Consider the following 144,179-nt stretch of genomic DNA (forward strand, 5'->3'; position numbering starts at 1 on the left):
TGAGAGACTGTGGCTTTGCACTCCCCAGGATGGTACAGTGGGCAAACCACCCACTGCAGAGACTTGAGAGACTGTGGCTTTGCACTCCCCAGAATGGTACAGTGGGGAAACCACCCACTGTAGAGACTTGAGTGATTGTGGCTTTGCACTCCCCAGGATACATCAATGGGCATGGAGCCCCCTCGTGGATCTAGTGTTGTGCACTCATGCGGCTGAGGTGCCCCCCCTTCCCTTCCCCCTGAGGTGCCTGTTGTATTTCTATCTGATGCCCCTGCAGTGTTCTCTCCGTTTTGATCGGGTATCTTGTGTGGGCCTCGCCCATGCATTTTGGGCCCAGTGGTCCACGGACTATGAATGGTGCAATACCTGCACTACTAATTGTGGTGTATATTTAGTTTATTGTGTATATATATATATATATATGTATATATTTCCTTACTGTCTTTTGATATATTACAATGGTTCAACTCATTTCCTTTTGTCTTTGCATTCTTCCGGGGGGGTTGGGGGGGTGTTACTCTAATGTATAGATATGCATTGGTGTGTGTGTTGTAGTGGGTGAGGGTCGTGGTGGGGGTTGGGATGTTGGTTGTGTGAGTCCCTGTGTTTTTGCCTCCCCCCTCCCCTATGTCGTAGGTGCAGTACTCACCGTGGTCTTCGCCGCCGGCGTTGATGATCCTCGTATAGGAGCAGGAAGACTATCGCAGGAAGAATATGAAGTTCCAGCTCCATGGTGCCCTCCTTCCTCGTGGAGTGTGTAGAGGTGAGCGTTTTTCCTTCGAAATTCCTGTTTCCACCGTGTTTTTATCTGCGGTGAATCCGCCCCGGAAAAGGTGGCGGATTGGTAGGTTGTGATACTGTGGGCGGTACATTGTCCTCCGCCTGTCTGTTGGTGGTGACCGCCGCGCTGTTTGTCTGTACCGCTGTGGCGGTCTGAGTGTTAAAGTGGCTGTCTTTGTTGGCGGTTTCCGCCACGGTCATAATTCAAATTTTTTTACAGCCGGCCTGTTGGAGGTCTTACCGCCGCTTTAACACCGTCCGCCAGGGTTGTAATTACCACCATTGTGTTTATGGCCGCCCCCAGCCCCGCGCCACTGCGCGCAGCCTCACCACAGTCCACCCAGAGAGGCACAGCATCACCACAGTCCACCCAGAGAGGCGCAACATCACAAGTCCACCCAGAGAGGCGCAGCATTACCACAGTCCACTCAGAGAGGTGCAGCTTCACCACAGTCCACCCAGAGAGGCTCAGCATCACCACAGTCCACCCAGAGAAGCGCAGCATTACCAGTCCACCCAGAGAGGTGCAGCATCACCACAGTCCACCCAGACAGGCGCAGCATCATCACAGTCCACCCAGAGAGGCGCAGAATCACCACAGTCCACCCAGAGAGGGGCAGCATCACCACAGTCCACCCAGACAGGTGCAGCATCATCACAGTCCACCCAGAGAGGCGCAGCATCACCAGTCCACCCAGAGAGAGGCACCTTCACCACAGTCCACCCAGAGATGCGCAGCATCACCACAGTCCACCCAGAGAGGCTCAGCATCACCAGTCCACCCAGAGAGGCGAGGTACCACCACAGTCCACCCAGAGAGGCACAGCATCACCACAGTCCACCCAGAGAGGCGCAGCCTCACCAGTACACCCAGAGAGAGGCAGCATCACCACAGTCCACCCAGAGAGGCTCAGCATCACCAGTCCACCCAGAGAAGCGCACCATCACCACAGTCCACCAAGGGAGGCACCTTCACCACAGTCCACCCAGGGAGGCGCAGCATCACCACAGTCCACTCAGAGAGGTGCACCATCACCACAGTCCAACCAGAGTGGCGCAGTATCACCACAGTCCACCCAGGGAGGCGCAGCATCACTTCAGTCCACTCAGAGAGGCGCAGCATCACCACAGTCCACCCAGAGAGAAGTGCAGCACCACCATTCCACCCAGAGAGGCGCAGCACCACCAGTCCACCCAGAGAAAGGCACCTTCACCACAGTCCACCCAGAGAAGCGCAGCATCACCACAGTCCACCCAAAGCGAGGCAGCATCACCACAGCCTACCCAGAGAGGCGCAGCATCACCACAGTCCACCCAGAGAGGCACAGCATCACCACAGTCCACCCAGAGAGGTGCAGCATCACCACAGGCCACCCAGAGAGGTGCAGCATCATCACAGGCCACCCAGAGAGGCGAAGCTTCACCACTGTCCACCCAGAGAGGTGCAGCTGCACTACAGTCCACCAGAGAGGCACAACATCACCACAGTCTACCCAGAGAGACGCAGCATCACCACAGTCCACCAAGAGAGGTGCAGCTTCACTCCACTACACCCAAAGAGATGCAGCATCACCACAGTCTACCCAGAGAGATGCAGCATCACCACAGTCCACCCAGAGAGGCGCAACTTCACTTCAGTCCAGCCAGAGAGGCGCGGGATCACCACCATCTACCCAAAGAGACGCAGCATTACCACAGTCTACCCAGAGAGGCGCAGCATCACCACAGTCCACCCAGAGAGGCGCAGCATCACCACAGTGACGCAACATCACCACAGTCCACCCAGGGAGGCGCAGCATTACCACAGTCCACCCAGAGAGGTGCAGCATCACCACAGTCCACCCACGCTTTATCTTCGACCGCTGGTGATAGGGCGCACCCTGTGGTTGTAGAGTTCATCCAGACAGACGCAGCTTTACCCTATATAAAGCGCCAAGTGATATGTGGGAAGCTCGCAGCACACTGTATATAGCAATGGACACCCTATGAGGCCGTTTCACCCTGTGTTAGGATCCGGGTACCCTATAACACGCTCCTTATGTAGCCCACCCTGTAGTCGCGACCTTCACCCAGGCGGAACAAGCTTCACTCCATAGGAAACACTCAGTAACCTATGGAAAGCGTGCAGCATCTATAAGGAGAACGGAAAACTTTATAGGTGCGCCGTCCACTGAGCGGTAGCACCCTTCACCCTATAGGATGCATGCAGTAACCTATGCAGGCCATGCAGCGTCCCTTATGGGGCAATAACCCTCCTATGAATGCACCATTCGTCCAGGGACAGCCAGCTCCATCCTATAGGATGCACTCAGTAACCTATAGAAAGCACGGGGGGTCTGTAAGGAGCAGTGAGGCCCTTGTGCCCTCCTGGAAGCTGCAGCAGCACCCCCATGGGCTCCCCGTGCTTGGGGGGTTCACTCCCCTCCCCAGGGTGTTTGATTGACAGCCGGGCTCCAGTTGGGGTCACACAGCTCTCCTCTCCCCCTGCAGCTCTCACTTCGTTGTTAGTTACCAATGGAGGAAACGTCGGGTGATGCACGTGCCCTCTCCTGGACACTGGCAGCAGCTTCCTTCCGGGGTGCACAGCGTTGGTGTCCTGACAACGGACGCCGTGGCTGAGGGCAGGTATTTATACTCAGCCCTGCTCTCACCTCTTTCCAGACCGGAGTCTGGCTGCAGAAAGAGGCAGAGAGGACGGAGTGGCCGGAGTGTCAGAGGATAGAGGGGCCGGAGTGCCAGGGACTGGAGGGTCCGGAGTGTCAGGGGATGGAGGGGCCGGGGAGTCAGAGGAAGAAGGGCCCTGAGTGTCAGAGGATGGAGGGGCCGGAGTGCCAGGGACTGGAGGGTCCGGAGTGTCAGGGGATGGAGGGGCCGGGGAGTCAGAGGAAGAAGGGCCCTGAGTGTCAGAGGATGGAGGGGCCGGAGTGTCAGAGGATGGAGGGGCCGGAGTGCCAGGGACTGGAGGGTCCGGAGTGTCAGGGGATGGAGGGGCCGGAGTGTCACAGGATGGAGGGGCCGGGGTGTCAGAGGAAGAAGGGCCCTGAGTGTCAGAGGATGGAGGGGACGGAGTGTCAGAGGATAGAGGGGCCGGAGTGTCAGAGGAAGATGAGAGATCTGTTGTTTCCAGTGGGTGATGTGGACCTGGAGACGGGGCTGCGCCTCCCCCCATCCCCCAGTAGCGGAGGGCTCTGTGGGAGCCGCTCTCCCAGCACAGACTCGGGGTACTCTGATGCTGGCAGTAGACCCCCCTCTACAGATTATTTATCCTCTGACACCCCCCTGTCCCTCCCAGAGACCCGGGGTCAGCACAGCCCAGGACCGAGGCCAGGAGCTGTGGATGGGGCTGGGTCAGAGTGGCAGAGAGGGGAGGAGGTCCTGCTGGGACCTGGGGGGAGAGTGACCCATGGGGCGGGGTTTGAGGACCCTGGGTGGGGGCTTCATGCAGACTCTGGCAGTGAAAGAACAGACCTAGAGCTGGGCCAGGGAGGGACCAGTGTTCAGCTGCGGAACCAGGAACGGGTCGGACCAGAGGCCAGGGAAGAAAAACAAAAGGGGGCGTCGGCCCCTGACTCAGAGCAGCAGAGCCCCCTACTGACCCCAGGACCAGAAGCATCCCGGGGGGCTTCTCCAGGGTCCAAGAGATGCATGAGGACCCTGCTGCCACCTACAGGTAAGAAGGAGTAATTACACCAAGTGTTCTTAACCCACCCTCAGAGCCAAGGAAGTCCAACTCCTGCCCACTAGAGCTCAGGAACTGGAACGCCACCAGATGTACATTGTAAGGAAATGCCTCATCATCACTTAAGCTTGGGACTCATGCTGCTGGGGTTTCAACTCTGCGGGTGGGCTGTCCTGCCAACCAGGCCTCGGTGCCAGTGCTCTGACCTTTAAAACATGTATGCCTGATTGGCTAATTCAGAAATGGCATAAGTTAACTTACTTATAAATCCTTAGCATATGGTACCAGGGGTACCTAAGACCTGTAAGTTGAGGTGCCCCTCGTGGACTGCAGCACTTACTGTGCCACACGACTCCCAGCCGCCACTGCAGGCTGGCAGAGCAGACTACGAATTGCTAACGCGACTTTGCTTTTTCAAGTAATGGCAAAGCCCCAGCCTCCCTTTTTAATTTATCTAAGTCACCTCCATGCAGGGTGCTGTGTATTTAAAAGCATAAAATGCGACTTACAAGTCCTGGCAGTACTGCGAGCAAGGCTAGTAGCAGATGAAACACAAACTGGAGAAGGAGAGGTACAAACCCCACCGTACATCCTCCTTGGGTGATTTACAAAACACTAAAGGGTACGGTCGCATCCAAGCTGCAAACAACATCCCCTACTTAGAGGTGTGTGTGACACTACTGTGTATTAGCCATGGTAGTCCCACCAGGTCACATGAGAAAGGCAATCCATGAAGAAGCCTCACCCACTCGTCATGTCATGCGTCATCCTCAGCAACCTCTCCCCCCCAGCAGGACAATGCCACCGGCGCGGACTCCACCTCCTGTAGGATGGAAAGGAAGGAGGGAGTTCTTATATAAAGTTGCACTGGACAAATGGTGTGATCCAGAAGAAACAAATAAGTACCTTGTGGTACCCAGGCTTCTCACCTTTCATTTTTTAGGACCACAGTTATATCTAAAAAACCATGTTGGGAGGGCCAATTAGAGTAATGACTCAAACCAACACCTAACGCCAACATGTTTCTACCCCTATGGTAGCCTAACTGGTCTTGGGCATTCGTCAGGGCCAAGGATCCCAATGGATTGGCCAAATTACCAAAAACAATTAGAACTAAGACACCCAGGTGAGTCCTACCTAGAATTATTAAGCACAATGAAAATAGATCTGCATTAATGTAAATGTTAAACAAAAAAATGACAGCAAGAGGTGCTCACAGTGCTCCTAACAAACATGTTGTGGTACAAAAAACATGTGACAATGCAAATCTAGCCACTCTACACACGTGAAAGAAGTGGGCACCAATATATGCACAAATGTAACACATATGCAGAGAATCATATACATCTAGGAGTCTAGTCCTTTCCCTATTAATAAAGGCAATTGGCTCCCTGGTCTCGGAGGGGACGATGTCCTCTGTAGTCACACAAGTTATAGTAAGAGTGATTAAAATAGTATGCAACAGGGTATTTATGGAGGAAAAAATGAGGACACATAACAACTCTTTCACTTTGCTTCCGTTGGCGAGGTGAATAGAGAGATAGTTCTATTAAATTAAGGATGTATAAGGAGAAAAAAACGATTTAAACTCCCTTAAGGACGTAGATATCTAGGTGAAAACATCAATTGTCACTGTGAATGGAATCAACGTAAATAGATAAGGTTATAATAATCCATACTCATACGTGAGTGCAACCTCCCATTGATGAAACAGTAATGATAGCATGTCCATGATGCTGAGACCCAGAGGGTAGGGAGGTCAGAAGGGACTGCCCTTGTATTTCAAATCATTGGTGGCTGTGGAGACCCAATTTATCACAATGGCACAACTCCACATATAAACGTATAGAGCCACAGTGGTGGCACATCATTGCAAAGGCTGCCCGCACTGCCAAAAGATTGTAAGTAGCAGCTGAGACCAACAAATCAAGGCCAGCAGCTCCATTGGCGAGTGCAGGGTTACACGCTGACAACTCAGCAAAGCTAACTCCTGAATGTTGCTCTGTTTCCCACGTTTCAAGTGGCCATTTACAGCTGCTGGCAGGACAGTTAGATGAGTGTGAGCCCAAAAAGCAAGTTTCAAAGGAGAAGCTGCCTGTGACCACACTGTGTACACACATGAGGGGCTGTTCCTTTGTTCTGGTGGACAGGACGTTGAAGGACATCGACCCATGTGGCAGAAGTCTCCCCACAAAGACTTAAGGCCTCATTACGAGTTTGGCCATACTTAGACCGCCAGACCCACAGTGGCGTTCGGACTGCCGCACACCAGACGGTCTGACCGGCACATTACGGCCCACGAGGCTTGACTGCCAGGGGACCGCTGCCACTGCCAGGAGCATGGTTCCCAATGGGGTGGTGGCAGTCAGAGTCTTGCTCAGCCATGGTGGGGCTGAGTTCAGGGCCGCCATGCTGATCATGACTCCTCTTTCTGCCAGTTTTTTATGGTTGGGTCCCCCCATGAAGAAGCTGGCAGAAAGTCACTGCTGGGGGCCACAGAGTGGCCTCTGCACAGCTGATGCCCATGGCATGGGCAGTGCAGGGGCCTCCCTGCCAGCACCTGCAGGAAGTTGGCCTGGTGTGTGGTGAGAACCTATGGTGTTATCACCTTATACCAGGTCGAAGCAGAGGAGTGCTGCTGGAATCCTGCATGTCGAATATAAAGACCCACCATGGAAGGAGACCCTACTAGCCCAGGAAGGGGGTTTGGTCACCTAGCAGGGTGACCACCTATTAGGAGGGGGCTGTGACGTCACCTGCCTGACCTGGTCATACAGATGCTCCCAGGGACCTCTGCCCACCTTAGATTCAAGATGGTCGAATCAAGTGACCACCTGGCAGAGCTCTGGGTACCACCCCTGGTGTGGTGATGGACAGTGGAGTGGTTACTCCCCTTTCCATTGTCCAGTTTCGCGCTATAGCAGGGACCGGTGCAAACTGGTTTATGCAAGGAGGGTAACACATGTGCCCTTCAAAGCATAGCGGTAGCTTGGGGAGGCTACCCCTCCAGAGCCACCTATTTCCAAAGGGCGAGGGTGTTGCCTCCCTCTCCCAAAGGAAATCCTTTGTTCTGCATTCCCCCTCTTGAGCAGACTAAGCAGCTAGGCTAGGAGGTCATGCCATAGGGGTGACTCACAGTGACCTGGTGCAGTGACCTATGGTGAAAGAGTGAATGCACCTTTTTATGCAGGCTGCAAAGGCAGGCCTGCTGACACATTTTCCATGGGCTCCCATGGGTGGCATAATACATGCTGCAACCCATGGGGAACCCCTAGTGCCCCAATGCCCTGGGTAGATAGGTACCAGATACAAGGGATTTACATGGGGGCACCAGTATGCCAATTGTGGGATGTACTAAGTTCTAGGCAACCAAATTTAGAGGGAGAGAGCACAGTCACTGGGGTCCTGGATAGCAGGATCCCAGTGAACACAGTCAAAACACACTGACAGCAGGCAAAAAGTGGGGGTAACCATGCCAAAATGAGGGTACTTTCCTACAGCACCTTCGGAATGCACCCTGTTTGCAGTGCAGCCAGTGTGCATTCCGAGGGTGCTGTTGGATTTTGTTCATTTTGGAGTCTAAAAATTCATGAAAATAAGAGCTATCTTTTTACCGATTTTTTTTGTGTTGTGTGACTTTCTCATTCAGTTGTTTTGGTACTTCTAAACGCTTTGCACTTCCTCCCCCATTTAAGCCTGACTGACTTTTATCAAGGGTATACTTAGGTTTTACAAACAAGCCTGACTGACCCCAAGACAGTATTGTCAGTATAATACATGGTGAGGTCACACAACCACACCACATAATACACCATGTCCCTCACATACCTATCTTGCCCCCAGATACAAGGAAGTATAACTACAACAGATGCTCATCTCCTGACCCCAGAGGTAAGAAAGTGTAAGTACAACGGCTTCTCATGATCCCAGAGACAAGGAAGTGTAACAACACCAGGAGTTGATCTGCTGCCCCCAGAGGCAAGGAAGTGTAACTTCATCAGGAGTTGATCTAATGCCCCCAGAGGCAAGGAAGTGTAACAACACCAGGAGTTGATCTGCTGCCCCCAGAGGCTAGGAAGAGTAACAACACCAGGAGTTGATCTGCTGCCCCCAGAGGCAAGGAAGTGTAACTTCATCAGGAGTTGATCTATTGCCCCCAGAGGCAAGGAAGTGTCACAACACAAGGAGTTGATCTGCTGCCCCCAGAGGCTAGAAAGAGTAACAACACCAGGAGTTGTTCTTCTGCCCCCAGAGGCAAGGATGTGTAACTTCACCAGGAGTTGATCTACTTCCCCCAGAAGTACCGACATGTAACTAAACCAGGTGCTCATTTACTGCTCCCTAGAGGTAAGGCAGCATAACTACGCCAGGAGCTGATCTACGTCCTCCCGCGGTAGGGAAGTGTAACTACACCAAGTGTTCATCTACTGCCCCCTAGAGGTGAAGCAGCATAACTACATCAGGTGTTCATCTACTGCCCCAGAGGTAAGGCAACATACATGCACCAAGTGTTCAACTTCTTTCCCTAGAGTATGTGTATCTGCACCATGTGTTCATCATCTGATCTCAGACAAGAGGAACTGTAACAGCACCAAGATTTAATCTACTGGAAGCAGGCCAGGGTGAGAATCAGAAGGAATGAGAGACGGCAGAGAGCTCGAGTAGAGTCCAGGAGAGAGTCTGACTAGTGGGGTGCCGGGGACTCATACTGGGGGTGCACCAAGATATAAATATTGGGGGTGCACCACAATATAAATAGGGAGGAGCAGCCCTTTGAGGGACCAATAGGTAGAGTGACCTATGAGGGAGTGGGTTGATGGACCAGAGCTCCACTAACATTTATAGAGGGGGCTGGAGGTCCTGCAGGGACAGTGACCCATGGGAGGAACTCTTAGGTTCATCAACTTGTACAGAGGGGGAGCAGCTCCTGCAGGAAACTGCGGGGAGAGTGACCTATGAGAAGAGGTGTGAGGACAAGATGTAGAGAGTGGCTCCAGCAGGGACCAGGACGAAGCGGATCTACAGAAGGTGGTGAGATATAACTCAGGACTGGGGCTTCAAGAGGATAAACAAAATATAGTTTTGTTAGAATTAGACGGCAGTACCAGCCTATGCTACACAGATTCAATATATTCTGCTAAACCTGGCACCAGGTCATGCTTCTTATCTGCAGGTATTTGTGACATCTTCCAGTAATGACCAGAGACTCTGTGCCAGGACATTAGAGGACCGAGGGGGAGGAGGCAGGAGGGGATTCTACTGTGTCAGAGAAGGCAGGAGGGAGAGCAGAGACTCAGGGCTGGAGTTTCACCAAGATAAAGTGAGAAAGGGAAAAGATCTGGTGGCATAATTATCAAAGGTTCACACATAACAGGGCAGCAAGCAAAGTTGCTGTGCTCCGGTACATGAATAGGAAACAGCTGAAATGTGCCATATCTACTAGGAAATGGTGCTGTTCATCTCTCTCCCTGCGCTGGTGCACTTGTGGCTTCTTAGCACCAATGAAGGCACCCTTGCACTACAGTGCAATGATGCCTGTGTTACTTTTTATTGATTATGCATAATACATCACATATAAAAAAGGAAGGAAGAAGAAGAAATAAAGATATTTCTCTTTGGTGCACCAGACCGGGGAAGGCATAGCATTGTGATGCATTCTCATGTTTACTAGCTTTAGTAAATCCAGTAATGCGCCAAAATCCATGGATGGATGCATGGGAACGCCCATGCTCCTGCCACAGAATGCCTCCCAGACGCAGTGTAATGCACTGCAGCATCAGGGGCTGGGTTGAATTATATATTTTTTAAGAAGCCTTGCTCGGCAACACAAGTTGGTCCTTGTGTGGCTTAGTACATACCAACTAACGTTTTGCATCCTGGCTTCGCAAAAAAAGAGATACAAATGCTACGCAAAATGTTAGTTAATCTGGGCCCTGGAGTCAGGAGGGGATCTTCCTGCTGAACAGGTTCTGTGGAAGAAAAGCCTGGAAAAGAGAGAAGAAGAACTGTGGGAGAGGTCTGTGACAGAGCAGCAGAGCCTGATATCATGGACCCAAGGCATCCCTGGAGGCTTCACCCAGAGGGGAGGAGATATGAATGGGCAGCTGTCTGCCCCATGGAGGATGACATCTGGGAGAGTGCAGCAGTGATAGACAGAGTGGCAGAGAGAAGCTTTCAATGCTGAGGACTCTGTGAAAAGTCTTTGAGGTGTGAGGCTGCCCGACCAGTATTTTACCCATCGGGCTGGGACATGCAACGTGCAACTTGTGCAACACAAGTAAAAAAAAATCAACTCTGGTATTTTTCCACTTTGAAATATAAACTTCAAGCAACAAGTACAGCATGAAACACGTCAAAAGAATATGAATGCCGTCTAGGTTGTCCTAAGTGTTTTTACAGTCAATAGATACAGTATTGGAAAATACATTTGGCCTAGTTGCTAAAGTTGATGGCTATAAAACATGGGGACTCAGGTTCAAATCCTGGCCTCTGTGCTTGCTTTAGTATAGTGTGACCCTGGGCAAATCATGTAGTCATGTAATCATTCAAAAATGTAATGTGTAAAAACCTCACTATAGGTGTCTGACCTTATATGATCAACTACACATTATTTCCTAACTAGGTCCATGCTCTCCAAAAACCAACACCCACTCTTAAACAAAGTAGACAACTTTATATCAATTTTTACATCATTCAAAGTCACACCGACAGAAAGAATCAAGGCACCAAAAATATCACCCACCAATTGTGATGCACTGCAAACAAATCTCCCATGAGGATTTATAATCTTGTCTTCTAGTTCTCCTACATGATATAATTTCGGAAACACTGACCCCAAATAACATTTACCCATCCAATTAGAAGGGAACTGAAAATATGCATTGGTCCCACATATATAATACATTCTAGCGACCGCAGGCTCTCTTTCAGCCAGAATATATGCATTTTTATCCTCTACTCCTTGTACACACTTACTCCATCCTAGCTCTACGGCATACCTTAACCCTTCATTTTGGTCTAATAAAACATAACCTCTCTTCCTTTTCCATATCCAGCCTCAATTTAGGATGTTTTCCTGCATCCTTTAATTCCATTTCTACCTTTTCCCAACTGGTAGGTTTCCAATTCACTAACTTCCTTGCAATCTTTCCCCTTCTTGCCTCCAATTCTTCCATAAAATCCTTTTAAACTCTGTTCATCTTACAAGCAATATTACCTTTGTTGTAAGACAGCGGCGTATCACCAACCAAAAAGCATCCCATTTCATTTATAGCTCTAACTGCAGGATGCAGATTCAGCCATCTAAACATAGGTACCTCGTATATGGATGTGTCAAAATGTGAAAACAGATAACCTTAATTACGCTGTTCATTAGTGGAAAGTGGTGGGAGTTCATACCACTGGCAACAGACAATGGCAAATAAATACACACATAACACTGTTTACCATCTATTGGTTGTGAATTACCATGCAACAGCTTGAAGGAAAGGTATTTGAAAAAGTCTGTGTTAGTAAGATTAGCCTTAGATTTAGCTTGAATAGGAAATGAGAACTCTGACAGGGGGTCGTCATCCCCCAACCTTTTGCCTGCCTCCCTCCCTCCATTTTTCTGACACTGTTTTTGCTGCTTTTAGGACTCTGCACACTCTACCACTGCTAACCAGTGCTAAAGTGCACATGCTCCCTCCCTAAAACATGGTAACATCGGTTCATCCCCATTTGGCAATTTTAATTTACTTGTAAGTCCCTAGTAAAGTGCACTACTTGTGCCCATGGCCCGTAAAGTAAATGCTACTAGTGGGCCTGCAGCACTGATTGTGCCACCCACCTAAGTAGCCCCTTAACCATGTCTCAGGCCTGCCATTGCAAGGCCTTTGTGTGTAGTTTCAGTGCCACTTCGACCTGGCATTTAAAAGTACTTCCTAAGCCCTAAACTCCCCTTTTTATACATATAAGTCACCATTAAGGTAGGCCATAGGTAACCCATTGGGCAGGGTGCTATGTAGGTAAAAGGCAGGAAATGCCATTAAGGGCCTCATTATGACCCTGGCGGGCGGCGGAGGCCGCCCGCCAGGATACCGCCCTCCAAAATACCGCGCCACGGTCAAAAGACCGCGGCGGGTATTACAAGTTTTCCCCTGGGCTGGCGGGCGGTTGCTGAAAAACCGCCCGCCAGCCCAGGGGAAAACGACCTTCCCACGAGGATGCCGGCTCGTAATCGAGCCGGCGGAGTGGGAAGGTGCGACGGGTGCAGTGGCACCCGTCGCGTATTTCAGTGTCTGCAAGGCAGACACTGAAATACTTTGTGGGGCCCTCTTACGGGGGCCCCTGCCGTGCCCATGCCATTGGCATGGGCACGGCAGGGGCCCCCAGGGGCCCCGCGACCCCCCTTACCGCCATCCTGTTCATGGCGGCTTTCCCGCCATGAACAGGATGGCGGTAGGGGGGGTCGGATTCACACGAGCAGCGGAAAGTCAGCGGGAGACCGCTGACTTTCCGCTTCTGACCGCGGCTGAACCGCCGCGGTCAAAATGCTCGTTGGAGCACCGCCAGCCTGTTGGCGGTGCTCCCGTGGTCGGTGGCCCTGGCGGCCACCGGCCGCCAGGGTCAAAATGACCCTCTAAGTGTTTTACATGTCCTGGTAGGGAAAAACTCATACATTTGTTTTCCACTACTGAGAGGTCTGCTCCCCTCATAGACTAGCATTAGAACTGCCCTCATATACTCTTAAGTGGTAGATTCTGATCTGGAAGGAGTAGCCTTGTCTTGTTTGGTATTGCCAGGATAATAATAGAAAACCCTGCTTACTGGTGAAGTTGGATTTGATATTGCTAGTTTAGAAATGACACTTTTAGAAAGTGTGCATTTCTTTGTACTTACTGCCATCTGTGCCTTACAGCCTGTGTCCAATCCACACCTGGTCTGTGCTGGTTGACACCTCCCCTTGAGCATTCCACCCAGACAACCATATACACAAGTTACTCAGTCACATCTGCATTCATCTGCATACTGAATGGGTCTTCCTGGGCAGTGGAGAGGCTCACACTTACATTTCGAAGGCCAGTGGCCTGCTCTCACACAAAGGACTAATAACACCCCACAGGAATCCTGGTAGACAGGACTCGGCTGAAAGGGGAACTTGTGCACTTCAAAACCACTCTTTGAACTCTCCCCCACTTCAAAGGCATTTCTGGATATATAAACTGGGTCTCTGACCCCACCAACACAGACACTTCTGGACCTACACCTGCACCCTGTCAGAGGAGCTGCCTGGCTGCCCAAAAGACTCATCTGGACTGCTTTGCTGGAAAGGACTGCTGCCCTGCTTGTTGTCCTGCTGCCCTGCTGGCCTCTGACTCTGCTCGAAGGACTCTGCCCTCCTCCTGAAGTGCTCTCCGAGGGTTTGGATTGAGCTTGGCTCCTGTTTCTGAAGTCTTCATCTCTTCAAGAAATTCCTTGTGCGTCGAAAATCAACACAATGCCTGAAGAAATCGACGCAAAGCCTGCATCACGGCTGTGAAATCGCAGCACAGCTGACCGGAATGACACAGCATTGACTTCCCGACTGGAAATTCGATGCAGCGCCTGCCTTGCAACAGAAAATTAGACACATCACCTACTGCATTGACGCAGTGCCTGCTCCTTCCTTCAGCGCATCAAGGATTTTCAACGCATTGTCCCTGGGCGCAAAATATTCCCGCATCACAGTGAAGAACTAAGACTGCACCCCAAAATATGACGCAAACCCCCTGCAGAGCGTGGAAAGAAACAACACATTGTCTGTGCCATGCTGGAAAATCCAATGCAACACCTTATTTTTCCACGCATCTCCTCCTCTGCAGCCTCCGTGCGTTGTTATTTTTGATGCATCCCAGAGATGTGTGTCACAAAAAAACAACTATTGATTTCTAAGGATTGAGACTCTTTTAAATCTTTTAAAAGTGATATTTAAACTTGTGCTTATTGGATCTTTGTCGTTTTTACCTTATTTTATTCAGAAAATATTATTGTCAGAAATGGGGTCTTTGGTTGGCAGTCAGGTTACCCCCTGTCCAAACAAGGACCTGCTCTCTCTAGTCAGGGTAAGTCACACACAATCCAAATTATCCTGTGCCCACCCTCTGGTAGCTTGGCACTGAGCAGTCAGGCTTAACTTAGAAGGCAATGTGTAAAGTATTTGTGCAATAAATCATGCAATAACACAGTTTAAACACCACAAAAATACACCACACAGGTTTAGAAAAATATAGAATATTTATCTGATTAAATGCAGGACAAAACAATCAAGATTTGATAAGTACACATTGGAATATCACTTAAGAAAATGATAAAAAGAGTCTTTAGTTCTTAAAAAACAACAAGTGTCTCTTGCAAGCACAATGTACCTGGTTTGTGTCTAAATTATCCGCAAGGGGCCGCAGTGGAGGAGATGCATGGAAAACAGGGAGGTGTGGGTCGGTTTCTCCGGGCGCACACAGACGATGCATCAGAGTTTTTCCATGTGTCAAGGGCTTGCATCGATTTCCGGCGTGCAGGCTTGAATGCTCTTCGGGTTCCGGGGTATTTGGACACCCCCGGGGCGATGCAGAGAAATCCTGGGGGCGTGCAGGAGGTAGTCACCGGAGCTGTGTCAGTCCGGTGGGCGATACAGGGACATTTCTGTCGCACCGCACGTGCTGCGTCGATTCTTCCTCGCAGGAAGTCAGGCTGCATAGTTCCGGCTTGGCACTGTGTCAATCCAGTGGGTCGTGCATCGAAGCTGCGTTGATCTACACTCGGGGAGCCGGGCTGCATTGTTCCTTTTCTACATGCAGTGATTTTCTCACCGCGGTGCAGGCTGTGTGTCGATTCCGGTAGGTTGTGCATAGATTTTTGCCACACAGTGAGTTCTTTGCAGAGATGAAGTCTTTTAGGCCCTGAGACTTCAGAGAACAAGAGGCAAGCTCAATCCAAGCCCTTGGAGAGCACTTCTCAGCAGAGCCAGAGGGCAGCAAGTCAGCAGGGCAACAGCAAGGCAGCAGTACTTCTCAGAAAAGCAGTCCAAGTGAGTCCTTTGGGCAGCCAGGCAGCTTCTCTTGGCAGGTTGCAGGTTCTGGTGCAGAGTTTCTTTCCCAGGAAGTGTCTTGTCAAGAAGTGTCTGACAAGCAGAAGTGTCTAAGTTGGTAGGGTCATAGTCCCTAATTAAATACCCAAATGTGCCTTTGAAGTGGGGGAAACTTCAAAGAGTGGCTTAGAAGTGCACAAGGTCCCCTTTCAGTTCCATCCTGTCTGTCAGGGTCCCAGTAGGGGGTTTGGCAGTCCCTTGTGTGAGGGCAGGCCACTGTCCTTTGACATGTAAGTGTCAAGCCCTCCACCCTCCCAGCCCAGGAAGACCCATGCAGTATGCAGATGTGTGCAGGTGTGACTGAGCATCCTGTGTTTGGAGTTGTCTGAGAGGAATCCACAAAAGCACCATCAAAGTCTCGAGCAGCACCCACGACACCCTCAACCTTGCTGAGTACCTCCACTTCAACATCCACATCAACGCCAACACCACCCTCAAAGGAACCCTGATCTACAGACCCCCGGGCCCCCAATCCCTATTCTGCCACGCCATCGCCGACATCGTCAGCGCCAACGCCCTTGCCTCAACAGACTACATCCTCCTCGGCGACCTGAACTTCCACCTAGAAAACAACAATGACATCAACACCAACCATCCTGTTGGACAACCTCGCCAACCTTGGCCTCAAACAACTCGTCACATCACCCACCCATACCGCAGGCCACACACTCGACCCCATCTTCTCAGCCAGCAGTCACGTCTCCTTCAGCCACACCACCGAACTCAGCTGGACAGACCACCGCTGCATCCACTTCTCCTACCAGAAACCAGTCACTCACCACCACCGCACCCAACCCCCCCAACGCAACTGGAGCAAAATCTCAACGGAACAACTGATCTCCACCCTCGCCCCCCCCCCCTGGAACTCCTGACCCCAACACAGCCGCCACCAACCTGCATCGCTGGATAGAAGATTGCACCAACACCCTTGTGTCGCTCAAAAAAAACCAAACACCCTGCACAGAACCAAGGCCAGCTGGTTCACCCCAGATCTACAGGAATCCAAACAGTCATGTCGCAAAATGGAGAAAACCTGGCGCTTTAAACCTACCAACTCCAACCACATCGCAGTCAAGGACGCCATACGCAAGCATCACCAGCTGATCCGCACCACCAAAAGGACCCACTACAAAAACTGTATAAACACCAGTGCTCAAAACAGTAAAGAGCTCTTTGGCATTATCAAAGAGCTCTCCAACCCTAGGACCTGCTCCCACCATCACAGGAGTTCTGCAACTCCCTCGCAACCCATTCCTGTCGAAATATAGAAAAAATCCACAACAGCTTCAACTCCCAGACCCACCAACTGACCACAGACACCCACGAACCCAACGCCCCAAACAACACCTACCTCCTCCACACCTGGACCCTCGTCAACAAAGAAGAAATCGCTAACACCATGGCCTCCATCTACTCCAGCTCACTATCAGACCCCTGCCCACACCACATATTCAATAAAGCAAGCAACATCATCGCTCCCCATCTCTGCGACACCATCAACAGCTCCTTCAAGTCAGCCACCTTCCCAGAAAGCTGGAAACACGCAGAAGTCAACGCCCTGCTGAAGAAGCCCAAGGTGGACCCAGATGACCCCAAGAACTACCAACCAATCTCCCTCCTTCCCGTCCCAGCCAAGGTAATCGAAAAAAAAGCGTGAACAGCCATTTATCCCGGTTCCTGGAAGACAGCAAGGCGCTCGACACCTCCCAATCCGGATTCCGCAAAAACCACTGCACCGAGACCGCACTCTTTGCTGTCACAGACGACATCAGGACCATGCTCGACGAAGGAGAAACAGCGGCACTCATCCTCCTGGACCTCTCCGAAGCCTTCGACACGGTATGTCATCACACTCTACGCACACGCCTTCACAACGCCGGAATCCGTGACAAGGCTCTCGAATGGATCTCGTCATTTCTCGCCGGCAGAACCCAGACAGTGCCCATCCACCATTCCAGACAGAAGCCTCCAAGATCGTTTGTGGCATCCCCCAGTGATCATCTCTCAGCTCAACGCTTTTCAACGTTTACATGGCCCCACTCGCCAACATCGCACGAACCCACCACATCATCATAATATCCTACTCAGACAACACCCAGCTGATCCTCTCCCTCACGAAAGACCCTACAACTGCAAAGAATAACCTCCACAACTGCCATCACGCCATCGCCAACTGGATGGAATCAAGCCACCTCAAGTTAAACACGGACAAGACAGAGATCCTCATCTTTGGTGCCAACCCCTCAGCATGGAACGACTCCTGGTGACCCACCTCCCTAGAACCGCACCCTCACCCACCACCCACGCACGCAACCTGGGATTCATCCTGGACTCCACACTCAGCATGACTCAGCAGGTCAACACAATCTCCTCTTCCTGCTACAACACTCTCCGTATGCTCCGCAAGATCTTCAAGTGGATTCCCGTCAAAACCAGTAAAACTGTTACCCATGCCCTGGTCAGCAGCCGATTGGACAACGTAAATGCTCTATATGCAGGAACAACGGCCAAACTCCAAACGAAGCTGCCACGAGTCCAGAACGCTTCCGCCCGCCTCATTCTTGATGTCCCACTCCGCAACCACCTCTCCCCCCACCTCAGAGACCTACACTGGGTACCTGTATCGAAGAGGATCACCTTCACACAAAGCCCTCCACAGCACAGGTCCAGCCTACCTCAACAACAGACTCACCTTCCACACCCCGACCCACAATCTTCGCTCCGCCAGCTTCGCCCTCGCCTCCGTCCCCCGCATCCACCGCACCACCACCGGAGGAAGATCATTTTCCCACCTAGTCGCCAAGACCTGGAACTTCCTACCGCTCCACCTTCGCCAGACCCAGGACCTCCTGACATTCAGGAAACGCCTCAAGACATGGCTCTTCGACCAGTAGCGTCCCCCTCCCCCAGCGCCTTGAGACCCTAACGGGTGAGCAGTGCGCTTTATAAAGCCCCAGCCAGACGTGTATTGGAGACAGGCTGTAAGGCACAGAAGGATTTGAGTGTAGAGAAATGCTCACTTTCTAAAAGTGGCATTTCTAGAATAGCAATATTAAATCCAACTTCACCAATAAGCAGGGTTTTCTATTACCATTCTGACCATACTAAATATGACCTATTTACCCCTTTCAGATCAGAATCTACCACTCAAACAGTACATGAGGGTAGCCCTAGTGCTTTCCTATGAAAGGAGCAGGCCTCACAGCATGGTAAAACAAATTTAGGAGTTTTACACTACCAGGACATATAAACTACACAGGTACATGTCCTGCCTTTTACCTACATAGCACCCTGCCCTATGGGTTGCCTAGGGCCTACCTTAGGGGTGAGTTGTATGTAGAAAACGGGAAGTTTAAGGCTTGGTAATTACTTTGAAATGCCAAGTCGAAGTGGCCGTGAAACTGCACACACAGGCCCTGCAATGGCCTGAGACATGGTTGGGTGGCACAACCAGTGCTGCATCTCACTAGTAACATTTAATTTACAGGCCCTGGGCACATGTAGTGCACTTGAATAGGGACTTACATGTAAATTAAATAAGCCAATTGGGTATAAGCCAATGTCACCATGTTTTAAGGAGAAACATATGCACTTTAGCACTGATTAGCAGCAAAAATGAGGTTAGAAAAAGAGGAGGAGGGAGGCAAAAAGTTTGAGGGTGACCCTGCAGAAAGCCCATTTCCAACAATTATCTATTTTTCTAAACCTGTGTTGTGTATTTTTGTGGTGTTTTCACTGTGTTACTGTACGATTTATTGTGCAAATACTTTACACATTGCTTTCTATATTTACCCTGACTGCTCAGTGCCTAGCAATCAGAGGGTGGGCACAGAATAATTTGGATTCTGTTGTGACTTACCCTGACCAGAGTTGCGGTCCCTACTTGGACAAGGGTGTATACCTCTGCCAACTAGAGACCTAATTTCTAACACATATCACCAGGTTAATAGAAACTGTTGATAGTATGACCACTATTGCTCCACACTGGTTTAGTGATATGATCAAAATGGTTTCTCATTAATCAAATAGGTAAAAAATCAAGATACAAAAATAACATAATCAAGCAGTCTACACGTGCCTTCATATCTGTGCAAAATTCTGCAAAACTGTTGAGTTGTCATTGATGAATGTCAAATTCAGGTGCTTCAGAGCCAATCCCTATACATATGTCAATCAGCTTCTGAAAATGACACTTCTATTTTTCTATTGGATCCTGACCCTTAAAGGTGAGCACAAAGAGTATTGTAAAGTTCACTCCTCCAGAAATGTTGGTTGACTTTAGTTAGTCAAAATCAAAAGCTAAAAGGTAGCAGCTTTGACTATGGAGGATTCTTGATAACAGTCTGTCAGTCATCAGTCTCATGCACTCTCAAGTCACCTTCACTTTCAGCAAAAAACGTCCATTCAGGAGCTGAGCACCTTCGACTACGCAACCTTGTTCTCTTTCATCTGCTGAATATTGGCTGTCCACTGTCACTTTGCTCACATGTCTCTGTTCATTCATTGATGGTTTCTGGAATGCGTTCTTTGGACACAGTAGCTCTCAGTCTTTTTCCTTTCTCTTTTCTGGACCCTCCCTCTGAATGAACTGCCTGTCACTTCTTCAGGCTCAGTGTCTACACTTACAGTTCTTTCAACTTACTTCACTGCAGCTACTCTTAGCTCATTTACCACAGGCTCTGCACTTCTTATGGTTTGGTTTTGAGGCACTCACACACACCCTTCTTCAAGCTCTGAGCCCTCAGGTTGCACTGGAGTTTAACTCTTCAAATCAGGGGTTGTTGTCACCAACTCTTTACCAGCTTGTATCTGGTGTGAGAGGCATGAATCCATCTCTGAAGGTCTCTACATTTAACAGCAGAGATAGTGACCAAAATCACCTAGTAGGGACCAAACCATCTGGAATCCATAAATTCATCATATGCTTTTTCACAAGAACACAGCCACCAGAAAATAAGTTGTGGCACTATTTTTGCTTTGAAAGGGGGTCACCAACTCAACCCACTGAAAGACAGAACGCACCACATCAGCCAGGCCTTCGCAGTAGTCAAGTTCAGTCGCAGGCACAGTAGAAAGTCTCACAGCTCTACCCATGAGAATTTCAGGGGCAACAGTCCTGTCCTCTCATCTGGAATGCTTCTCAGACTCATCAACATCAATGGAAAGGGATCAGGCCACTTTAGAGATGTGGATGCACAGACTTCAGTAAGATGGGATTTCAGCATTTTACTTATCTGCTCCACAATACTCGAAGCCTCAGGTCTGAAACTGCAATGGTACTTCTGATCATCTGCAAGGCTGCACACATCAATTTCCTTACTTCATTCTTAAAATGACTTCCATGATTGATTCCAGAGAAACTGTGGTCCCAAAGTGAGTGATCAATTCCCTTAGAAACAATTTGGCTGCAGTAGGACCGCCATTCTTGTTAGTGGGGTATACCTCCACCAATGAGCAAAGGAGGCAAACTAACACCAATATGTGACAGAGCCTATCAAAAAAAGAATATCCACCAAGATGAGCTGCATACAATTAAAGGGACCATCTCATCTCCGTGTGTGACTTACGAGCATTGGAGTTCTCCTGACTTCCTGCATTTAGCTGTTGGCCCAGGGGGGCGGCACCTGTGACATAACTCAGCTGCATCTACATGGAACATGGGGAAGAACCAATATGTGCAAAAGAGACAAACCATAGTGTCTCAGTATATGTGGGTAGCATCAGGGGTAGCACAATGGAAAGAATGTACCATGGGGGGTAATACAGGACGACAATCTACAGAGACCCAGACCTCAATCTTAAAACATCCCACTTTAGTCCATCTCTCCTGTTCTCACTCTGTTGCTTCTTCCTGCAATATCCTCACCTCTTCCCCCCGTACCAGCAAATCAGCATGAGATTCATAGATGTGTCATTCTCAGATTCATTTGAAAATTCTCCATTGAGCGCGCAGGACGCAAGAGTGCAATACCTGACTGACAAGGTCATGAAACCCCTCTGGGACCAGAACTGCCCAAAATTATGGACCACACCAAACCCAGACTGGAAAACAGTGTATATGATGACTCTTAAATTGACAAAGACACAACAGGCTCTAGTAAGAGTAATCAGTTTGCCCACCTGAGCAGAGGTTACATTACTCAAACAAGAGGCTCCACTACACCCTCAAATGTGTGAACAGGATATAAGCTGCTTTCAAAATTCCTTGTTCAGCTCTTAAACAAGAACCGTCCACAAAGAACATATAATCAGATTCTTCCAGGGAGACATGTCAAATATCAGGTCTTAACTTGGTACACAATTTGGTCACATCAAGAGACTTACGGTCTACCCCATCACCATTTTCATCATCAACAGTCAATGCCAATAATATGGCAGAATTGAAGCAGGAATACTTTTGCAAAGTAACGTTTCCAGCGGTAAGCATAACAGCGAAAATGTATTAAGTCAACTGTTAGTCATGTGTTGAGTTCTAGCATGAGTCAGTAAGATCTCGACAGAATGGGGACCATAACTGTGAGTGGGTAGCCCATAACATTCCCCTCACATTATTGAATGCTCAGACCAACTGCGGCCACCGCCTTAAGGCAACCAAGTAACGCAGCAGCTACTGGGTTAAGAGTTTCTGAAAATTAAGCAATGGGGTGTTTGGAATTTCCATGGGTTTGGGTTAAACTGAACGGAGCACCTTTGCCTCTCATATCAAGTCAGGTGCTCCTTCTCCTCCACCAAGTGGGACACCATTCCCACCCTCATCATCTGACCACCACCTTGACATCCATCTCCCTGCATTCCATTACCACGGTTAGAACTATAGCCAGAATTTGCTGCGTACAGACCACTCTGCAACCCCTTTGGTCTAACTTCATTTGAGCCAGCAAGTAGTTCTCCAAATGTATCTTTGTCTGGCCACCAAATCATCACTCCATTGCTTTGCATGTTGCAGGATTTCATGTAAAGGCTTGGGCTGCCAACAAATCATGTTCTACTGGATTTGTGAAATAATTCCTGGATGCAACAAACTGACACACAATTGCTGGGATGAAAAACCTGAATAAGCTGCTCACAACAGGCATGTACTCACTCACTCTGTCTCATAGTAGGCTTGCACTGACGCTTTGGACAGTTGAGTAGTCCTTGAAATTGTTAAGCAATCAACCTCCTTCTGGGGAAACTTAGGGCCGGATTTAGGTCTTGGAGAAGGGAATACTCCATCACAAACGTGACAGATATCCCATCCGCCTTATTATCAGCCACTGCACAGGCACCTTATTCTCAGCCCACAAACCACTGGGGATGACAGGGTTAAAGAAAGTATTCAAATATTCCTGAAGCGCATTTGAAATTTTCACAGATCTGTCAACCTGCAAATACCTCATATCAGAGTTTTCGCTTAACGTGGGAAATTGCTTTGTAACTGTGAAAAGATCATGACTCAATGACACATGCATATAAGCACTCCTATGTACTTTTCTGAAAGGGTAGGCTCTGAGTCTCTTTTGCTAGCCTAACCCTCTGGCCCGCTAGCATCACTATCATTCCTCGTCTTATTTACCTCGTTAGTCCACCGCTCTTTGATCTTTTGGGTGTCACTCCATTTCTAAATGCTTCCTACCAATTCCCTCAAATGCAACTTAAACCCAGCCATTCTCATATGTGCAAGTGTCCTCAGTTAAAAACATCCTCAACTGGAGCTCAAACCCAGCCGTTTTCATATGTGCAAGGCCGTTATGCCATTCTCCTCAGGTGTAAACACCCTAAAGATATTCTGCAAGGTTAGACGTTTGGTTAAATCAACCCCGGATTCAGCTGCTAATATTTCCAAGGCTTTATGACTCTAACATGCACATCTAGCAGCCTCTCTACACGTTCTTCTTTGTTACATCCATTTATAAATTCTGCCTTCAATATCCCCTTTCATATTGACTCAAACTAAATTTTTGGGTTCACATCATCCAAAGCCTTTACTGGGGTATCCTCCGCCTTTGGGGCATCTGACTCAGAGTCTACATCTACCTCAACAACAGAGACACTCGCTACGGATGTCCTGGATGTTTGGGGTTTTGAACATGGATCTACAGTGGAGCTTGTGCTAGGGACAATGGGAACAGGTAAAACTGGAGGAAGATTTGGGGCTGTGGTGACAGCAGCTGTACTCAGAGGCATTATCGGAAGAGCTGGTACTACCACCGGTCTAGCAGTAGCAAATGAGCAGCCCTTGCACAGGGAGGTCTTGTTCCATGGGTGCATTCACACCTGAATCCACAAGTCCTCCTACAGTCTGATTCCCTACAACAGGCTGATTTCATCACCCTGCTGGCCAATTTTATATGGATGTCGTTGAGAAGCCAACAGATTATCCAAAAATCCATCTCTAGAGTCACTGTTGCTCCCTCCATCATTCTTCATGTTAGTCTTATTCCCTCTCATGCTTTCTTTCTTTCTGTTCTTCCACTGGTGATATCGTGCAGCTCTATATCTCTGTCCGGGGGTTGTCATCACACAGGTTGCGCCACTCGTCGTATGGACCTTTTGATATTGGCTGTCAGTGTAATCTGGGAGCTAACATCAGTACAATAAGTTAAAAGACAGTGAAACCCATTTGGTTCCATAACAACGGATGGTATCGAAATCATGAAAGTTCATTAGCAGATTAGTCAAGTTACAATTTTTATTAATTTAGTAAATCAATTTCCAGGTCAGCGTAGAGCAATGTAGGTAATCAGTCCAACAGCTCAATATCAGATGGAAACATAAATGCATGAATGATATTATCGGCTGCCTCAAATCCAACTGGTTGAAGTTTAATAGAGATAAGACAGAGTTCCTCTGCTGCTCAGTGACCAGGTCCCTGGCTCTACTCCCTTCTAACTTCTGGCCAGTTCCCTCTGACGGGGTTCCCATACCACCAGAGGCTGTCAGAAACTTAGGAGTTATTTTTAATAACAAACTGAGCCTGGAATCTTATGTAAACAAGACTGCAGGATCCTTCTTCTCTTTAATTAGACTACTATACAAGATTCTCCCCTTACTGCCTCCTTCATCTGGAGCTCTGGTAGTTTGTAGTGTGATCTTAAGCAGGCTGGATTACTGTAATGCTGTGTTGGTAGGAGCTCTGGAATACCTTCTCAGTCGGCTTCACAGAGTTCAAACAGTGGCTGCTAAACTGGCCCTGAATTAATCCAGAAGGTCCTCTCTATCATTGTCTCCGAAGGATTTACATTGGCTGCCACTAAGACAAAGAAATACCTTTGAATCCCTTTGTATTGTTAATAAATTTCTTCACAGACTTGGTCTGATCCCCCTGTAAAATATAATAAAATGGTACTCCCCTGGGTGGAGCCTACACTCCTCTTCAGCTAACTTGGCCTATGTGGCCAAATTTAATGAAACCGTGCCTGAAGCAGCTGGAATATGGAATCACCTTCCAGATGCCTTGAGATTCTCTTCTGACTTAATGCTCTTCAGAAATGCTTTAAAAATCTGGGTCTTCTCTAAATTTGGGTAATAATGTAGATTACTGTTTAGTCTTGTTCACACTGCACAAAACCTTTCTTTTTCCTCCCTCATTAATGCAATAGCGTCAGGATCCATGGTACGCACAGTTGCCCTTTAAAAATGATATAAATAAATAAATAAATCATTAAAAAGGTACAAAATGCAAAGCAGAGCAGTACCAGTTCCATAAAGGAACACCCCTAATCTAATAAGGCAAGAGAAAATCCTAGGCAGACGGTGTCACTTTGAACTGAACCAAATAAAGATTTAGAATGAAACTATGCATAGTAGGCATTCAAGAATCTAACCCAAGAACTGAGAGTAAAAGACTCAAATTGGAAAATCAGCAGAGGCCTTAGTGAAGTCAGGACAGGATCTCCCAAGCTATTCTAAGACATAGAGTTAATATAATAGACTTTATCAAATTAAATTCCTTCACCATAGCATATAAGCATGACACAGAAACACCAAGGATCAAAATAAGCTTTAATATAGAGCCTAAATATCCACTACTAATGCTACGTGGTAAGCTACCTATAGCAGAAAATCCTAGGCACCTACTGCTTCAGATCCTTTATTTGAGTCGACACTCTAATAATATTCTTCACATACTTTCTAATCTCTTCGCTGTTATCTGGAATGTAAGTACAGCACTGCTGTACCATCAGCATGTTACAGACTATGCTCTCTTTTGTGAGTAAAGTATCCAGAGCAAGCTGAGTTTGAAGACCCATGGCCATAATGGCTATGAGTTCAGTATAAATAGCTACCAAAGCTCCAGCATCACTGGTTGCAAGTTTATCAACTGAAGCAGGAAGCTATCCAATCTTTAAATCATTTGGATTTCCTGAGGAAGGAATTATAGATTACAGAAAGAAGGAATTATAGAGTCAAAGATGTCTCTCACTATCTGGCAAGCACTACTATGCTTAACTCTAACAGAAAATCTAACCTCTTGGCCAGTTATACTATGCACATGATATACTTTAGGAAATACTAGCAGTAAATGGCAAGTTACCACCCAGTTGTCAGGTAACTTAAAATAAGTATTCTTTCCACATATGTGGTGATAGTACATACCTTACACTGCAGATGCAGGTAAGTGGGGGCAAATATAGCCAACCTTAGCCCGCATTATACGAGAGTACTAATGTAACAGGTTGAGAAAAAAGATTTGAAGAGAAACTTACATCCAAGGCATTCCTATGTGAAATCCTTGAACCAAAGAGATGTTCTACGGTATGTGAAGCCATTGGAGTGGGATTGGCTTTAGACTCAACATGACTAGGGTCTGCATGGGAGTTTAATCCTATGAGCAAACTCATCATGCAAATGATAATGATAATCAACACCATCACCTCTATTACTCTAGGTTGGTTTTTCAAAATGATCACCATTATTCCTCTACAGTCAGACCTTAGGAAATACAGTTGAAAACTTGTTATTTGAACGTGTGCAAAAATGCAAAACTGTGTTGTTTCAGATGAATATTTTTATGTACAGTAATCTTTGTACATCTTCCCTAACCCTACTTTATCTTCTTCTAAAGTGTCAACCCTACCTTTCCACATGAGCCTGGGGCCTAGGGAATCTTCAACAGTTCACTTATAGTGACAAATCAGAGGAATCAATCTTCACTGTGACAGCCTTGTTCATCATGGTTCTGCAGCCATTGTCTACTGATCACTAGGTTGATAAAGGATTGGATCAACTTAACTTTCAGCAAAGTACGTCCACTCAGGAGCCGAGCATCTTTGGCTAGAAACCTTTGTTCTTCTCCATCTTCTGACTACTGGCTGTTCTTCTTCACTGTAACTTGGCTCACTTGCCTCAGTCTTCTCAGTCTGTAGGACATTTTCCACAGATATATTTGCTCTCAGTCTCTCATGAGCTCTTGGCCTTTCTTCTTTTCTGTGGTCTCAACTGGTCACATTGCTCAGTCCTTCTTCTGTATCTGAACTGTCATTCACTGCTTCACTGGGTTGGTTCACTGTGGTTACTCTTGGCTCTTTCACCAAAGGCTGAGCACTTGCCTCAGCTTGACTCTTGGATTAGACATGCGTGTGTGTTTTGAGACACCTGGGTGCACTCTTCTCTCCCCCTGCTCCTTTTGTGCAATCAGGAGCTCAACTCCACAAATCAGTGGTTTTAGTCATTACTTCTTTGCCACTGTGTCACACTCCTTGAGTGTGGTATGCATGCACCTATTTAGACAGTCAGGCACATTAGACTGCAGTGTTTGAGACCAGCATTTGCAGACACAGCAGGCAGCTTCATGGCTCGCCCCAGGAGACTCTCATGATTGACAATTCTGCCCTCCCATCAGGGGTACTTCGGATTATCATCAACACCAGAGGTGAAGCATTTGGCCACTTAAGAGATGTAGGTGAACACACTTTGGCAAGGCGAGAGTTCAGCAAGCCATTGAACTGCTTAACAACTCCAGATGTTTCATGTTGATAACTAAATTGCAGTCTCTCTCCCACTTACAAGGCTATACATAGCATTTTCAGTGCCTCTTTATTGAGTGAGTATCATGGACTGGCTCAAGAGAAATCACAAACCAAACCTGAGTATCAACTCTCACAGCATTAACTTGGCAACAGTGAGACTGTCATTTCTCCCAGTCGGGAATGCCTCCATCCAGCGAGAGATGATGCACACCACAACTAAAATGTATCACACCCATTGCACACAGGCATTTCAATCAACTCTAGCTGTATGTAATTGAATGGACCTCCTGATCTCCCTATCTGACTCAACGACTCTGATGTCCTTCTCCCTACATTTAGCAGTTGCCATTTCACTCATCGATGACAAAAATTCTCAGCCATCACTCGTGGATTAAACCAGTTCTTTTTTAACAACCTCACCATGGCATCTCACCCTGTGTCTGTGGGACTATGAACATGTCTTACCAGGGGTGACAACAAGTTATCTGGCAGGACAAATCTTCCATCTACAGGTCCCATATCTCATCCTCATGCTTCAAACCCATTCCTGCTGCTCACTTTCCTGTGCTTCTTCTTGCAGTCACTTAACCTCCTCTCAGAGGTTAACAACATGTTCATGGCAGTATCACTTTCAGGTTCGTTGAATATTCTTCATTGAAAGCACAGGGCTCATGAGTGCAATATTGGGACATTTTGGCAGCAAATTGATTTGTGTGTGGCTGAAGAATAGGTCACAGTTCTCTTTGAATCATCATGGGTTTGTGTGGGCACTGAGAGAGTACACCCTCCTCGGTCATAGCAGTTCATGGTAAACTTTACTGTAATCTGGCATTCCTAGACCTGGGACGTGACAGAAACCTTCTCATAGCTCAAAGAAGGCATTCAGGATTTAATTATCCCAAGAGAGAAATTTAGACACATCCTTGTGTGTAAACGTATGTAAAGTACTGGGCACCTGGGAAAGGTTGGAGGTCCACTTGTGATAGTAGCCTACCATTCCAAGAAACATCCTGACGTTTCTTTATGGAGATGGATGGCTCTTTTTCTGAACAGCAGATATTCTTTCCTGCAGCACCTTCTGTGTCCCTTCTAAATATGATGTCCTAGGTACAGAGCTTCTTTCTGGCAGTGGGGCAAATTGCTCTGGGGCACTTTATGTTGGTGGTTCTCAGCTGAATGGTTCAACAGAGAAATACTGCAATGTCTGCATGCTTCTTGTGGCAATATCTCACTGAAAACTGAAGTGCTCCCTGTAAACCCTGGTGGAACTCAGCACCATTCCAGAATTCAAGTTTGCAACCAGAAATCAAACAGAAGCTGATTCTCTTCTTGCATAGGGATGGAAGAAAAAAAACTCCACACAAATCAACCACTGTGAACCACTCGGCTTCACAGGGTATCTGGAAGAGTATTTCAGCAGGATTCAGTACCATGGGACAACATGGGACAACAATATTATTTATATTTCTTAAGACCTGAACTATTCAGTACTTGCCTTTCAGTTTCTGCAGACCCATTTTTGGAGTATTACATAAACTCCCCAAATATCCTCTACCCCATCATGGACTCAATCATAGGTTCCGTTCCAGCCACTGTCTCTGTAGAGAGAATGTACTCTGTCTTCAGTTTGACTGTTATCCACATTGGTTTGACACCTGTTATTACTCAAGGGCACATGCACATATCTTCTTCCATACACCTTTCTGGGGTGCTAGTTTCAGTGTCGCTCTGGGCAACACCTTTCGGTGTCCCTCCCTAATCCTCTTTTTTTGTTGTTTTTCTTTTCCTTCTGGGTCCACCTTTCCTTACTTTTCTCAATATTACTCCACCTCTGTGTGATAGTCACCATCTACCTCACATGCATCTTCAACCAGAGCCTCCTCATGTTGTCTAGTATGTCCTCTGAGACATGCATCTTGAAGCTTTTTTGTAAAGTTTGACTTTTTAGATAAATCAACATGTCTGCTACCTCTTCTAACTTAGCATAGGTATTGGCAGCAAGTCTATATTGACTTCTTTGCATAGGAACTGGTGCTCTCATTCGTTACCCCCTATAAACATGATGCATTAAGGTTTCCCTTGATAAGTTCATCCACAACTCCACTCTTAGTATAACAACATCCAGGAAGCTTAGAAGATTGAGCTGCAGGGCTCTAATCGCCCTCTTCTGTAACCAACCCGCAGCTGGCGTTTTGTCTTTCCAGGGTCAGGCTTCCAACTCAGGAAATCTAGTACCACCTGATTTACTTGGAGTTGTGAGCCCTACAGAGGGATTGGGTGCACTGGCACCTCCCTGTGTGCTTGAAACCCACACAATTACTTGTGAACCTTGGGCTGGAGTGACAATGGTAGTAACTGGGGTTGTTACTGTTTTGACTCAGACAACAGAAGGTGTTCCTCTCATCAGTACTAGAGCCTGTGTAGTAGGTGCAGTCGCATTATTGTCAGAAGCTGGTTCATTCCGTCCAGCTGGCCGGACTATATTGTATGAAGGTGGTCGGGAAGACAACAATTACTCCCAAAAGTCATCATTAGAATCACTATCAAAGCTTGCTTCTAACTGTGGCTCTATTGCTCTCTTCTTGCGCTTTCTTCTTCCCTGGCTTGCTATTCATTAATGCAGGATACAGCCTAACTCCTTGAACACTAGCTCTCCTCTACACCTGTTGTTCAGCATCCAACTTTGCTTCCATTCAACTACAAACTATCTTTTTACCATGATTCTGATATTTCTCTTTGTTGTTTGCATGTGTTGATCCCGTGCATTCAGAGTCTTATACTGTGCTGTCTAGGTGGGGGCTTCATGCTCAAATTGTTCATGATATTGAAATTAAAAATACCATATCCAGGGATTTGCAAGGAGCCTTCTTTCTCAGCTATCTTGTTCTATTGGTTAAGCCAAATACACGTGTGGAGTCCAACATTGATCTCCATGTAATGACCGGGAGAGGCCTCCGGTGAGGCTTCCTCACCTTCACGGAAAGGTACTTTCAAATCACTCCTAAGGAGATCTCTCAATGGTCTAACTGTCAACATCAGGGCAGTGCGCGCTCTACGGGCGACTAGAATGCAAAAATCCAGCACTTCCAAGATAACGTAATTCATGCATTATGCTGATGTACTGTTGTTTAACATTTTGCATTGCAGAGTTTAATCCTGAAGACTTATATTAAAGGTGCTTATAAATACTGTTCATTTGCAAGGTATTGCTGCAGGCTTTCAGAGTGTGTCAGGGTGTGGTCCCTTTCCAGGGCCTTCCAGAAGCTTCCTCTGCAGCATGACTGGGTGTGGTGTGGGCTGGGCCAAGACTCCATATAAGGGAGCCAGCCCAGCTCCACGTGCTCACTATTCAGAGGTCCCAGTGCAGGGCAGCAGCAACTTCCTGAGCTCCTGTTCTGGAGGCCTACTTTGATCTTCCAGGCCTTGCCCTTCACTTTTTTGGTGATTCTTGATCAGGGCGGTAAGACGGAGGTCGGGCTGGGCCCCCGATCCCATTCCTGAAGGCTTTAGAGTTCTTGGGCCTAATTTTCATGATAAATGATTTTACATTGTGCGTGTGAATGTGCGCTTGGCTTTTGCTGGCATTTGCATGCTAGCATTCGAATCAGAAAGACACGCAATTAATTCCTTGTGCTAAATCGATGTTATTCATTGTGCGCTACCATTTCATGGCATTTACAAGGTAGCATTAGAATCGGCAAGACGCACGATTAATTTCTTGTGCTTAACTCGTGATATTCATTGTGCGCTACCATTTCTTGGCATTCACATGGTGGCATTCGAGTAGGCAAGACGCATGATTCATTTCTTGTGCTTAACTTGTGATATTCATTGTGCGCTAACATTTCTTGGCATTCACATGGTGGCATTTGAATCAGCAAGACGCGCAATTCATTTCCTGTGTTGAACTCATGATATTCAGTCTGTACCATCATTCCATGGCATTTACATGGTGGTTTTCAAATCGTCAAGACGTGCACTTCATTTCTTATGCTTAACTCATGATACTCATTGTGCGCTACCATTTCATGGCATTTACAAGGTAGCATTCGAATCGGCAAGACGCACGGTTCATTTCTTGTGCTTAACTCATTATATTTATTGTGGCAAACCATTTCATGGCATTTACAAGGTAGCATTCGAATCGGCAAGACGCGCGATTCATTTCTTGTGCTTAATTCATGTTATTCATTGTGCGCTACCATTTCATGGCGTTTACATATTCTTGTGGAAATCAGCAATGTGCGCAATTCATGTTTCTGCATTTAAAAAACAAGTGTTAGAATTCTAGATGTTACATTATATGGGCATAATAAGCCCCTTAATACAACTCCTATGGTGTTCCAGAAAACGTTCAGATTATTTCCTTGTCCTCATGCTAAAAACACTGTGTTTGATTCTGAAGACATAATTCTAGAGGGTGCTTATGTTTCTAGTCAATGTGTAGCAATTCATTAAGAGGTTTTATTGAGAAGTTGTACTAACCATTCTTAATTTCTTCCCAGGTAACCAGACGTCTTGAGGCCTAGTTAATTAGTCCATGCTTAAGTTATCCATGGTTACAATATGACAATGCTTAGAATCATAGTCTAGTAAAGATTAACATGATATAATTTTGATATTGTGTGTTTTAACTTTTTGCTTCCTACAGGCCTCCTTCCCAGCTGTTCCCTACCTAATCCCCTTTTCCCCACTTGGACTCTCTTAGACTCTTTGACATTCTATTCACAGTATTGGAGCTGTCTTGTGGTGAACATGTTGGGAATGTGCGCAGACCCCGAGGATCTGGTGACTCTGACACTAACACATTTCATTTTTAATTTGAGTTTGGTCTATTAAAATCAACAATTTCAGTTTGATCAAGCTGCAGTTCTCAGCATATCGCAATGTAATGGACAGTAATTTCGGTGTCCAGTCTCAGTACAGCACACTCTCTGCTGGCCTTTCACAGCGCGGTACCTGCTGACGCAATGACAAATCCCAGCGTAACACACACACCAACCCATCAATACCAGTGCAGCACCTTAGGGTGTAACTTGCAGCACCTTGCAGTGGGTCTCCCTTCTTTAAAATTAGCTTTGCACAAGCAATATTTTAAAAGTGTGTAAACTAAAAACAAATAACTCTTGCCTGTTCCACTAAAGACATTTAAATTTACCACTCACTCAAGAGGATAACTGGGGAATAACACTTTCCATACGTTATCACACACAAGTGAAATCTCAATCAGTGTGAAATCATCCTGACTAGTGTAATTTTCCTCTGCGCAAAAGGTTCACCACAACTACTAATAGTACACTCTCACAAAAGTAGTTTAATTGTTCCCTATCTCAATTGAGTAGCTTCGTTAACGTCTTAACTGCTAGGACTTTGTTCCTCCTGTTGCATGTTAGGGGGTAGCCCGTGTTTAAAGCTTTATACGCTTTTTTCAACAGATGTATCCACACCAAATTTGTCTTATTTTTCCAATACCCTGGTGATTCTAAAGGGTCACAGATTTGAATCCTGGTTGGTGCATTTGGTCTTCCCTGACGTGTTACTGAGGGGGTGAAGTCTACACTGGACTACGCTAGTGATGCTGAGGCGCAGGTGGGCGGGTCTGGCAGCAGCAGCAGCACAGCATGGCTCCGACTACCGGGAACGATGTGAGTAGGACACGGGACGCAGACACAGAGAGTGGACGGTGAAGGGACATGGGGGTCCGTGGAGCTCTTCTTCGCCCATCTCGCTGCCCCCCTGTTTCGCTGCCGCCCCACCCTTTCATCTTCAACCCGACGGACGAACAGATGGACGGAGGCATGGCTCTCCTTTGTTCCATTTTGCTCCTTTTTCTGCCTCTTGCTGCCTCCCAGTTGCCTTGCCTTCCGGTTGCCTTCCGCCCGGAATTGGGAGCGAGGAACCAGATGTCATGGTCCGGAGGTGGTGGCTCAAGGTTGACCAGCACCTGGGTGGAGTGGCGGAGTGGCGGCATTGATACCCCTCAGCGAGCTGGTGAGTCCCAGTGTACTGGAATCCTGGAGACGGGTGGGGTTGAGTGGGTACTGTTGCTGATACTGGCTCTGGTACTGGTACTGGTGCACTGCACCGCTCGCCCTTCAGAATCTTGTACTGTTCTTTGAACTCTGGGGATTGATCCCTCGTGCCCACGCACCACTCATCACTCCACCCCCCAAAAAACTTCACCTGACCCTCACAGTTGCTCACACATCGCACTCATCGCCTCACAGATTAATAATATTCAACGGGCAGTGCAATATTGCTTGGTTTTACAGTAGAGTATTTCTGAGCGTGCTCCTGCCTATGGTGTCTAAAAATCAGAATACAGCAGTGGAGAGCCAGGGGATGAGATGGCGCTTAATATTGTGCCGAGGCAGTGGTCCCTGCCTGGCAGTTGTACTCTTTACAGGCCTTCCTGTTTCTAAGCCTGAGTTGATTTACCCGTCTGATTTACCCGTTCTACTATACTTTGGTCATTGGAGGATCTCCGTAGGAGGAAACTATGACCTTAAAGAAACTCTGCTTTGGACGTTTGTTGCCTGGAAGTGCCTGTGTAAAAACTAGATCTAACCCTCTTCTAAATAAAGGCATTTCGGCTAGCCAGCTAAAAGATCAGAGTCAACTATTCTCCTTCTGGGAGAAAGGTAAATCTTCCCAGGCTGAGTTGAAGTGCAACATCTCTGTTGACCCGACTACGGGAATGGAGTTAAATGAATCCTCATCAAAAAAGGCCTTAAAAGATGTTGGCCAAGTGGAGAACAGTTCAAGGGAGGACTTGGAGGTCTTGGAGGAGCTAGTTACCCGGTTCTCTCCTTCAGTAACTACGGAGCATACTCAGGAATCTGAGAAGGGCTTAAGCGTGCTTGGAACGCAGCCTACTGACCTTCATGACTTTACCCTGCCCGAGTTGGACTTAAATTTCGGCAGTAGATATGGACCTATGGTAAAGGACCACTCTTCGCCTTCTGGGGCCTTCTGGGGGGCCTTCTGGAGGACCTCTGCCCCTTTCCATAGGACTACAGCTGTTCAATCGACCTACCTCTCTACAAGACTCTGTCTATTCTCATCTTTCCACTAGCTTAGTCCATGATCCAAGTAGTGTATTGCCGAGTCAACCCCAGACTGGGAGGTTGGACTCTCTACCTCCTTGGCTAAGTTGGAAAATCTGCTCTCTTCTATCCTAAAATTGCTGGAGCAATTTGTAGGTGGATCAGACTGTAACCTTGAATCAGTGACGGCTATCCTGAAGGAACCAACTAAAGATAACAAAAACCACCATCTGCCCATAGACCCTTGTGATGCACGGTCTGTGGCATCATTGACATCATTGTCCACAAAGGAACAGACCCCGCCTACTAGGGGCTCCAGAGCTGAGGAAAGTACACAAACCTCTAATCCTTATAGAAATAAACCACGTGATAAAAGGTCTTTGCAGGATAGCCCAGGGGACTTTATCAGATTTATTTTTGATTCACCCTAAGTTATCACTAAGCAAGAGAAAAATCTTAACCCTGCTGCCCAAGAGATATTCCCAATCTTCAAAATTCCATCTAACCGTAAGAAGGGCTCCACAGATTCGCAGCCTCCTTCAAATAGAGTGGAAGGAAACTATAAGAAATGTAAGAGGACAAATCTTAAAAGTGAGATAATCTCAAAAAACCGACCCGAAGGTTTAATTAAAAAAAGTCAGAAGAAAAGTACATTTTCCTGAGATAGGTGATTCATCACAAGTCTGTCTGGAGTCTTTAAATTCGATCGTTCAACCTTCTATGGTGCTTTGCCCCTCTCCATGATTAACTTTACCAACGTTGCCAACTCCAAGGGAGCCTGGATGGGATCCCAGGAGGGCGCTCCCCCCCCTGCACCTTCCTCTTGGGTGGTCTCCTTTTATAAACCCAACAGTTCCAGCATTCATACCTCTGAGGCCTTCAGGAGACTTCAAGGATGCCCCTTGGACGGAGGTTCTCACTGCAGAGGGTCACTATGAGGCTTCCCTCACTTTAGATTTTTTCCCCCTCTTCGATGTTGACCTAATTTTGAACAGATCTACTACGTTAAACTTCTTTTCAGACTCTTAACTCACTGAAGTCAATTCAAAGTGATGACGTTGCTCTGGTTTCATTATTAGACTCTCATGAAGGCTGTACATCAAGGATTACATTTCACTGTAAGCGTGTGATGAAGTTGGTTCTCCAAAATGCTGACTTTCTGCAATGCCGGGTTGTTGATGTGGTTCCTTTTCAAGGCTTTAGCTTTACTGGGGTGGGGAAAAAATCTTAGATAGGCCAAAACACTGCTATCCAGTTTCTGAGTTCTACAATCAGCCTGGTCATCATGAGTGTAGGCCTAGGATGGACATGAAGGCCCTTAAAGTCTCATTAGCTGAAAACGATAGACAGGTGTTTGTGCGGGAGATACGGGCTATCCCTGACCAAAGTGTCTCGGATTTGGATGGTTCGGGGGTCCAGACCACTATCCAGCTAAAATAACTAGCGCAGGCCTAAAGTTTACCTCCTGGAATAGCGGGGATAAAATATGCGCAGGAAAAGTTATTGTCCGTTAGCTCCCTAAAACCCAATTTGAGTTGCCTTCAGGAGACTTGGTCCGATGGAGATCTATTGTGGGATGATTATTATGTTATCGATTGCAAGGCTACCCCATCTAGGAGGGGGCATGCCAAGGGAGGTGTGGCCTGTCTACTGTCAACTAGACTTAAGTGGAATTTTGAATGTTTTAATGACCCCAGTAACCTTTTTTATGGCTTTATCTCTCCAGTTGCAAAATAATACAGGTTTTACCTCTTTGTTATTATTAAACGCTTACATCCCGCCTGATTTGTACCATGATGTTTTGATACAAAAGGTTTTTGCCCACATAAAAAATGCTATGGCTAGTGAGTCTCCTCCATTTATAGTCTTGGTAGGTGACCTAAACTGAAAGATATCTAACTATGCTATATCGCATGTCCGTGAGATTGAGAGAGAGACATCCCTGTGAATTCCAGCTTGCCTCTTCCCTTCCTTGATTAGAACAAATAAAAGAGGGAAACTCTTGGTTAATCTCCTTATGGAAAGTGACTGCATTACCGCAAATGGCAGATCTCCATCTGACTCTCCTGTCTCTTTTAGCCACCATGCACCAGTGGGAAAGGCAATCTTAGATTATGTGATATTGGGGTATTGCACTTTCTCTTTGCTAGTTGATTTAAAAGTTATGAACACTTTGGTTAGTGATCATAACCCTATCTTATTTTCACTAGATTTGAGTCTGTTAATGACCGGGGCTCAGGAGTTGAATGGGGTAATCCCAGTCTTTGATAAAAAGACAGGAAGGACCCACTGGGATTCTAGAAGGTTGTTAGGTATTAGGGAGTCGTTGGATTATGTGGTTGTAGTCTTGGATACCTGGGAGGGGAATGAACTGAATACTTTTTTGAGATTTATATCTCAGTTGCTAATTAACTCTCCCCAGAGCATTCCCAAAAGTAGCCAGAGGATTATCTTGCGTCCTCTTCACAGAGAACTAATCAGAGAAATAAACCGCTTGGTTCAGGCTCAGTATCTAGACTACTCATCCATAAGAAATGCCAGGGTGACTCTACTAAAAAGAAGAAGGAAGCGTATGAAGCTGCGCATCACAATAACTGCCTGTAATAAGCTTTGGATTCTTCTCAGGGAAGCAGCAGTAAAGGGTCAAGCTAGACGTTTTTGGGCCCTGGTTGGGGAGGGGTGTGGAACTAGAATTCGATCTTCTCCTGTCGCCATATCTACTGCCCGGTGGTCTGAATTCATCGCCTTCCTTTATGCCTCAAATGGGGTGGTATTTTCTCTGCCCCTTGAAAGTAAGGAGCTATATCCCACCCCCTTCCCGTCAGTGAAAGAGATAGAACAAGCTATTCGCTCTATGCGTTTCTCTGCTGCAATGGGCCCTGATAATGTGCCCATTTGCGGAGTAAAACAAGATATCGGTCCCTGGAGTAAGATCTTATTTGTGGTTTTTCTTAGGTGCTTTATCTCTCGATGTATCCCTCCCTCTTGGAACGGTAATATTATTATACCTTTATTTAAGAAGGGCGACCGCAATTGCCCTGCTAATTATCGGCAGATCTCCCTTCTAGATGCAGTAGGAAAAATCTTATTGCAATGTTACAAGTCATAACAGAAAAGTATGTGAAATTAAAAGGAGGAGCGGTTTACGCCGCTTTTATCGATTTCTCAACGGTGTTCGATAAAGTAGATAGAGCTCTTTTATGGGGAAAACTGTCCACTCTGGGTATTCCTCCCGCCCTTCTTGAGCTATTGATTACTCTCCACTCTTCCATCTGGTGCAGAATCCTCTTGGGGGAGGGATAGTGGCTTAACGCCCGAAATGCCTACTCTGAATGGATGAAAGCAGGGATTTCTTCTGGCTCCCTTGCTCTTTTTCTTATACATCTAGGATTTGCCCTCCATTTTACCTCAGAGCCAGGACGCCCGATCTGTTGTTTGCTTTATGCGGATGATATTAAAAAAATGTATCTAACCCCTAAAGGCATACAGAACCATCTTCAATCCTTGTCACAGTTCTCTGAGTCCCACTTTTTAAAGATTAATGTTTCAAAGAGCAAGATCTTGTGCTTCCATGGTAACAAGAAAGTGGCATTTTCTAATTTCCATTGGGCATTAGGTAATCAAAAACTGGTAATTGTGAACTCATATACCTTTTTAGGGAAAATTGTGTGCAGAAATCTTAGTGACATAGCCCACAATACCTCTAATAAATCTAAAGCTGATGCTCGAGCAAGAGGTTTGGGGGCGTTATATATGGCCATGGAAGAAGGCATTTTGCCCATCTCCTAGCGGTTTACCGAGCTAAGATCCAAGCTTCTCTTCTCTGTGGTTTGGAATTCATAGATTCCTCCAAATGGAGGTTTCTGGATCTTCAGGATGGTAAGATCCTCAGAAAGTTTTTATCTGTGTATACAGCTGTGTCGGTGGCTGCCCTAAGGCTGGAATTGGGCTTAAGAAGTGTGTTTGCCCAGGGACTAGCCGGGGTGGTCCATTGGGCTGTTTCCCTCATGGTGGAAGCTGAGGATAATACTCTCAGGGCCTTACTGCAAAAATAAATCTTTGTGGAAAATAATGCCTTCAGGCATACCTTCTCTAAGAACCTTACGTATGCCCTAGAAATGCTTGAGGTAGATTTCAATCAGGTCTTGGCTATTCCATCCCCACAACTGAAAAGCGATTTAAAACAGGCAACATGGTATTTAAGTTATCAATTGGACTTAGAGAGTTGTGCAAAAAGAAGAACGTTCTCGATTTGATCAAAATCCTTAGTAGCAAAAGAAGCTCAACCTTATGTAAACTGGAACTTACTGCATGGGGTGAGGCGTATTTGGTTGCTTCTGCGATGCGGATTGGTACCTTTAAATGTATTGTTGGCAAAATGGTATGGTGTAACTAAAGAGTGCAACTTCTGCTCCGCCGAAGCTCAAGGATTAAATCATGTCCTATTTGTTTGTCCTACTCTCACTTCCTATCGCCGTACGTGGCTAAGACCCATCTGTCTTCAGCTCTCTTTGATGTCGGTACCAGAGTTTTTCCAAGCCTTGTACATCCCTCCAAATGAATTGTTTTGTCATAGAGTTTTTAATTTTTTTAAATGTTTTTTACACTTGTTTTAAGATGCATAATGGTTATTTTCGGGTGGTATATATTGCTCCTATAGATATAGGAGCAAGGTGATGTGATCAGAGGTTCAAGGTAGCCTCAATTGTGTGAGTTTAATTGATCAAACTGTTATTATTATTATTTTTATTATTATATTATCATTATATGTACACTTTGGGCAGTTGTCCATTGATACATGTACATTTTGATATTTTATGCCTTTGTTCATGTATGTATGTTTTATCTTGTTTATTATGTGGACCTTGTTTAGAGTTACAAAACATAAATAAAATAAACCTAAATCTTGTGAGCAGCTCCTCATGAACTAACACCACAAACCTTAGCAGACAAGGTAAACCACAATATACGTCCTACACAATGTCTATCCTGGGCTCTTTAGACTGCAAATAACAAATGCCAACTTCTTAGCAACAAGTACATATGCATTTATAAGACAAAGCAACATAGCACATTATTTTTTCCTTCCAGCTTTGCAGCTTTCTCAGACTTAAAGTGGACACTACACTGCGAGACACACAACATCAGCACCAATGCCGTAAAGCTTGACAACACACAATTAGCAACAGCTAGGCGTACTCACTCCTCGGACACCACAACTGCTTTTAGAAATGGCAGAACACCTCCAATCCTCCAAACTGGACCTTAGACTTTAAAGGTATAGGCTGGGCTGGGGCATATTCTATGTCTTTGTGAGGCATTTGCTAGCTTCCTACACTTCAGTGATGGACCATTCTTGCTGCTACTAACTGGTGTGAAAAGTGCAGCTTTTCCACACATGTGCAGCCACAAGTTAACATATGGATTAACATAATATTTATTCAGACTACAGTATGTAATACTGTGCTCCTTCATCAGTTAAATATCGTACATTCTAACTCTTTTATTCATAGCTTTCTTCCATGTTTGCTTTTCTACATCACACCTTGCTTCCATCCAACTCTTAACTCTCTTTTTGGCCTTATTCTTGTATTTTCCCTTCTCTTACACCTCTGCTGCCCACTCCCATTCATTCAAGTCTTTATACTGGGCTGATCTAGGTGGGGGCTTCATTTCATATAGCGCCAGTCTCAAACTTGCAAATGTTCTCAGGTTGGATGCATTATAGAGATGCAACTGCAGGGATTCTCCGTTTGCATTGATCCTATTCTATTCTTTAAGCCAAGTACACACATATAAACTAACACTGGTTGTCATGTAATGAGCAGGTGTACCCGTGAGAGGAGAGTCCTCACCTTCACAGACAGGTACTCTCTTTCTCATTTCTCGAAAAATGTCATCTGTACTCTGGAAGTCGCAGAGCACAACAAACCACAGAGCAAAACGCAACAACACTAGGGGGCTTATTTACAAGCCGCCTAAGCTGCCGGTGCGTCACCTTTTGTGAAGTACCAATGGGCTTCTGGTCCATATTTATAAGGCCACGCAAAGCCACTTTGTGTAGCCTTGCATGGCCTCGTAGATATGGAGTAAGGCAATGTAGTGCAAGTCGCTGCGATCCCTTACCTTGCATCAGAGAAGCGTTTCCATGGTTGCTGCGTGTGTGTTCCCACGCAACATCCATGGATTTTAATGCATTCCCAGAATTAGAATGTTTTGTAAACCTGGGAGTGCGTCAAAAGTCTATGCCACACCAGGGGTGGCGTTACAGTGATGCAACCGGGATAAATATATTCATTTCTCTCTGTTTTTAACTCTTTTTATGCATGCAGCATTTTGCAGAACACATAGAAAGACAAAAACGCCTCTTGTGATTGTTTTTGTGCAGGAAGGTGTCCCTTCCTGCACAAAAACAATCATCCCCACAATGAAGGCATCTTTGCACCATAGTGCAAGGGTGCCTGCATTGGCGTACGTAGCAATTTGTGCGTCAGCGCAGGGGAAAATGACAGGAATGTGCCGTATCTTGTAGCTACCATGCATTCCTGCCCTTTTGTTTTGATGCAGGGCAGTGCAGCAAGGAGGCTCGTGGAACTGCCCTCTGTCAAAATGTAAATGAAACCCTTACTCTCAATCTCAGTCGTCACCACTAAACTCTCCACATTCAGCATGGAACTCTCGGACATAACGACCGATTTCCACATGACATATACACCGACCAATCAATGCTGGTGCGGCAGCTTATGATGCAACTCGCAGCACATAAACTTTCACCACTTCATGATTAACTTCACATGAACACTTTTAAAACAAACAAAAATCTTGTCTATTCCACTAAAAGAAAATGTAAAGTCACAATCATTCTAGGGTAATCAGGGAATAACACCCTCCTGGTGCTGTCAAACTCACAAAGTGAAAACTCGACGAGTGGGAAATCACCTAACTACTGCGGTTGATTCCTCTGTGCAGAAGGACCAACCAAATACCAATCTCAATTAATACACCTTGTCCATACAAGTTAATAAATCCCTATCTCATGTGCTGCCCCATGCGCACCCGTGTATGCTTCACGGTCCCACACTACAAACCTCAACAGACAAGTTACAACCGAATATACTCAATATTTATCCTGGGATCTTAGACGTCAACAAGACTGATAACAACTTCATCGCTTGCAACAAACACATTTCTTTCCATAAGCACCAGCAAGATACATAAGGCAGCACCACACATCCCGCGATAAACTGGGGCAAACTCCACTCTGCGGTGTGTCCACTGGTCCTTTCTCCCAAACTAATGCTAGAATCTTAAGCTCAGCAATATTCACATGAAAGTGAAGAAGAGTGAGCCCCACACTGATGAAGAAGGAGAGTGACTTTGCAAACCATGAAGTTTTATTTACACATTGGTAAAGCTATAATTTCACATGAAGTGAGTTAGGCATAAATCAGTGGTCACCGGACGACAGCACGTATGAATATAATCCAGGGTATTTAATTCTGCAAATGCAAGTACCACCTTATCAAAGACAGCATGTTCAAAAGGAGATACAATTCTGTTCCCATGAGGGATAACTCCCTAATGCTCAGCTAAGGTCATGGACAGAACATTTGGAAGCATCTGGTGTCAGCAAATATAGAACTGAAAGTAGAACCAGGTGAAGGTTCCAAGCATAGATTTGACAAGTTTAAAACCAAACAAAAACCAGTGCTCCTGCTGTGTTTGGTTTCGGTTTCCTTCTCACAGGTCATACAAAGCCAGATTCTTCTTTCTTTGCAGACATCATGATATATCATAAAGGAGTCTCTGCCTCCTCTGCCTTCCATCCCCTGAAGGTCCTGAGAATCTTCCTCCAACCAACAAGCATGACCTTCACACAGCAGACATGACCTTCACACAACAAACATGACCTCACACAGCAGACATGACCTCACACAACAACATGACCTTCACACAGCAAACATGACCTTCACACGGCAAACATGACCTCACACAACAAACATGACCTTCACACAGCAAACGTGACCTTCACACAGCAAGCATGACCTTCAGACTACAAGCATGACCTTCACACAGCAGACATGACCTTCACACAACAAGCATGACCTTCACACAGCAAGCATGACCTTCACACAGCAAACATGACCTTCACACAACAAACATGACCTTCGCACAGCAAACATGACCTCCACACAGCAGCTAACAGAAAATAATTGTTAATGAGAACTCTGTGACTCTGGTGCCTGAAACAAAAAGAAGGTTGTGCACGCCAGACAAAAATACAATGTTGTCTTTAAAATGGGGTCAGGCCCCTGGGCCCACTTATGTCTGTCACCAGCAGTGCTTGTTGGCTGCCAGCATTGTCTGTGCCAGTGCTTGTAGGGCAGCAGAGTAGGTTTTGTCTCAGCTACAACAGAGCCTCTACACGTGTGTTTCCCTCCTAAGCAATGCTTCAGCAGGAGTGGATTCTCCATAGCGCCTTCCACTGTATATTGGATCCGTGTCTGTGACACATCAATAGCACTAAAACTTGTAAATGATGACATACAGGAAGGAGTAAGGGTGACCCTAAGACCTCCGAGACAACCGGATTTATGTATGAGTCTGGGCCTTCCCAGTGAACTGAACCCTTGAGCCATCACCGGCGGACTTTATGATTAAAACTATAGGGGCATATTTGAGTGTGCAGCGCCACTTTTATTGTGCCCCTTTGCCTCGCGTATCACCACCATGTGTTTGCCGTATTTAAAATACGGCACAACATGGCAGTGGTTTGGGACTAGCATCAGAATTTTTCAAGTTAGTCCAGCGCGTTGCAGGATTAGCTTCAAAACTTCTGACGCTAACCCGGCAAAGCACACAGAGACCCATTGTAATCAATGGAAGCCTCCTTTTAATGCCTGCTCTGAGCAGGCGTTAAAAGTGACGGGAAAAATGGCACAAGGAAATCATTCGTTTGGCCCCTCTAATGGGGGAACACACCCTTTGCCTTGCAGTCATAATGTAGTGCAAAGAGTTACAAATTGGCACAATGCATGCATTGAGGCCCTTTGCAAATATGGCGTGGCGTTTTTGGCCTTCCAACGCCACATTAGTGTAAACAAATTACGCTAATGAGGCATTGAAGTGGCGCTAGGAGCTCTTAAATATGCCCCATAATGACTACACATACTGGACAACAAGCTTCATCCAATCTCTGACCAATCACCTGCAACTTCCTTTTTATCATGGGTGAACCTAAAAGTCCCCTAAAACCTCTTTGTACGATTGGCTTAAAACTGTTTAACCGAGAATAAAGTGTGGGACAAAAACAAGTAATAAAAATGATGTACATATTCACTTTTATTTGCTAACCAGACTGGGGAGTGGGGAGAGGGATGCGCTGTCATGACTGCTGCATGTGCCCCACCTGCATCTGTAGTCCTGCTGAGGGGTCATCCCATGAGCTGACAGACACACTGCACTGTAAGCCTTGCTTCTTAATTCAGTAAAATATTTCTAAATGACACACATTTTCAAAAAACGAATCCCCTCTTGTTAAGGACCTTGCAGCATAGAATGGATTTACTTTCTTAGGATGCATTAGTGATTCCCACATCAGTAAAGCCCACACCTTTGCTTCAGCTGGTAGACCTTGTGTCGCGGTCCTTCTCCTTAGCACCAAGAAGCACAAGGAGTTTTAAGTCTACCTGTGATGACAGACACTGAAGGTACCAGGCTGGATCCCTTCCTCGTGCCTCGTGATACAAAGGGCAACTTGGTGCCCAGTATATTAGCACCAAGAGGCCCAGAGAAATATGAGTCCATCTGTAATGTCATATGTGACACTTGGGTTTCCAGGCTGGATTCCTCATAGGCTCTCTGTTTAAAGAGTAGAACCTCTAAATGTACGTCCCCTATCCGGTGTGATAATAAGGGCCCAACTCTTGAGCCCCAAGAGACTCAGGGAGTTCTGAGCATATCTGTGATTTCAGGCTCTAGAATGTAAATACTGGGTTCACAACAGGCTCTTTGAGGGCTAATCTCAGGCCTTGTACCTGCCCAGACTTGTAGAGTTCCAGTTTTTTTTACTTTTGTTCCTGAAGACAACTTGATACTCAGTTATCTCAGTTATCTAGTGCCTAGAAGGCTAGAGTTTTATGACTTCACTTGTGATGCCAGACACTGCAGTTCTATGCCCGAATCTGGATTCCTCACAAGCTGTCTGAGTAGCAGATACCCTGATAATCCCTGCACCTGCCTTCACCGTACAGTACCTTACTCCGTGCCATGTGACCAGAAGCTTCTCTGACTCCTTCTCCTGTCTCCTCTCTTACAGACACTTCATCCTCCCGAGTGCTGCTCGTGCTCTGTGCTCTCTGTGCACTTTTACTCCTGCTGGTGGTGACCTTGGCTGCACTGACTGGTAAGTCTCCTGCTCTGATAAAGTGCATGAGGTCAGAGATTGCTCTTAGAGCAGGTGCCAGGGGTAGAAGGTGATGTCACACAAACACCTAGAACCAGTGCCAGGAGTGTCACACACACCTGGAGCCAGTACCAGAGGTGTCAGGTATTGTCACAGACATCTAGAGCCAGTATCAGAGGTGTCAGGTATTGTCACAGACATCTAGAGCCAGTATCAGAGGTGTCAGGTATTGTCACACACATCTAGAGTCAGTATCAGATGTGTCAGGTATTGTCACACACATCTATAGTCAGTATGAGAGGTGTCAGGTATTGTCACACACATCTAGAGCCAGTATGAGAGGTGTCAGGTATTGTCACACACATCTAGAGCTAGTATCAGATGTGTCAGGTATTGTCACACACATCTATAGTCAGTATCAGAGGTGTCAGGTATTGTCACACACATCTAGAGCCAGTATGAGAGGTGTCAGGTATTGTCACACACATCTAGAGCCAGTATGAGAGGTGTCAGGTATTGTCACACACATCTAGAGCCAGTATGAGAGGTGTCAGGTATTGTCACACACATCTATAGTCAGTATCAGAGGTGTCAGGTATTGTCATACACATCTAGAGCCAGTATGAGAGGTGTCAGGTATTGTCATACACATCTAGAGCCAGTATCAGAGGTGTCAGGTATTGTCACACACATCTATAGTCAGTATCAGAGGTGTCAGGTATTGTCATACACATCTAGAGCCAGTATGAGAGGTGTCAGGTATTGTCACACACATCTAGAGCTAGTATCAGATGTGTCAGGTATTGTCACACACATCTATAGTCAGTATCAGAGGTGTCAGGTATTGTTACACACATCTAGAGCCAGTATCAGCGGTGTCAGGTATTCTCACACACATCTACAGCCAATATCAGAGTTGTCAGGTATTGTCACACATATCTATAGTCAGTATCAGAGGTGTCAGGTATTGTCACACACATCTAGAGCCAGTATGAGAGGTGTCAGGTATTGTCACACACATCTATAGTCAGTATCAGAGGTGTCAGGTATTGTCACACACATCTAGAGCCAGTATGAGAGGTGTCAGGTATTGTCACACACATCTAGAGCCAGTATCAGAGGTGTCAGGTATTGTCACACACATCTATAGTCAGTATCAGAGGTGTCAGGTATTGTCACACACATCTAGAGCCAGTATCAGAGGTGTCAGGTATTGTCATACACATCTAGAGCCAGTATGAGAGGTGTCAGGTATTGTCACACACATCTAGAGCTAGTATCAGATGTGTCAGGTATTGTCACACACATCTATAGTCAGTATCAGAGGTGTCAGGTATTGTTACACACATCTAGAGCCAGTATGAGAGGTGTCAGGTATTGTCATACACATCTAGAGCCAGTATGAGAGGTGTCAGGTATTGTTACACACATCTAGAGCCAGTATGAGAGGTGTCAGGTATTGTCATACACATCTAGAGCCAGTATGAGAGGTGTCAGGTATTGTTACACACATCTAGAGCCAGTATCAGCGGTGTCAGGTATTCTCACACACATCTAGAGCCAGTATCAGAGTTGTTAGGGAAATTACTTTTCATTTTAAGTATTTCCATCCAAATACAAAAAAATGTAAACTATGCTTTCTCACTCCCACACACTGAACACATTGTAGTCCTCCTGGATGTTCCAGGTGCAAGCACTCACTCTGCAACAGGAAACACAACAAAAACAGCAGAACACTCATCTCTCCTCTGCAAGTGCTGTTGGAACAATCAATAGTGAGCGTGTGCTTCTGGGTGGGGTGTAGTCTCCTTTTATAATGGAATACACCCACGTTTCTCAGCACGTGCCTCTGTGTGAGTGTGGCCTCCTTTTATACTGGGATCCACCCAGAATACTCAGCACGTGCCTCTGGGTGGGGTCTCCTTTTATACTGCGGTCCACCCAGGATACTCAGCACGTGCCTCTGGGTGGAGTGTGACCTCCTTTTATACTGGTATCCACTCAGCATACTCAGCACATGCCTCCGGGTGAGGTGTGGTCTCCTTTTATACTGGGATCCTCCCAGGATACTCAACGTGTTCCTCTAGGTGGGATATGGCCTCCTTTTATAGTGGGATCCACCCAGGATACTCAGCATGTGCCTCTGGGTAGGGTGTGGCCTCATTTTATACTGGGATCTACCCAAGATAGCACAACCACATAGAAACCTGATGGGTTCTTTCCTTGAGAGAGTGGGGTCCTTTACTCCTCTGTCTTTATATGGGTATGACAGTGGTGGCTGGTGGCCATTAAAGGTGTTGGGGCGTAATCCTTGGCTTGAATTCCAGTGAACAAGACTGGCGCACTTACTTGGAGGGTTCGGGGTGCACTCACACTTGCTGCAGTCAGTCTTAATCTCTCACTTATTCTCACTATAATTTAGTCATCAGTCAATTTTACTTACTCTGACTCAGTTTCATTGACTCATGCAATCTCACCCATTCTCACTCTGACCCACTCAATCCCACTCATTCTAAGTCATTCTGATTGACTCAATCTCATCCTGAATTACTTAGTGTCACCTAGTTTCACTCACTTTCACTCAGTCTCACACTGGCTCACTCATTCTCATCTAGTATCTCTGAGTCTCCCCATAACGTGCTCACTCTTCCTGATTCACTCAGTCCCACTTACTCTGATTCGCTCAATTTCACTGTGACTCACTCACATGCAATCAGTGCCACTCATTCTCACTCGATCCCACTCAGTCTCACTCATTCTGACTCACACGTCACTCTGACTCACTCAGTCTCACTGATGCTCACTCACCTTCACTCTGTCTCACTCTGACTCACTCATTCCCACTCTGTCTCACTCATGCTCACCCAGTTTGCCTGATTCTCCTCATAACTCACTCATCCTCTGTGATTCGCTCAGTCCTATTCATTCTGATTCAGTCTCACTGTGACTCACTCATACTCAGTCTCCCTCATTCTCACTTAGACCTACTCAGTCTCACTCGTTTTGACTCACAGTCTCACTGTGACTCAGTCTTATTCATTCATAGTCAGCCTCAGTCATTCACACTCAATCTCACTCATTTACACTGAATTGCTCAGTTATACTCGTTATGACTCACTCTGACTCACTCATACTCACTCAGACTTACTCATTCACACTCAATATGACTCAAACTCACTCAGACGTAATCATTCTCACTCAGTCTGACTGAATCAGTCTCCCTCACTCACACTGATTCACTCTGTCTCACTAAGACTCACCCAGACTTTACTCACTCACTTTCACACACAGTAATTTTCAGTTACACTCCCGTTATTCTCCGTTACTTATTCATTCTCACTTGTACTCACTCTTTATATCACTGTTCGACTCCCTCCTTCACTGACACTCTCACTTTTATCAACACATACGCACATAGTCACACAGACATGCTCACATATACACACGCTGTCTCCCGCACAGACTGTCACACATACACAGTATTTAATAGCATTTTTCACTTACCTTGCTGTCTGTGCAGGTCCCACTGGGTTCCTATTGCTTCTTTCAGCTTCAGTCACTTGAAACTGAAACCTCAAACCTGCGCAGTTGCAGATGCATGTTTACGTGTTATTTTTGCGTTTATTTTCTGCTTATCTTCTATTAATTCTGTTATTTCTGTTTGCCTGCCGCTTCCATTGTTTTCCCTGTCATTTTTCATCCGACCCTCTGCCTCCCACCGCCAGGTAGCCACCTCCCACCGCCAGGTAGCCCCCTCCCACCTCCCAGGACTACTTATGGAGGCCAGACTGCATATGAGCAGTGAACAAGTGCAGCAGAAGCGCCAAAGACAGGCTTGTATGCACCAGTGCTTGCCTGGACCACGCCCAGTGCCAGGACCCCTGGTCCAACAGCCACCTGACGATACTCCACCACCAAATTCAAAGCCCTCAACGCAAGACTCCTCAACAACAACTGCTGCTGCACCTCCCCCCACTCCATGACGGGACCTTGCACCTGCCAGCACTGCCTCTTCTCCTGCCACATCAAAGCTCCAGCATGCACGGAAACCACCCCCACGCCGACTTCTACCAACCAAGAGCATCTCCATTGCCTCCTGCTCAACGCACAAACTCTACGCAAACACGCCACCGAAATCTGGGGAAGAATTACTTCCCTCACCGCACCATCGTTTTCCTCACTGAGACCTGGTTCAACCCTGCGTCCGCACCTGACATTACCACTGCTAGGCCAGATGGATACAAGATCACTCCCTAAGATGGCATCAACACGCGCGTAGGTGTAATCACCATGATTCACAAGGAAAGCATCCACTGCATCACCACTACAAATGACGTGGCCCTGATCATGGAACACCTACATTTTCAAGTCCGAATCGACAGCAGAACCCCCTTCAGAGGCACCCTTGCCTACAGACACCCTCAACCTTACCCCAGCTTCTCGACCTCATCCCCGTCTTCATTTCTTCGCTCACTTAAGACTCCAAAAACTACGTCTTCCTCGGCGACCTTAACTTTCACCTTGACAACTCCGACACTAACACTATCAACCTCCTGGAAAACATGATCAACATCGGCCTCATCCAACTGATCATTGACTCCACCCATTCACAGGACACACACTCAACCCGATCTTCTCTGCTAGTGACAGAATCAAATACAACCATGTCACCAAGCTCACCTGGACCGACCACGCCATTGTGCATTTCAGCATGACAGGAGTCCCGGGTGCCACCCCCAAACTACCCAGTACATCACACCATAGCTGGAACAAAATCTCTGAGAGCCAATGGACGGATGCCCTCAACACCTCCAGCCCTCACACTGCAAACAACCTCGAACAGTCAGTCAAGAACTTTTCCGCCTGGATCACAGACTGCATGAACATTGTCGCCCCCTACAAACCCACTTCGTCCAAAACATCCCCAAGCAAGCCAGCTGGTACACATCCAATCTAAAAACCTTGAAGCTTACCTGCAAACAACTTGAAAGGAAATGGCGCACAAGCAGGACATCTGCGGACCATATCACCTTCCAAACCACCCTCAACAAATACCACCAACTCCTGATAAAGATGAAAAGAAGCGCCCTGGTCAACTGCATAGAAGCAAGCTCTAACCAAAGCAAGAAACTTTTCACCATTGTCAGAGAGTTCTCCTGCCCTTCAGCCACCAAAAACACCATAACTCCTTCACAAGAACTCTGCGACTCACAGGCGGACTTCTTCCATAACAAGATCTCCACCATATACAGAAACTTTGAAGCCTAACCCACTGATTTCCCCAGCCATTTCAACTCCAAAAACGAGGAGTACGTCCACCTGCTCACCACCTGGGACCAGCTCACCACAGAGGACACCACAGCCATCATGAAATCTGTCCACTTGAGAGCATCCATGGACCCATGCCCCCACAACGTTTTCAACCACAGGAGCAAGATGACCAGTGACAAGCTCACCACCATCCTCAATGCATTGATCACCTTAGCCACATTACCTAAAGATTTGAAACATGCAAAAGTTAAGTCCCTATGCAAGAAACCATCCACTAACCCCAATGAACTCAAGAACTCCCACCCCATCTCTCTGCTCCCTTTCCTTGCCAAAGTCCTTGAGAAGCTCATCAACTACCAACTCACAGAACACCTCAAGAACCACAATCTTCTGGAAGCCTCCCAATCCGGATTCCACACAAACCACAGCACTAAAACTGCCTTGCTGGCAGCCACCGATGACATAAGAATCCTTCTGGACCAGGGAGAAATAGTGGCCCTGATCATGCTTGACCTCTCAGCAGCCTACAATGCAGTGTCACATCACATCCTGATCAAAAGGCAGCACAACATCAGAATCAGAGGAAACACCATCAAATGGATTGCCTCCTTCCTCACAGGTAGAACCCAGAGAATATGCCTCCCGCCCATCACTTCGGAAACTAAGAAGATTATCTGCGGTGTCCCTCAAGGTTCATCCTCAGCCCCGTCCTGTTCAACATCTAATTGACTCCCTTGGCAAATGTTGTAAGATCACATGGACTAAACATCATACCCTACGCCGACAACACCCAGCTCATCCTCTTACTATCAGAAGACCCCACCAACAGGCTCACAAACGTCCACAAATGCATGACGAACATTGCCAACTGGATGAGAACAACTGCCTACAGCTCAACACAGACAAGATGGAAGTGCTTGTCTTCAGAAACATCTGCCCATGGAATGATGCATAGTGGGTCTCTGAACTAGGACCCTCAACTACTCCGATCAGCCAACCCCACAACCCTGACTTAACCTGGACAATAAGTTGACCATAAAAAAACAGATCAACGCAGTCTCGTCTTCCTGCTTCCTTACCCCCTGCATGCTCCACAAGATCTTTAAGTAGAACCCCATCAACATCAGATGTACAATCACTCAAGCCGTGGTCACCAGCCGACTTGACTACAGCAATGCACTCTATGCAGGCATCACCAGGCAACTCCTCAAGAGACTACAGAAGATACAAATCTCAGCAGCTAGACTCATCCTTGACCTCCCCAGGCAGACCCACTTCACCTCTCGCCTCAAGAAGCTCTACTGGCACCCCATTCAGAAGAGATGCCAGTTCAAGACAATGATCCATGCCTTCAAAGCCCTCCACAATATGGGACCTGCATACATCAAACACAGACTGAATTTCCACTTCCTGTCCAGGCACCTGCACTCTGCCTCCCTCTTCCTTGCCCACACCCCTGCTCTGCCAAAGCAACAGCGAAGGTCGCTCCTTCTCCCACCTCACTGTGAAGTCCTGGAACACTCCCCCACCCCACCTACGGACCTCATCCTCATCCTCCCTGCTGCAATTCAGAAAAGGACTCAAGATCTGATTATTCGAATGAACCCTGCCAGCAGTACCCTGAGTGCCTGGATATCCTCATGGGTGATTAGCCGTGCTTTACAAATCTATCTGGATTGGATAACATTATATTAATCACTAACCTTTGATTCTGAACCAGCTTGTGGCCCGCAGTAAAGTGCTTCAACACCTCGTCAGGGGTAGTAAGTGTAGGAAGCAGGCTTTTTATATGATTTATCAAAATGAGATATATCGTGCAAAGAGTCCTTTACTAATGGACGAGGCCTTGCTCTAGCAATCCCAAGGTGCTCTTATAGGGGGTAGTGTGATTGAGCAGCTTTAGGTCTATCAGAGAGGAGTGTTAGACATCTCCAAATACACATACAGTCAATAAATGAGTCACACAACTCAAGAAGGAGATCCACACCAACTTCCAAAAATAACAACCAACTTTATTTATGTTTAAGTGCGAGAATCAATACGATCAGGTATGTATGTTTTGCAAGAAAAATCTTTACAGTTTTCAAAAGTCAAAACGGTGCAATTTTTGAAAGCTGCAATGTTATACTATAGAGAGAAAAATGGGTATATTCAGGTATAGTAAAGTGATCCCCTTGAATAAGGTAAGTACTGGTGAAGGATCAGGACCACACCGACAGGTCACACCAAGTGGCACATGGGCAGCCGGGTGGAGAGGTGTAGTATGGCGTCGGGTATCCAAAGTTAGCCAATGGGGATCAGTCTGGTTAAACAGAGGCTGCAGGTTTGGACAGGGAGTCCAGTCGAGGAGAACTAACAGGTGGGTTCCAGTCTTGAGATGCTCGGGACAGAGGGATATCTTTGTTCCTCTTCTTCACGGGCCATGGGCAAAGGGTCCAGAGGTGTCCTGAGGTGTTGGGCTTTCTCTACTAGGAGCATTCCCGCTTGAGGGGGCCTGCAGGTTGCCGCGGTGATTCCACAGTGGCCAGGCCCAGGGTGGACTTTGTCTCTGGTGGGCTGCGGGACCACGTTGGCACTGTTAGCCCACTTCAGCTTTGGCTTGGTAGTTCGGGTGAAGTGGTGCTTTCCGGCATTGGGTCTGTGTTGAAGGCAGGCAGACCTCCCAGGCTTTTGGAGGCACAGCAGCTTGCAGGACGAGTGCACTTTGGTGCAAATTGGTGGGAACAGCAGCAATCAGGTAGGGCTGTGGCCAAATCAGGGGCTTCTTTCTCAAGCTTTGTTGTTGCGGCTCTTGAGGGTCCTTCTTCATAGGTCCGCAGGGCTCACCTAAATAGTGAATTTCAGGGACATTTAGGGGAGTATAGGGTAGTATTCACTGGGCTATTTACCCCTGGGTCACTATGCTCCCTATATGACCAGTAGGCATAACCCTTTCCCAGAGTTGCTACTTATGGCAAAACCAATATTCAGGTTTCTAAACGTGGTGTGCACATCAGGCAGCTAACCTTTGGGGTTCAGACTGAACTGAGGGGTGGACACACCTCTCTGAATAGTAAAATTCCTACCTGTCCTGGTGCCAAATAGGCCCTGGGGCAGGGGGGTCGGGATCTCTCCTTTGAATGAAACCAGATCTGCTTACCAAGGGCGGTGGGCTTCTTTGAAGCTCCCTTCCTTGGAATGGGGATTTGCAGGTCATCCTGTTGAGTGGGGTGTGTAAACACCTTGCCCAGAGCAAGCTTTGTTTCTGACCCTTGGGGGCAGGGGCAGAATTGTGTCTGGTGGTGACAGGCTGGCTAAAATTAGTCAGTCTCCACACTAGTAGTCAGTAGGTTTTCAGAGGGCACCTCTAAGGTGCCATCTGTGTGCATGATTTAGTAAATCTATCACTGGCATCAGTGAGGGTTTATTAATACATGATGTTTGATACCAAACATCCCTATTTTCATTGAAAAGCTATCATGTAGCTGGGGAACTCGTAGTGACCAGTGTCCAGCACATGTACTTAAAATGGCTTCCCTGTTTACTCAATATGTCTAAGAATTGACAAATACATAGCAGGAGCATGTCTGCTCTTACAGATATGTCCTCACATGTAATATAGTGCACCCTGCCTTAAGGCTGTAAGGCCTGCTGTAGGGTTGACTTACATATATTGCATGCAGTGTTAGGGAACATGGCACACAGGCTGTGTGCCCGTCGTGTTTTCACTTTTAGCTGAACCAAGACACGCTGCCTGCAATGGCAGTCACCATGTGCTAGTTTCAGGGGACCCTGAGGTCGGTACAATACATGCTGCAGCCCTTGAGGACCCGCTTTGGTACCCATGCCCTAGATACCAGGGAAGCCATTTACTAGGGACTTACGGGGGCAAAGGTATTGCCAGTTGGGGAATAATTGCACAGTTTTAGGGAAAGAAATAGGGGGTTATTACAACTTTGGAGGAGGTGTTAATCCGTCCTAAAAGTGACGGTAAAGTGACGGATATACCACCAGCCGTATTACGAGTCCATTATATCCTATGGAACTCGTAATACGGCTGGTGGTATATCCGTCACTTTATGGTCACTTTTGGGACGGATTAACACCTCCTCCAAAGTTGTAATAACCCCCATAATTTGGCACTGGGGATCTGGTTAGCAGGAACCCAGTTCACTTTCAGTCAAACTTGAATCAGTTACTAGGCAAAGAGTGGGGGTGACAATGACAAATGGGGCACTTTCCTACAGTAAGCGCTGTATAAATGCAATTACATTTGCAATTAGGATGTTTTACTCAAACTAGCATTTGGGAAATCCCAGGCAGCATTATATGAGTTCCTTTATGCAGAGTGTGAAATGATTTACAATGTTTTAGGGCAGGTGTTGATTCCTGGCAATTCCCCAGTAAAGAATTTTTTCATTTATTTAGTGGAGAATATATCAACATTTATTTACGCTTAACAATATGTTAACTTGTAACATGCCTAACCATTACCTATTTGTCTTCACACATTATTTGACACTTAGATTTAGTGAAACACGTGATTTATACTTTTTTCAGTTTGTTGATATATGCACCTTAAAATTGACGTAAGAGGGCCCCCACGCTTGACCCGATTTTAAAGTCAATGTTGTATTTTTCCTTGGAGTGCATAACTTTTTTTGTTTTAACAGCCAAAGTCACCGTGCATCAGTTACTTCAGGGCCATTAATTTCATGACAGATATGTAGATTCTCAGTCACTGAGAGGGATAGAAAACTTGACTCAAAATTGGGCCTCTCACCAATGTTCCATCCTCTTGATGCCCTCCCCATGACCCCCAGCCGTCCCCTCACCTACTGGTAATGATTATTGAAATATTAATACATTCTTTTGTTTGGGGAAGTGGCAGATGGGACTCCTCTGCTAGGGAGGAGGAGCTTCGCCCCTCCACTAGCAGCTGAAAACCTTTTACTATGAAATGCTAAAAACTATGTTTGAAAGGGACCGGGCTGCGGGCTGTTAGGAGCCCTGAGTGGCAGTGCCTGCACAGCACTCCTCCTCATTGACCATCTATGTTTGTCCGTCGTCTCGGGCCGGCCAAACACACATTCACACTGTGTTCTCCCCAGCCCGGCACTGTGTTGCCGGGCTAGAGAGAGCAGACACAGGCTCCAAGTCTGCCTGGGAGTGTCCTGGCTGGGTGCTCCCGGCCAATCCTATTGCTGCTCTGAGCAGCGTCAGGATTGGCACCAGGGCGGGCTGGGAGCCTGTGCCTCCAGTCTGCAGCAGAGGAGCAGTGTGATGGTGGCGACAACGATGCAGGTAAGTATTTTTTTATTTTTTATTAATTACCCCCCCAACCCGCTTGCCACCCCTACTAAGCACCGCAAGCTGCTCCTGGCAAGTCAAATGTGTTGAAATTCCACAAACTTCTCTTCCAGCTGCTATGGAAGAAAACAAGGTCCATGAACTGCAGACAGCATTACGTGGTTATCCCAGTCACAACAAGGGCACCTGGGAATCACATCAGCTGCCCAGATTCTTTCTCAGGTTTGTACCCACTTATAGAGTGCTAATCTGAGAAATACCTAAAATCCGCTTGTTCCTCAGGATTTCTTTCAGATCATTTTAGGATGTTTTTGTTGCTGGGTTTAACTTCATATGCAAATTAAACTGCAGATTTCCCATTTCACAAGATCCTTTCACCCATCGCTCCCCAGTAGATATGTAAAAGATACTTGCTGTCCTGCAGTGCCATCCTCACCAGACTTCATCAGGATTCTTCCCTCCTTTCCTGGAAATCGTTTGTTCTCTCTCCCTCAGACATTTCTTGGCAAGATGCTCCTCCTGCCTTTTCCGATAGATTAAAATATATCTTTTATCCTGCCATACCAACCTCGCTGCCACTTTTCTTCCAGCCTCTGCCCAAACGCGCAGTGCTGGGCATTAGCTCTGCCACAAAACAGTCTCACTCCTGGTAGAGATCAGATCAGCTTGAGAAAGCTGGCGGTAACACCATCACCTGACCCACCATGCTCTGCCTCCTCTGCTCCCCTTCTTCACTTCCGGTGGGTCTATGCAGGCCCAGAGGATGCAGGACAACCAGGGATGTACAGGATTGGTCAAACAATCACAGCTTCCCATTGGTTTGTGCCTGCCTCTTGCAAGTTGTGGGTCACCATCTGCCTTTTCACCAACCACTTCCCTGGATGTCTCCAGGCCTGGGGTGGGGAGAAGACAGGGAATGTGGGTCCTGTACTACTCACCAGCACCGTGGCATCACAGTAGTGAATAACTGTGAATTAGAAGGATAATGTTCACCTTCATGTTCTGAGGGACATTATAGAAGCCTCAAGCTTCACTCTCATGACACACTAAGCCCACTAGTGAAAAACATCCCCGTTATTCATAGTTACCCATCTCTAAATTTAAAGTTTTCCTTGTCCATGATTCTGTTTGATGGGTTTTTCGATTAGCCTAAAATAGAGAAGTTCTGCCCATATATTTCAATAAAATAACTTCATACATTGGGCAAAGCTCTGTTGGGCTCTTTCTACATAGGTTCATATTTACAAACATACAAGGTGAGTGAGGTACTTGAACTACTAAAGGGTCACAGAAAATGAATGTAATGTATTTATGCCACATGCCAGGCAGTTCTGAGAGTAAGGCCAGGTCTGGCCTCCTCTCAAAACACATGTGCTTGACTCCATGACCACAAGTTAGAGTCAACCTTTCATCCTTCTGAGCTTGAAAAAATTAGTACTAATGTGTTAGGTGACAATAAACACCTGGTTGTCACCACCAAGATGACTCAGAATCGTGTGTTGTGTTAATAATGACTATTTCACGTTTTCCCCTTTTAGGACACTGTTTCTCACAGGACGCTCCAGTGCCTTCTCGCTCAGAGCCCTGTCCCATGGATTGGCTCTACAGTGGAAACAAGTGTTATTACTTCTCGATGATGTATAAGAAGGACGGGGCCTGGAGCAACAGCCAGAGCTTATGTTCCTCGTACAACGGGTCCCTCGCTTTCTTTGACACCCAGGAGGAACTGGTAAGGGCATGAAACAAACAAGTAAAACATTTCAAACCAGCAGTCGGAACTGTGCATGAATGCTTTTGGTAGCCTATGCACTGTCATTTTGATGCCTGCCTCCTAACCTCCAGCTCCCCACCCTCCAACTCTCCTGTCAATAGGGGTCACAGCCAATCGTAGGAATGCAAATGCAGGCAAGCTGGTACACGGAAGAACACAGAATGACCAAACTACACTGAAAACAATTAGAATGGAGGAGGAGGAAAACAGGGGTGGATTTGAAAGAAAGTCATGCATAGGTTTGAGTTAACTCAGGATGAGGAGCTGACCTCTCAACTGAGATTCTGTCGGCCAGGAGAGTTCCGGGAGTTCACCACAGACCAAATCATCTCCAGCATGTTTTGTTGTTGTTACTTTTAGGAATCCCTGGCTGGTGGGAGACTTACTTTCAGTCTTGAGATATTTAATAGACTCTCTTGGTTGAATTAGAGTGCTTCCTCTGGGACATCTTTATAAACCTTAACATCGGTTGCACAGAGTAGCAGTTGTTGAGCGGCAGGGTAACTCCAACCTGGTAGCCCCACACACAACCTCCTCTGTTTCCACTGAGCAGTCATTTGTCTGCTCTCAGAAACCTGCAAGAAACTGATTAATGCCCATAGTCGTCCCCACAGAATCGTTCCATGTCCACCTCCATCGTCATGACCCCTCCTTAAGCCCCAGCTCAGTTAGTGAAATCAGGTCCAAGTGTAAGTTCTCCATCTATTACACTTTGTTCTGAACATGTTTTTAAATTTAAAATAATGATCCTGAAAGATTGCTGGGATCAGCTAGAAGCCCCTCAATAATAACTGGCTGGGTTTCATCAAAGATCACGATCTGATTTGCCGGTCAGAGACGTGGGCCCTAAAAGACTTTTACATTAATGGGGTTCTCTCTTTTTGTAACCGGGCTGTGCCAGCTGTCCCAGGGACGGCGATGGAGGTCTGGCCATTTTAATTTCTATGAAGTTCCCCAGTAGTAATGTCAAATCTGTTGGCTCCTCTCCCTGGTAACAATTACCACTGCTTTCAGGGCTGCGCACACTAGACCTGCTGATTGTAACTTTCTATCACAGTATATTTGATCACCATGGCACTAACATTGATCATTGTGATTGCAAAAGACTGTGTAAGCGAGAAGGCGTTTGCTACAAACACTGATTCATTTATTGTATCTGAAATTGTTTGATAACTGTAGAAAATACACAGCTGAATTGTTGTTCTTTTCTGATGCAGAATTTCTTGACGGCCGTTTCTTGTGATCATCACATGTGGGTCGGTCTGAGGAAGAGAGAGGATGGAATCCACTGGGTGAATGGGACCACCTGCAGCAGCAGCCTGTGAGATTTATTAATGAGAGTAAAACTATTGTGTTTTTGCATCCAGACTGGCTAGAAGTTATGATGTAAATATATGTGAGTATGTAATGAATCTCAAAATCCACGCTATTCCCCATATACTGATAATAGGTGTTATCTATGGTAATCAGCACCACAGGACAGGCTCCAGAGCCCCCTGTGGAAGCTGCAGCCAGCCACCGTGGACCAGGCACCGTGGACATGATTCACAAGTGACCCGACACAAGGTAAAATGTGAGTTATTTATATTATAGACATGAGACAGAATCTCATGATTCACAGAGGGAGACGGCAGGGGCGCCAAAGTTTTTGTGTGCTGATGTGTGACATTTGCATCTTATGTGTGACACGTTGTGTGACACTTTATTAAGAGCTGAGCAAAGCAACTGGGTCTGTGCTTTATCATTAATGACAACAAATGACTCTACTTTAAAAAAAGTCTTGATCATTCTACCGAGGCTGATACTTAGGTTCAAATCAGATTCTTCTGTCTGCCTGGAATCATGTACTGTCTCTTCACAGAGGCTGTCTCCTCCATCATTAAGGCCTCCTCTGTCCACCATACCCCTCGGGAATGCTATTACCTATCCACAATGTTCTCTCCTCCATTAATAACGCGCTCTCTTCTATCACGCTCTTTCCTCTGTCATTTCAGACATGGCTCAGCACTGGCAGAAGGTGTCAGGCATGGTTAGAGATGACCATGAAGTCAGCTGCAGTGCTTGGACTGTCCAGATGTTGGGTGGCAGGGAGGGAGGAGGGCTGGCATGTCCAGGCAGGAGAGGGGCATTCTGCATTAACGTCTGCCTCAGAGATGAAGTCTGCAGCAGCAACGAGGCACAGACAACAAACTCTGGAAGTGGGAGACATAGAGGTCTGTCTGATAGAACTGAGTGCGTGGAGTGTGAGAGGCTCTGAGGCTGAGGCCCATTCCTGGAGCAGCCCTGGCAGTGACCAGGCAAAGCACAGAACTGGAGCAGCGGTGCTTCTACATCACAAGTGCACAGGAGGCCCCCCAAGGGTGCAGAGTCCAACAGGCCAGGGACCAGGGAGGAGGCAGATAAGATGCAGTGATGCAGCCATCTGAGCCCGCTGATTGGCTGCGTGTAGCATGGGGCTGGTCGAACCGTTCACTGAACAAAGGAGGTAGGCAGGACTCAATCTGACCTTGCAGTTATGTGGAAAATGTTACATCTGTTATTCTGTGCCTCCATGCATGTTACTCGGCTGAGCTGCATCAGCAGTGCCACCTCCACACCCATGTGGGTACACGCACTGGGGTCTGCTTACAGCTGCAACCCACATAGGTACAGGCACCATGGTCTGCTTACAGCTGCAACCCATGTGGGTCCAGGCACTGGGGTCTGCTTACAGCTGCAACCCACGTGGCTACAGGCACCAGGGTATGCTTACAGCTGCAACCCATGTGGGTACAGGCACCGGGGTCTGCTTACAGCTGCAACCCACGTGGGTACAGGCACCTGCAACCCATGTAGGTACAGGATGTAGACATCTCATATGAATCCTACAATCTATAGGGTATTTGGCTGCACAGGATGTAGATATCTCTTATGAAACCTACAATCTATCAGGCAATCACTGCACAGGATGAAGACATCTCATATGAAAACTACAATCTATGCGGGCAAGTGTTGCACACAATATAGACGTCTCATATCAAACTTACAATCTATCAGGCAGGGGCTCCACAGGATGTAGACACCTTATATGAAACCTGCGATCTATGGGGCAAAGCTGCACAGGATGTACATGTCTCATATGAAACCTACAATCTATGGGGCTGAGGGGAGCACAGGATGTAGACGTCTCATATGAAACCTACAATCCAAGGGGGCAAGGGCTGCATATGATGTAGATGCCTCATTTGAAACCCACAATCTATGGTGGCAAGGGAAGCATAGGATGCAAACATTTCATATGAAACCTATAATCTATGGGGGCAAGTGCTGCACAGAATTGTGATGTCTCATATGAAACCTCTAATCTATGGAGGATAGAGCAGCACAGGATGTAGATGTCTCATATGAAACCCACAATCCATGGAAGTAGGGCCTGCACAGAATATAGATGTCTTATATGAAACCTACAATCTATGGTAGCAAGGTGTTTATTTTTATTGTATTTGTTTTATTTTTTTATCTCATTGTACTTTCGCCTAGGATAGCATCACGTTCTTAGTAGGACATTTATCTCACTTTGTGCTTTCTTCAAGGCTACAGTCAGATAGGGTTGCCGTCAAACGTTGTATGCTGCGGTTTCCAACATTCACAGAAAACACACACTCATATGCGGGGACCATTTCTTAGAATGTCAATAGTTTTATTATAAAAACACCCCTTTGTCCTAGAAATGTTAGAGGGTGATTCCAGCCAGATGACCACAACTGTATGCTGATTGCTTTGCTGCAGCTACTTGCTTAGAGGCCGGACCCCTGATCCACATGGCGACGGTGTCTCTCTAGACTACAGGCTTCTTCATCCAGGTATGAGGGATGATGTACCCCCAGGAGGGGAAACCCAAAGGGCAGATTAGGCTTATTACGCTGTGCTCAAACATAGTATATGTAGGAGAAATATATATATATATATTTAACATCGGTATGGTAGGACTGTTCTTGTGTTTTACTCTGTTAGTCACCTGCTTGCTTTTATTGTGTGTTACTATCCTAGTCATTGCAATACATGCTTTTTTTAATCTAAGATGCCATTACTTCAATAAATCCTTATTGAACTATATTCTGCCTCTGTTGCCTATATTAGACTTTCGGTAACTGAGAGAAAGCGATGGGATCTGATTGACCACGATTCCCCTGAGGAGTCCTCCTTGTCATGCGACCAGTTGCCAAAATCATCTCGGCCGTAGATGAGGAGCTGCTGGTTAGCCAAGCTTCATGTGGTGTGGAATCATACTTAGGGGCATATTTATACCCCATTTGCGCCATATTTGCGTCACTTTTTTGACACAAGTTCGGCGCAAAACTAACTCCATATTTACATTTTAACGTTAGACCCATCTATCATCAAAATATTGGGGTTTGCACCATTTTTTAGATGCATGAACCTACCTTGCGTCAATAAGATGCAAGGTAGGCGCTCCTATCTAAAAAATGATGCTAACCCGTTAGCCCCATATTTATCCCCGTGCTAAATTGATGCAGGGCTGGATGGAGGGGCTAAATAATGGTGCAAAGCTTGCTTTGCACCATTATTTAATGCCTGGATCAGACCAGGCTTTAAGAGACCTGTGGACCCATTTCCATGGTTAAACACCATGGAATGGGTCCACAGGTGCCCTCCTCAAGCCCCAGTTACAACCCACCCACACACACCATATGGACACCGGAGGATGGGAGACCCCATCCCAGGTAAGTAGGGTAAGTATAGGTAAGTCATTTTTTTGTTAATTAAAGTGCCATCGGGGGACCAACTTAGGGGCCCCCTGCATGGCACAGGATGCAATGGCCATGCCCAGGGAACACTGGTCCCCTGTGCTGGACATTGAGGTGGTGGGCATGACTTCTGACTTTTCTAAGACAGGAGTCATGTGGTATGGATGATTTTGCATCAGAAAATGATGCTAGGCTGGTTAGAGTCATCTTTTTTTACTCTAACCAACCAAACAACTTTATTTGGTGCAAAACTCCCTTCTCCCATACCGCCAGCTCCACCCGGCTAATGTCATTTTTTTTTTTTACGCTAGCCCACCCTTTGCACCGGCTTGCACTATTCCATAAATATGGTGCCTTGCTGGTGCTCAGGAATGGCGCAAGCTGGTGATAAACTTTTTGGTACTAAACTGGGTTAGTGCAGTTTTGCACCAAAAAGTATAAATATGCCTCTTAGTACCCACCATCCATGTGATCCTGTCTCCCAAATCCAGTAGCCTCATTAGCACTAATATTCAAATACCCCTGAGTATCTCTGTCTCATTTAAAGCTAAAACAGCTCGATACTGTACACTGAGACGTCCGTGGTATTCAGGATTTCCACATCCGCTAAATTGGTAGTATCTATCTTGAGCACTAGGTTGTTCAAGCTTGAACCTTAAAAGGACCAATCCCCACTTGGTGTCCTTATCTTTGAACATACATCTACCATTAAAATGTCAAACCCACAACGGGTAGCAATTGCAGTATATATACGACCTCCCCTTACTGCACATTTACTGGCTAATGGCCTAACGGCCTAGGGGGATCCAGTCACTTTTGTTGTTGAGGCTCATCCAGCCTATAGAACAGAAATGTTTTGCTCTTCGGTCACTGTGAGAAAACAGGGCTGATTGCAGATGTCCCCTAACTTTTTGCCCCCATTTTTTATTTTTTGCTGGTGTTTTTTGACTCTGGTGGTGCCCTGGGTACTGCTAACCAGTCCCAGGGCCTGTGCTCTGTATAAAATGAGTATGCAAATTAGGTTAATTATAATTGGCTAAGTCAACATACCTATAAGTTCCTAGTATATGGTAGGGCACGTAGGTTTAGGTCCCCAGTATAGGTGGTGCACCCATAGGTGCACTGCTGAGGTCCCCAGTATCGTTTTAAAGGCAGGCCTGCTTTGCTTGCTGCTTTTAAAGTTACATACAAAATTGTCTTTGGAATTAAAGAAGTTCCAAAGTCTTAAACTACCTTATTTGTACATATAAGTCATCCCTAAGGTGTTCCCTATGTGCCCCTTGGGCTGGGTGCTATGTAACTATAAGCGGGGACCTTATAAACATAGTTTTATAAGCCCTGGTGAGGCAAAACAGCTAAATTCATTTTTCCCTCATTGTTGTGAAAGGCCTCCCTAGGCTAGAATAGGGAGACTTTATTTTAATGTATAAAGTCCTGTTAAGTGTCAGATGACTTAAGCTTGGTATCAAATTAATTGTTATAATAAATCCTGCAACTTACAATTGTTGGATTTAATATAACTTGTGCAGGTAAAGAGCTTTAAACTCTACCTAAAAAGTTGCCAACTTCAGCCCTGTGATGCTCTGTTCTGATTGGTCAGCCTCTGGCAGCCCCGCCAGGTTGCCTTGATGAGGTGTGAAGTAGCCTGGGCTGATCCCGAAGGAATGTCCTTGGGGTAGGGGAACGTCCCTCAGCAGATGGACAGACAGGAACGGGGGAGAGCTGCCAAACTGTTCTTCAAAGGTAGGGAAGGACATTTGGAATAGCCCAGCAGTTTCCTCACATCCTGTAAAGCCAGACAATTAGGTGCCCCCAGATTAGATTAGGAGAGGGCAGGAGAAGGGTGTGTTTAAGAGTTTTAGCCACACCAGCGGGTGGGCTCAGCTAGATGTAACCTCCAAAAATCAGTTTCAGCCATGATGGATTTTTGAGGAATGTTAGTTCCTGGGATACATTTTTGCCACACTTCCCAGGAAGTGGTCATCACAGGGGGAAGGACCCTGCACCTTATTGGAGAACCAGGACCCCTCTGTTTTTCACCCAGGAGCAAGGATAAACCCGGCAGACCTGCACCAACACCTCAGATGCCTACCAGATTCCAATAATGAAGAACTACAGGAGAAGAAGGACTGCCCTGATGGACCTCTGACCTGCACCTGGACACTGCACTTTGGAGGACTGCACCAGCTGCACACTTGGGCTCAACCACAAGAAGGACTTTGCCTGGCTTCAACTGACTCAAGGAGGGGGCTCCCTGTTTGCTATAGGTGAAAAATTGCTATCCAGGGTCCCCTGCACCAACTCCTGAAGAAACTGACCAGCTGACCACTGTCCAGTGGCCAATTTGGAGTTTGTACCAGGTGCATTCTGGGAGTTGTAGTCCACACTCTCAAGGAGCATCTCAGATCTTCTGGAACCTTGGGATAAGCTGTGGACCTCAAAAGGACCTTAAAAGAACATCTGGGAGAAGATCTAGAAGTTTGGAGAACTTTTGGGAAAAAAGCTCCATAACGGGACTGTCCCGGTGTCATTTTAAAAATAAAAATAAAATCTATTTTTATAAATTGCGTTTGGATTTGTATTGTGTTTTGTGTGTTACTCTCCTAAGTTAAGCCTTGTCGCTCATTGCCAAGCTACCAAGGGTTGAGCTGGGTTCAATTTACTGAGACCTAACTGGACCTAAGTGGAGGTTAGTGGCCTATTGCTAAGTTTAGGTGCTTACCTGCCCTAACAAATAACCCATTTTCCAACAGTCACTTTTCCAGCAGTAGATGGGAACACTAATACATTTCACCACTACACACCTGCAAACATATCTGCACAATACAGAGCTTATGAATATTTAGAAATACCTTTATTTTATCAAGACCATAATAACTGGCTTGATGGCGCCCTACCACATGTAACATTACATGTTAGGTTGGGTCTTCTGAGCAACGATGGCCCGACCTGGACTTTATTGGCCACACATACACCCCACCCTTATGCAGCAACTTTAACGGTAGCTGAGGTTCACCCCTATACATAGAGCTCACTGACTATTAGTATAGTTAGTTATGCAAACATTAAATTCTAACCCAGCACTTCCTGTTCCAGTGCAACAACATGCAGTCACGCCAGGCATTAACCCTGCGACTGTACCTCCGATCATGGGTAAGGTACCCACCAAGCAGGAGGAAATTCCGTTTTTAGCTCAAAAAATAAATGCGCTGGAAGCAGTTTTTCCCCATACAGGACCTCAGGATGAACATAGAATTCTCACTATGTGCTTGCCATTCGTGATTGTTCCCAAAGTTGATAACTGCAATACCTGGGACACAGGATTTGCCATGCTCCTTACTACTGCACACGGTACACCAACACTTGCCAATCTTCCGGAGGTGTTAAAAGAAATTCTAATGGATATGGGGCTGCCCCGGCCCTGGATTTGGGGATGCAATTAATGCATAATTTTGCCACAGTATCCTCAATCATATTAAGTAACTTTAAAGGAAAGCAGTTGGACTAGCAGTGTGCATGCGGCTCCGGGATGTTCCTGTACAGGGTCAAGAATGTGAGCTACCAAAGATTTTCGCGGAGAACTATTCTAGTATTGGTCGAGATAGTCTGGGGCCAGATCGATTAAACCACAATTTCAAGGCAGATCTAATAAAGATGCTACCAAGCAAGTGCCTGAAGGTTTAAAAAATGCTGGGATAAAAAACAACAAACACCAAAAAAAGAAAAGGGAGAATCTCCGCACGCGGAGACGCCAAAAAATAGGTATAACCTTAGAAATAGGTACAATATAAAAACGCCTGACATATATCAATATACTGATCTCCGCCAATCTCATTCCTTTCAGGACTCACTGGAAAAATGCAGTGAGAGAGCTGGGTGGTCAGAGCAGCAAACTAACACATGCCACTCAAGAAGAGGGCTTTACTGAAGAACAGGAAGTGGGCACTGGCACCACTCGACAGTACAGCAGAGGTCACAATAGTTCACCAGGATCTTCAAGAGCATCTAGAGGTGAAAGCAACTGATGACTTCTTACAAGTAGCGACTGCAGGCATGAGTGCCTCCACACCCGATAGAGTATACAGAGTAATTATTCAGTTAGAAGGAGACATTGAACATAGGTTAGACACCATCTTTTGGGACCGCATTGTTTGTATTTATGATATTTTGCTAGCTGAAAAGGATTGGACGCCAGAATTAATCCGCAATCTCACTTATGGATGGAATGTGATTGAAAAATCCTTCTCACCCCTTGTTCCCAGAAAACTTGTTGTGGCACAGGCACCTGCATTACATCACACTCACGTAGGATGGGACAAAAATTCCCCCTACCACGTAATACCAATAAAATCCCAACCCCAAGAGCAAAATCAATACCATTATTTCTCGTCACAAAACCTGACCATTCATATAGAATAGTCTTAGACACAGCACAGCACTTATGAACAACATAGTGTGCATAAAATACAAGACGACCCTGGATATATCCAACGGGTTTTTCTGCCAAAACATAGTGCTTGAAATTAGTGAAATTAGTGACATAACAAGTTTTAGCAACCTTGGCTCTCAAAAAAAAAAATTGCCGACTACCACAGGGGTACAAGAACAGCCCAGGACTGTTCTCAGCTCGTGTAACATCTCTTCTATAAGACATTGACCATGAGGCATTGTCATGTGTGGATGACATTTATCTCTCAGACAATGATCTCAAGCAACATTTAAGATGGGGGAGCCCGCATTGTTGTAGGATTTGCTGAAATCTACTATAAATTTAACTTTTAAAAAATCAAAATAGCCTTCTTCAGTGTCCCAGTTCCGGGATACGAAATGTCAGATGAAGGCAGGAGCCTGGCGCCCCAATTCTTAGAAAAATTAGCTCAATTACAACCTCCAAACACAATAAAAAAGCGCCAGTTAGTGTTGGGCTTTGTAAACTTTGGCAGAACATATATTCCAGATGATGCAAAACACATTAAACCATTGTGCGACTTAATATGTCCTGATGTTACTACGCCAACACATACAGACACTTTAACACTCCGACCGCCATGGCAGTAGCAACAAACACTGCAGCAGTAACTGTCAACAGCCAGGCAATGTACCGCCCACTGCATTACAACACGCCCATCCACCAGCTTTTCCGGGGCGGTACCAACGCCATCAAAATCGTGGCAGAAACAGAACACAGAAGGGAAGCGACTCACCTCTTGACACTCAAGGAAGAACCAGGACGCCATGGAGCCCGAACTGCAGGTGTTCCCCATGCTGGTTTATCTTCTCATACACCAGGAGAATGAACGCCGATGAAGACGACCACGGTGAGTACTGCATCTAGCACAGAGGGGTGGAGGGGAGGAAAAAGAGAGTGACACACATGCAACACCCCCTACCCTCACCCCCTACACCATACACACAAACACATGCAAGAACATTACATATACACCACGCTCAGGAACCCTCAGGAATAACGCAAGGACAAAAGGAATGGAGTTAAATGAGTGTAATATTAGACATTTTGAGAAATACGTTCATAAAGAAATAAACAGTATGTACAATATATGCAATATATAGAAAAGGAGGGACAATGCCCACTTCAAAATGTCCATAGGCCACTGCCCCAAAACACATAGGCCAAGGCCACACTTGACTCCTGCCTCAAGACGCAGAGATCACTGCAGGGAAATCAGGTCGAAAACAAACAGGCAACTCAGGGGGACAGGGAATGGGGGCGCACCTCAGCCGGAAGATGGGGGTTCCATGCCCACTGCTTGCTCCTGGGGAGTGCTAAGCCACAGTCTCTCTAGTGGGTGGTTTGCCCACTGCTTGGTCCTGGGCAGTGCAAAGCCACAGTCTCTCTAGTGGGTGGTTTGCCCACTGCTTGGTCCTGGGGAGTGCAAAGCCAAGGTCTCTCAAGAGGGTGGTTTGCCCACTGCTTGGTCCTGGGAAGTGCAAAGCCACAGTCTTTCTAGTGGGTGGTTTGCCCACTGCTTGGTCCTGGGGAGTGTAAAGCCACAGTCTCTCATGTGGGTGGTTTGCCCACTGGTTCTGAAGGGGGCATTGTGCCAGTGTGCTTTATCTTGGCAGGGAGGGGCCGAGTGGATGGCTTCTTCCACTGGTTCTGGAGGGGGCATGGTGCCCAGTGAGTTTCATCCTGGAAAGGAGGGGCTGAGTGGATGGCTTCTTCCACTGATTCTGGAGTGGGCTTCGTGCCCAGTGTGCTTCATCCTGGCAAGGAGGGGCTGAGTGAAATGGCTTCTTCCACTGGTTCTGGAGGGGGCATGGTGCCCAGTGTGCTTCATCCTGGCAAGGAGGGGCTGAGTGGATGGCTTCTTCCAGTGTTTCTGGAGGGGGCTTCGTGCCCAGTGTGCTTCATCCTGGATGGTGCATGGTCACATTCTCTCACATGTGTGTCACACCAACAGGTGTTGCAGGGTCCAGGACGCACTGCAGCCCATGTAGTCACCACTACACACTGCTTTCCGGCGGTGACGGCTGCTCAGTGGATGCCAGTTGCGCTGCAGGTGGCGGTGCAGGTAGTGGTAGCCTCCAGGTCATCACCTGCAGCCTCAGACGGCTGCCCACTGGGGCTGATGCTGTTGGCAGTTGTGCTGCTGCCGGCGGGGCAGGTGGTGGTGCTGGCGGCGGTGCAGGTGGCTATGCAGGCAGTGGTGGCATAGCCTCCAGGCCTTCACCTGCAGCCTCGGATGGCTTCCCGCTGGGGCTGCTGGTAGTGATGCTGCTGGCGGCGGGGCAGGTGGCCGTGCTGGCCGCGGTGCAGGTGGCGGTGCTGGCTGCGGTGGTGGTAGCCTCCTGGCCTTCACCTGCAGCCCCAGATGGCTGAAGTGCTATGTCTGGTCTTCTGTGCCCCTTCCTGCCCATGGCAGATGGTGGTGCCTCCTTTCTTCTGCCAGCTGGAGTCTTTGTCTTGCCGTTGCTGGCTGGTTGTGCCTCCTTCCCCTTGCTGGCTGGTGTCCCCTTCATGCCCTTGCCAAGTGGCAGACCCTTTGTGGCCTTGGAGTGTTATGCTGGCATACTGACTGGGCTGACGGGTGCCTCCTTGGAGCCTCTCACAGCTGCCGAAAACACAGTGGCCGTGGACTGGGTGGCTGAGGTGCTGTGCTGGGTTCTGGCCACCCTGGCCCGAGGTGAAGGATGGGGGTGTAGGGGTAGGGAAGAGGTCAATGTTGGCAAGGAAAAGTTTCTTAGGGACAATTGGGCGGGAAGAGGGTGAAGGTTTGGGAGTGGAGGAAGCGGGAGTGGTTGTAGGAGGTGTCAGTCTGCTGTGTTTGTGTGCAGGTGCATGGGCTGGATGCTGTTGTGAGGTGGATGGCTGTTGGGTGTCCGTGTACTTGTGTTTGTGTACTTTGGGAGGAGGGGTCACAGACACAGTGGGAGAGGACACAGGGGACGTGTGCATGGATGGGGGGCGGTGACTGCCAGTGAGGTGCGTGTAGTGGTAGGCATGCTGGTGATGGAGGTAGTGGATGAGGTTATAGTGCATGCATGTGTGAGTGGAGACGCTACTGGGAGGGAGGTGGGAGGGAGGTGGGCGAGGAGGGGGACACAGTGGAGGCAGTGGATGTTGGTGTGTCTGCACGGGGATGGTGCTTGTGTGAGTGCCTGTGAGAAGAAGTGTGGTGCTTGTATTTGCCTGAGCCACTTCTGTGTGTTGATTTGGGTGATTGCTGGTCTGAAGGTGTGCTTGGGATAGGCTGGGGTTGAGAGGATTGGGACTGGGTAGAGGAGGTTGGAGGGGGAAGGCTGGACGCAGGGAAAATCAGTGCGGAGTCCAGAGCCTGGAATGCTCTCTGTTGGGCCACCACGCCAGAGGGAATGTCCTCCAGGTATGCATGTGTTTGTTGCAAATGACCTGCTACACCCTGGATGGCATTCAGTATGGTTGACTGCCCAACAGAGAGGGGTCTCAGGAGGCCAATAGCCTCCTCACTGAGGGCAGCTAGGCTGACTGGGGCAGGGCCTGAGGTGCCTGGGGCGAAGGAGATGCCCACCCTCCTGGGTGAGCGGGCACAGGAAACATGCTGAGGGGCTGCTGGGAGGGCGGTGCTGGTATGGGGTTGGCTGCTGTACCTCTTGTTGGGGTGGACACAGAGGTGTCCGCCACCGCCAGGGAGCTTCCATCGGAGGAGGAGTTGCTGTTGGTAGTGTCCCTCCTGTCTCCGTCGTGGTGCTCCCCTCGCCCTCCATCCCACTGATGCCCTCAGCGTCAGTGGATTTGGCCTCCAGGTCCATGTGGGATGCAGCTCCTGAATCCCTCCCACTACAGACCAGGATGTTCCCCTACAAGTCTTCAACAGCAACGTTGACACCTCTCCGAGCTTGGGGAGGGTGGAAAATTATCTTTCATTGGTTCCACTTACAACAACTTCTACAATAAGTAATGATAATAACAAGCAATTTCTTACAAGTTCTACACAAACGGATGTCATAATTCACTATGAACCACCAAGGGAGTCTTGAGGAACTTCTCCTCTGCAAAACACAGCCTCAGTTTTTGCAGGAACAGATCTGGCTGTTTTGTCGATGTTAAGTACACTTTCAATGACTCATCTGTCTCTACTGTAACAGAACGGTCAAGTGCACATAAGCTGATACATGGGCTTGAAATTAACTATTTCATTTGTTCATGGATTTATCTGTGTCTCTTGTTGACTGCACTTGCCTTCCTCCTTTTGATTGGGTTTGTTCTGCAACGTATTCAAAACGCCTCCGCCCGCCTCATCTTCGACATACCCTGCAACAGCTACATCTCCGCCCACCTGAGACACCTGCATTGGCTCCCCGTCAGCAAAAGGATCACTTTCCGACTTCTCTCCCACGCACACAAAGCCCTCCACAACAAGGGACCCGAATACCTCAACCGACGCCTCAGCTTCTACGCCCCACCCGTCTTCTCCGCTCCACCAGCCTCGCTCTCGCCGCCGTCCCTCGCATCCGCCGTTCCACAGCGGGTGGGAGGTCCTTCTCCTACCTGGCGGCCAAGACTTGGAACACCCTCCCTAGCAGCCTCAGGACCACCCAGGACCACTCCGTATTCCGGAGACTCCTTAAGACCTGGCTCTTCGAGCAGCAGTAACCCCTTCCCCCTAGCGCCTTGAGACCCGCACGGGTGAGTAGCGCGCTTTATAAATGTTAATGATTTGATTTGTTATTGTTTCCTTTCTCCTTATACATGGGCATGTTCTTCCTGAATGTTCTACAGACATTAAAAAAGTGAATGCGCCCAGTATTCCAGCCCCTGCTAAATTTTACAAATAGTAAAAGTATGCAAATGAGTCTGAAGATCAGTTCAGTGAATGGGTCTAGAATGGTACATTTAACACATCATTTTTGCATCCTGGTGGGTGGTTATTGTGGCCTGTTGACACCAATGGGTGCCATAAGCTTTTTGTTAACTCCTCCGGGGTTTAGAATGAATAGGCCAGACCCTCGCTATGTGTCCTCTGAACACTCAGGTATAGTGAGAACATATAGGCCCTCATTACGACATATCGATTGCCGCCCTATTGTGAGTTTTCCGCTGGCCCACCGGACGGAAACAGCATTTCCGCACGCTGGCCCAGCGAAAAACTCACCACAACAGTCAAGCCGCATCGTAATCGAGCCGGCGGCAATGTTGAGGTGCGTCGGATGCAGCAGCACCCCTCGCACATTCCACTGCCCAAAGTTTGGGCAGTGGAATGCGCAATGGGGTTGTGCATGGGGGCCCCTGCACTGCCCACGCCAAGTGCATGGGCACTGCAGGGGCCCCCAGGGGCCTCCCGATTCTACCCTACCACCAGTCTTTCCATGGTGATGTTTACCGCTATGGACAGGCTGGTGAATGGGGACTCGTAATCCCTAGGGCAGCGCTGCTTGCAGCGCTGTCCTGGCGGATTACAGCCGCCGGCACTGCCAGGCTGCAGGCTGGCAGCATCCTGACAGTATCAGCAGTATTACCGCTGCAGCTCTGCCACGGACATAATGTGGCGGTAAGTACCGCCAGCCTGTTGGCATACTACCGCCACATTATCGCCTCCTGCCTGAGTCATAATGATCCCGATAGTGTAGGGAAACTATGCCAGTAATGGTTAAAGGGTTCCTCGCTGGATGGTGTCAAAGAACATCTAAGTCTCCTGTCCAGTAACACAGATTTACAGGATTTCCTGTTAGGCCCCAGAAGACAACGCAGAAAACACTTCTTATATGCTGCATAAAATGAAATATGGAAACTTTCTAAAAAAGAAGCAGCCTTCCGGTTAGGGCAAACAGGGAAATTTACAGAAAGCATTAGCTGTTGTAGATAATGGGATTAATACCTTGTCCGACCGAATATACACCTTAAATAACATTGTATCCTCTGCAATAGATATAGTACAGAGTGATGTATAATTTTTGCAACATGGACAAAGTCAGCTAAGATCCATTATGCAGTTAGGTTGGACACTACAAACATTAAAAGCAGGTTGCGTTCCCTGGCAAGGAAAATGTTTTCAACATTTAATTTAACTCAACAACAACAAATAATAGCTAAGAAAGAAGTAACATATGTCATGTTGAATATTGAAAAGTTAGAAAAATCGCCTTTTACTATGGCTGAAATACCATCTGCTGAATGGCTAATACATGGGTTATGAACATCCGGTTTGAAACACATTCCAGTGGGCAGATATGAAAGGCTGGGAGATAGTTACATGCACAAGGTCTGGAAGCTTCCTTTCTCGTACAAATGTTTCAATGGCATGAAAGAGGTCTTTCTAAGTGGTAGTGAATGCAAGACTTCTGTGAGCCATTCGATGGTTTGTAAACAGCTGTCCTTGCACGGGCATGTAATGCCTCTGCGACAAATTTGGCTTTTCATCTGAAGGGAGTCCCAGTCCCCTAGTTAGACCTGCGTTCCAGGTGCTCTCATATGTCAGCTATGTGCTCCTTAACAGTGAGAGCTGTTGTGGAATGTGAGCCAGAATACCTTATGATGTTTCAGTTTCCCAAATTGTTACGTTTTGCGGGAATGTCCTTTTTCCCCCTACACAGCTCCAAGGACCAGCAGACGTTTGGCCTCATATTGATACTTTTGACAGGATGTAGATGTCTCATATGAAACCTACAGTCTATTGTGGCATGGGCTGCACAGGATATAGATGTCTCATATGAAACCTACAGTATATAGGGGCAAAGGATGCACAGGATGTAGACATCTCATATGAAACCTACAATCTATCGGGAAAGCTCTCCACAGGATATAGACATCTCATATGAAACCTACAATCTATGGGGTAAGGGATACACAGGATGTGAATGTCTCATATAAAACTTACAGTCCATGCGGGCAAACGCTGCACAGGATGTAGACATCTCATATGAAACCTACAGTCTTTCAGGCAGGGGCTGAACAGGACGTAGACGTCTCATTTGAAAGTTAATATATATATGGGCACGGGTTGCACAAGATATAGATATCTCAAATGAAACCTACAATCTATGGGGCCCAGGGTAGCACAGGATGTAGACCTCACATATGAAACCTACAATCTATGGTGGCAAGGGAAGCACAGGATAAACATCTCATATGAAACCTACAACTGCATGGGGCAAGGGCTGCACAGGATGTAGACGCCTCATATGAAACCTACAATCTATGGTGGCATGGAAAGCACAGGATGTAGACGCCTCATGAAACCTAAAATCTAATGAGCGAAGGGCTGCACAGGACATAAATGTAATATATGAAACCACAATCTATGGGGGCAAGAGCTGTACAGGATGTAGACATCTCATCTGAAACCTACAATCTAGGGGGGCATGGGCTGCACAGGATCTAGACATCTCATATGAAACCTTCAACCTCTGGGAGCAAGATCTACATAGGATTTAGACGTCTCATATAAAACCTACAATCTATTAGGGTAAGGGCTACACAGGATGTAGATATCTCATATGGAACATGCAATCTATGAGGCAACATCAGCACAGGATGTAGATGTCTCATTTGAAAACATACAGTCTATGAGAACAACATCAGCACAGGATGTAGACTTCTCATATGAAACCTACAATCTGTGGGGGCAGGGGCTGCACAGGATGTGGATGTCTTATATGAATCCAGCAATCTATTGGGGCAAGGGATGAACAGGATGTAGACATCTCGAGAAACCTACAATCTGTCGGGGCAAGCTCTCCACAGGATATAGACATCTCACATGAAACCTACAATCTTTCAGGCAGGGGCTGAACAGGACGTAGACGTCTCATTTGAAAGTTAATATATATATGGGCACGGGTTGCACAAGATATAGATATCTCATATGAAACCTACAATCTATGGGGCCCAGGGTAGCACAGGATGTAGACCTCACATATGAAACCTACAATCTATGGTGGCAAGGGAAGCACAGGATAAACATCTCATATGAAACCTACAACTGCATGGGGCAAGGGCTGCACAGGATGTAGACGCCTCATATGAAACCTACAATCTATGGTGGCATGGAAAGCACAGGATGTAGACGCCTCATGAAACCTAAAATCTAATGAGCGAAGGGCTGCACAGGACATAAATGTAATATATGAAACCACAATCTATGGGGGCAAGAGCTGTACAGGATGTAGACATCTCATCTGAAACCTACAATCTAGGGGGGCATGGGCTGCACAGGATCTAGACATCTCATATGAAACCTTCAACCTCTGGGAGCAAGATCTACATAGGATTTAGACGTCTCATATAAAACCTACAATCTATTAGGGTAAGGGCTACACAGGATGTAGATATCTCATATGGAACATGCAATCTATGAGGCAACATCAGCACAGGATGTAGATGTCTCATTTGAAAACATACAGTCTATGAGAACAACATCAGCACAGGATGTAGACTTCTCATATGAAACCTACAATCTGTGGGGGCAGGGGCTGCACAGGATGTGGATGTCTTATATGAATCCAGCAATCTATTGGGGCAAGGGATGAACAGGATGTAGACATCTCGAGAAACCTACAATCTGTCGGGGCAAGCTCTCCACAGGATATAGACATCTCACATGAAACCTACAATCTTTCAGGCAGGGGCTGAACAGGATGGAGACTTCTCATATGAAAGCTACTACATATGTGGGCAGGGGCTGCACAAGATGTAGACATCTCATATGAAACGTATAATCTATGGGGCCAAGGGCAGCACAGGATGTAGAAATCTCATATGAAACCTACAATCTATGGAAGCAATGGCAGCACAGGATGTAGACGTCTTATATGAAATCTAGTAAAGTATTGGGACATGGGCTACACAGGACATTGCTGTCTCATATGAAACCTGCAATCTATGGTGGCAAGGCCAAAACAGGAGGTAGACATCTCATATGAAACCTACACCCTATCAGAGCAATGGTACCACAGGACGCAAATGTCTCATATGAAGCCTACAATCTGTGGGGGCAAGGCTGCACAGGATGTAGACATCTCATTTGAAGCCTACAATCTTAGGGGGCAAAGGTTACACAAGACGTAGACGTCTCATATAAAACACAATCTATCGGGCAAGGGTTTCACAGGACGTAGACGTCTCATTTTAAACTTACAATCTATGGGGGCAAGTGCTGCACAGGATGTAAACATCTCACATGAAACCTACAATCTATTGGGGAAAGTGCTGCACAGGATGTAGATGTCTCATATGAAACCTTCAATCTACGAGGGGCTGGGCAGCACAGGATGCAGGCGTCTCATATTAAACCTTTAATCTATGAGGGCAAGGTTATCACAGGATGTAGTTGTCTCACATGAAACCTACAATCTACTGGGGCAAGCTCTGGATAGGATGCCGGCATCTCATATGAAACCTACAATCTATCAGGGCACGGTCAGCACAGGATATAGACGTCTCATATGAAACCTGCAATCTATTTGGGCAAGGGCTGCACATGATGTAGATGTCTCATATGAAACCTATAATCCATGCGGGCAAACGCTGCACAGGATGTAGAGATCTCAGTTGAAACATACAATCTTTCAGGCAGGAGCTGAACAGGACGCAGACGTCTCATATGAAGCTACTATATATATGGGCACGGGTTGCGCAAGATATAGATATCTCATATGAAACCTATAATCTGTTAGGCAAGGGCAGCACAGGATGTACACGTCTCACATGAAACCTAAAATATATTGGTAAGCTCTGCACAGGATGTAGACGTCTCATATGCAACCTACAATGTAATGGGCAAAGGGCTGCACAGGACAAAAATGTATTATATGAAACCACAAACTATGGGGGCAAGAGCTGTACAGGATGTAGACATCTCATCTGAAACCTTCAACCTATGGGAGCAAGATCTACATAGGATTTAGATGTCTCATATAAAACCTACAATGTAAGGGCTACACAGGATGTAGATATCTCATATGGAACATGCAATCTATGAGGGCAACATCAGCACAGGATGTAGATGTCTCATCTGAAACATACAATCTATGGGAAAATCAGCACAGGATGTAGACATCTCGTATGAAACCTACAATCTATGGGGCAAAGGCTGCACAGGATGTAGACGTCTTATGTGAAACCTACAATCTATGGGGCAAAGGCTGCACAGGATGTAGATGTCTCATATGAAACCTACAGTCTATGGGGGCAAGGGCTGCACAGGATGTAGACGTGTGATGTGAAACCTACAATCTATGGGGAAAGGGCTGCACAGGATGTAGACGGCTCATATAAAACCTACAATCTATGGTCAAAGTCTGCACAGGATGTAGACGTCTCATATGATACCTACAATCTATCAGGGCAAGGGCTGCACAGGATGTGGACGTCTCATATGAAACCTACAATCTATGGGGCAAAGTGTGCACAGGATGCAGATGTCTCATACGAAACCTACAATCTATGGAGCAAAGGCTGCAAAGGATGTGGACGTCTTATATGAAACCAACAGTCTATTGGGGCAAGGGGGGCAAGGGATGCACAGGATGTAGACATCTCATGAAACCTACAATCTATTGGGCAAGCGCTGCACAGGATGCAGATATCTCATAAGAAAACTACAATAAATTGGGGCAAGCGGTGCACGGGACGTAGACAATATATCAGGCAGGGGCTGCACAGGATGTAGACGTCTCATATGAACGCTACTATACATGGAGGATTGGGCAGCAAGGGATGTAGATGCCTCATATGAAACCTACAATCTATGGTGGAAAGGGAAGCACAGGATGTAAACATTTAAAATGAAACCTTGCAATCTATGGGGTTATGGGCTGCACAAGATGTAGACATCTCTATTGAAACCTACAATCTATTGGGGCAAGGGCTGCACAGGATGTAGACATCTCACATGAAACCTACAATCTATGGGGCAAAGGCTGCACAGGATGTAGACGTATGATATGAAACCTACAATCTATGGGGCAATGGCTGCACAGGATGTAAATGTCTCATATGAAACCTACAATGTTTGGGGGCAAGGAATGCACAGGATGTAGACGTCTTATATGAAACCTATAATCTATGGGAGCAAAGTCTGCACATGATGTAGACATCTCATATGAAACCTACAATGTTTGGGGGCAAGGGCTGCACAGGATGTAGACGTCTTATATGAAACCTATAATCTATGGGGGCAAAGTCTGCATAGGATGTAGACATCTCATATGAAACCTACAATCTAAGGTGCAAGGGCTGCCCAGGATGTAGACATCTCTTATAAAATCTACAATCTATGAGGGCAAGGCCAGCACAGGATGTAGACGTCTTATATGAAACCTATAATCTATGGGAGCAAAGTCTGCACATGATGTAGACGTCTCATATTAAACCTACAATGTAAGGGGGCATGGGCTGCACAGGATGTAGACGTCTCATATGAAACCTACATTCTATGGGGGCAAAGTCTGCATAGGATGTAGACATCTCATATGAAACCTACAATCTAAGGTGCAAGGGCTGCCCAGGATGTAGACATCTCTTATAAAATCTACAATCTATGAGGGCAAGGCCAGCACAGGATGTAGATAAATCATAAGAAACCCACTAACTATGGAGGAAAGGGTAGCACAGGATGTAGACATCTCAAATTAAACCTACAATCAATGGTGCAAGGGCAGCACATGATGTAGATGTCTCATATGAAACTTGCAGTCTATAGGGAAGAGGCTGCACAGGATGTGATCGTCTCATATGAAACCTACAATTATATGGGAGCAGGGACTGCACAGGATGTAGACATTTCATATGAGACCTACTGTTGCATTGGGTGTCATTATCCTAATGAGACTGTTGGATTTGGGTGGCAGAATCACCTGCACTGTGTGGGACTGAGTCAGAATCCACTACAGGTGACACCTGTCGGCCTCATCTGGGTCTTGCTCCAGCTAATTAGCAGTGCCTAATCTCCACCCAAGAGCAGGTATGATTGGGCAACCGAGCACATGAAACAATTGACTCCTCAGGGAAATCATGGTCACTCAGATCTCATTCATTTCTCTCAGTTAAATTAGTCTCACATATGCAAGGACATTCGGAGGCAGAATATACTTCATTGAAGTAACTGCATCTTAGATAATAAAGCATGTAATGCAGTAACTAGGGCGATGAAGCATGACCGGATTAAAATTGTGACAAGGAGAGTGTAATATAAAAATAACGCTATCATATTGTCACTAACATCGTTAAAAATAGCTCCTACCTAGGCTATGTTAGAGCACAGCATGTTAAGCTCTATGTCTGCCCTTCAGGTTCCCCTGGGAAAACACCATCTCTCATTCCTGAGCAAGAGGCCAGTTGTCTACAGAAGCAGCTGCAGCAAAGCACTCAGCAATCAGCATACAGTCGTGGTCCTCTAGCTGGAATCTCCCTCTAACGTACATTGGTCAAAGTAGTGTTTTTATAATAAAACAGCTGATGTTCCAAGAAAGGATCCCCATGTAAGAGTGTGTATGTTTCTGTGAACATTAGAGACAAAGCGTACCACTTTTGCTGGCAACCTATCTTACTGTAGCATTTAGAAAAGTACTGAGTGAAAGAAATGTCTTGTTCAAGAACGCAGTCCTGGCCTAGACAAAGAACAGCTAGATAGAGAAAATAAAACAAGACTGCTAATGTGGCTATTGTAAAAATAATAGCGGAGCTGAATAAAATATGTCTAGGTTAAAGTGCACAGCGGCAGGCCTAGTTTGCTAAAATAACATGTATGAAGCAATACCTAAAATGGCTACACAACACTGCAATCAATGGGGCAAGGGGTGCACTTGATGTAGACATCCCATAGGAAACATACAATCTATGAGGGCAAAAGCTGCACAGGATGTAGATGTCTAATATTAAACCTACAATCTATGAAGATAAGGGCTGCCTAGGAGGTAGATGTCTCATACGAAACCTACATTTTATGAGGGCACCAGCCACACAGGATGTAGACGTCTCAGATGAATCCCTACAATCTATGGGAGCAATGCCAGCACAGGATGTAGACACCTTTTATGAGACCTGTAAAGTATTGGGGCATGAGCTGCACAGGACACAGACGTCTCATATGAAACCTAGAATCTATGATGGGAAGCACTGTACATGATGTAGACATCTCATACAAAACCTACAATCTATGGGGGCAAGCGTTGCACGGGATGTCAACGTCTCATATGAAACCTTCAATCTACAGGGCCAAGGGCTGCACAGGATATAGATGTCTCATATGAAAACCTACAATCTATGAGGGCACAATCAGAACAGGATGTAGACATCTCATATGAAATCTACTATCCATGGGGGCAAAGGGTGCACAGGATATAGATATCTCATATGAAATCTACAATCTATGAGGGTAACAGGAGCACAGGAGGTACATGTCTCATATGAAAGCTACTATATATGAGGACACGGGCTTCACAAGATGTAGATATCTCATATAAAACCTACAATCTATGGGGCCAAGGGCAGCACAAGATGTAGACGTTTTAAATGAAACCTATAATCTATGGGGGCAAAGGCCGCACAGGATGTAGACGTCTCATGTGAAACCTACAGTCTATGAGGGCAAGGGCTGCACAGGATGTAGATGTGAGAAAGTAGCCTCTTTCTAGCCTTGTTACCCCCACTTTTGGCCTGTTTGTGAGTGTATGTCAGGGTATTTTCACTGTCTCACTGGGATCCTGCTAGCCAGGGCCCAGTGCTCATAGTGAAAACCCTATGTTTTCAGTATGTTTGTTATGTGTCACTGGGACCCTGCTAGTCAGGACCCCAGTGCTCATAAGTTTGTGACCTATAGGTATGTGTTCCCTGTGTGATGCCTAACTGTCTCACTGAGGCTCTGCTAATCAGTGGTTATGCTCTCTCATTTCTTTCAAATTGTCACTAACAGGCTAGTGACCAATTTGACCAATTTACATTGGCTTACTGGAACACCCTTATAATTCCCTAGTATATGGTACTGAGGTACCCAGGGTATTGGGGTTCCAGGAGATCCCTATGGGCTGCAGCATTTTTTTTGCCACCCATAGGGAGCTCTGACAATTCTTACACAGGTCTGCCACTGCAGCCTGAGTGAAATAACGTCCACGTTATTTTACAGCTATTTTACACTGCACTTAAGTAACTTATAAGTCACCTATATGTCTAACCTTTACCTGGTAAAGGTTAGGTGCAAAGTTACTTAGTGTGAGGGCACCCTGGCACTAGCCAAGGTGCCCCCACATTGTCCTGGGCCAATTCCCCGGACTTTGTGAGTGCGGGGACACCATTACACGCGTGCACTACATATAGGTCACTACCTATATGTAGCTTCACAATGGTATCTCCGAATATGGCCAAGTAACATGTCTATGCTAATGGAATTGCCCCCTCTATGCCATCCTGGCATAGTTGGCACAATCCCATGATCCCAGTGGTCTGTAGCACAGACCCTGGTACTGCCAAACTGCCTTTCCTGGGGTTTCACTGCAGCTGCTACTGCTGCCAACCCCTCAGACAGGTTTCTGCCCCCCTGGGGTCAATCCAGGCTTGTTCCAGGATGGCAGAACAAAGGACTTCCTCTGAGAGAGGGTGTTACACCCTCTCCCTTTGGAAAATGGTGTGAAGGCAGGGGAGGAGTAGCCTCCCCCAGCCTCTGGAAATGCTTTCATGGGCACATTTGGTGCCCATTTCTGCATAAGCCAGTCTACACCGGTTCAGGGACCCCTTAGCCCTGCTCTGGCGCGAAACTGGACAAAGGAAAGAGGAGTGACCACTCCCCTGACCTGCACCTCCCCTGGGAGGTGTCCAGAGCTCCTCCAGTGTGCTCCAGACCTCTGCCATCTTGGAAACAGAGGTGCTGCTGGCACACTGGACTGCTCTGAGTGGCCAGTGCCACCAGGTGACGTCAGAGACTCCTTCTGATAGGCTCCTCCAGGTGTTGCTAGCCTATCCTTTCTCCTAGGTAGCCAAACCCTCTTTTCTGGCTATTTAGGGTCTCTGTCTCTGGGGAAACTTGAGATAACGAATGCAAGAGCTCATCAGAGTTCCTCTGCGTCTCTCTCTTCACCTTCTGCCAAGGAATCGACTGCTGACCGCGCTGGAAGCCTGCAACACTGCAACAAAGTAGCAAAGACGACTACTGCAACTCTGTAACGCTGATCCTGCCGCCTTCTCGACTGTTTTCCTGGTGGTGCATGCTGTGGGGGTAGTCTTCCTCCTCTCTGCACTAGAAGCGCCGAAGAAATCTCCCGTGGGTCGACGGAATCTTCCCCCTGCAACCGCAGGCACCAAAAAGCTGCATTACCGGTCCCTTGGGTCTCCTCTCAGCACGACGAGCGAGGTCCCTTGAATCCAGCAACTCTGTCCAAGTGACTCCCACAGTCCAGTGACTCTTCAGTCCAAGTTTGGTGGAGGTAAGTCCTTGCCTCCCCACGCCAGACTGCATTGTTGGAAACCACGTCTTTTGCAACTACTCCGGCTCCTGTGCACTTCCGGCGGAAATCCTTTGTGCACAGCCAAGCCTGGGTCCACGGCACTCTAACCTGCATTGCACGACTTTCTAAGTTGGTCTCCGGCGACATGGGACTCCTTTGTGCAACTTCGGCGAGTACCGTTTCACGCATCCTCGTAGTGCCTGTTTCTGGCACTTTTCCGGGAGCTACCTGCTGCTAAGAGGGCTCCTTGTCTTGCTCCACGTCCCCTCTATCTCCTGGTCCAATTTACGACCTCCTGGTCCCTCCTGGGCCACAGCAGCATCCAAAACCGCTAACTGCACGATTTGCAGCTAGGAAGACTTGTTGGCGTTCTTTTGGCGGGAAAACACTTCTGCACGACTCTCCACGGCGAGAGGGATCCGTCCACCAAAGGGGAAGTCTCTAGCCCTTTTTGTTCCTGCAGAAACCTCAGCTTCTTCTGTCCAGTAGAAGCTTCTTTGCACCCACAGCTGGCATTTCCTGGGCATTTGCCCATCTCCGACTTGCTTGTGACTTTTGGACTTGGTCCCCTTGTTCCACAGGTACCCTAGATTGGAAATCCACAGTTGTTGCATTGTTGGTTTGTGTCTTTCCTGCATTATTCCTCTATCACGACTTCTTTGTCTTCTGGGGAACTTCAGTGCACTTTGCACTCACTTTTCAGGGTCTTGGAGAGGGCTAATTTTCTAACTCTCACTATTTTCTAATAGTCCCAGCGACCCTCTACAAGGTCACATAGGTTTGGGGTCCATTCGTGGTTCGCATTCCACTTTTGGAGTATATGTTGTGTTGCCCCTATCCCTATGTGTCCACATTGCATCCTATTGTAACTATACATTGTTTGCACTGTTTTCTAAGACTATACTGCATATTTTTGGTATTGTGTACATATAACTTTTGTATATTTGCTATCCTCATATGAGGGTACACTCTAAGATACTTTGGCATATTGTCATAAAAATAAAGTACCTTTATTTTTAGTATAACTGTGTATTGTGTTTTCTTATGATATTGTGCAAGTGACACTTGTGGTACTGTAGTAGCTTCACATGTCTCCTAGTTCAGCCTAAGCTGCTCTGCGAAGCTACCATTATCTATCAGCCTAAGCTGCTAGACACCCTATACACTAATAAGGGATAACTGGGCCTGGTACAAGGTGCAAGTATCCCTTGGTACTCACTACAAGCCAGTCCAGCCTCCTACATTGGTTGTGCAGCGGTGGGATAAGTGCTTTGAGACTACTTACCACTCTTGTCATTGTACTTTTCATAAGAGAAAAATATACAAAACAAGTTCAGTGTGTGTACACATTGCAAAAAAGTTTTGCATTTCCTCTTTTCACTCTTTTCTAAAGTTCTGAAAAGTACTTCTAAACTTTCAAAAAGTTCTTAAAACTTTTTTCTCTTTTTCTATCACTTTAACTCTCTCTAAAAATGTCTGGCACAGGCCAAAATGTTGATCTGTCCAAACTTGCATATGATCACCTTAGCTGGAAAGGAGCAAGGAGTCTCTGCATAGAGAGAGGTTTGAGTGTATGGAAGAATCCTTCCTTGGAATTGTTGCTTAATATGCTTAGAGAACAAGATAAGGCCAAAGGGGCCACATCTGTTGAAAAAGTAGCAAATGGTTCCCAATCTGATCCAGGGACTCCCCCAGGAAAAGATTCAGGAAAGAAAATTCCTAGCCTGCCCATTACTAGACAGTCTAGCATAGTTGGTAATGATGAAGAGCCACACCATACAAATAGTGTTGTCTCACATCATAGCAAAAGCATTTATTCTCACCACAGTGGTAGTGATGTTTCTGTTAGCCAAGCTGTTAGGGTGGCTTCTGTAAGGGACAGGTCTCCTTCTGTTCATTCCCATCATTCCTCTATATCTAAGAATGTCCCTCCCACCAACCCTGATGACAGAATGTTAGAAAGGGAACTCAATAAGTTGAGGGTGGAACAAACCAGACTGAAGCTTAAAAAGCAACAGCTGGATTTGGATAGACAGTCTTTAGAATTAGAGAAGGAAAGACAGAAGTTGGGTTTTGAAACCCATGGTGGCAGCAGCAGTATTCCCCATAGTCATCCTGCAAAAGAGCATGATTCCAGGAATCTGCATAAGATAGTTCCCCCTTATAAGGAGGGGGATGACATTAACAAGTGGTTTGCTGCACTTGAGAGGGCCTGTGTTGTACAGGATGTCCCTCAAAGGCAGTGGGCTGCTATCCTATGGCTATCATTTAGTGGAAAAGGTAGGGATATGCTCCTTACTGTGAAAGAAAGTGATGCCAATAATTTTACAGTTCTTAAGAATGCACTCCTGGATGGTTATGGCTTAACCACTGAACAATACAGGATAAAGTTCAGAGAGACCAAAAAGGAGTCTTCACAAGACTGGGTTGATTTCATTGACCATTCAGTGAAGGCCTTGGAGGGGTGGTTACATGGCAGTAAAGTTACTGATTATGACAGCCTGTATAACTTGATCCTGAGAGAGCATATTCTTAATAATTGTGTGTCTGATTTGTTGCACCAGTACTTGGTGGACTCTGATCTGACCTCTCCCCAAGAATTGGGAAAGAAGGCAGACAAATGGGTCAGAACAAGGGTGAACAGAAAAGTTCATACAGGGGGTGACAAAGAGAACACTAAGAAGAAAGATGGTGAAAAGTCTCAAGATAAGCATGGGGATAAGGGTAAAACCAAAGATCCCATTTCAAATCTTAAACACTCTTCAGGGGGTGGGGATAAAACAAATTCTTCCTCTTCTTCTCAACCTACACAATTTAAAAAGCCTTGGTGCTTTGTGTGTAAAAATAGAGGCCATAGGCCAGGGGATAAGTCCTGTCCAGGTAAACCCCCTGAGCCTACCACCACTAATACATCAAGCTCTAGTGCCCCTAGCAGTAGTGGTACTAGTGGTGGGACTGCTGGCAACAGTCAAGTTAAGGGTGTAGTTGGGTTCACTTATGGGTCCATAGTAGAAACTGAGGTAGTCAGTCCCAAGACAGTTTCTGTCACACCTAGTGGCATTGGCCTTGCCACACTGGCTGCGTGTCCCCTTACAATGGATAAGTACAGGCAGACAGTTTCAATAAATGGTGTTGAGGCCTTGGCCTACAGGGACACAGGTGCCAGTATCACTTTGGTGACTGAAAACCTTGTGGCCCCTGAACAACACATCATTGGACAACAGTATAAGATTATTGATGTCCATAACTCCACTAAGTTTCTTCCCTTAGCTATAATTCAGTTTAGTTGGGGTGGAGTTACTGGCCCTAAGCAGGTGGTAGTATCACCTAGCTTACCTGTAGATTGTCTCTTAGGTAATGACCTAGAGGCCTCAGGTTGGGCTGATGTAGAGTTTTATGCCCATGCAGCCATGCTGGGCATCCCTGAGGAATTGTTCCCTCTCATTTCTACTGAAATGAAAAAGCAAAGGAGAGAAGGCCTGAAAACTCAGGATCCCTCTCCATCAACAGGTAAAAAGGGTATCACAGTATCCCCTAACCACCCTACCATTCAGGATACCATTCTTGTGGTGGGAGAAACCTCTCCTGGGGTGGCACCTGTTCTAAGGGAATCATCAGCTGGCAAAGCTGGACTCCCTGAGGTAGAAGTACCTCTCTGTGGGATAACTAACATTGGTGAGAAAAAGAGCACCATTTTAGTTAACATGGAGCATCCCTCCAACCCTCCCAGAGAAACTTTAGTGCAGAAACCCTGCACTGCCTCACAACACTTAGGACAGCATCCCTGCCCTAGTGTGGAGCTCATAGGACAGCATCCCTGCCCTGCTCCAACTCAAGAGAAACAGCATCCCTGTTCCCTCTTCCAGCCATATGGACAAAGTTGTTGCCCAGCTATGGCTTTTCTGAGACAGCATCCCTGTCTGGCTTTTCCATCATTACAAATAGGTTCAGTGGATAATTCCCACTGCTCTAAACTAAAAATTACTGATAGAAACTCTGAAAATACATCTTCACATTGTTGCTTAGCTAAAAAACTTCAAACAGGGTGGTTTACATCCCCACAGGGAAGTAACCATATAGTGGATGATAAAGGGAGTAACCAGTCTATTTCAGAGCTACTCTCTACTTATCACCACTTAGACAATAAAGTCTCAACTGGCCAAGGTTAGCCTTATTGTCCTTAGTTTGGGGGGGGGTTGTGTGAGAAAGTAGCCTCTTTCTAGCCTTGTTACCCCCACTTTTGGCCTGTTTGTGAGTGTATGTCAGGGTATTTTCACTGTCTCACTGGGATCCTGCTAGCCAGGGCCCAGTGCTCATAGTGAAAACCCTATGTTTTCAGTATGTTTGTTATGTGTCACTGGGACCCTGCTAGTCAGGACCCCAGTGCTCATAAGTTTGTGACCTATAGGTATGTGTTCCCTGTGTGATGCCTAACTGTCTCACTGAGGCTCTGCTAACCAGAACCTCAGTGGTTATGCTCTCTCATTTCTTTCAAATTGTCACTAACAGGCTAGTGACCAATTTTACCAATTTACATTGGCTTACTGGAACACCCTTATATTTCCCTAGTATATGGTACTGAGGTACCCAGGGTATTGGGGTTCCAGGAGATCCCTATGGGCTGCAGCATTTCTTTTGCCACCCATAGGGAGCTCTGACAATTCTTACACAGGTCTGCCACTGCAGGCTGAGTGAAATAACGTCCACGTTATTTTGCAGCCATTTTACACTGCACTTAAGTAACTTATAAGTCACCTATATGTCTAACCTTTACCTGGTAAAGGTTAGGTGCAAAGTTACTTAGTGTGAGGGCACCCTGGCACTAGCCAAGGTGCCCCCACATTGTTCAGGGCCAATTCCCCGGACTTTGTGAGTGCGGGGACACCATTACACGCGTGCACTACATATAGGTCACTACCTATATGTAGCTTCACAATGGTAACTCCGAATATGGCCATGTAACATGTCTATGATCATGGAATTGCCCCCTCTATGCCATCCTGGCATAGTTGGCACAATCCCATGATCCCAGTGGTCTGTAGCACAGACCCTGGTACTGCCAAACTGCCTTTCCTGGGGTTTCACTGCAGCTGCTGCTGCTGCCAACCCCTCAGACAGGTTTCTGCCCCCCTGGGGTCAAGCCAGGCTTGTCCCAGGATGGCAGAACAAAGGACTTCCTCTGAGAGAGGGTGTTACACCCTCTCCCTTTGGAAAATGGTGTGAAGGCAGGGGAGGAGTAGCCTCCCCCAGCCTCTGGAAATGCTTTCATGGGCACATTTGGTGCCCATTTCTGCATAAGCCAGTCTACACTGGTTCAGGGACCCCTTAGCCCTGCTCTGGCGCGAAACTGGACAAAGGAAAGGGGAGTGACCACTCCCCTGACCTGCACCTCCCCTGGGAGGTGTCCAGAGCTCCTCCAGTGTGCTCCAGACCTCTGCCATCTTGGAAACAGAGGTGCTGCTGGCACACTGGACTGCTCTGAGTGGCCACTGCCACCAGGTGACGTCAGAGACTCCTTCTGATAGGCTCCTCCAGGTGTTGCTAGCCTATCCTTTCTCCTAGGTAGCCAAACCCTCTTTTCTGGCTATTTAGGGTCTCTGTCTCTGGGGAAACTTGAGATAACGAATGCAAGAGCTCATCAGAGTTCCTCTGCGTCTCTCTCTTCACCTTCTGCCAAGGAATCGACTGCTGACCGCGCTGGAAGCCTGCAACACTGCAACAAAGTAGCAAAGACGACTACTGCAACTCTGTAACGCTGATCCTGCCGCCTTCTCGACTGTTTTCCTGGTGGTGCATGCTGTGGGGGTAGTCTGCCTCCTCTCTGCACTAGAAGCTCCGAAGAAATCTCCCGTGGGTCGACGGAATCTTCCCCCTGCAACCGCAGGCACCAAAAAGCTGCATTACCGGTCCCTTGGGTCTCCTCTCAGCACGACGAGCGAGGTCCCTTGAATCCAGCAACTCTGTCCAAGTGACTCCCACAGTCCAGTGACTCTTCAGTCCAAGTTTGGTGGAGGTAAGTCCTTGCCTCCCCACGCCAGACTGCATTGTTGTAAACCGCGTCTTTTGCAACTACTCCGGCTCCTGTGCACTTCCGGTGGAAATCCTTTGTGCACAGCCAAGCCTGGGTCCACGGCACTCTAACCTGCATTGCACGACTTTCTAAGTTGGTCTCCGGCGACGTGGGACTCCTTTATGCAACTTCGGCGAGCACCGTTTCACGCATCCTCGTAGTTGCCCTGTTTCTGGCACTTTTTTTGGGTGCTACCTGCTGCTAAGAGGGCTCCTTGTCTTGCTCAACGTCCCCTCTATCTCCTGGTCCAATTTGCGACCTCCTGGTCCCTCCTGGGCCACAGCAGCATCCAAAAACGCTAACCGCACGATTTGCAGCTAGCAAGGCTTGTTGGCGTTCTTTCGGCGGGAACACACTTCTGCACGACTCTCCACGGCGAGAGGGATCTGTCCACCAAAGGGGAAGTCTCTAGCCCTTTTCGTTCCTGCAGAAACCTCAGCTTCTTCTGTCCAGTAGCAGCTTCTTTGCACCCACAGCTGGCATTTCCTGGGCATTTGCCCATCTCCGACTTGCTTGTGACTTTTGGACTTGGTCCCCTTGTTCCACAGGTACCCTAGATTGGAAATCCACAGTTGTTGCATTGTTGGTTTGTGTCTTTCCTGCATTATTCCTCTATCACGACTTCTTTGTCTTCTGGGGAACTTCAGTGCACTTTGCACTCACTTTTCAGAGTCTTGGGGAGGGCTAATTTTCTAACTCTCACTATTTTCTAATAGTCCCAGCGACCCTCTACAAGGTCACATAGGTTTGGGGTCCATTCGTGGTTCGCATTCCACTTTTGGAGTATATGGTTTGTGTTGCCCCTATCCCTATGTGTCCCCATTGCATCCTATTGTAACTATACATTGTTTGCACTGTTTTCTAAGACTATACTGCATATTTTTGGTATTGTGTACATATAACTTGTGTATATTTGCTATCCTCATACTGAGGGTACACTCTAAGATACTTTGGCATATTGTCATAAAAATAAAGTACCTTTATTTTTAGTATAACTGTGTATTGTGTTTTCTTATGATATTGTGCATATGACACTAGGTGGTACTGTAGTAGCTTCACACGTCTCCTAGTTCAGCCTAAGCTGCTCTGCTAAGCTACCATTATCTATCAGCCTAAGCTGCTAGACACCCTATACACTAATAAGGGATAACTGGGCCTGGTGCAAGGTGCAAGTACCCCTTGGTACTCACTACAAGCCAGTCCAGCCTCCTACAGTAGACATCTCATATGAAACCTACAATCTATCAGGTAAGAGCTGCACAGGATGTAAATGTCTCATATGAAACCTACAGTCTATGAGGGCAAGGGCTGCAAAGGATGTATCAATAAACAGAGAGGGACTATGAAAGCGAGAGATTCATAAACTGGTCCTGTGTATAATACTCCCATTTAAGTCACAAAAACAAAAAATACACAGTTCCAATACAGAAAAAAGAAGTGCGGTCCGTGCAGAATCCCTGGGGCATATAAATCTATATAAATAAAATAAATATATAAATATATATTGGCGGTATGGATTAGAAGGGCTCTTTTCATCTTGACCCTTTCTCAAAGTGCCTACACTTGTCCCTTTGTTTCTGATTATATTCGAGTGTACTTTTCAGTGCTTTCTTCAGCCTTTTCTGTATTTAGATGACGTTTAGCAATGAATACAAGTGTGACACTATTCTAATTTGACCCTGTGGCGACCCCCCCTTTTTTTCTGCACAGTGCAACAATGTTCAAATACAATAAACATGTCAATAAGGGCCGGGTACATTCCTCAATCTCCTGTTATTTTTAGACAACATAAGGGATGATGCGACGTCTGGGCATTTAATGTGGTCACCTGTTTACAAACGAATTCAAGTTTTGCTTGCTATGTTTAACAGTCAATATAGTCACCTGACCAATGAGTGTTTACTTGATAGTGACTTAACAATCTTATATTTAGTCTTTTTTTTTGGACCAGAGTAACTTGTTGCGCACCCGATGGGGCCCATCCCCTAATACAAGAAGTGTAAGCACGACTGTATTTTGACTAATATGTGATGATTTGTTGTTCACATTCTTTTCAGGCATGCATATCACATAGGGGACAGGTCAACAATGTGTTTTTTTGCCCTGTGTGCTTCACAATATACAATATGAGTTTTGCAATATGCTTTATTCCGACTTTCTTTTATATTCACTTTCTAGGTTCTTGCGTAATACTGCAATACCCACTGTAGGTTCTGTGACAATTAGGATTAGGTAGGTTTTGTTTCTGGTCCTGATGAATCGCATTAGATCTTTCAGACTTATGTAGCGAGAAACATGTTGACCTTCATGTAGAAGCAGTATAGGGGTTCTTGTACTTGCTTACACTGCACTCCCAGAATTTAGGGTAGCGTAGTTTGTTTTCTGAGTGAAGCAGGGGAGATGAGACCTTATCCTCTTTTCCCCTCAATAATATTTTTTTGTTTTTAATCATGACAGAGGTTCAATACTAAATAAATTATCATTTTTACCTCTAGCCATTTTTAACAGTATCTTCCTTCTAGACCAATCCACCACACGTCAACCGGCATTTTCCTACAACAAAAGAACTCCGGCAAAGAGCCCCCTTTGTGGGGCCCGTCAGGCATTGCAGTGCTGGCCCGACGAGGAGCAAAGCCCAATGATGAAGTATGTCACCTATTGGTGAGTGAGGGCTCTTGTCCCAGTATATCTGGACCTCGGGGATCTCTTTTTTTTTTGCCACAGGGATTCTGCAGGGACCGCACTTCTTTTTTCTGTATTGGAACTGTGTATTTTTTGTTTTTCTGCACAGGATGTAGACATCTCATATGAAACCTACAATCAATGGGGTAAGGGATGAACTGGATGAAAATGGTTCATATGAAACCTACAATCCATGTGAGCAAATGCTGCACAGGATGGAGGCGGCCCATATGAAACCTACAATCTTTGAGGTAGGGGCTGAACAGGCGGTAGATGTCTCATATGAAAGCTACTAAATATGGTGGCATGGGCTGCACAAGATGTGGATATTTCATATAAAACCTACAATCTGTGGGGGCCAAGGGCAGCACAGAATGTAGATATCTTATATGAAACCTACAATCTATGGGGCAAGGGCTGCACAGAATTAAGACGTCTCATATAAAATGTACAATCTATTAGGTAAGGGATGCATAGGGTGTAGACGTCTTATATGAAATCTACAATCTATGGGGCTAAGGACATCACAGGATGTAGACATCTCATATGAAACCTACAATTTATGAGGACAAGCATTGCACATGGTGTAAACGTCCCATATGAAAATTACAATCTATCAGGCAGGGGCTGCACAGGATGTAGATGTCTCATATGAAACCTACCATCTATGTGGCAAGGGCAGCACAGGATGTAGGCATCTCATATGAAATATACAATCTATAGGCACAAGGGCAGCACAGGATGTAGGCCACTCATATGAAACCTACAATCTATGGGGGAAAGCAGTGCTCAGGGTGTAGACATCTCATATGAAACCTACAATTGATCAGGCAAGGGCTGCACAGGATGCAGACATCTCATATGAAACCTACAATCTATGATGGTACGGGCTGCACATGATGTAGAAGTTTCAAATGAAACCTATAATGTATCGGGGCAAACAAATTGTTAAAAATATACAATGGAGAAATACATGAGATAATATACATATGTCTTTTTCTACTACTATTCTGTTTGAATCATAATTCGAGATACATGATGTTCCCAAATGATAATCATCTATTGCATTCCAAAGTTCATCAGATTTAGTCCAAAAAGTATGTCGTATATTTTTAATAATTTATTTTTAATAATTTTTTGCTATTGTTTGCTCTGTCTTGTTTATATTTTTATTTAATGCCAAGACTGGTTCTAGAAGTCGTCAGCTGACAACTAGATGATTAATTCTATGTCTTCATTTATCTATTAAAACACTGGATGTTTTTGGCGTATTTGTTATTAAAGCTCTTCACAATCTGATACTTATGTGGTACTAATCCTGCTTCCATTGTGTGATAAATAGAGCGCTGCATGATTTCGATAAGTTTGAGTGAGTGGTCTCAGCGACAAATGAGTGTGGAATATTGAGTTCTCAAGAGGAAATTTGACTTGATAGTCCACAAAGGTGCTCGCCCCCTTGGGAGTGGGGCCCCTTGCTTGTTGTTTCAGCCCCTCCTATTCCAGCATGTCCACAGTCCATGAGACAGGCCTATGCCATAGCGCACACACACAATCGGTGTTCACCCTTGATAAGAAGAATCAGCACCAGGGATCCAAACATCTATGCAGCTGGGGCACTCAGCACAGGGGTACACATCCGTCACCATGCGAGGGACTTTTCTATCCCAAAGATCTATACTGTATGTAATCGCATTTCCAGCACTGATAGCTCTCCCTAAGCATGATTTAGAACTCTATTCTTGATACCAGAGCAAATGCTCTCCTGACTGAGTTACTGTTAGACCTGACAGCCTTAGGGTGGTCACCCCTAACTTTTTGCCTGCCTCCCTCCACTTTTCGGACACTGTTTTTGCTGGTTTTTAGACTCTGCGCACTTTACCACTGCTAACCAGTACTAAAGTGCATATGCTCTCTCCCTTTAAACATGGTAGCCTTGGATCACACCAAATTGGACTATTTGATTTAATTATAAGTCCCTAGCAGAGTGCACTATATGTGCCCAGGGCCTGTAGATTAAATGCTACTAGTGGGCCTGCAGCACTAGTTGTGCCACCCACTTAAGTAGCTCCTTTACCTTGTCTCGGGCCTGCCATTGCAAGGCCTGTGTGCAGTTTCACTGTCACCTCGACTTGGCATTTAAAAGTACTTGCCAAGCCTAATCCTCCCCTTTCTCTACATATAAGTCACCTCTAATGTGTGCCCTAGGTAACCCCTTTAGCTGGGTGCTGTGTGGTTAAAAGGCAGGACATGTACCTGTGTAGTTTACATGTCCTGGTAGTGTGAAACTCCTAAATTTGTTGTTACACTACTGTGAGGCCTGCTCCCTTCATAGGCTAACAGTGGGGCTGCCCCAATACATTGTTGAAGTGGTAGCTGCTGATCTGAAAGGAGTAGGAAGGTCATATTTAGTATGGCCAGAATGGTAATACAAAATCCTGCTGACTGTTGAAGTTGGATTTAATATTACTATTTTAGAAATGCCACTTTTAGAAAGTGAGCATTTCTCTGCACTTAAATCTTTCTGTGCCTTACAATCCACGTCTGGCTGGGTTTAGTTGACAGCTCCTTGTGCATTCACTCAGACACACCCCAAACACAGGGTACTCAGCCTCACTTGCATACATCTGCATTTTGAATGGGTCTTCCTGGGCTAGGAGGGTGGAGATCCTGCTCTCACACAAAGGACTGCCACACCCCCTACTGGGACCCTGGAAGACAGGATTGAACTGAAAGGGGACCTGGTGCACCTCTAAGCCACTCTTTGAAGTCTCCCCCACTTCAAAAGCACATTTGGGTATAAAACAGGGCCTCTGCCCTACTACCTCAGACACTTCCTGGAGAAGAAACCTGAACCAGAACCTGCACCCTGACAAGTACTGTCTGGCTGCCTAAAGGACTCACCTGGCTGCTTTCTACAAAGGACTGCTGCCTTGATGTTGCCCTGCTGTCTTGCTGCTCCCTTGCTTTGCTGCAGAAGTGCTCTCCAAGGGCTTGGATAGAGCTTGCCTCCTATTCCCTGAAGTCTCAGGACCAAAAAGACTTCTCTCTTACAACTGGACTCCTTGTGCGGCGAAAAATTTGATGCACAGCTTGTTCCGCGGTGAAAAATTCACAGCACGCCGGACCGGAAAGACGCCGCTCAACTCCGCAAGGAAAAGATCGACGCGGTGCCTGCGGTGCGACCGGAACTTTGACGCACAGCCCGCCTGGACAACGCCGCCCGACTTCCAGAGGGGAAATCGACGCAGTGCCTGCCGTGAGGGAGAAAATTCCACGCACAGCCCACCGGAACGACGCGCAGCCGGACAACAAGCCCAGGATTCCACACACAGACCCCGGGGCGTCTGAAAACCCCACGACCCACAGAGGAGACCTGTCCGCGTGCCGGAAATCAATGCAACGTCTTCCCCGTGTGAAAAATAATGACGCAAGTCCGTGTGTGAAGTGGCGAAACCGACGCACACACCATTTTCCACGCATCTCCTCCTCTGCGGCCCTTTGCGGAGATTTTTCACTCCAAACCAGGTACTTTGTGCTTGAAAGAGACTTAAGACACTTTATATCACTTTCCAGTGATATCTTTACAATCTCTTATTGCATCTTTTATAGTTTTGACCTGCAAGTATCCAGATAAATATTATATATTTTTCTAAACACTGTGTGGTGTATTAATATGGTGCTATATTGTGTTATTGTATGATTTATTGCACAAATACTTTACACATTGCCTTCTAAGTTAAGCCTGACTGCTCGGTGCCAAGCTACCAGAGGTTGGGCATAGGATAATTTGGATTGTGTGTGACTTACCCTGACTAGGGTGAGGGTCCTTGCTTGGACAGAGGGTAACCTGACTGCCAACCAAAGACCCCATGTCTAACAGTTACACTTCCATCTCAAATAGTGGGTCCTGCGATTCATCTGTGTTATACCCTCAAAGGCACAGTCAGAATCTGAGCTGCTCCATTCATCCTTTCATCTTTTTGAGGTCGATAAAATGAGTCTCACTGAGTTGCACAGAAATAAACATCAGTTAGTAAAGGCCACGATGCCACAGGGTTAAGGTAACTTTAAAAGTACAGGTTATGTTATCTCTTGTCCTGCATAGATTTGTCATCACAGCTCTTGAGTTATAAATGAGTCACTCTCTCGCACTTGGTATACATTGTTTAGTGTTGCCTTCTCACTAGAGCTCACTCCCAGCAGTGAGTCCAGTTCCAGGACATGAGCTCTGATGGATCCTCTCGATCACACCTCGTTCCTAACTCTGATACTCATGAGTAACTCCCTACACATGATTCTACTCCCTACGCATAACTCCCTGTGCATGACCTCACTTCCTATTCATAACCCCATGTGCATTGCCTCACTTTCCATACATAGCAACCCTTACATGGACTCACTCCCTATAAATCACTCTCTATATATGACTTCTCTCCCTACACATAACACCATGTGCATGGCCTCATTCCCTATACATAACAGCTTGTGCCTCCTCTCACTCTCCCTATGCATGGAGTCACTCCCTACAAATACCTTTACATGCATTTCCACCACTGACTTCTCCCCCAGTGTCTCTAATTTGTTTATCGTTTCATGTCTCACATCAGCTGCAGTGAGTTATTTTTCTGTTTCACACTGTCTAACTCTGGACCTGTCTCTCTACCTCGCTCTCTTCCCAGATGTACAATAACAGACTTCGGGGACTGCGCCTACATCGGAGGAGGATCCCTGCGGGTGTCTGGATGTCATCTGCCAAGACCCTACATTTGTACCAAGAGACCCTATGTCTGAACATCTGGTGCTGCACCGTGAAGGCTGCAGGGGAGCTGTTTATGCACGAGGGGACATATGTACAAACACATTTTCCCATAGACACAGAATGGGTAAACCCCTTTGATACGTCAATCACCACTTTCTTTAACCTCCCATCACTTTTCCCTGCTACCTCTTTAGGATGAGAGGGGAGTCTCGGTATAGGAACTGTAGGCACATCTGTCCCTTTAGAGTACGGTAACCAGAATTTTAAAGCCAAAAACCGTGACATTTCACAAAAAGTGAAAACGGACTACAATTTTACTTCAACCGAGGGCACAGAATGATAGCATAAACCTACAAAAGAGGCATTAAGAACATAAATAACAATTTTTAAAGCCAGTATTATGCCTGTTAATTAAATGACTTTCTTATAACAGCTGCTAACTGTCCTTGCTTTGGAAAATGTAAAAATGCACCCCCCCACCATTTTCAGTCAACCCGCTATGAAAACCGGGACATGAGCTAAATTTCCCAAAATCTCCTGGGACAGCTGTTGACAAAACGGGACTGTCCCAGCAAATCCAGGACACCGAGTCATCCTACTCATCAGCCCATCCTTCCTCTGCACATCACTGTGTGCATTCATGTCTTCTTAAGAGTCCATACACCAGGAATTCTGAACACAGCAGACCTGCCGACTAAAACAAAAAGTTATAGTGTGAAAGGGAATGAGGCCTTGGGGATGGCCTTGTTTGTTTTCATACACTCGCAGCGCCCCTCTACACACTATTTTAGTATATAGTTTGCGTTCCCCCGAGGCCCATTGCAACTTATTGTGATTTTCTATATTTGTATGGTTTTCCTGCTGTCTACTTACCTGTTTTTGGTGACTAGTGTATATATTGTGTAATTTAGTTACCACCTAAGGGAGTACAGACTTTTTTGACATTGTATGACTAAAATAAAGTACCTCTATTTTTGTAACACTGAGTATTGTCTTTCATGTAGGTAAGTACTACAATGGTACTGCATGAGCTTTGCATGTCTCCTAGTTCAGCCTTGGCTGCTCTGCCTATAGCTTCCTCTAGAGAGCCTGGCTTCTAGACACTGACTACATTTCACTAATAAGGGATAACTGGACCTGGTATAAGGTGTAAGTACCCGTGGTACCCAATACAATCCAGACCAGCCTCCTACACCGTACATCAGTCACTAGTGTATAGAGAGGAGTTCCCTCATCTCTTCAGTGGTTTCCACCACTGCCCCCCTCCTGCCTCTAAGCACCTCTCCAGGATTTCCCCTCCTGTAAACCCCAAGCCACTGGTGAGTGACCTTAGCTCTCCACACTGAGGACCATAGCGCCATGAGGACCTCAACCACCGGTTTAACCTGAAGTGAGTGAGGGCAGAGGTGGGTCCGCAGAAGGGAGGAGGGACTGAGTAGATCCCATTAGATCCAGTCATGTTCCCATGGTGCCCTGACATTGCACAATGAGGATCAGGAAACCAGATTCAGTTTCCCCAGTCTGCAGGGTGTCTTGAGAGCCAGTGGATCTCCAGGTGAGCGAGGGAAGAACACGAAGGATTTACTCCTAAGGATGTCTTTACTGCTTTCTATATGTCTCATAGAAACATTCTGATGCTGCCAACAAAAACAATCAGTGTGACATAATTTACAATGAAGTCACAACTTGCACACACATTGGACATACGAACATTTACCGCCTTTGCACCGTTTTTATATGAATCAATCCATTCATCACCCCGTTTATTCTCCTTACTTCCTTCATTCATTCATCATCACTATCATTCATCCATCCTCACATGTTTCTTCATCGATACATACATTCTTCTAGCCATACTCACTCAATTGGCAGTCCATCCGCCCATCATTCATCAGAGTTACGTACACGGATAATATACGTTTTTTAACCATTCATTCATCCATTTACATCTTCATGTATTAATTTTTCTGCCCTCTCATTCTTATATTCATTCATCCTTTCTCTTACCTTAACTTTTACTTCACTCATAAAAAAAACCAATCGTATACATCCATTCTCACTCGTTTTTTATAGACTAGTACTCCCAGTCATCCGTCCATCCATCCGTCCATCCCTTTGTCCGTCCATCCATCCATTGCCCCTAACCTGCCACTCACTCATTCACCCTCAAACTCGTCAGATTTCATATATTCATTATTTATTCATTTTCACTCCCACACCTCAGTCAATTAACAATATCACTAGTTTATCCATCCTTACTCTTATCCAATAATGTGTTCATTCATCGGGTGTTACACAAAAATCTAACCATCCTCATCCTCTCAACCAATCACATACACACACTCAGCCTGAATTGTTGGCTTTGTCTATGCTCTTTATTATAAAGCGCCTCACGCCACATATCTTGCTGTTTGTAAGCACTATAAATGTTAAACAGTGCTATTATCTGATTTAATGGTACTCACCACACCAATCAGGGAAGATCAGGAGGCTGAGTTGTCCAGGAAGAGGCGTGATCTGCAGGTCGGAGTTGTTTGACCCTGACCTGTTATCCTCTGAGTGAAAGGGGCCCCTTAGGACTCAGCTTCTCAATAGGTCGACCCTGGACCGGGGGGACGGCATGCTCTCTTACTTTGGGTTAAAATCCCTTTCTGCCCGTTCCCTCTTCCACCTTGTCCGGATGCGTGAGATGGATGATGAGTGATGTTGGGACAGATACTTGTATCTTTCCTGAAGCTTTTGTGTCCTCGGGTCGGCGTGAGGACATTTTGAAAGCAGCGGGTTGGCCTCACAAATCTACATTTGTGATTTTATTTTAAACCAATTGCACATGTGTCTCGCTGTAGTGTTGCTGGGCTTTGAACATCTGATCATCGACCCTCCGGTCTTGTAATAGAAGGTACACTGCCCCCGACCATGGTGACAGGAGGTTTAGATCCCACTAAAGACACGGAGGCGGGTGAAGTTACCCCCCACCTCACCCTGGACTCATTTAATTGTGTTACACCCCCGGGAGGGATCTGTCATAGTCAGGAGAATGAGTGTGTCGAGTGCAAGTTGTGACCAGACACGTGTATGTGTCACAATCAGGAGGGGGAGTGAACCACCTGAGCTTAGTATGACAGGGCCACAGAACTAAATCCTCATCAGGAGGGTGAGTGAACCCTGAGCTCCCCCTGTGTCACCCCAGATACATATCCTGATCAGGGGTGAGTGAACCCCCTGGTGAACACCGTGTCACACCACAGATATATCCTGATCATGGATGAGTGAACCCCTGGTGAACACTGTGTCACACCACATATATATATCCTGATCATGGGTGAGTGAACCCCAGGTACACGCTGTGTCACCCCACAGATATATATCCTGATCAGGAGTGAGTGAACCCCTGGTGAACACTGTGTCACCCCACTGATATATATCCTGATCATGGGTGACTGAACCCTGAGCTCACCCTGTGTCACCCCACATATACATATCCTGATCAGGGGTGATTGAACCCCAGGTGAACGCTGTGTCACACCACAGATATATATCCTGGTCATGGGTGAGTGAACCCCTGGTGAACGCTGTGTCACACCACATATATATATCCTGATCATGGGTGAGTGAACCCTGGGTACACGCTGTGTCACCCCACAGATATATATCCTGATCAGGAGTGAGTGAACCCCTGGTGAACACCGTGTCATACCACAGATATATATCCTGATCATGGGTGAGTGAACCCTGAGCTCACCCTGCGTCACACCACAGATACATATCTTGATCAGGGGTGATTGCACCCCTGGTGAATCCCGCATCACACCACAGATGTATATCCTGATCATGGGTGAGTGAACCCTTGGTGAACACTGTGTCACCCATCAGAGATATATCCTGATCATGGGTGAGTGAACCCCTGGTGAACGCTGCGTCACACCACAGATGTATATCCTGATCATGGGTGAGTGAATCATGAGCTGACCCTGTGTCACCCCACAGATACATATCCTGATCAGGGGTGAGTGAACTTCTTGTGAATGATGCATCACACCACAGATATATATCCTGGTCATGGGTGAGTGAACCCCTGATAAACACCTTGTCACACCACAGATATATATCCTGATCAGGAGGGTAAGTGAACCCCTGGTGAACACTGTGTCACCCCACAGATATATATCCTGATCATGGGTGGGTGAACCCCTGGTGAACGCTGTTCCACCACAGATATATATCCTGATTCTCGGTGAGTGTGAACCCCTGGTGAATGCTGTGTTACCCCACAGATCCATATCCTGATCAGGAGGGTGAGTGAACTAGGCAATCACCCTGTGTAACACTACAGATATATATCCTGATCATGGGTGACTGAATCCCTGGTGAACGCAGTATTACACCACAGATATATATCCTGATCATGGGTAAGTGAACCGGGGTACATGCTGTGTCACACCACAGATATATATTCTGATCAGGGGTGTGTGTGAACCCCTGGTGAACACTGTGTCACTCCACAGATATATACCCTGATCAGATGTGTCTGTGAGCCCGGGTGAACACTGTGTCACAGCACAGATATATTTTCGTGTAGCCATTTTAGTTATAGCTCCATGCACGTTATTTTAACAGACTAGGGCCTTCATTTGGACCTCGGCAGCCTTTTTTGAAGGAGTCATTTCCTACAATGCGAGTCCACTGGCGCCGTTTACGGAGTCGTTCGACCCCCAGGTACAGTACTGTTGGACCTGGCTTTTTGACAGGGACATCCCCAAACTTTTTGCCTCCTTCCTCCTATTTTTTTCTGACCTGTTGTTGTTGGCTTTTGACCTCTGAGCACTTTACCACTGCTAACCAGTGCTAAAGTGCATATGCTCTCTGTGTAAATTGTACTATTGATTGGTTTATCCATGATTGACTATTTAATTTACCTGTAAGTCCCTAGTAGAGTGCACTACATGTGCCTAGGGCCTGTAGATTAAATGCTACTAGTGGGCCTACAGCACTGGTTGTGCCACCCACCTCAGTAGCCCCTTAACCTTGTCTCAGGCCTGCCATTGCAAGGCCTGTGTGTGCAGTTTCACTGCCACTTCGACTTGGCATTTAAAAGTACTTGCCAAGCCTAGAACTCCCCTTTTTCTACATATAAGTCATCCCTAATGTGTGCCCTAGGTAACCCCTAGAGCAGGGTGCTGTGTAGGTAAAAGGCAGGACATGTACCTGTGTAGTTATATGTCCTGGTAGTGTAAAACTCCTAAATTCGTTTTTACACTACTGTGAGGCCTGCTCCCTTCATAGGCTAACATTGGGGCTGCCCTCATACACTGTTGAAGTGGCAGCTGCTGATCTGAAAGGAGCAGGAAGGTCATATTTAGTATGGCCAGAATGGTAATATAAAGTCCTGCTGACTGGTGAAGTCGGATTTAATATTACTATTCTGGAAATGCCACTTTTAGAAAGTGAGCATTTCTTTGCACTAAAAACTTGTTGTGCCCTTCAATCCACGTCTGGCTAGGTTTAGTTGACAGCTCCTTGTGCATTCACTCAGACACACCCCAAACACAGGGTACTCAGCCTCACTTGCATACATCTGCATTTTGAATGGGTCTTCCTGGGCTGGGAGGGTGGAGGGCCTGCCCTCACACAAAGGACTGCCACACCCCCTACTGGGACTCTGGCAGACAGGATTGAGCTGAAAGGGAACTTGGTGCATTTCTTAGAGACTCTTTGAAATCACCCCCACTTCAAAGGCACAACTTAGTATAAAACAGGGCCTCTGCCCTACCTCATCAGACACTTGCTGGAGAAGAAACCTGAACCAGAAACTACATCCTGCCAAGAAGAACTGCCTGGCTGCTCAAAGGACTCACCTGTCTGCTTTCTCCAAAGGACTGCTGTCTTGCTGTTGCCCTGCTGCCTTGCTGAACTCTTGTCTGGCTGTGAAAGTGCTCTCCAAGGGCTTGGATAGAGCTTGCCTCCTGTTCCTTGAAGTCTCAGGACCAAAAAGACTTCTTCCTTTCACGTGGACGCTCCGTGCGCCGAAAATTTCGACGCACAGCTTGTTTCGCGGCGAGAAAAACGCCGCACACCGACGCTGATCAACGCGACGCCCTCGGGACGATCGAGACTTCGACGCACAACCTCGCAAGGACAAAGCCGCCCGACTTCCAAGGAGAAATCGACGCGACGCCTACCGTGAGTGCGAAACTTTGACGCACGGCCTCGCAAGGACAACGCCGCCCGACTTCCAAGGAGAAATCGACGCGACGCCTGCCGTGAGACCAAAATTTCGACGCACGGCCTCGCAAGGACAACGCCGCCCGACTTCCAAGGAGAAATCGACGCGACGCCTACCGTGAGATCGAAACTTCGACGCGCAGCCCCGCAGAACGACGCGCAGCCGGAAAATAAGCAGGAGAATCCACGCACAGACCCGGGACATCTGGTAATCCTCGCGATCCACAAAAAGAGACTGTCTGCGCGCCGGAAAACGACGCCCGACTTCCCCGCGTGGAAAAGAACGACGCAAGTCTGTGTGTGCTGAGCGGAAAACGACGCACACACCCCTTTTTCCACGCATTTCTTCTCCTGTGGCCCTCTGAGGAGATTTCCCACCAGAAACCAGGTACTCTGTGCTTGAAAGACACTTTATTGCTTTTTAAAGACTTAAAGACTCTTAATATCACTTTTCAGTGATATCTTTACAAATTCGTATTGCAACTTTGATCGTTTTGACCTACAATTATCCAGATAAATATTCTATATTTTTCTAAACACTGTGTGGTGTATTTTTGTGGTGTTATACTATGGTGTTGTATGATTTATTGCACAAATGCTTTACACATTGCCTTCTAAGTTAAGCCTGACTGCTCGTGCCAAGCTACCGGAGGGTGAGCACAGGCTGATTTTGGATTGTGTGTGACTTACCCTGACTAGAGTGAGGGTTCTTGCTTGGACAGAGGGCAACCTAACTGCCAACCAAAAACCCCATTTCTAACATTGGTGATCAGCGGTGAGGATAGGACTTGTGTTTGTGCAGTGACATACAGTAGCTAAGTATTTCACTACCTACCCACAGTGGAAGGTCAACTTGATTTTTCATCTTTTTTTTGGCTCTTGGTTCTCTGATGTCCTCCTGGATATACTATTGATATTTTGGACTTTGGATTTTGGTTTTTGCTGATAAGATCTTATCAAAATGGGATTGCTTACCTACTCATTCTTTGTTCGTACTGACCACCTCACTAAGGCTGACCTAAGGAAGCTTTGCAGACAATGGGGCCTTCCTGTAGCAAGGAGATCTACTAAAGCGGAGATGCTCCATCACTACATAGTCTGGGGGGAGGAAAGATGGGCAGAGAGAGAGGCAGCAAGAAACCAAATGACTAAGTACCCCTCAGATGAGGAGGAAGACTACTCAGATGAGGAGGAAGGCTACTCAGAGTTGGACAGTGACCCAGAAATAGATGAATGGCTCCGAAGTCAAAGGCGACAGGAGCAACAATTAGAGGAGTATCTTGCAGAGGTTGAGGCAAAAAGACTTTTAGCCCTGGAAGAAGAAAAGATTGCAGCTCAAGAGCTGAGCTGTAAAGAGCTGAAACTGGAGGCCGGAAGGGCTGAGTCCAGTTCAGATGGTGGCAGCAAAAATCTTGCATCTAGTACTGCTGAAGAAGGGCACAAGCCCAGAGATGTGGTGCCCAACTTGAAGAAGGGAGTTGACACACCCCAGGCAGTTCAAGGGTATGAGGTAGTTCCCGTTATGCACAGGGTCCCTGAGAAGGATTGGGGAACTGGCACAGGGAGTCATATTCCTACTGGGGGGAGGGACACTTTACTGACTCTAGCAGAGAGTGACAGAGAAAAGGGTTCCCCCCTGGTGGACGTCCTGGATATAGAGTGTAGAGACATCCCAGAAGAGTTTGGGTTGAGTGTCAGGGACAGACAGAAACTGTCTCACCAGTCTCAAGAGGGTGATGTAGAGTGCTTTTCCAAGGCTGAGTTACTAGGTGGTTGGGTGAAGGGTACTGTGGTTAATACATGTGAAGGGCAGAGTGATGTAATTGCTGGAGAGCATATGTCTGGTCCTTATTTTCCAGAGCTACGCCAACACCAGGTGGAGTGTGAGTTCTCTGACCCCAGGGAACTTACAGTGGAGGCAGACTTTTGGGTGAGTACCAGAGAGTCTGGAGAGGCATTTGGGGGTGCTCCTGAAGGGAGTGGTCTAGGTGGTTCCCGACCAAGTGAGGTGGGAGAGGATTGTAGTGTCCCAGGTAGGTCTCAGAGCCTAACCTGTACCGTAGGGCCACCTTTTGAGGGAAGCCCCGCAGTGTCCGAAGAACTTGGGGGGATGACTGTAGACAGCATCCCAACAGTTCTGGTGTCTGGCAGTACCACTCCTAGTGAGGGGGTGCAGAAGTCCAGACATAGGGTTGAGAGGGGGTGGCAGACCCCAGTGGAGGATCTTGAAAGTCAGGGGTCAGCTCTGAGAGCAGAGCCCCCCAGGAATGACCCAGGTGAGACCGTTTCTGGTTTGGGGGAAACCCAGACTCTGCCGGATGGGCAGAGGTCGGGAGACCTGCGCCAACCAGACTCTTGTGTGGCCCTTGGGGACGGCGTGTCCCTTGTGGGGGGTGAGAGTGCCCCCCAGGAAGTCCTGGCATGCCAGGCAAAGATTCAACCTCAGGGTGGTGACTCTGGGTTGGATAACCGGGTTCAGAGGTTAAACTTTGACCTGGTGGGGGGTAGATGTGCCCCCCAGAAAGTCCTGGAATGCCAGGCAATGGCTCAACCTCAGGGTGGTGACTCTGGGTTGGCTTACCAGGTGAAGAGGTCAAACTCTGACCTGGTGGGGGGTAGGTGTGCCCCCCAGAAAGTCCTGGCGTGCCAGGCAGTTGTCCAACCTCAGGGTGTCGACTCTGGGTTGGATGGCCAGGTTCAGAGGTTAAACTCTGACCTGGTGGGAGGTAGGTGTGCCTCCCAGAAAGTCCTGGGGTGCCAGGCAATTGCCCAACCTCAGGGTGGTGACTCTGGGTTGGCTAACCCGGTTCAGAGGTCAAACTCTGACCTGGTGGGGGGTAGGTGTGCCCCCCAGAAAGTCCTGGTCTACCAGGCAATGGTTCAACCTCAGGGTGGTGACCCTGGGTTGGAGAACCAGGCTCAGAGGTTAAACTCTGACCTGGTGGGAGGTAGGTGTGCCTCCCTGAAAGTCCTGGCCTGCCAGGCAATGGTTCAACCTCAGGGTGGTGACTCTGGGTTGGATATCCAGGTTCAGAGGTTAACCTCTGACCTGGTGGGGGGTAGGTGTGCCCCCCAGAAGGCCCTGGTGTACCAGGCAGTTGTCCAACCTCAGGATGGTGACCCTAGGTTGGAGAACCAGGTTCAGAGGTTAAACTCTGACCTGGTGGAGGGTCAGTGGGCCCTCCAGGAAGTCCTGGCGTGCCAGGCGATTGTTCAACTTCAGGGTGGTAACTCTGAGTTGAATGGCCCAGTTCAGAGGTTAAACTCTGACCTGGTGGAGGGTCAGTGTGCCCTCCAGAAAGGCCTGGCGTGCCAGGCAATTGTTCAACCTCAGAGTGCTGACTCTGGGTTGGATACCCAGGTTCAGAGGTTAAACTCTGACCTGGTGGGAGGTAGGTGTGCCTCCCAAGAAGCCCTGCTGTGCCAGGCAATTGTCCAACCTCAGGGTGCTGACTCTGGGTTGGATACCCAGGTTCAGAGGTTAAACTCTGACCTGGTGGGAGGTAGGTGTGCCTCCCAAGAAGCCCTGCTGTGCCAGGCAATTGTCCAACCTCAGGGTGTTGACTCTGGGTTGGATGACCAGGTTCAGAGGTTAAACTCTGACCTGGTGGGGGGTAGGTGTGCCCCCCAGAAAGTCCTGGCGTGCCAGGCAATTGCCCAACCTCAGGGTGGTGACCCTGGGTTGGGGAACCAGGCTCAGAGGTTAAACTCTGACCTGGTGGGAGGTAGGTGTGCCTCCCAGAAAGTCCTGGTGCGCCAGGCAATTGTTCAACTTCAGGGTGGTGACTCTGAGTTGAATGGTCAGGTGCAGAGGTTAAACTCTGACCTGGTGGAGGGTCAGTGTGCCCTCCAGGAAGTCCTGGTGTGCCAGGCAATTGTTCAACTTCAGGGTGGTGACTCTGAGTTGAATGGTCAGGTGCAGAGGTTAAACTCTGACCTGGTGGAGGGTCAGTGTGCCCTCCAGGAAGTCTTGGCGTGCCAGGCAATTGTTCAACTTCAGGGTGGTGACTCTGAGTTGAATGGGCAGGTGCAGAGGTTAAACTCTGACCTGGTGGGGGGTAGGTGTGCCTCCCAGGAAGTCCTGGTTTGCCAGGCGGTGATCCAGTCTGAGGGTACAGACCCTGGGCTGGAAGACCAGGTTCAGGGTGTCCCCCCGGACCTGGAGGGAGGGGCTACTGATAACAGTGCCCCTACCATGTTGTCTTCTGAGGAGGCCACTCCTAGTTGGAGGGTGATGGACCCCAGAAGGGAGGGCAGGGGGAGGGAAGCCTCACCCCGGGCCCTAGTCCAACCTGAAGGTATAGACCCCAGGTTGGAGGGCCAGTGGCAGGTTAACAGCCCTGCACTGGTGGAGGAATGGTACAGGGCGACTTCTGTAAGCCCCCTGGCCATGTTGGACTCTGGGGGTACCGCTCCAGGAGGGAGGGTACAAAGCCCCAGAGGGGAGGACCAGGTTCAGGCTGTCATCCCTGACCTGGTGGAAGGGAGAGTGGTTAAAGGGTGCCCAGCACCTGGGGCTACCGCCCCCCACTCTCCACAGCCACAGTGGTTGGAGAGCTTTGAGAGGCCTGGGGCCTGGCTCTCATCCCTGGCAGCTGTCAGTAATCACTGTGGCTTGCTGTCCGGGTGGACAGAGTTATCCCTGGGGAGGGGACAAGTATCCCACCCCGGGGATAGAATAGGCAACACCACTGTGTTGGTCCTGGTGGTACTATCCTGCTCCTGGGATACATCTGTGAGCAATGTAAGGTTAGGTGCTGCACAGATGGGATCCGCAGGAAAGGAGAAAGGTTCCCCATGGATGGGCTTAGTGGGCCCTGAGAGTATGGACAGAGGGATCCAATTGGAGTCAGGAAGGCGAAGAACTGGAGCATGCCCCTGCTGTTGTGGGCCTGGGTCCTTGTTCTGTCGCCTCAAACAGGGAAGTACATCAGGCTAGTGATTGTTCTCCCCTGGCTTTAGGCTGGTGGGGGGTCATGTTGGACCTGGCTTTTTGACAGGGACATCCCCAAACTTTTTGCCTCCTTCCTCCTATTTTTTTCTGACCTGTTGTTGTTGGCTTTTGACCTCTGAGCACTTTACCACTGCTAACCAGTGCTAAAGTGCATATGCTCTCTGTGTAAATTGTACTATTGATTGGTTTATCCATGATTGACTATTTAATTTACCTGTAAGTCCCTAGTAGAGTGCACTACATGTGCCTAGGGCCTGTAGATTAAATGCTACTAGTGGGCCTACAGCACTGGTTGTGCCACCCACCTCAGTAGCCCCTTAACCTTGTCTCAGGCCTGCCATTGCAAGGCCTGTGTGTGCAGTTTCACTGCCACTTCGACTTGGCATTTAAAAGTACTTGCCAAGCCTAGAACTCCCCTTTTTCTACATATAAGTCATCCCTAATGTGTGCCCTAGGTAACCCCTAGAGCAGGGTGCTGTGTAGGTAAAAGGCAGGACATGTACCTGTGTAGTTATATGTCCTGGTAGTGTAAAACTCCTAAATTCGTTTTTACACTACTGTGAGGCCTGCTCCCTTCATAGGCTAACATTGGGGCTGCCCTCATACACTGTTGAAGTGGCAGCTGCTGATCTGAAAGGAGCAGGAAGGTCATATTTAGTATGGCCAGAATGGTAATATAAAGTCCTGCTGACTGGTGAAGTCGGATTTAATATTACTATTCTGGAAATGCCACTTTTAGAAAGTGAGCATTTCTTTGCACTAAAAACTTGTTGTGCCCTTCAATCCACGTCTGGCTAGGTTTAGTTGACAGCTCCTTGTGCATTCACTCAGACACACCCCAAACACAGGGTACTCAGCCTCACTTGCATACATCTGCATTTTGAATGGGTCTTCCTGGGCTGGGAGGGTGGAGGGCCTGCCCTCACACAAAGGACTGCCACACCCCCTACTGGGACTCTGGCAGACAGGATTGAGCTGAAAGGGAACTTGGTGCATTTCTTAGAGACTCTTTGAAATCACCCCCACTTCAAAGGCACAACTTAGTATAAAACAGGGCCTCTGCCCTACCTCATCAGACACTTGCTGGAGAAGAAACCTGAACCAGAAACTACATCCTGCCAAGAAGAACTGCCTGGCTGCTCAAAGGACTCACCTGTCTGCTTTCTCCAAAGGACTGCTGTCTTGCTGTTGCCCTGCTGCCTTGCTGAACTCTTGTCTGGCTGTGAAAGTGCTCTCCAAGGGCTTGGATAGAGCTTGCCTCCTGTTCCTTGAAGTCTCAGGACCAAAAAGACTTCTTCCTTTCACGTGGACGCTCCGTGCGCCGAAAATTTCGACGCACAGCTTGTTTCGCGGCGAGAAAAACGCCGCACACCGACGCTGATCAACGCGACGCCCTCGGGACGATCGAGACTTCGACGCACAACCTCGCAAGGACAAAGCCGCCCGACTTCCAAGGAGAAATCGACGCGACGCCTACCGTGAGTGCGAAACTTTGACGCACGGCCTCGCAAGGACAACGCCGCCCGACTTCCAAGGAGAAATCGACGCGACGCCTGCCGTGAGACCAAAATTTCGACGCACGGCCTCGCAAGGACAACGCCGCCCGACTTCCAAGGAGAAATCGACGCAACGCCTACCGTGAGATCGAAACTTCGACGCGCAGCCCCGCAGAACGACACGCAGCCGGAAAATAAGCAGGAGAATCCACGCACAGACCCGGGACATCTGGTAATCCTCGCGATCCACAAAAAGAGACTGTCTGCGCGCCGGAAAACGACGCCCGACTTCCCCGCGTGGAAAAGAACGACGCAAGTCTGTGTGTGCTGAGCGGAAAACGACGCACACACCCCTTTTTCCACGCATTTCTTCTCCTGTGGCCCTCTGAGGAGATTTCCCACCAGAAACCAGGTACTCTGTGCTTTAAAGACACTTTATTGCTTTTTAAAGACTTAAAGACTCTTAATATCACTTTTCAGTGATATCTTTACAAATTCGTATTGCAACTTTGATCGTTTTGACCTACAATTATCCAGATAAATATTCTATATTTTTCTAAACACTGTGTGGTGTATTTTTGTGGTGTTATACTATGGTGTTGTATGATTTATTGCACAAATGCTTTACACATTGCCTTCTAAGTTAAGCCTGACTGCTCGTGCCAAGCTACCGGAGGGTGAGCACAGGCTGATTTTGGATTGTGTGTGACTTACCCTGACTAGAGTGAGGGTTCTTGCTTGGACAGAGGGCAACCTAACTGCCAACCAAAAACCCCATTTCTAACAAGTACCTTAGCAAACAAGTAGAAAACAGGCTGGTGCACGGAGTCGGGGAGGGAGGTGTTGCTGGATCTGAGGCGGCATCGGTTCGGGTCCTAAGGAGCAAAAGGTCTTTACTGCAGAGCAGTGGAGGTGAAGCCGATCTGGTTGCGAAGTTGGTCCCTTGGTTTCTAGCGGGTATGAAGTTTGGTGAAGTCACGATGCTGCAGGGTGACCACTCGGGGTTGCGATGATGTCACTGGGCCACAGGCGCTGGAATGGCATTCGATATCACGGAGGTCAGACTTACAACACTCCAAAGTTAGTGAAGTCGGGTGGGATCAGCAGATTCAGCTACGCAATGCTTAAAAGGCTCATTGCACTTCTGCAAGGTCCACGGCCTCAGTGCAGGCGGCATCGTGGTTCTGTGCAGTGGCGTCTTTAGCCAAGTCACACGGCGTTGTTCGACGTCGTTAGACAGGTTTTCTCCAGATATTCACCTCCAGGGGCCCAGGAACTGGAATGGCACCCTCTGGCAAGGTAGAGTCTGCAGCATGCAGATTCCGAACAGGATGGTGAAGCCTTTGCTGTCCTTAAGACTTCAAAACAGGAGACAAGCTCTACTCCAAGCCCTTGGAGATACCTCTCAAGCAGAAATGCAAAACAAAGTCCAGTCTCTGTCCCCTTGCACAGGCAGAAGCAGCAACTGCAGGATAGCCCAACACAGCACAGTCAAAGGCAAGGGCAGCACTTTTCCTCAGCTCTTCAGCTTTTCTCCAGGCAGAGGTTCCTCTTGAATCCTTGAAGTAATCTGAACATGTGGGGTTTTGGGTCCACTACTTATACCCCTTTCTGCCTTTTAAGTAGGTAAACTTCAAAGGAAAGTCTCTGTTGTTCACAAGATCCTGCCATGCCCATGTCAAGCTCCAGACACACACCAGGGGGATGGCGACTACATTATGTGAGGGCAGGCACAGCCCATTCAGGTGTAGGTGACCACTCCTCCCCTCGGCCCAGATGGCTCATCAGGGTATGGAGGCTACACCCCAGCTCCCTTTGTGTCACTGTCTAGAGGAGATTCACAAACAGCCCAACTCTCAGCCTGACCCAGACAGGCAATCCACAAACAGGCAGAGTCACAGAGTCTAAAAGTGGCATTTTCAAACTAACATTCTAAAAACCACCTTCACTGAAAGATGTATTTTTAAATTTTGAGTTCAGAGGCCCCAAACTCCATATTTCTATCTGCTCCCAAAGGAAATCTCCACTTTAGTGACATTTAAGGGCAGCCCCCTTGTGTGAGAAAGTAGCCTCTTTCTAGCCTTGTTACCCCCACTTTTGGCCTGTTTGTGAGTGTATGTCAGGGTGTTTTCACTGTCTCACTGGGATCCTGCTAGCCAGGGCCCAGTGCTCATAGTGAAAAACCCTATGTTTTCAGTATGTTTGTTATGTGTCACTGGGACCCTGCTAGTCAGGACCCCAGTGCTCATAAGTTTGTGGCCTATATGTATGTGTTCCCTGTGTGGTGCCTAACTGTCTCACTGAGGCTCTGCTAACCAGAACCTCAGTGGTTATGCTCTCTCATTTATTTCAAATTGTCACTAACAGGCTAGTGACCATTTTTACCAATTTACATTGGCTTACTGGAACACCCTTATAATTCCCTAGTATATGGTACTGAGGTACCCAGGGTATTGGGGTTCCAGGAGATCCCTATGGGCTGCAGCATTTCTTTTGCCACCCATAGGGAGCTCTGACAATTCTTACACAGGCCTGCCACTGCAGCCTGAGTGAAATAACGTCCACGTTATTTCACAGCCATTTTACACTGCACTTAAGTAACTTATAAGTCACCGATATGTCTAACCTTTACCTGGTAAAGGTTAGGTGCAAAGTTACTTAGTGTGAGGGCACCCTGGCACTAGCCAAGGTGCCCCCACATTGTTCAGAGCCAATTCCCTGAACTTTGTGAGTGCGGGGACACCATTACACGCATGCACTACATATAGGTCACTACCTATATGTAGCTGAACAATGGTAACTCCGAATATGGCCATGTAACATGTCTATGATCATGGAATTGCCCCCTCTATGCCATCCTGGCATAGTTGGCACAATCCCATGATCCCAGTGGTCTGTAGCACAGACCCTGGTACTGCCAAACTGCCCTTCCTGGGGTTTCACTGCAGCTGCTGCTGCTGCCAACCCCTCAGACAGGCATCTGCCCTCCTGGGGTCCAGCCAGGCCTGGCCCAGGATGGCAGAACAAAGAACTTCCTCTGAGAGAGGGTGTGACACCCTCTCCCTTTGGAAAATGGTGTGAAGGCAGGGGAGGAGTAGCCTCCCCCAGCCTCTGGAAATGCTTTGTTGGGCACAGATGTGCCCAATTCTGCATAAGCCAGTCTACACCGGTTCAGGGGACCCCTTAGCCCTGCTCTGGCGCGAAACTGGACAAAGGAAAGGGGAGTGACCACTCCCCTGACCTGCACCTCCCCTGGGAGGTGTCCAGAGCTCCTCCAGTGTGCTCCAGACCTCTGCCATCTTGGATGGCAGAGGTGCTGCTGGCACACTGGACTGCTCTGAGTGGCCAGTGCCACCAGGTGACGTCAGAGACTCCTTCTGATAGGCTCCTTCAGGTGTTAGTAGCCTATCCTCTCTCCTAAGTAGCCAAACCCTTTTTTCTGGCTATTTAGGGTCTCTGTCTCTGGGGAAACTTTAGATAACGAATGCAAGAGCTCATCCGAGTTCCTCTGCATCTCTCTCTTCACCTTCTGCCAAGGAATCGACTGCTGACCGCGCTGGAAGCCTGCAAACCTGCAACATAGTAGCAAAGACGACTACTGCAACTCTGTAACGCTGATCCTGCCGCCTTCTCGACTGTTTTCCTGCTTGTGCATGCTGTGGGGGTAGCCTGCCTCCTCTCTGCACCAGAAGCTCTGAAGAAATCTCCCGTGGGTCGACGGAATCTTCCCCCTGCAACCGCAGGCACCAAAAAGCTGCATTACCGGTCCCTTGGGTCTCCTCTCAGCACGACGAGCGAGGTCCCTCGAATCCAGCGACTCTGTCCAAGTGACCCCCACAGTCCAGTGACTCTTCAGTCCAAGTTTGGTGGAGGTAAGTCCTTGCCTCACCTCGCTGGGCTGCATTGCTGGGAACCGCGACTTTTGCAGCTACTCCGGCCCCTGTGCACTTCCGGCGGAAATCCTTTGTGCACAGCCAAGCCTGTGTCCACGGCACTCTAACCTGCATTGCACGACTTTCTAAGTTGGTCTCCGGCGATGTGGGACTCCTTTGTGCAACTTCGGCGAGCACCGTTTCACGCATCCTCGTAGTGCCTGTTTCTGGCACTTTTCCGGGAGCTACCAGCTTCAGAGAGGGCTCCTTGTCTTGCTCGACATCCCCTCTCTCTGCTGGTCTAATTTGCGACCTCCTGGTCCCTCCTGGGCCTCAGCAGCGTCCAAAAACGCTAACTGCACGATTTGCAGCTAGCAAGGCTTGTTGGCGTTCTTTCGGCGGAAAAACACTTCTGCACGACTCTCCACGGCGAGAGGGATCCGTCCACCAAAGGGGAAGTCTCTAGCTCTTTTCTTTCCTGCAGAAACCTCAGCTTCTTCTGTACAGTAGAAGCTTCTTTGCACCCGCAGCTGGCATTTCCTGGGCATTTGCCCATCTCCGACTTGCTTGTGACTTTTGGACTTGGTCCCCTTGTTCCACAGTTACCCTAGATTGGAAATCCACAGTGTTGCATTGCTGGTTTGTGTCTTTTCTGCATTATTCCTCTAACACGACTTCTTTGTCCTTAGGGGAACTTTAGTGCACTTTGCACTCACTTTTCAGGGTCTTGGGGAGGGTTATTTTTCTAACTCTCACTATTTTCTAATAGTCCCAGCGACCCTCTACAAGGTCACATAGGTTTGGGGTCCATTTGTGGTTCGCATTCCACTTTTGGAGTATATGGTTTGTGTTGCCCCTATCCCTATGTTTCCCTATTGCATCCTATTGTAATTATACATTGTTTGCACTGTTTTCTAAGACTATACTGCATATTTTTGCTATTGTGTATATATATCTTGTGTATATTTCCTGTCCTCTCACTGAGGGTACACTCTAAGATACTTTGGCATATTGTCATAAAAATAAAGTACCTTTATTTTTAGTATAACTGTGTATTGTGTTTTCTTATGATATTGTGCATATGACACTAAGTGGTACTGTAGTAGCTTCACACGTCTCCTAGTTCAGCCTAAGCTGCTCTGCTAAGCTACCATTATCTATCAGCCTAAGCTGCTAGACACCCTATACACTAATAAGGGATAACTGGGCCTGGTGCAAGGTGCAAGTACCCCTTGGTACTCACTACAAGCCAGTCCAGCCTCCTACATTGGTTGTGCAGTGGTGGGATAAGTGCTTTGAGACTACTTACCACTCTTGTCATTGTACTTTTCATAATAGAAAAATATACAAAACAAGGTCAGTGTATATACACATAGCCAAAAAGTTTTGCATTTCCTCTTTTCACTCTTTTCTAAGTGCTGAAAAGTACTTCTAACTTTCTAAAAAGTTCTAAAAAGTTAAAAAAGTTTTTTTCTCTGTCTTTCTAAAAGCTCTGACAAACTTTTTATCTTTTACTATCACTTTAACTCTCTCTAAAAATGTCTGGCACAGGCCAAAATGTTGATCTGTCCAAACTTGCATATGATCACCTTAGCTGGAAAGGAGCAAGGAGTCTCTGCATAGAGAGAGGTTTGAGTGTAGGGAAGAATCCTTCCTTAGAACTGTTAATTAACATGCTTAGAGTACAGGATAAGGCCATAAGTGCCCAATCTGTTGAAAAAGTAGCTAATGGTTCTCAATCTGATCCAGGGACTCCCCCAGGAAAAGATTCAGGAAAGAAACTTCCTAGCCTGCCCATTACTAGACAGTCTAGCATAGTTGGTAATGATGATGAGCCACACCATATAAATAGTGTTGTCTCACATCATAGCAAAAGCATTTATTCTCACCATACTGCTAGTGATGTTTCTGTTAGCCAAGCTGTTAGGGTGCCCTCTGTAAGGGACAGGTCTCCTTCTGTTCATTCCCATCATACCTCTGTATCTAGAAATGTCCCTCCCACCCACCCTGATGACAGATTGTTAGAAAGGGAGCTCAATAGATTGAGAGTGGAACAAACCAGACTGAAGCTTAAAAAGCAACAGCTGGATTTGGATAGACAGTCTTTAGAATTAGAGAAGGAAAGACAGAAGTTGGGTTTAGAAACCCATGGTGGCAGCAGCAGTATTCCCCATAGTCATCCTGCAAAAGAGCATGATTCCAGGAATCTGCATAAGATAGTTCCCTCTTATAAGGAGGGGGATGACATTAACAAGTGGTTTGCTGCACTTGAGAGGGCCTGTGCTGTACAGGATGTCCCTCAAAGGCAGTGGGCTGCTATCCTATGGCTATCATTTAGTGGAAAAGGTAGGGATAGGCTCCTTACTGTAAAAGAAAATGAAGCTAATGATTACAAAGTTCTTAAGAATGCACTCCTGGATGGTTATGGCTTAACCACTGAACAATACAGGATAAAGTTCAGAGAGACCAAAAAGGAGTCTTCACAAGACTGGGTTGATTTCATTGACCATTCAGTGAAGGCCTTGGAGGGGTGGTTACATGGCAGTAAAGTTACTGATTATGAAAGCCTGTATAACACAATCCTGAGAGAGCATATACTTAATAATTGTGTGTCTGATTTGTTGCACCAGTACCTGGTAGACTCTGATCTGACCTCTCCCCAAGAATTGGGAAAGAAGGCAGACAAATGGGTCAGAACAAGGGTGAACAGAAAAGTTCATACAGGGGGTGACAAAGATGGCAATAAGAAGAAAGATGGTGAAAAATCTCAAGATAAGCATGGGGATAAGGGTAAAACCAAAGATCCCACTTCAAATCTTAAACACTCTTCAGAGGGTGGGGATAAAACAAATTCTTCCTCTTCTTCCCAACCTGCACACATTAAAAAGCCTTGGTGCTTTGTGTGTAAAAACAGAGGCCATAGGCCAGGGGATAAGTCCTGTCCAGGTAAACCCCCTGAGCCTACCACCACTAATACATCAAGCTCTAGTGCCCCTAGCAGTAGTGGTACTAGTGGTGGGACTGCTGGCAACAGTCAAGCAAAGGGTGTAGTTGGGTTCACTTATGGGTCCATCATAGAAACTGGGGTAGTCAGTCCCAAGACAGTTTCTGTCACACCTAGTGGCATTGGCCTTGCCACACTGGCTGCTTGTCCCCTTACAATGGATAAGTACAGGCAGACAGTTTCAATAAATGGTGTTGAGGCCTTGGCCTACAGGGACACAGGTGCCAGTATCACTTTGGTGACTGAAAACCTAGTGCACCCTGATCAACACATCATTGGACAACAGTATAAAATTATTGATGTCCATAACTCCACTAAGTTTCTTCCCTTAGCTATAATTCAGTTTAGTTGGGGTGGAGTTACTGGCCCTAAGCAGGTGGTGGTATCACCTAGCTTACCTGTAGGCTGTCTCTTAGGTAATGACCTAGAGGCCTCAGGTTGGGCTGATGTAGAGTTTTATGCCCATGCAGCCATGCTGGGCATCCCTGAGGAATTGTTCCCTCTCATTTCTACTGAAATGAAAAAGCAAAGGAGAGATGGCCTGAAAACTCAGGATCCCTCTCCATCAACAGGTAAAAAGGGTATCACAGTATCCCCTAACCACCCTACCATTCAGGATACCATTCCTGTGGTGGGAGAAACCTCTCCTGGGGTGGCACCTGTTCCAAGGGAATCATCAGTTGGCAAAACTGTACTCCCTGAGGTAGAAGTACCTCTCTGTGGGATAACTAACATTGGTGAGAAAAAGAGCACAATTTTAGTTAACATGGAGCATCCCTCCAACCCACCCAGAGAAACTTTAGTGCAGAAACCCTGCACTGCCTCACAACACTTAGGACAGCATCCCTGCCCTAGTGTGGAGCTCATAGGACAGCATCCCTGCCCTGCTCCAACTCAAGAGAAACAGCATCCCTGTTCTCTCTTCCAGCCATATGGACAAAGTTTTTGCCCAGCTATGGCTTTTCTGAGACAGCATCCCTGTCTGGCATTTCCATCACTACAAATAGGTTCAGTGGACAATTCCCACTGCTCTAAACTAAAACTTACTGATAGAAACTCTGAAAATACATCTTCACATTGTTGCTTAGCTAAAAAACTTCAAACAGGGTGGTTTACATCCCCACAGGGAAGTAACCATATAGTGGATGATAAAGGGAGTAACCAGTCTATTGCAGAGCTACTCTCTACTTATCACCACTTAGACAATAAAGTCTCAACTGGCCAAGGTTAGCCTTATTGTCCTTCGTTTGGGGGGGGGTTGTGTGAGAAAGTAGCCTCTTTCTAGCCTTGTTACCCCCACTTTTGGCCTGTTTGTGAGTGTATGTCAGGGTGTTTTCACTGTCTCACTGGGATCCTGCTAGCCAGGGCCCAGTGCTCATAGTGAAAACCCTATGTTTTCAGTATGTTTGTTATGTGTCACTGGGACCCTGCTAGTCAGGACCCCAGTGCTCATAAGTTTGTGGCCTATATGTATGTGTTCCCTGTGTGGTGCCTAACTGTCTCACTGAGGCTCTGCTAACCAGAACCTCAGTGGTTATGCTCTCTCATTTATTTCAAATTGTCACTAACAGGCTAGTGACCATTTTTACCAATTTACATTGGCTTACTGGAACACCCTTATAATTCCCTAGTATATGGTACTGAGGTACCCAGGGTATTGGGGTTCCAGGAGATCCCTATGGGCTGCAGCATTTCTTTTGCCACCCATAGGGAGCTCTGACAATTCTTACACAGGCCTGCCACTGCAGCCTGAGTGAAATAACGTCCACGTTATTTCACAGCCATTTTACACTGCACTTAAGTAACTTATAAGTCACCTATATGTCTAACCTTTACCTGGTAAAGGTTAGGTGCAAAGTTACTTAGTGTGAGGGCACCCTGGCACTAGCCAAGGTGCCCCCACATTGTTCAGAGGCAATTCCCTGAACTTTGCGAGTGCGGGGACACCATTACACGCGTGCACTACATATAGGTCACTACCTATATGTAGCTGAACAATGGTAACTCCGAATATGGCCATGTAACATGTCTATGATCATGGAATTGCCCCCTCTATGCCATCCTGGCATAGTTGGCACAATCCCATGATCCCAGTGGTCTGTAGCACAGACCCTGGTACTGCCAAACTGCCCTTCCTGGGGTTTCACTGCAGCTGCTGCTGCTGCCAACCCCTCAGACAGGCATCTGCCCTCCTGGGGTCCAGCCAGGCCTGGCCCAGGATGGCAGAACAAAGAACTTCCTCTGAGAGAGGGTGTGACACCCTCTCCCTTTGGAAAATGGTGTGAAGGCAGGGGAGGAGTAGCCTCCCCCAGCCTCTGGAAATGCTTTGTTGGGCACAGATGTGCCCAATTCTGCATAAGCCAGTCTACACCGGTTCAGGGGACCCCTTAGCCCTGCTCTGGCGCGAAACTGGACAAAGGAAAGGGGAGTGACCACTCCCCTGACCTGCACCTCCCCTGGGAGGTGTCCAGAGCTCCTCCAGTGTGCTCCAGACCTCTGCCATTTGGATGGCAGAGGTGCTGCTGGCACACTGGACTGCTCTGAGTGGCCAGTGCCACCAGGTGACGTCAGAGACTCCTTCTGATAGGCTCCTTCAGGTGTTAGTAGCCTATCCTCTCTCCTAAGTAGCCAAACCCTCTTTTCTGGCTATTTAGGGTCTCTGTCTCTGGGGAAACTTTAGATAACGAATGCAAGAGCTCATCCGAGTTCCTCTGCATCTCTCTCTTCACCTTCTGCCAAGGAATCGACTGCTGACCGCGCTGGAAGCCTGCAAACCTGCAACATAGTAGCAAAGACGACTACTGCAACTCTGTAACGCTGATCCTGCCGCCTTCTCGACTGTTTTTCTGCTTGTGCATGCTGTGGGGTAGCCTGCCTCCTCTCTGCACCAGAAGCTCTGAAGAAATCTCCCGTGGGTCGACGGAATCTTCCCCCTGCAACCGCAGGCACCAAAAAGCTGCATTACCGGTCCCTTGGGTCTCCTCTCAGCATGACGAGCGAGGTCCCTCGAATCCAGCGACTCTGTCCAAGTGACCCCCACAGTCCAGTGACTGTTCAGTCCAAGTTTGGTGGAGGTAAGTCCTTGCCTCACCTCGCTGGGCTGCATTGCTGGGAACCGCGACTTTTGCAGCTACTCCGGCCCCTGTGCACTTCTGGTGGAAATCCTTTGTGCACAGCCAAGCCTGGGTCCACGGCACTCTAACCTGCATTGCACGACTTTCTAAGTTGGTCTCCGGCGATGTGGGACTCCTTTGTGCAACTTCGGCGAGCACCGTTTCACGCATCCTCGTAGTGCCTGTTTCTGGCACTTTTCTGGGTGCTACCGGCTTTAGAGAGGGCTCCTTGTCTTGCTTGACGTCCCCTCTCTCTGCTGGTCCAATTTGCGACCTCCTGGTCCCTCCTGGGCCTCAGCAGCGTCCAAAAACGCTAACTGCACGATTTGCAGCTAGCAAGGCTTGTTGGCGTTCTTTCGGCGGGAAAACACTTTTGCACGACTCTCCACGGCGAGTGGGATCCGTCCACCAAAGGGGAAGTCTCTAGCCCTTTTCGTTCCTGCAGAAACCTCAGCTTCTTCTGTACAGTAGAAGCTTCTTTGCACCCGCAGCTGGCATTTCCTGGGCATTTGCCCATCTCCGACTTGCTTGTGACTTTTGGACTTGGTCCCCTTGTTCCACAGGTACCCTAGATTGGAAATCCACAGTGTTGCATTGCTGGTTTGTGTCTTTCCTGCATTATTCCTCTAACACGACTTCTTTGTCCTTAGGGGAACTTTAGTGCACTTTGCACTCACTTTTCAGGGTCTTGGGGAGGGTTATTTTTCTAACTCTCACTATTTTCTAATAGTCCCAGCGACCCTCTACAAGGTCACATAGGTTTGGGGTCCATTTGTGGTTCGCATTCCACTTTTGGAGTATATGGTTTGTGTTGCCCCTATCCCTATGTTTCCCCATTGCATCCTATTGTAATTATACATTGTTTGCACTGTTTTCTAAGACTATACTGCATATTTTTGCTATTGTGTATATATATCTTGTGTATATTTCCTGTCCTCTCACTGAGGGTACACTCTAAGATACTTTGGCATATTGTCATAAAAATAAAGTACCTTTATTTTTAGTATAACTGTGTATTGTGTTTTCTTATGATATTGTGCATATGACACTAAGTGGTACTGTAGTAGCTTCACACGTCTCCTAGTTCAGCCTAAGCTGCTCTGCTAAGCTACCATTATCTATCAGCCTAAGCTGCTAGACACCCTATACACTAATAAGGGATAACTGGGCCTGGTGCAAGGTGCAAGTACCCCTTGGTACTCACTACAAGCCAGTCCAGCCTCCTTGTTAACCTATGAGAGAGATAGGCCTTGCATTGGTGAAAGCTGAATTTAGCAGTATTTCAATGTTACGACATGCAAAACACACCAGTACATGTCCCACCTTTAACATACATTGCACCCTGCCCATGGGGCTACCTAGGGCCTAACTTAGGTGTGCGTTACATGTAGAAAGAGGGAAGGTTTGGGCCTGGCAAGTGGGTACACTTGGCAGGTCGAATTGGCCAGTTTAAAACCGCACACACAGACACTGCAGTGGCAGTTCTGAGCCATGTTTACAGGGCTACTCAGGTGGGTTGCACAACCAGTGCTGCAGGCCCACTATTAGCATTTGATTTACAGGCACTAGGCACCTCTAGTGCACCTTACTAGGGACTTACTAGTAAATCAAATTTGCCAATCAGGAATAAGCCAATTACACATACAATTTACACAGAAGTACTTGTACTTTAGCACTGGTCAGCAGTGGTAAAGTGCCCAGAGTACTAAAAACAGCAAAAATACATGGGAAACAGAGGTGAAAAAGACAGGGACAGCCACTCTAAGGATGCCAGGTCGAACCTGTGTCCCCCCCAGCTGAAAGCAGGGAGAAAGTACCCAACCTCATGAGAGTTCTAATCACTAGGGTGGAAGAATCTGGACATACCATCAGCATTGGCGTGTTCTGTGCTAGGAAGGTGTTCCACCATAAAGTCCATTCCCTGTAGGGAGATGGACCACCTCAACTGTTTTGGGTTCTCACCCGCTGTCTGCATTAACCATTTGAGGGGCCTGAGGTCTCTCTCAACCCGGAAGTGAGACCCAAATAAGTAGGGCCTTAGCTTCTTCAGTGCCCAGACCACAGCAAGAGCTTTTGCTCAGTTGCACTCCACCTACGTTCCCGGGGAAGTAACCTCCTGCTAATGGAGGCTACAGGCTGTTCTTGGCCCTCTTCATTTAGCTGTGATAGTACTGCTCCTACACTATACTTTGAAGCATCAGTCTACACAACAAATTCCTTAGAGAAGTCAGGTACCTTCAGCACTGGTGCCGTCCCCATGACTGCCTTCAGGGCATCAAAAGCTGTCCAGATCCCATTTCTGGGCGGCCTTTTGGACGTTAACTCAGTCAAGGAAGCAACAATAGTGCCATACCCCTTGACAAACCTCCTGTAGTATCCTGTGAGACCTAAAAAGGCTCTCATCTCAATCTGGGTCTTGGGAGGCTCCCAAGCCAGGATAGTTCCAATCTTGTGTTGCAGGGGTGCCACCTGGCAACTCCCCACCTGGTGTCCCATAAATACCACAGAATCCTGCCCTATCTGGCACTTACTAGCCTTAATAGTGAGGCCTGCCTTTTGCAGGGCCTCCAACACTTTGCAGAGATGCTGCAAGTGTTCCTCCCAGGTTGAGCTGAACATAGCAATGTCATCCAGGTAGGATGCACTGAAATCATCCTGCCCAGCCAACACTTGGTTGACCAACCTCTGAATGGTGGCAGGGGCATTCTTCATCCCAAAGGGCATCACCCTAAACTGGTAGTACCCATCTGGTGTTGAGAATGCAGACCTCTCCTTAGCCCCCTCAGTCAGGGCAATCTGCCAATACCCAGAGGTCAAATCAAAGGTACTTAAGTATCTGGCAGCCCCTAACCGGTCAACGAGCTCATTAGCTCGGGGGATGGGGTGCGCGTCAGTCTTGGATTTCTGGAGTGGTACCAGGAGCAGCAGCTTTTGTGACCAAGTCCACAGGGCTGGCCCAAGGGCTACTGGAAAACTCAATAGCCCCTAATGCTAACATCTTAGAGACTTCCTCTTTCATGCTAGCCCTAACCTTGTCAGTCACTCTGTAAGCTTTATATTTGACTTGAGGACTGTCCCCAGTGTCCACATCATGTGTACACAAGTGAGTGACCCCTGGTGTCAAAGAAAACAAGGAGGCAAACTGTCCTAGCAACAGGCAACAGTCCCTCTGTTGCTCTGGGGTCAATGAGGGGGAGAGGTTCACAACTTTCACAGACCCATCTTTCTCCGTAGCAGACAGGTGGTCAGGAAGATGCTCACTCTCTTCCTCCACCCCATCTGTTGCCAGGAGCATGGTTACCTCAGACCATTCATAGTGAGGCTTGAATCGGTTCACCTGCAGGACACTCAATGGGTTCCTGGAAGTCTGCAAGTTCACCAGATAGGTGACATTGTTTTTGCATTTTACCACCTCAACAGGTACAGTCCACTTGTCCTGGAGTGCCCTAGGCTTCACCGGGGCCATCACCCATATGTTTTGCTCAAGTTGGAACTCAACCAGAGTGGCATTCTGGTCATACCAGCACTTCATGTCTTCCTGGCTTGCCTCCAGGTTCTCATGAGCAAGCCGCCTGAAGCGGACAGTCTGGTTTGAAAAAGCCAGCATGTAACTAAATACATCCTGGGGGGCTTACTGGGGCTTTCTCCAAGCCCTCCTTCACCAGACTCAAAGGTCCCCTGACAGGATGGCCATACAGTAATGCCACCTCAGTTTGAGACGAATCCTGGTGGCCCACATCCCTCAGCCTCCCCCCTGCACCAACCGAGCATGCCCGCAATCTAGGTGTCATCCTCGACTCCTCCCTATCCATGACCTGCCAGGTAAACTCTGTTGCCTCCGTCTGCTGGCACACACTCTGCAAACTCCGGAAGATCTTCAGATGGATCCCAGCAGACTGTCGCAGGACAGTCACCCACGCCTTAGTCACGAACAAGCTTGACTACGGCAATGCCCTCTACTCCGGTTCCTCAACTAGGAACATAAAAAAACTTCAACTCATGCAGAAGGCCGCCGCCAGACTCATTCTGGACCTCCCTTTCTGAGAAGACATCTCCCAACACCTGAGGACCCTCGACTGGCTACTGGCCGAGAAGTGAATCACCTTCAAACTTCTCACTAACACATACAAAGCCATCCACAATGTAGGACCAGCCTACCTGAACCACGGTGTCTCCTTCCACACCCCCGCCAGATCCCTTCACTCCTCCCAGGTGGCCCTGGTCACTGTCCCTCGCATCCACAAAACCACCGCCGGAGGATGATCTTTCACCTACACTACAGCAAAGAGCTGGAACAACCTCCCCCTCCACCTCAGACAAAGAACGTCGCTCATCATCTTCAGGAAGAACCTCAAGACGAGGCCACTCCCCTCCCCCCCAGCACCTTGAGACACTCATGGGTAAGAAGCCACGCTATATAAATACTGATTGATTGAGTAACTCAAAGGGACTAAATCCATGACCCTTTTGAGGCACCTCCCTGTAGGCGAACAGAAGGCATGGCAAGAGAACATCTCACTTCCGCCTCAAGGGCTCTGACAGGCCCATAATCATGCCTTTCAAGGTGTGGTTGAACCTTTCAACCAGACCATTGCTTTGGGGGTGATAAGGAGTGGTGAACTTATATGTTACCCCACACTTCTTCCACAGAGACTTCATATTTGTTGATATGAAGTTGGTACCCCTAACAGCTACCACTTCCTGGGGCAATCCCATGCGGGTAAAAACACCTATCAATGCACTTCCCACCACAGGGGCAGTGACTAATCTTAAGGGAATGGCTTCTGGGTACCGGGTGGCATGGTCCATCAAGACCACCCAGATGGCCCTGGTCACCGTCCCATGGCTGCCCATGGCTGTCTTGGGACCCAGAGGCCCCACAATGTCAATACCAATCCTTTCAAAGGGGGTACTAACAACAGGAAAAGGTTGGAGGGGATCCCTACATTTCCCCCACTCTTGCCACTTGCCTGACAAGTCTGGCAATACCTGCAGTGATCATGTGAGTGCCTGCGCATTTGGGGCCAGTAGAAGTGGGTGACAAGCCACCCAAAGGTCTTGCCCTGCCCTAAATGACCAACTAAAGGCATGTCAAGAGCCAGAACCAGTAAGAAGGCTCTGAACCACTGCGGTACCACCAGCACACCTGCTGACCCAGGCTCAGGAACCTTAGGCTCTCCATGGAGGAGGCCATCCTCCCAATAAATCAGATGTGACCCAGACTCCTGGTCTGCAGCCTGCTGTCACAAACCCTCCAGAGTAGGGCATGTCTTCTGTGCCACACAGAATGCCTCCGTGGTGGGTCGCCCTTCCTGCAGCCACTATATCAGCTCAGGGACATCCCCCAGCTCAGCCACTTGTTTCCATGTAGGCTCCATGGCATCCATCTCAGGTTCAGTCTCCTCCCAGACCGTGGGAACTTCTGGGGCTGGTTTCCCATGCCCCTTGCCCTTCCTCCTTCTGGCAGACACCTGGGCCACTCTTTCAGGCTCTGGGTTCTTCTGATCACCCTGATGGGCCGCCATTGACTGGGTGAACACACACACCTGTAAGAGGCTGGCCCTCTATTTAGTGTGCAAAACTAGGCACACTATGCTGGGGGTCCAGGCAACCACACTTGGTTTCCAGAGGTAAAATTAGACCACCTAAATGCTCCAATGTTTAAGGTAGCTGGTCGAGCAGTTAGGCTAATCCAGGAGATGTGCTTAGCATTTAGGTGGTCATTCCTACCCTGGCGGTCTGAGACCGCCAGGGTAGGGGACCGCGGATGCACCGCCAACAGGCTGGCGGTGCATCCAGGGCAATTCTGACCGCGCGGTACAGCCGCGGTCAGAAACGGGAAACTGGTGGTGTCCCGCCAGTTTCCCGCTGCCCTAGGGAATCCTCCATGGGGATTCCGACCCCCTTACCGCCAGCCTGTTCCTGGCGGTTTTCACCGCCAGGAAGAGGCTGGCGGTAACGGGCGTCGTAGGGCCCCTGGGGGCCCCTGCTGTGCCCATGCCACTGGCATGGGCACTGCAGGGGCCCCCTAACAGGGCCCCACTTAGATTTTTGTGTCTGCCAAGCAGACACTGAAAATCACGACGGGTGCTACTGCACCTGTCGCACGCCTTCAACTCCGCCGGCTCCAGTCGGAGCCGGCTTCCTCGTTGAATGCGCTTTCCCGCTGGGCTGGCGGGCAGCCTTCTAGTGGTCGCCTGCCAGCCCAGCGGGAAAGCCAGAATCACCGCGGCGGTCTTTTGACCGCGCAGTGGTGTTCTGGCGGGGGTACTTTGGCGGGCGGCCTCCGCCGCCCGCCAAAGTAGGAGTCACCCCCTTAGTGTACTCACAGATCCAATCATGCACCACACATGCAGTATAAAAATAATTCAGACTTTTATATATTTTAAGACCAAGATCTTTACGATACATTAAGTACTTTTTGAGATATGACTTTTTAAAGTTTTGGTAAAGTTAGTCTTTCTGTGCGTAATTACGCAACATAGGAATCAATGCACAGTCACCTTTAAAAATGCACTAAAAATCATACAGTTGAGTTACCAGTCTCTTCTTCTGCAGGATGGTTGTAGCAGTGGGTGAGCACCTTAAATCAGCCGGAGAGTCTTGACGGCTTCCGGTTCAGTCAGGAGCAGCGTTGGAGAGGTTCTTGGCACAAGCACAGGGCTGCCTGGAGGGGTCACTTGGAAAAGGAGCTGGCTTGCAGATTTAAAGATGGTGCCTTGGGGTCCCCTTGGGCTGTTGAGGTCACAAGGGGTTGGGGACCCGTGAAGCACAGCAGGTTTCTCACAGCAGGGTGCAGGGCGGCCAGATGCAGGGCGATTTGGAGATCCAGGAGCAGTGCACAACGGAGTCCCTTGGAGATGGAGGTGAGTCTTTTTGAAGGCTGCTTACAGGGCAGCGGAGGCACTGTGGTCAGAGGTCCAGGGTCTTCCTGCAGTCGCTTAACTGGGGCTTCCTCCTGATCCTTTTTCAGCTCTTGGGGAGCTGGTTTCCTGCTTGTCCGTTGTCTGCTGACCAGTACCCAGTGTATTGATGTAACTCTGCCACTAGAGAGCGCAGTGGTACTAAAGTTGGCACACTTCTAGGTCATGTCTGAGCAATTGTTGGTGTGTCATTGGGTCTGGCTTCAACTTCTGGTTGCAGAGATATTGCCCAGTCAGTGAAGTGACCCTCACTTATTTCCTGGTTCTTGCTTGGTTGCTGAGTGGTGCCTCCACTCAGAAGGGAGGTCTGGGGTGGGTCTTGAAGCCTGGAGGTCCCCTGGGTTTTATGGGGTTGGTTCAGTGTCCAGATTCTCCGCAGCAGCGATTGTCGGGTCCTGGGTGCAGCAGGCAGGGTCTGGCGCCTTTTCTTGTGCAGCAGGGCCTCAGTTCTCTTGCTGTGGTCTTCTTTTGGTGCTGGTCTTCTTTGTCTTTTTCAATCTGATTGCTTGGTCTAGGGGTGCCCACTAAATACTGAATTTAGTGGGTGTTTTAGGGGGAACCTGGTAGTGTTCAATAGGACACCTACCTTTGGGTGGCTACACCCACTATAGTGACCACTTTCTGTGGGAAGGATCACTTCCCTAAACCTGATTGGCTATTTTCCTGCCATTCAACATGGAAGAAAATGAAATGGGGGGTCCACTTCGCCTGCAAGCCCGTAGGGGTGGTGCATGCTCAGTGTGACCCCTCCTCCTACACTGGTTTTACCACCTTTCCTGGTGTCTGGTTGGTTTGCAAAGGAGGAGGCCACCTGCTGCTACCAGCCTGCCTGGGGGTTGAGATTCAAGGGTGGTAACCTTTCGAAGCTCACTGCCAGGGCAGTGCACATTCCTGAGGGAGGGAATGTTAGCTTCTCCTCCCAGGAAGGGAATTATTTTAGAAAGCAGGGAGACAGGGCTCTCCCCCAGGTTGTATATTGGCCGTCTGGATGTGGCAGACTTGCTGGAACCAGTCAGCAACCATGCCAGGTTAGTTAGCTTTTTCAGGGGGCACCTCTAAGGTGACCCCTGGGTACTTTGTATAATAAATCGAGTACTGGTACCAGTTTGGATTTAATATTTTGAGTTGTTTGATACCAAAAAGCCCAGGGTTCAGAGTAGCCATTATGTAGCTGGGAAACTCATACTGACCAGCATCCAGCACATATATTAAAATGGCTGCTCTGTTTACTCACTCTGGCCCTCATTCTGACTATGGCGGACGGCGGAGGCCGTCCGCCATAGTCCTGCCGACAAATGACCGCACCGCGGTCAAAAGACCGCGGCGGCCATTCTAACATTTCCTCTGGGCCGGCGGGCGCTCTCCAAAAGAGCGCCCGCTGGCCCAGAGGAAATGCCCCTGCAACGAGGACGCCGGCTCAGAATTGAGCCGGCGTAGTTGCAGGGGTGCGACGGGTGCAGTTGCACCCGTCGCGTATTTCAGTGTCTGCTTAGGAGACACTGAAATACTTTTCGGGGCCCTCTTACGGGGGCCCCGCGGCACCCCCTACCGCCATCCTGTTCATGGCGGGTTTCCCGCCATGAACAGGATGGCGGTAGGGGGTGTCAGAATCCCCATGGCGGTGGAGCGCGCTCCGCCGCCATGGAGGATTCCCCCGAGCAGTGGAAAGTCGGCGGGAGACCGCCGACTTTCCGCTTCTGACCGCGGCTGAACCGCCGCGGTCAGAATGCTCGTGGGAGCACCGCGAGCCTGTTGGCGGTGCTCCCGTGGTCAGTGGCCCTGGCGGCCACCGGCCGCCAGGGTCAGAATGACCCCCTATGTCCCATGTTTGGCAAGGACACAGTGGGGGCATATTGCTCATGCTATTATTCCCTCACATATAGTATGGTGCACCCTGCCTTAGGGCTGGAAGGCCTGCATAAAGGGGTGACTTACCCATAACCTATGCAGTGTAGGGTGGACAGGGCACACAGGGAGTGTGCCATGTCCAGTTTGCACCAGGACACTCTTGCTGCTATGGCAGTGCTAGGTGCATCTGGATGCATAGCCCTAGAGGGTGGCACAATCAGTGCAGCTGCCATCAGGGGCCTATCCCTTGTACTGCATGCCCTGGGTACATAGGTACCCACTTACTAGGGACTTATAGAGGTAGTTAGGGGTGTATCTAATTCTGCCAATGCATCACAACAGATTTAGGGAAAGAGTTCTGGCCCAGGGAACCTGGTTAGCAGGAGCCCTGGGCATACCTCAACCACGCCTCATCTTCTACAGACACCTCCATTCCTCCCAGCTCGCCCTTGCAGCCGTCCCCAATATCCGGAAAAGTACAGCTGGAGGAAGATCCTTCTCCTACCTAGCAGCAGGGATATGCAACACACTTCCGCTCAAGCTCCGGCAGACTGCATCACTGAAGCAGTTCAGGAAGGACCTCAAGACCTGGCTGTTCGACTGAGCACCACACCTTCATTCAGTGCCTAGAGACCCTATGGGTGATTAGCCGTGCTTTACAAATCTGTGATTGATTGATTGATTAGAAGCAAAGTTACACCGGCATCCTCATGCAAACTGAAATATTGTAACTTTTTAAAAATTCCTAAATTACTGATCTGTCCTATAGTGATAGAGATTTTTGTTAAAATCAAATAGAAAAAAACATGCACCTGGTGTTCATGGTTTAGTATAAAATGAGCTTGTGTTAGAAATGCTCCACTTTATAACATTATTTTATTGAGCAATGAGCGGAACAGAGTGACTTATTGTAAGAAATTGGGATATTAGTAATAACTACAACCTTTGTCAGGGTGAATCCTCAAATGGACTAAATTAATCTTAGCCTCAGTTCAACCCGCTGGTAGCTAGCACACACATCAGACAGGCTTTCCTCAGAGACAATGTGTAAAGATGAATGCAGTACAAAAACAATAATGTCAAAACACTACACACTAAAGAATCCAGATCTAATTAAGAAACATTTTTAATACATAAAATGACACTTAAATGACAAATCCACTAAAGGAAACTGGAGTTCTGATTTTTTAATTTTTTAATTTAAGGTTTAAAAATCACTTCAAAAACATTAAGGGCCAACTGTTGTCAGTTTCAATCCATTTGGAAGTTTTAACTTCGCACTTAAACTCTGAAATGAAAGTCAAAAATGCTCAGTGGTTGAAGGCTGCAGGCTGTTGAAGAAGATGGCTCCACTACGTCAGATAGCAGGTGGATGAGATTTTGATGAATCCATTGATATTTGACTATGCCTGGGAAGAATTTGTATTATGCCCGACTAAGAATAGTTACAGTAATTCTGTGTTACTCTTTAACATGGAATTACCAACTAGTGTTTTTTCTCCCGCTTGCCTAATTAAAAGTAATTTGGGGAATAAAGTGCTACAGGAAGAGACATTTACCAACTGCAAGCGGCCACTTATTATTCATGTTCTGCTGTATTTGGATTTAGCGTTGCCTCTTAATGCAAAATGCATCCTTGAGCCCATTTCAGACGCAAAGGGGCATTTTTGTGCTAAGGAATGAGCTAAATACAGAATTACTCTGGTTGGATAGCAGTTAAGAGCCATTTCCACTCCTGCAGAAGCCAGCAGCAGGGTCCAAGGCACATTTTGTTGGAACAGGGCAGCTGAGCAGCTGTAATAAATGTTGCCTGTTGTGTCTCTGTATGAACACAAGTTCAATCTTATGTCCCTTGGAGTCCATTTTTTGTCCCAGGTACAAGAGAGAGCAGATCCAGTCTTTTAGGCTTTTTTCAGGTCACATACACCAGGGTCAGTCTTCTGTTCTAACGTAAATAAACCCAAACACGGTTCCTGACCAAATGGGGAGAGAGATCCAGGGAAATATACGAAACGTAGAAAATATGTCACTCTCCCATTCATTAAATAAAACAATTACATTTTAAAAAAACAATTCAAACATTTATTAATCCAGTCACGAGTATATATATGTATATATATACAAAATGTGCATATCACAAAACTTTGCTCAAAGCTATTTCAATCGTCTATGGATACACAACTATAAATATCAAACTGGTCTATAGTTCATTACCACCTGTTTCCAGCGGAAAATACTGGAAAAGTCCATTCAATCCATGTCGTGTTAGATAACACCAAGGCAAAAATTGATCATATGAACATTAGTTCTAGCTGATATGGCTATGTCCAGCTGATCCTTGGAGTGAAATTCTCATTAGGATATAATTCTATCAATTTCGTAGGTCGTTCTGTTCTTCCAGTGGTACAGATAGTATTCTGAGGAGGGTAATGTGAGTGCCATGTTTATGCCTGGCACCAGTATGGGGTGATTCTTGGCCCCTCCATTGACAGGACCAACCCTCCCTAATTTTGCAGCTATTCCTATGTGCACTACTGCAACTGATCTCACTGCCCCTCTCTACCTAAATGGTGAATCCCTTTCCCCGTGTAGAGCATCTGTGCCCACACCAGTGCTGTGGCAAGGCAAACAAACAATCCTTCTCCTGGGGTAACTCTAAAACAGTCCTGGGACATTTCTTAGTAAATCTGGAGTAACCCAAGGCAATGCAAATCTCTGCCTTGTATTACTCTGCTGTGGGAAGGCATTCCATGGGATGGTCCCTCACATCCACCCATGGATTTTACTAAGACTAGTAAACTTGAGATTTTGTCAAAATGCTATGCCTACCCAGGTAGAATTTAACAAAAACATGTTTACTTCCCCTCCTTTTTTTCTTCTTTCTAAATGTGGACTCTGCAAAACACCTAGTAATGAACTGAGTGATTGTTCTCAACTCCGGCATTCATCTCCAGAGGATACTCATTTGAACAGTGTAGGAGGCTGGACTGGCTTGTAGTGAGTACCAAGGGGTACTTGCACCTTGCACCAGGCCCAGTTATCTCTTATTAGTGTATAGGGTGTCTAGCAGCATAGGCTGATAGATAATGGTAGCTTAGCAGAGCAGCTTAGGCTGAACTAGGAGACGAGTGAAGCTCCTACAGTACCACAAGTGTCACTTGCACAATATCATAAGAAAACACAATACACAGTTATACTAAAAATAAAGGTACTTTATTTTTATGACAATATGCTGCAAATCGTGCGGTTACCGTTTTTGGATGCTGCTATGGCCCAGGAGGGACCAGGATATCGCAAATTGCGTCAGGAGAGAGAGGGGACGTCGAGCAAGACAAGGAGCCCTCTCAGCAGCAGGTAGCACCCGGAGAAGTGCCAGAAACAGGCACTACGAGGATGCGTGAAACGGTGCTCACCCGAAGTTACACAAAGGAGTCCCACGTCGCCGGAGACCAACTTAGAAAGTCGTGCAATGCAGGTTAGAGTGCCGTGGACCCAGGCTTGGCTGTGCACAAAGGATTTCCGCCAGAAGTGCACAGGGGCCAGAGTAGTTGCAAAAGACGCGGTTTCCAACAATGCAGTCTGGCGTGGGGAGGCAAGGACTTACCTCCACCAAACTTGGACTGAAGAGTCACTGGACTGTGGGAGTCACTTGGACAGAGTTGCTGGATTCAAGGGACCTCGCTCGTCGTGCTGAGAGGAGACCCAAGGGACTGGTATTGCAGCTTTTTGGTGCCTGCGGTTGCAGGGGGAAGATTCCGTCGACCCACGGGAGATTTCTTCGGAGCTTCTAGTGCAGAGAGGAGGCAGACTACCCCTACAGCATGCACCACCAGGAAAACAGTCGAGAAGGCGGCAGGATCAGCGTTACAGAGTTTCAGTAGTCGTCTTTGCTACTATGTTGCAGTTTTGCAGGCTTCCAGCGCGGTCAGCAGTCGATTCCTTGGCAGAAGGTGAAGAGAGAGATGCAGAGGAACTCTGATGAGCTCTTGCATTCGTTATCTAAAGTTTCCCCAGAGACAGAGACCCTAAATAGCCAGAAAAGAGGGTTTGGCTACCTAGGAGAGAAGATAGGCTACTAACACCTGAAGGAGCCTATAAGAAGGAGTCTCTGACATCACATGGTGGCACTGGCCACTCAGAGCAGTCCAGTGTGCCAGCAGCACCTCTGTTTCCAAGATGGCAGAGGTCTGGAGCACATTGGAGGAGCTCTGGACACCTCCCAGGGGAGGTGCAGGTCAGGGGAGTGGTCACTCCCCTTTCCTTTGTCCAGTTTCGCGCCAGAGCAGGGCTAAGGGGTCCCCTGAACCGGTGTAGACTGGCTTATGCAGAATTGGGCACATCTGTGCCCATGAAAGCATTTCCAGAGGCTGGGGGAGGCTACTCCTCCCCTGCCTTCACACCATTTTCCAAAGGGAGAGGGTGTAACACCCTCTCTAAGAGGAAGTCCTTTGTTCTGCCATCCTGGGACAAGCCTGGCTTGACCCCAGGAGGGCAGAAACCTGTCTGAGGGGTTGGCAGCAGCAGCAGCTGCAGTGAAACCCCAGATAAGGCAGTTTGGCAGTACCAGGGTCTGTGCTACAGACCACTGGGATCATGGGATTGTGCCAACTATGCCAGGATGGCATAGAGGAGGCAATTCCATGATCATAGACATGTTACATGGCCATATTCGGAGTCACCATTGTGAAGCTACATATAGGTAGTGACCAATATGTAGTGCACGCGTGTAATGGTGTCCCCGCACTCACAAAGTCCGGGGAATTGGCCCTGAACAATGTGGGGGCACCTTGGCTAGTGCCAGGGTGCCCTCACACTAAGTAACTTTGCACCTAACCTTTACCAGGTAAAGGTTAGACATATAGGTGACTTATAAGTTACTTAAGTGCAGTGTAAAATGGCTGTGAAATAACGTGGACGTTATTTCACTCAGGCTGCAGTGGCAGGCCTGTGTAAGAATTGTCAGAGCTCCCTATGGGTGGCAAAAGAAATTCTGCAGCCCATAGGGATCTCCTGGAACCCCAATACCCTGGGTACCTCAGTACCATATACTAGGGAATTATAAGGGTGTTCGGGTAAGACAATATAAATTGGTAAAAGTGGTCACTATCCTGTTAGTGACAATTTGAAAGAAATCAGAGAGCATAACCACTGAGGTTCTGATTAGCAGAGCCTCAGTGAGACAGTTAGTCACTACACAGGTAACACATTCAGGCACACTTATGAGCACTGGGGCCTTGGAGAACAGGGTCCCAGTGACACATACAACTAAAACAACATATATACAGTGAAAAATGGGGGTAACATGCCAGGCAAGATGGTACTTTCCTACACTGACACATACATTTCAAAGGACAGTGGCCTGCCCTCATACAATGGGCTGCCAAAGCCCCTACTGGGACCCTGGCAGACAGGGTTGTACTAAAAGGGAACCTTCTGCACTTCAAAACCACTCTTTGAAGTCTCCCCCACTTCTGGGTATCTAAGCTGGGTCTCTGACCCTACCAATTTAGACACTTCTGGACACTTCAAGACATCTCCTGGGACAGACACTCTGCCCAGAACCTGCAACCTGCCAAGAGGAACTGCCTGGCTGTCCAAAGGACTCACCTGGACTGCTTTTCTGTGAAGGACTGCTGCCTTGCTGTTGCCCTGCTGCCTTGCTGGCCTCTGGCTCTGTTGAGAAGTGCTCTCCAAGGTCTTGGATTAAGCTCGCCTCCTCTTCCTTGAAGTCTCAGGGCCAAAAAGACTTTTTGCTAGTTTCCAACTTCAGCGACGCCAAAATGACTTCAGTGACGCCAGCTATGCTGTGGCCTGCTCCTGCTCCCTGGACATTGCTGCCCGCAACCACTCAGGCCAGCAACGCAAGTCCGACATTGCCCCGAATCCGTTGATGTCACTCAGGGTCATCACAACACTGCGAAGTCGACACCGCATGTTCTGACGGACAGGAACCAGTGACCATGCCGGGTTGCAAAGGATCAATACCTCACTTATGACGCCGCATCAACTCCCCGGTACCCAGGATGGAACCGGCACCTCATCTCCTCCAGCCTTGCATTGTGGGATCGACACCACAATACTTCGGACACCGTAAGGGACTGACGCCGCACCAACTCCAGCAACGGCTCTCTCCGACTCCGTGCAAAGTCCTTGTTCTTCGATTTCCAAAGGTACTTTACCTAGGGGTCCGTGTGACTCTGTGATCTGCACCGGAGATGTCGTACTGTTGGGAATGACTTTGTCAACGCCGCAATGATAGCCCCAGTTGGAGCTTTTGTGTTTTCAAGGTGCTTCAGTTTAATTTAATCTTTAAAAATTCATAACTCTACTTATGTACATCGGATTTTCATTGTTTTTACCTTATTTTATTCAGATAAATATTTTCTATTTTTGTAAAACTATGTGGTGTCTTTTTGCGGTGTTTTCACTGTGTTATTGCATGATTTACACTACTATATTTACATACTTTACACATTGTGTTCTAAAGTTAAGCTTGAATGCTCAGTGCCAAGCTACCAGAGGGTGGGCACAGGATAATTTAAATTGAGTGTGACTTACCCTGACTAGAGCGAGGGTCCTTGATTTGTGAGGGGGTAGCCTAACTGCCAACCAAAGACCCCATTTCTAACAGGCGGGAACAAAGAAGACTGATAATGATACCAATGAACGTCAATCAATAATGGACAAGAGCAAAGAAGAATGATAATGATGCTGACGAATGGTAAGTAGCGATAATGAACAGTGCAGGGCAGGAGGAAAGAAGAGTGATAATGATTCCAACAAATGGTAAGTAAAGGGAGGGCTAAAAGCTTCTTTTCAGAGGTTTTTATTCTTTTTTTTAAGACACAGTAGGGGGCCAAGCAACAGTGCATGTTCACTGACTGCATCCTCAACCTAAAAATCACATATGAAAATCATCTCATTTAGATGAGTTCACGGTCAGACTCGGAGAAGAAATAGACCCGGGCACTACAATAAAAGTGGTCCCAATTAGCAAAACAGATAGCTGAAAAAGTGGTAATATCAGGAAAAACATTTGAACAACTACCAAGAAACCGGCCCATCGGGCAATGCCTGATTGCTCTACGGGCCAGTCCGACTCTGCATGAAATGAAGTTAAGACACAGTTTAACTTGAAAATCTATTGTCTCCCTCCTTCTGATCCAAGACCTCCTTCATGAGTGTTCCCACATGTTCAATGCCCGTCTCTTCAGCCCCCCTCTCATGTTTACCTTTTCAGGTCATGATGACTCTGTCGGACCTGCCAACTCACCTTCGTATTGCCTTCCGCCACACAGTCACCGGGTAAGGAGGCACATCATATGGTGGCAGAAAAAGCCCTTCCCCTTCCACCCCGATGCCCCCACCCCCCCATAATGACGTCAGCGCGCGATCGTGCGCTGACTTCATTATGGGGTTCTCGCCGCACAGGAAGCCATTTGCTTTCTGTGTGGCGAGAGAAGAAGAGGTGAGTTCCTCTTCCCGGTGGGTGGGGGGTTTTGCCGAAAGAGGCACCGGGAGAAATGAAAGGCTTTTCCTTTCCCCCGGTGTCTCTTTGAGCATTCCTGCTGCCCGATCACATTGCGATCGGGCAGCAGGAATGCCCACTAGTCACCAGGGATTTTTTTTTGTTTTGTTTTTCGTTGTGTTTCTTGTTTGCGGGCAGCGGCCCCTTGGGCAAGGGTCGCTCCCCTCGTGGGGGCAATTAGTTACGGCGATTTCTGCCCCCCTTGGGGGCAGATTGGCCTACTTTTTAGGCGGATGGGCAGAAACCACTGGATCACCAGGGATGTTTTCTTATTTGTGTATTTATGTGGGGGGGGTGCCCCCATGGGCAAGGGGCGCCCCCCCCCCCAAGGGGGCATAGAACTGTTGGCCTTTTCTGCCCCCCTTGGGGGCAGATCGGCCTAGCCACTTAGGCACCAGGGATTGTGTGTGTAGTGGATGGGGGGGCGGCCCCTTGGGCAAGGGTCGATACCCTTTGGGGGGCATGTCTTTTAGGGCCATTTCTGCCCCCCTTGGGGGCAGATCAGCCTATTATTTTTAGGCTGATCTGCCCCAAGGGGGGCAGAAACCACTAGAAATCCAGGGATTTTTTTTATGTCTTTATTTTTATGGGGGGGCGTCCCCTTGGGCACAGGGCACCCCCCCCAAGGGGGGCATCGACCTGTTGGCCATTTCTGCCCCCCCCGGGGGCAGAGGGGCCTATTTCTTTAGGCCCACCTGCCCCCAAGGGGGGCAGAAGCCACTTAGACACCAGGGATAGTGTGTGTGTGTGTTAGTGGATGGGGGGGGCCTTGGGCAAGGGTCGCCCCCCACTTTGGGGGCACATGTACCGAGGCCATTTATGCACCCCTTGGAGACAGATCAGCCTATTATTTTTAGGCTGATCTGCCCCCAAGGTGGGCAGAAACCACTAGAACGCCAGGGATATTTTCTATTTGTTTATTTTAGTGGGGGGGGTGTCCCCTTGGTCACGGGGCGCCCCCCCAAGGGGGGCATTGACCTGTTGGCCATTTCTGCCCCCCCTGGGTGCTGATGGGCCTATTTTTTTAGGCCCACCTACCCCCAAGGGGGGCAAAAGCCACTTAGACACCAGGGATAGTGTGTGTGTGTGTGTGTGTTTGTGTGTTAGTGGATGGGGGGTGGCCATGGGCAAGGGTCACCCCCCACTTTGGGGGCACATGTACCAAGGCCATTTCTGCACCCCTTGGAGACAGATCAGCCTATTATTTTTAGGCTGATCTGCCCCCAAGGAGGGCAGAAACCACTAGAACGCCAGGGATTTTTTTTATTTGTTAATTTTTGTGGGGGGGCGTCCCCTTGGGCACGGGCGCCCCCCCAAGGGGGGAATTGATCTGTTGGCCATTTCTGCCCCCGCGGGGGCAGATGGGCCTATTTTTTTAGGCCCACCTGCCCCCAAGGGGGGCAGAAGCCACTTAGACACCAGGGATAGTGTGTGTGTGTGTGTGTTAGTGGATGGGGGGGACCTTGGGCAAGGGTCGCCCCCCACTTTGGGGGCACATGTACAGAGGCCATTTATGCACCCCTTGGAGACAGATCCGCCTATTATTTTTAGGCTGATCTGCCCCCAAGGGGGGCAGAAACCACTAGAACGCCAGGGATTTTTTAAATTTGTTTATTTTTGTGGGGGGGCGTCCCCTTGGGCACGGGGCGCCCCCCCAAGGGGGGAATTGACCTGTTGGCCATTTCTGGGCCTATTTTTATAGGCCCACCTGCCCCCAAGGGGGGCAAAAGCCACTTAGACACCAGGGATAGTGTGTGTGTGTGTGTTAGAGGATGGGGGGTGGCCATGGGCAAGGTTCGCCCCCCACTTTGGGGGCACATGTACCGAGGCCATTTCTGCACCCCTTGGAGACAGATCAGCCTATTATTTTTAGGCTGATCTGCCCCCAAGGGGGGCAGAAACCACTAGAACGCCAGGGATTTTTTTTATTTGTTTATTTTTGTGGGGGGGCGTCCCCTTGGGCACGGGGCGCCCCCCCAAGGGGGGAATTGACCTGTTGGCCATTTCTGCCCCCCCTGGGGGCAGATGGGCCTATTTTTTTAGGCCCACCTGCCCCCAAGGGGGGCAGAAGCCACTTAGACACCAGGGATAGTGTGTGTGTGTGTGTTAGTGGATGGGGGGGGCCTTGGGCAAGGTTCGCCCCCCACTTTGGGGGCACATGTACCGAGGCCATTTTTGCACCCCTTGGCGACAGATCAGCCTATTATTTTTAGGCTGATCTGCCCCCAAGGGGGGCAGAAACCACCAGAACGCCAGGGATTTTTTTTATTTGTTTATTTTTGTGGGGGGGCGTCCCCTTGGGCACGGGGCGCCCCCCCAAGTGGGGAATTGACCTGTTGGCCATTTCTGGCCCCCCTGGGGGCAGATGGGCCTATTTTTTTAGGCCCAGCAGAAGCCACTTAGACACCAGGGATAGTGTGTGTGTGTGTGTGTTAGTGGATGGGGGGGCCTTGGGCAAGGGTCGCCCCCCACTTTGGGGGCACATGTACCAAGGCCATTTATGCACCCCTTGGAGACAGATCAGCCTATTATTTTTAGGCTGATCTGCCCCCAAGGGGAGCAGAAACCACTAGAACGCCAGGGATTTATTTTATTTGTTTATTTTTGTGGGGGTGTGTCCCCTTGGGCACGGGGCGCCCCCCCAAGGGGAGCATTGACCTGTTGGCCATTTCTGCCCCCCCTGGGGGCAGATGGGTCTATTTTTTTAGGCCCTCCTGCCTCCAAGGGGGGCAGGAGCCACTTAGACACCAGGGATAGTGTGTGTGTGTGTGTGTGTGTGTGTGTGTGTGTGTGTTCGTGGATGGGGGGGACTTTGGGCAAGGGTCGCCCCCCACTTTGGGGGCACATGTACCGAGGCCATTTATGCACCCCTTGGAGACAGATCAGCCTATTTTTTTTAGGCTGATGGGGCAGAAACCACTAGAACGCCAGGGATATTTTGTATTTGTTTATTTTAGTGGGGGGGTGTCCACTTGGTCACGGGGCGCCCCCCCAAGGGGGGCATTGACCTGTTGGCCATTTCTGCCCCCCCTGGGGGCAGATGGGCCTATTTTCTTAGGCCCACCTGCCCCCAAGGGGGGCAAAAGCCACTTAGACACCAGGGATAGTGTGTGTGTGTGTGTGTGTTAGTGGATGGGGGGGACATGGGCAAGGGTCGCCCCCCACTTTGGAGGCACATGTACCGAGGCCATTTCTGCACCCCTTGGAGACAGATCAGCCTATTATTTTTAGGCTGATCTGCCCCCAAGGGGGGCAGAAACCACTAGAACGCCAGGGATTTTTTGTATTTGTTTATTTTTGTGGGGGGGCCTCCCCTTGGGCACGGGCGCCCCCCCAAGGGGGGAATTGACCTGTTGGCCATTTCTGCCCCCCCTGGGGGCAGATGGGCCTATTTTTTTAGGCCCACCTGCCCCCAAGGGGGGCAGAAGCCACTTAGACACCAGGGATAGTGTGTGTGTTTGTGTGTGTTAGTGGATGGGGGGTGCCTTGGGAAACGGTCGCCCCCCACTTTGGGGGCACATGTACCGAGGCCATTTCTGCACCCCTTGGAGACAGATCAGCCTATTATTTTTAGGCTGATCTGCCCCCAAGGGGGGCAGAAGCCTCTTAGGCACCAGGGATAGTGTTGTGTGTGTTTTCTTGTTTTTTTTTGTTTGAGGGCTGTCCCCTTTGGCAAGGGTCGCTCCCCATGGGGACACACTACTAAAGGTATTTTCTGGCCTCCTTGGGGCAGACAGGCCTATTTTTTTAGTAGGCCCATCTGCCCGTATGGCAGAATCCACTTAGGCACCAATTTCTAAATGTTTGATGGTGGGGTGTTTGTCAACTGATGAAGTATTTGCATTTGTGATAAAAAATGTTTTCCTCCTTTTTGTTCTAGTTCAAAGCTTTTGCTTTATTTGCTGTGGCTCCTTGCGGTTTTGGCGGTGGTTGACCTGCAGTTTGCACAGTTGCATGTTTTAGGTAAGTAAAAACAATTTACTCCAAAGGAGTATTGTTGCCATGCATGAATGACATGTTTGTAGGGGGTGTACTAAATGCAGGATTGTGTGTGAAATTGTCCTTAGATTTGTTCACAATGATATTTGTTTTGTCTTATTTCTAATTTGCCTTTCTTTCTTTCTTTTTAGTTGTATATCATTGGTGATTGCTGTGTCTGTGCAGAGTAGTTGCTGGTGAATCAAGCTTTTTCAGGCAAGTGAGCGGTATAGTTTTTGAGTTTATAACTCTTACTAACAAAGCTACACTTTGTTACTTGTCTTACACAGTGCTGGTTTTTGGTGGTGAATTTGTCCAGTTAATTTTAGTAGGAGAGATCATGGCTAGCCGCAGGATGACCGCTCAGCAGGTGGTTGGTATGCTTTTTGAGTCATTGTCTGATCATGATTATGAGACGGACTCTGCATCTGAGGCAGAGGAGGAAGTGAGACATTCTGGCAGTGAAGTTTCTGTCGGAGAGGAATCTTCTGATGAGGAAGCCACACACAGTGCAGATGAAGGGCCTGTTTTAGAGGAGGACACTGATGTGCCAATAGTGCAGCAACCTGGGGCTGAAAGGTTTCCCGTTATAAGACCTGATGTCTGGGTTGCCCAAAACATGGAGCAGCCAGAGTTACCTGCCTTTACTGGTCTCCCGGGGTGTAACACCAATACAGAGAACTTTTTGCCTATCAATTTCTTTGAGTTATTCATGGATGATGTGTTTTTGGAAGAGATTGTTGAGCAGACTAATTTGTATGCGGAGCAGCATTTGAGGAACAACGCTGCTAGACTTAGGCCACACTCTAGAGCTGTCCAATGGATTCCCAAAAAGTTTTTGGGTTTGACTTTTTTGATGGGGTTAATAAGGAAGCCGTCACTGGCTTCTTATTGGTCTACTAGTCCCTTGATGGCAACAGCTATATTTCCTGCGACCATGAGTCGTAATCGGTATTTGCTTCTTCTTAGGATGCTGCATTTTGTTGACAATGCATTAGCCTTGCCACGAGATCACCCAGATTCTGACTGTCTTTTTAAGATTAGGCCTGTCCTTGATCATTTTGTAGATCGGTTCCAGACAAAGAGATAAGTGTGGACGAGTCTTTGGTCCTCTTCAAGGGTCGTTTGGTTTTTAGGCAGTACATTCCTAGCAAAAGGGCACGATGTGGAATTAAATTGTAAATGCTGTCTGAAAGTAGGACAGGATATGTGTATAGTTTCCGTGTCTACACTGGTAGGGATTCCAATATTGACCCCCCTGCTTGTCCTCCCACTTTTGGAGTTACTGAGAACATTGTGTGGTATCTTGGTAGACGACTGTTCAACAAAGGTCACCATTTGTATGTAGAGTGCAGTTGTTCAAGGAATTGTTTAGAGTGGACACAGTTGCTTGTGGCACAATCCGTTCTAACTGGAAAGGCTATCCAAGGGAGCTAGTCTGTAAAAAACTTGAGAGGGGACAGTGCTGTGCCTTGCGGAACGAGGAGCTGCTAGCTTTGAAATTTTCAGACAAGAGCGATGTCAACATGCTAAGTACCATCCATGATGAGAGTACTTCCCCCGTGACTGTTTGGGCCAGGTTGCTGAAGTGCGCAAACCTGTGTGCATTTTAGATTATAATAAGCACATGGGAGGTGTAGATAGAGTTGACCAGAGGTTGGAACCTTATACTGCTATTCATAAGTCTTACGTTTGGTATAAGAAGTTAGCAATTCACCTCTTCCACTTAGCAACCTTCAATGCTTTTATTGTGTTTAGGGATAGGTCTCCAGAGTCAAAGATGACATTTGTGAAATTTCAGGAGTCAGTGATAGAGAGCCTTACTGTGGTGGAACAGGCCAGAGTTCCTAGAGAAGCAGTGGTATAGGATGTGGCTAGATTGAAAGATCACCACTTTGCTGAGCACATTCCTCCCACACCCAAAAAAGACTTTCCAGCTAAGAAATGTAGAGTGTGTTTTCGAAGAAGTATCCGGAGGGAGACTCGAATGTACTGCCTAGATTGTCCTTCAAAGCCTGGGCTGTGTGTGGGTGGTTGTTTTAAGAATTACCACACCCAGAAGAATTTCTGGGAACAACCATGAGTGTAAACTCATGTCTGTTTTGTATTTTCATGTGTTCAGTTTCATGGTCAGCATTTCTGTCATGTACTTAGTTAGAGCTTTTGTGTTTGTAGTTTTGTAATTCTTTCTACTTAGTTAGGGGTTCCTCTGTTTAAAAAAAAAAAAAATGATGCCATTGTGTGTGGAGTGGGGCTTGGCTGAGAGTGTACATATTGACTTGCTGTTGGCTACTGCAACACACTGCCAGCCAAACACCAGTCCACACACTCCCATCAGCTGGTGTGATTGTTGTATCAGGCATGTGGGCGTATGTAAGTGATGGGCCCTTGAGTGGCGCTGTCTGTCGATGTGAGTGTTGTAATGTGCTGGGCCCGTGGCTGGCGGTGTGAATGGTCTTGTGTGTGTCATGTATGAAAGTTGTGTGAATGGACTGTAAAGCGGTTGGTGCCTTGTCGCGGCTTTACAGCTCACAAGCTGTGAGGCATTGGTTCAGTTTCTTGCCTTTCAGTTATTAACAGTGCATTTCATTTTTGTGAAAGCTCTTGTTAGTAAAATTTGATCCACTGAACCATCACTCACCCTCGTGCCAAATCCAACCAGTATGTGTGGTAAAAATGACAAAACCTGCCCGCTGTAATCAGGCGTCGCAGCACACCTGTGACATGCTAGGTGCCTCAGGTGGGACCCCGATGATGAAGCATGCCACCAACTTGGTTGGTGGGTAAGGGGTCTTTTTCACATAACCTAAGTGCGTTTCTTTTCACAATTTTTGTGTTTGCCACATCAAGGACGAATGTGGACACATCAAAACAATATATTACAAAACTACCTGTGCTTGGGGGGGAGAGGGCACCTATGTTTTTGGTCCTGGGTGTGGCCTTCATCTAGGGAAACCTACCAAACCCAGACATTTTTTAAAACTAGACACCCCAAGGAGTCCAGGGAGGTGTGGCTTGCGTGGATCCCCCAACATTTTCTTACCCAGACTCCTCTGTATACCTCAAAAATTGCTTTAAAAAAACATATTTTCCTGACTTTTCTTCGTAGGATCACCGTTCCAGCACATAATTCCTACTCCCCAGTGTTCCCCTCAGTCTCACAAGTAAAATGACACCTCACTTATGTGGGTCCCCAAAGCAGAGTCAGTCTAAAGATGTATAAAAGAATATGTCTTTATAAACTCTGCTATCCCCTCCATCTCCACAAGTTTTGGGCCTTATTCTGTTGCAGGCTCCTGGCCCACCCACACAAGTGAGGTATCATTTTTATCGGGAGACTTGGGGGAACGCTGGGTGGAAGGAAATTTGTGGCTCCTCTCAGATTCCAGAACTTTCTGTCACCAAAATGTGAGGAAAATACATTTGTTTAGCCAAATTTTGAGGTTTGCAAAGGATTCTGGGTAACAGAACCTGGTCAGAGCCCCACAAGTCACCCCATCTTGGATTCCCCTAGGCCTCTAGTTTTAAAAAATGCACAGGTTTGGTAGGTTTCCCTAGGTGGTGGCTGAGCTAGAGGCCAAAATCTACAGGTAGACACTTTGCAAAAAACAGCTCTTTTTTCTGTGATGTGTTCACGTTGTGTTTTGGGGCATATCCTGTTGCGGGCACTAGGCCTATCCACACAAGTGAGGTATCATTTTTATCAGGAGACTTGGGGGAACATAGAATAGCAAAACAAGTGTTATTGCCCCTTGTCTTTCTCTACATTTTTCCCTTCCAAATGTAAGACAGTGTGTAAAAAAGACGTCTATTTGAGAAATGCCCTGTAATTCACATGCTAGTATGAGCACTCCGGAATTCAGAGATGTGCAAATAATCACTGCTTCTCAACACCTTATCTTGTGCCCATTTTGGAAATACAAAGGTTTTCTTGATAGCTATTTTTTACTCTTTATATTTCAGCAAATGAATTGCTGTATACCCGGTATAGAATGAAAACCCACTGCAGGGTGCAGGTCATTTATTGGCTCTGGGTACCTAGGGTTCTTGATGGACCTACAAGCCCTATATATTCCCGGAACCAGAGGAGTGCAGCAGACGTAACAGTATATTGCTTTAGAAAATCTGACATTGCAGGAAAAAGTTACAGGGTAAAACGTAGAGAAAAATGTATGTTTTTTTCACCTCAATTTCAATATTTTTCTTTTTCAGTTGTTATTTTCTGTAGGAAACCCTTGTAGGATCTACACAAATTACCCCTTGCTAAATTCAGAATTTTGTCTACTTTTTAGAAATGTTGCGGTTTCTGGGATCCAGTGTTGGTTTCATGCCCATTTCTGTCACTGACTGGAAGGAGGCTGAAAGCACAAAAAATCGTAAAAATGGGGTATGTCCCAGTAAAATGCCAAAATTGTGTTGAAAAATTGTGTTTTCTGATTCATGTCTGCCTGTTCCTGAAAGCTGGGAAGCTGGTGATTTTAGCACCACAAACCCTTTGTTGATGCCCTTTTCAGGGAAAAAAACACAAGCCTTCTTCTGCAGCCCCTTTTTCCCATTTTTTTTAAAAAAACGAAATTTTCACTGTATTTTGGCTAATTTCTTGGCCTCCTTCTGGGGAACCCACAAAGTCTGCGTTATGAGGGCCTAAGTGAGAACTGCCCCAAATAGGCAAAAAAAGGCCAGGCACAGGAGGGGGAAAAGGCCTGGCAGCGAAGGGGTTAAGAGGTGTGAAAACACCCAGGACATCGGCACCAGCCTCTGATTTTTTTCTTGTTTCAGAGGAGGGTGTTTGGGGACGGGGCATGGGCAAAAGTGTCTCCTAGGTGTTTCCCTGCACAAGGCCACGCCGTCTCCAAGGCGTCACCCCCTCTTCACACTACGACATTTTTGTTTAAGCCGGCGGGTTGCTCGGTGTTCAGAATTCCTGGTGTATGGACTCTTGAGGACACATGAAAGCACACGGTGAGGTGCAGAGGAAGGGGGGGCCCTTAAGTAGGGTGACCAGGCATCCTGGATTTGCTAGAACAGTCCTGGTTTTCACCAGCCGTCCCTGCAGATTTTGGGAAATTTTGCTCATGTCCCGAGTCAACTGAAAATGGTGGGAGGTGCCTTTTTATGTTTTCCAAAGCAGGAATAGAGAGCAGCTGTTATAAGAAAGCCATTTAATTAACAGGCATAATACTGGCTTTAAAAATGTCATTTTATTTATGCTCTTATTCCTCTCTTGTAAGTCTATGCCATCATTCTGTGCCCTCGATTGAAGTGAACCTGTAGTCCTTCTTCTGTTGTGAAATTTCATGGTTTTTGGCTTTAAAATTCTGGTTACCCTAATCTTGAGGGACAAATGTGCCTACAGTTCCTCTGCAAAGACTTCCTTCCCAGTCGCATACTAAACAGGTAGCGACATAAAAGTGATGGGAGGTTTAAAAAAGTGTAGACCAACGATCTTTTCATAAAAAATGATGTCGTTCTTCCACCTTGTGCACAAACAGTTCCTCTGCAGCCTCGGTATAGCACTGGTTATTCAGAACTACGACCTCTGATTACAAGTGTAGCAGCGCCACCTAGTGCAAAACAGTTCCTCTGCCGCCTCCGCGGTACAGCTCAGGTTATTCAGAGGTATGGCCTCTGATTACAAGTGTAGCAGCGCCACCTGGTGTACAACCAGTTCCCCTGCAGCTTCCACGGTCCAACACAGGTTATTCAGAGGTATGGCCTCTGATTACAAGTGTAGCAGCGCCACCTGGTGTACAAATAGTTCCTCTGCTGCCTCCACGGTACAGCAGAAGATGTTCAGAGTATGGCCTCTGA

The 144,179-nt window shown here is 47.5% G+C and overlaps 1 protein-coding gene across 1 annotated transcript; it reads left to right on the plus strand.

Moving 5' to 3' along the window:
* Nucleotides 1–3,451: 3,451 nt before the first annotated feature.
* Nucleotides 3,452–96,395, plus strand: LOC138283043 (killer cell lectin-like receptor subfamily G member 2). The gene is made up of 5 exons (XM_069221177.1): nt 3,452–4,450; nt 44,879–44,965; nt 57,064–57,254; nt 58,514–58,617; nt 95,351–96,395. Exons 1-5 carry the CDS (start codon nt 3,547–3,549, stop codon nt 95,460–95,462), a joined length of 1,398 nt encoding a protein of 465 aa, XP_069077278.1. The 5' UTR covers nt 3,452–3,546; the 3' UTR covers nt 95,463–96,395.
* Nucleotides 96,396–144,179: the final 47,784 nt, after the last annotated feature.

Source organism: Pleurodeles waltl, chromosome 2_2 (genome assembly GCF_031143425.1).
Source record: "Pleurodeles waltl isolate 20211129_DDA chromosome 2_2, aPleWal1.hap1.20221129, whole genome shotgun sequence".
Lineage (NCBI taxonomy): Eukaryota > Metazoa > Chordata > Amphibia > Caudata > Salamandridae > Pleurodeles > Pleurodeles waltl.

Excerpts from the sequence above, each read along its gene's own strand:
- LOC138283043 (XM_069221177.1), top strand. The coding sequence starts at position 3,547 with ATGGAGGGGCCGGGGAGTCAGAGGAAGAAGGGCCCTGAGTGTCAGAGG. Across the intron at positions 4,451-44,878 it reads GACCCTGCTGCCACCTACAG|ACACTTCATCCTCCCGAGTG; the intron begins GTAAGAAGGAGT and ends CCTCTCTTACAG. Across the intron at positions 58,618-95,350 it reads ACCACCTGCAGCAGCAGCCT|ATGTACAATAACAGACTTCG; the intron begins GTGAGATTTATT and ends CTCTCTTCCCAG.